Here is a 141,064-nt window from a genome sequence, read left to right as displayed (position 1 = left end):
AGGCAGATGCAGGGACTGTGAGCTGTTTCTCTTCAAGGTGTAGCCTAGAAAGTGGGAACAAGGTAGCAGGCTCTGTCAACAGATGTGGAGGAGAAAAAATTTTCATAAATACAGATGGCTTAGCTGTTTCGCCTGGCAGGCTTGTTAAGCCAATCAATGGACGCTCGGGTAGGTCAGCTTTAAAGATGGGAGGCTCTGGTCTGGACCCAGATGTGTCATCTTGGACCTAATTCAACACCTCTGAGCCTCAGTTTGCTCATTCTTGTGTGTGTGTCTCTCTCTCTGTGTGTGTGTGTGTCAAGCTTTAAAATTATTGGTAAGACAGTACTTGTGGTAGAGACTATGGAAGGTCTACTGGTTCCACACAAAGTCAGATGCAGGAGCTGGCCATGGTGGTACACGCTGTAACTGCAGTACGTTGGAAGTTGATGGGGGACAGTGGACACCACTGCAAGCTCGAGGCCAGCCTGAGCTGTGCGTTGAGATTTTATGAACACATCTGGAAGCCTAAAGTCACAAAATAGATGCCTGTGGGCCCAAGAGATGGGCAAGATGGAGAATAGCTATGAAGAAAACCCTGGCCCCTGCAGAATCTTACCGAGGTGACACACAGGACAAAGCTCTGGGCTGGGGTCAACACTGGCTGGAGTGCCTTCCTCGAGCCACTTCTCCAAGGTAGGCTCCTAAACCACTAGGCTTACTACTCATCCGCATTTGCAAAACGGGGCTAATGTGTGTGCTGAGTTTTCCTCAGAGCACTGTGGGTGAGTGAACCCTCTGGATATGCCACCCAGTTTTGTTGTTGTTGTTGTTGTTTTGGTTTTCTTTTTTCTTTTTTTCTTTTTTTTTTAGTTTTTTTTTTTTTTTCCCTTCGAGACAGGGTTTCTCTGTGTAGCCGTGGCTGTCCTGAACTCACAGCAATCCTCCTGCCTCTGCCTCCTGAGTGCTGGGATTAAAAGCGTGCACCATCACGCCCGGCAGCCATCCAGTTTTCTAAACACAGCCTGCTGATATCCAGTCCCTGACTCATAGGAGTCACTGATGGGGTTCAGATCTCTGGGGAGGACACACAGGTGGATTGACTCCCTGACTCTACCACCAACAGTTTGGCCTTGGGCAAGTCACCCACTTTCCCACTTTCTCTGGTGTAATTGCAAACATGCACATCTATCCTGGGGAGTTGTGACAGTGGGCACAGGCTGTCCTCTTTTCTGCTCCCCAGCCCTGGGTCTGGGAAAGAACAGGCGCCTAAAAAGCACTAGGTAAAATGCTCTATTTTGGAGCCCCAAACAGCATGACTGACCATAAAAGTTTCTAGTTCTCAGAATATGCCTCCAAAGTACTGTGACTGAGAGATTAAGGCAATAAACAGCCTGCTGTTACACAGGATTTGGGCTTAAGAGGACATCTTCCTCTTAGGGTAAGGGAATTTTCCTCAAACCTAATTCATCATTTTATCCAGCAAGTTTGGAATGTGCTGTCTGAGGAGGGTGAATTCTCAACTCTTGAAATGTTTTGTCCGGTGTATAGGTTGCAAAACTGGCTCACAGAGGCCAAGTTACTGGCACCAAGACACAACCAGAGAGCCCAGGAGTAGGATTTGAACTAGGGTCCTCTTACAGTGCCAGGCCGAGAAGTCTCATTGAGGCGCGTGGCTAGGCGCGAGCTAGGCGAACGAGGGGGTGGAGGGAGCCGAGTTAAAAGCCGGGCCCGTTCATTTGCATGCTAATACCCAGAATGCTTTTGCACACACACCGCTTCACTTAATGGAAGCGCTCAGTTTGGAACCGTGTAAAGTTTGGAATGCGTACTTCGCTCCTTTTGCAACTGTGGGAACTTCGCGCCCGTACACGTGCCTTCCCTCCTGGCTCAGGCTCTGAGCCCAATGGCTCAGCGGCAGCCCCAGCAGACGAACCTGTGTCCAATCCTGCTCTGATAGCATCCTCAGGCGGGCTAGGGACAAAGCGGTCAGGCCTGGCGGTGGGGTCCGTGGTCGGAGTGCCCGGCATTTTGCAGGCGATAAGTATGGAGCTGGCTTGGGGAAGATCGAGGGGGCTTCTTGAGTCCTAGGTTCCCTAATTTTCCTCAAAACTGCTGGGGCGTGCAGGGGCCATTGGTTTTATTCATCTTGTCCAACGCCATCATACTGTCGCTTCCTTGAGCTGGCGACTTCAAGCTCCCTGGGGTACAAAGCCGAAGGAGCGGTAGGTGGGGGAAACGACCTATCTCTCTAGTTACTCAGACTTGCAGGCCATTTGCCTCGGAGCGGGCAGAGGGTTCCGCCTGCGTCGGGCCAGGATTCCGCGTTCTTCCTGGCGCTGCAGAGCGAAAGGAGGTCTCAGCCGACTTCTGGGGATTTCGGCCATCAAAGGAGAGCTAAGCAGAGTGCTGATGCCCGCCCGACCTGAGGGTGCGCAAGGCAGGCTGGGGGGGGGGTTCAGATCCACAGGCTCTAGCTGCCCCTCCCGCACGCTCGCCCTACACTCTGGGCGGGCAGCGAAGGGGCGGCTGTAGCTGGTTTGCTGGCTAGGCGCTTGGATCGTATTGGTCCGGGTCGGGGGGGGGTGTTGAGGCTGCAGCCCCCGGCCCTGCGGGCGGGGTGGGGAGGCGGGGGATCAGGCTGCGCTAGCATTGGCCAAGCTTGGGAGTGGGGGGGGGCAGGAAGCGGGGGGGGAGCGGAGCTGTAGGGGGGGGTGTATAAATAGGGAATGGGGGACGTGCATCCTCCGCTGGGTGAGGGGGGGGCGCTCGGCACAAAGAAAGTGGAAACTTTGCAGCGCTAGGCGGCCCAGGCTAAGGAGCCCGGTGCGCACGTGCTGGGCCGGGGCCAACGGGACCCCCCACGCCGAGCTCGCTGCTTTTTTTTTTCTTTCAGCAAGCTGGGGGGGTGTTGTTGGTATCGCCCCCTCCTTCTCCTCCCCCCAGGGGTGAAAGTGCAAGAGGAAGTGCAGCCGCTGCCATCTTTCCTCCGTTCCGAACGCACGGAGCCTGGGGCCGCAGCGCCGCCGCTCCGCCGCCACCCTCGCCTGGCCTGGGAAAAGGCCCACCCTGCTGCCGCCACCCGCTCGATTCGGCCGCCGCCTTCGCCGGGCTCCAAGACCCGGCCTACACCACCGCCCCGGTGCGCGCCGACCGCCGCCGCCGCCTTCGCCTTTTGTTTCCTTTGCTCCGGCGCCCCCGCCCCGGCTCGCGCTTTGCAGGGGACGCAGCGCGCGCCCCCAACGGGCCCGGGAAGAGCCTCGGAGCGCGCGCTTGCGCTTGCGCGGCGGACCCCTCCTCCTCCCCGCGCGCGCGCGCCTTTGGGCTGCGCGCCGGCGCCGCCTGGCGGGCGGGAGGGGAGGTGGCAGCCGTGTTTGCAAGAGGGGCGCACCTCTTCGCTCCTTTACCCCTAGGAAGGTAGACCAAGAAAGGGAGGAGGACAAGAGGAGAGCGAGTTTAGGGTCGGGCCCAGCGGGGGGTGGGGTGGCTATGTTGGGGGCAGTGTACCACTGGGTCTAGGCCTTTTGATTCGGGCAGGGGGCGTGTGCGCCGGGCGCACCTGCGAGGACTACCGAGCTCTGGGCCGCACGTGCCGGGAGTGTGACTCGCTCGCTGCGCAAGGCGTCTGGCTGCCTTAGGGAAGGGACTAGGGACTGGGGAGTGCCCGGTCCGGCTAGCGGGGAGGGGCAGCGGCCATGGAGCGAGTCAACGACGCTTCCTGCGGCCCATCGGGCTGCTACACCTACCAGGTGAGCAGACACAGTACGGAGATGCTGCACAACCTGAACCAGCAACGCAAAAACGGCGGGCGCTTTTGCGACGTGCTCCTACGGGTAGGCGACGAGAGCTTCCCCGCGCACCGCGCCGTACTGGCTGCCTGCAGCGAGTACTTTGAGTCTGTGTTCAGCGCCCAGTTGGGCGACGGCGGGGCTGCAGACGGTGGTCCTGCTGATGTGGGAGGCGCGGCGGCGGCTCCGGGCAGCGGGGCTGGAGGCAGCCGTGAGCTGGAGATGCACACCATCAGTTCCAAAGTGTTCGGAGACATCCTGGACTTCGCTTACACGTCCCGAATCGTTGTGCGCCTAGAGAGCTTCCCCGAGCTCATGACGGCCGCCAAGTTCCTGCTGATGAGGTCGGTCATCGAGATCTGCCAGGAAGTCATCAAACAGTCCAACGTGCAGATCCTGGTGCCCCCTGCACGGGCTGATATCATGCTCTTTCGCCCTCCTGGGACCTCTGAGTTGGGCTTCCCTTTGGACATGACCAACGGGGCAGCGTTGGCAGCAAACAGTAATGGCATTGCTGGCAGCATGCAGCCCGAAGAGGAGGCTGCTAGGGCCACAGGTGCAGCTATTGCGGGCCAAGCTTCTCTGCCTGTGCTACCTGGGGTGGACCGTTTGCCCATGGTGGCCGGACCCCTATCGCCCCAACTGCTGACTTCTCCGTTCCCCAATGTGGCATCCAGTGCTCCTCCACTGAGTGGCAAGCGAGGCCGGGGACGCCCCAGGAAGGCCAACCTGCTGGACTCCATGTTTGGGTCTCCAGGGGGCTTGAGGGAAGCAGGCATCCTTCCATGTGGCCTGTGCGGGAAGGTGTTCACGGACGCCAACCGGCTCCGGCAACATGAGGCCCAGCACGGCGTCACTAGCCTCCAGTTGGGCTATATAGATCTTCCTCCACCACGGTTGGGTGAGAATGGGCTACCCATCTCCGAGGACCCTGACGGCCCCAGAAAGAGGAGCCGGACCAGGAAGCAGGTGGCTTGTGAGATCTGTGGAAAGATCTTCCGTGACGTGTACCATCTCAACCGGCATAAGTTGTCTCACTCTGGAGAGAAGCCGTACTCCTGCCCCGTGTGTGGTCTACGGTTCAAGAGAAAAGACCGCATGTCCTACCATGTGAGGTCTCATGATGGGTCAGTGGGCAAGCCGTACATCTGCCAGAGCTGTGGGAAAGGTTTCTCCAGGTGAGAATGGCACCCCACACACACACCCTGCCGGGTACTTAGCTCTGTGTCTCTTGAGACAGTTCCTTGTCAGGACCTGGGGTTGTGGATCTTGTGGGGGTGGAGGGTCACTGGACTTTAACAGAGCATACCATGTTAACGTTTTAATGTCCTCTGTTTTGAGATGGTGTGGCCAAGCATCTGCCCCTTCAGGCAAGTTCTCCGGCACCAGGGTGCCCTACTAGCCTTACCCTCTGGAGGCCTGTGGGAAGGGGCCGGATTCCTCAGGCCTGAGCCATCGGGCCTCCCCATTCTCCCCAGTTCCCTTTGTGTTTCCGGCACCAGGCGTGGGGCCCCCTCTGGGGGGCGGGAGGCTGGGCTCCTCCCTCGACTTTCCCCGCCTGAATGGCTGCAGAGAGAGAGACTGAACAAGTGCCTTGGGGACTCCTCACACTCCCGGGGACCACCAGTTTTAGCTGGCCAGCCTGCAGCAATAGGTTCTAGCCTTGCCCCTCGTGTAACCCCATAATTGAGAGGCATAAGGCTGGCTACCTAGGGCTGTTTGAAATAGCAATACTGGAATCTGAAGCGCTCTGACCTGGTGGCTCTAGAATCCAGGGAACCCACAGGTCCTCCGTGTGTTCTCAAGACAGAAGGGAAGGCAAGCCCTCTTCTCAACTTTTAGTGAGCCTTCTTGGGAGCTGAGGACTTGCCTGGAGTAGAGGGTTGTCTGTGGTTGTCTTTCCCCCCAGTGTGAGAACACTGAATAAAAGACTGCTTCAACTGAAATCTTGAGGACCTTGTGAGCTTAGAGATTGAATTCCCTCAGAGGTGCCCCAAACTAGAAACCAGTCTTACCGGTTAGACAGCTCCTGCCCACCTGCTCTGGCGGGCATCTGGTTTGCCAGCCCAGCTGGGGACTTAAGGCTTCATCCCTGGCCTCTGGGGACTGAATTCCATCCGGGTGGCATTCATTGGCTGCTGTGGCAGTAGAGGCTGGGGGGAGGGGAACGCAGAGCTTCTAAGGGGCTTTGGTCTGGACAATGAGTTCCACACACCCCCCCTCCCTCCCAGAAAGGCTGGGGCTAGGCATCCCTGTGTCATTCTAAACTGCTGCCTCCGGTCCTAGGAATCATTGAATTTCTGCTGGGGGTGGGGTGGGTGGGTTTAGCTAGAGCTGAGTGAAACATTTGCTTCCCCTCCCCCCGGGGGGGGGGGGAATGCTTGGGCCCTTGGAGCCTGAGCTGGGTGGTGATTTTGTCTTTGTCTTGCTGAGGTGGAGCCCTCTCTAGAAAGGGTGGGGTGGGGTGGGGTGGGGGGCGGAGACCGACTGGCCAAGTTTGGCCCCATGTTTTTTGATGTCTTGTTTTTAAATTATGTCGCTCTCTTTTCCAGGCCAGATCACTTGAACGGACATATCAAGCAGGTGCACACTTCTGAGCGACCTCACAAGTGTCAGGTAGGGACCTTCCAGGGTGTAGTTGGGTGGAAGACTGTTACTGTTCTCCTAGCCTTGGCCAGGAGCAAGCCACTGTATTGGGCCAGCTGAGAGACCACTGCTTTGCACCCCCCCCCACTGTCTCTCTGTCCTCCTTTGTTCTATACCCCAGCCCCCTTTGCTTCCCCCAGGGCTACGATCCTCTTTCTCGGTCACTTGGTTCTGGTATCCACAGTCTTTGCCTCCATTCTGTTGCTTAGCTTTCCTGTCCTGGCATTTGTGGGGTTCCCTGGCTGGTGGGCCACGCTGCACCAGTGTTACCCTGGTGGATCTGATACCTCGCTGGGCCTGGCTGCTGGTTCCCAGTAGTCTATATGAACTGTAGGGGGAAGGTGTCCTCAAAGGGCCTTTTGGTGGCCCAGCCAACAACCCTTCCCCTGGTTTGAGCTGAGTGGGAACGAACTCCTGGGTTTCTTCAAGGGGAGAGGCTGGAGGAGGAGAGAGGGTGGGCCCAATCTCCGACACACACAGCAAGAGGCAAGGCAAGGCATTCGCTTCCACTGTGGACCCACGTACAAAAGGCTGGACCGGATGTTCTCCTGTCTCCTTGAATTCTGAGGGCTCTACTGGCCTAGAAGATGAGTTTCCTTTCTTGGCCTCTGAGCACCTCACTGTTTCCTGGTTGTCTCCCCTCTGCTATGGCAGGTGACTTCAACTGATTCCAAGACTGTGTCCCGAGATACCCCTGCAGCCTCTGACAGGGAGGGATAGCCGCTTCTCCTAACTTGTTGGCAAGGGCAGGTTCAGGAGATCATAGGAAGGAATGGATGTTACAGTAGGACAGGGTTCCAAGGACCAGGGGTAAACACTGTTCACGGTCGCATGGCTAGGCAGCCTCTCCCAAGGATGCTGACTTGATAGGCCTGCTGGGATTTGTCTTTGCCTTGCTGCTTTCTGCCTCTCTGTCTCTGATCTCTTGTCACAGAGCACATTCTGACTCCCAGGTAGGATAGGAGGAGTCCAGAGGGCAGTGGGGGTGTGCCCGGTGGCCTGGGGGGGTAACCTGCACTCTCTGCCCTTTTTCCAGGTGTGGGTTGGGAGCAGCAGCGGCCTGCCGCCCCTGGAACCTCTTCCTAGCGACCTGCCATCATGGGACTTTGCCCAGCCTGCTTTGTGGAGGTCGTCCCATTCAGTTCCTGATACCGCCTTTTCCCTCTCACTAAAAAAGTCCTTCCCAGCCCTTGAGAACCTGAGTTCAGCACACTCCAGCAATACTCTCTTCTGCCCAGCCCCACCAGGATACCTGAGACAGGGCTGGACAGCCCCAGAGGGCAGCCGGGCCTTTACTCAGTGGCCTGTAGGCTAGCCTGGGCCCTTCTGGAGAGCTGTAGGGCGTGGTGGCTGGCCGGAGACCCCTGCTTTTGGGAGGGGCCCGCAAAATGGTTCCTGCTCACTAGCCCCAGGTCCTCCCAACGCGTCCTTAAGTTTTTCCCAGCTTGAAGCTCTCAAACAGTGGTAGCTCAGAGCACCTTCCCGAATGCCCCCAATAGCCGCCACATTTGTTTCTCAGTGTTTCCCTCCCCCTGCCTCAACAGGTGATAACTCTGGGCAGCCAACCCTGTGTGGGGAGCCTGGAAGTTGGCAAGTTAAGCCCCAGCTTGGGTGCTTCCCTTCCCCCTGGCTTCACTTTCCACACTGATTGGGGTTCCTGGCCACCCTCCTCCCCCTTGGGAGTCACCCCACCTCCAGAGAAGCCTCCTGCTCAGCTTCAACTAGGGTCAGCTCCGCTGTTGTCCGCGCCCCCCCCCCCCCCAGGAAGGTCCTGCTTCCATTTCTGGCTAGTGAGTTAGTTTCTTAAGTCTGCGTTTTTTTGTTTTTTGTTTTTTTAAAGCCGGTCTGCTCAGAACTGAACTAACCAGTAGCTTTGTACTGTGACACAAGGCTTTAGGGGCTGACAAAGCAGATAGACACTCCCTCCCCCAGATCCCCTTGGTGTGTCCCTGAGTCCCTGCAGACTCTGCTGGGAGATCAGGAGTGATGATAAAAGTTTTCATTCTAACATTTGAGGCTTTGTGTGTTTTGTCCTTGGTCTGTCATAACAACTGGCATCATTGTCCCTTGGTGTATGATCCAGTTCCTGCCCTGCCTCTTGCCCTTAGGCGCACACTCTCACAGACCCGACTCTGTAGCCAGAACCTTGTAAAGAAGACCCAGCAAGGGATGTGCTGGCTGTCACACTCTAGGCTTGGTTAAAGCACACAGTGGATGAAGGGCCGGTTACTCAGCCTGATAGGAGGTGAAGGCTTAAGTCTCCAGCCATCGTCCTTGCTTGGAATTCAGCCAGAGTAGAGAGGCTGGGGTGTCTTTGTCCTCTCTGTTGCTTCTGGTGGTCCCACATCCAAGGTTGCTTGGACAAGGATGAGTTGGGGGTATACTCAAGACAATGGGGCTAAACCCAGCGGAGCTGGACTTGGTGTGTTGCTGCTATTATTATTATTATTATTATTATTATTATTATTATTATTATTATTATTATTTTGTTTTTTCTGGCTGCAGGAAGCTTCGAAAGGTGTACTATATTGCTTCCAACCTGACTGCTAAGGCCTCCTGGGGACTAGTGTTCTTGGGGTTCCACTCAAATGAAAGCTTTAGGGAATGTGGGTTGAGCAGCGGCCATAGTGTGTCTCCTAACAGTAGCAGGCTGTGTGGGCACAGCAGTCACACTGTGCTGGCTTCCTTTCAGGGCCCTTCTGTTTACTCCCTGTCTGCAGGATGGGAAGTTCTTTCTTCTGAGTATCAGGTTTTGGGTGTCCTATTTAAGGTCTGTCTCCCTCAGCCCCTTCGCCTCTCTCCCGAGTCATGTGACCAGCCTCTTTTGTGTTCTGTTGTCTGAAGTTCTGGTTGGCCCAGACCTGGACTTAACACACAGAAAAGCCTTGGGGCTCTAGCCACAGAGTCAGTCCTACAGGGACGCCAACAATGCTTTAGGTTGGCTTTGGAACAAGGTGGTCATTTCTGGGGTGGCTTCTTTATTGCAGCAGGAGATTGGCGTTCCTGATTATGTTTGCTCCCGGTGAAGTTAACTCTATTCCTTGAGAGAGAATCAGTGGGAGGACAGTAGGGGAAGCCAGCTGCATCTGTGATTTTAGTTTTGCTTAGTTAATCCCCAGACATTTAATCCACTTGGGGATAATCGAGGGTTGCCTGTCCATTATCGTGGGTACCAAAGTATGACAGGGCAAAGCCTTGACGGGAAAGATCCCAAACGGTCAGCAAGAGAAGCAACATATCTTTCATGCCTTAGGCTTCCTCTCCCTGGAAGAGGGAGACACGCCTAAATGCTTTCAGCTGGCTCATGTTAGTTCCTGTGTGTTCCGAGGCTTAAAACTTTCTTGGTGGTTGAGTTGGCGCACGCCTTTAATCCCAGCACTCAGGAGGCAGAGGCAGGCGGATCTCTGAGTTCAAGGCCAGCCTCGTCTGCTGGATAGCCAGGGCTAGCTACATGATGTGAGATCATGTCTCAAAAAGGGAAGTCCCCCCACACTCACAGCTGCAGAGGTAGGGCCGTTTTTGGATATTTGACAGAGCCAGCTCTTGTCCCTGGATAAATGAACCTCTTTACCCTCTCTGCCAGGGTGCTTATGAGAAACCCTGCTGTGGTGGTGATAGGGGACGAGTCTGTCTGAATTCCCCTTCACTGTGGCCTAGCCCTGTGTCATGATGATATTCCCTGTGGGTCCCTCTGCCTGTGAGACCAAATATCCAAGATGCTCTCTGGGTTGCCTTGGTGCTAGAGTTTGCCTGCACTATTCTTGCCCCAGGACAGAACCAGATCCTACGTATATAGGGTCAGTGTCAACACTTTTCATAGGATGCACCTGTATTGACTTCAGAAATAAGGGCGTAGACTTGAGGCTGGCTCTCAACACAGCTGTCCTGCATCCTCATAGGGCATCTGTCTGCCCAGCTATAAATTGGTCAGACAAAAAAGACCTCTGTGTAGCTGGGAGGATTGTTTGAAGGCTTATGTGGCACGGGTGTGGGTGTTGAGAGTGCTCCTTTCTCTAATACGTGAGTCTCTTTTGTTTGTTTGTTTTTAAGTTCCTGAGTCTTATGCCTTGGGCAAGTTTGCTGTCTAAAGTTAGCTTCCTCATTTGTCACAGGAGTTTCATTGGGATGAGTTGTTGTGTTCAAGTTAGCACCCCTTGCCTGTGACTGCAGGGAATGGGGAGGTTTGTGCTGGCGCACAGACCGGGGTGGAGGCAAATGGTGGCATCTTCTACCCTCACAGCACCGCTGTTGGCTCCGCGCTGAGAGAGAAAGAGGGGGAAGGAGTGTGTGTGTGTGTTTGTGCAGTGTTCAGACACTTACCTTCAGATTTCGGGTGATCAAGATCCAGTTCTAAACAGGAAATAGAAGCAGCTCCATCCTACAAGCTAGTGGGGCGCCACCTCTTCAGCAGCACCCTCAGATGCAAAAGCTGCTTTTTCTTACAGACCTAAAGCAGAACACACACACACACACACACACACAGAGAGAGAAATGAGTCGGGTTTGACTTTAGCCCCTTGAGGCATCTCCATGGAACCAAAATAGCTTGAAAGCCATTGGACCCACGTCTTTTCAAGGCTTTGTGACCTTCTGTGTTCCCAAGGCACTCCAGCCTTTGCGTGCCCCAACAGAGGAAGGGATGTTGAGAAGAGATAACGGCTAGGAAGCCAGCCCCTCATCCTCAGAGTGTAAGCTGTGGCCGCTACTCCATAGCTGTGTGGCCTGGCTGCCACTTGTGCTGGGTTGTGCCTTTCAGTAGCTAGCTACACATTCCTAGAGCGTCAGGGCTAACAGCCTGCCTTGGCGGGGTGCTGTCTGCATGAACTACGGAAGACAAACGTCTGTCAGTCTGAGCTCAGGGACTGCTCAATGCTGCAGGCTGCCCTCATTTTTCTTGCTCTCGCCATCACTTCTCCAGCGTAACACAGCACAGTGCTCTTTGTGCCTGCGGTCCGCTTTCTCCATTCTTGCATTAGCAGAACCGACACTGTCCTTTATTTTATGAGCTGCTTTTTTTTTTTCTTTTTAAATTCACATTACTAGATTATGAAGTGTTACCTCTGTACTTTGTCCTGCCTCTTCCTTTTCCCTGTGGCCAAGAGGAATGTCACGTTTGAATGAAATGGATACAGGGGACTCTTTGTAGAAAGTAGTAAGGGAAACGCTGAGATGGAGCACAGGAAGAATTCTGGTTTATCTGCCATAACTCACTTATAGCCAGAGCTCCTAACGCCAGTGCTTCGGGGCTAAGAGTGAGTAGATGTGCAGGTGCATGTATACTTGTGATCTGCAGCTCAAGGTCAAGTTCAGCCACATAGAGTTTGAGGTTAGCCTGGGTTGCCAGAGACTCTGTCTCAAAAACCAAGGGGCTGGAGGCAGGGGTGGGGTGGGGTGGTGGTGAACAGATAAACGCTTCAGTTATCAGTGCAGCATAGGAGGTAGCTGCCCATGAAATGAGCTTGTCTGAGGTAAAGAACCAGTAATTCCAACTCTCATATGCCACGAGACGGCATTGTGGGAAGGAAGGACGGCCCGGCCACTTGGCATTGTGAGTAGAGCATTAGCCGAACCTTTCTATCCGGACTGATTTCACAAGCTGACCAGAAGCAGGGTTTTGCTTCCTGGTGGACTCAACATGTGAGATGCCTAAAGTTGTTCCTTATCCTGTTTTCCTTCTGTACTCAGACCTGCAATGCCTCTTTCGCTACGCGAGACCGCCTGCGTTCCCACCTGGCCTGTCATGAAGACAAGGTGCCCTGCCAGGTGTGTGGGAAGTACTTGCGGGCAGCGTACATGGCCGACCACCTGAAGAAGCACAGCGAAGGGCCCAGCAACTTCTGCAGTATCTGTAACCGAGGTAATTTCCCCAGTGTCTCCTCAATTGAGGACAGGCCTTGACCTGGTCGGGAGCCCACCCTCCCTACTGAATGAGAGATGCCCTCATTACTCAGCTGGTAAATGTAAAAACATGAGAGGCTTGGGTGCTTAAAAGGTCCCAAGAGACTCAATGATGGAAAGAGAGGGAAAGGTGATTCCCAAGCTTGGGGTCAGATACACCTGCTCAAGTGGCAGGATGGATGAATTCACAAACATACTTAGCGGGAGGTGGGCTGGGAGTCATTAGCCTGAACAGGCTGTAAAAGGGGGCTGTTTAGCTCACTCACTGGCTTATGAGATTCAGCGGCCTGGGAGCCTGGCTGAGTCACGAGACAAACACTTCCTAGCACAAATGTTTAAAAGAGATTCCAAACAGATTGTGGCCTTGACGAGAAAGACAAAAGCGGCAGGTGCTCTGAGCAGGGCAGTGTGCTTGAGGCTAAGGCTGGCCTAGGTAGTGTCTAGCCAAGCGAGGCAGCTGTGTTGTGTTGGGCGCACTCCGGCATGTCCCTGAGGCTCTGCTGGGTCGAGTTGGCTGTTTCGAAGTGCTGGAGTCTTTGTTTGCAAGCACAGTGTCTGTGCCGAGGAGGTTGAGGCGGCTGTTGTGAGCTGCTTTGTGAGCTGCTTCTTGGCCTCCTCCTATGCTTGCTTGGCCAGTTGGGCATGTTGCTTGTTGCTTCCCAGAGCACTCTCTCGTGTCAGTGTTTTTGTAAGTGTAGTATGTGACTTGACAGGTCGAGCATCGAACAGGAGTCAGGAGACACCGGGTTTAGTTCCAGCCCCTCACTGTGTAGCTTTAGGCTCTCCTTGCTTTGCTGCTGCTTCTGTCAAAATGATTAAGGCCCTCCTGCTTTGCATCTCATGGGATTGCTGTGAGGGCCCCAAGAGGAGAGGTAGCTGAGAGTTCTCTGCATCCACCAAGAGCTGCACTGCCTTTGGGGCGCTCGCACCTCCTTACACTGTAAAATGGTAAACTGGTTTGATACTGCTTACTGGTAGTCTGGTTTGGACAAGGTACGAGAGCTCTGCAGAGTGCTGTCTTCATGGGTCCCAGAGTTCTTGATGGAGGCACTCGGCTGCGTAGGTGGTTTTCTTGGAGTCTTGGAACCAGGTGCTGTCCAGAGACCACACCCCCCACCTCATATTTGCCTTGCTGGTCACTAGGTCCTGATACAAGTTACGTTCTGCTAGGAAACCTGCTGTGAATGCAAACACAGAGCCACTAGCTGCTTCAGCCACTGCTTGTTCCCCTCCAGGAGCAAACAGTGGGGTGGTGAGGGCAGGGTGTGACGCCCCCCCTCGCCTGGGGGATGCTCCAGTCCTAAGCTGGTTTCTTTCCTTGCTTCGTCCTATTTCATCCTGGCCTCCCGTGACTGCTCCCAGGTAACTAAACTCCCTACAACGTACCATCAGCAGGGCTTTGTCAGGTTTCCCCCAAAATTACCAGTCCCAGAACTGTCTCAGTGGGTAGAGCCGAGAACTGATAAAAATGGTGAAGGGTGTTAATGATGAAGCCAGGAAGTCCAGCCAGATGACAGAATAGGGCGAAAAGGAAGAAGGGGACAACCGACTCTGGGCTGTGAGGAGCCCAGGGGAGGACAACAGGAAGTCAGCCCGTCAGGACAGATTTCCTCAAGAGCTGCAAAGAGGACTTGGACAACAGCCACAAGCCATGTGACCCACCAGAGCCCACCAAGACTTGGAACCACCCACTAGAGAGCAGTCCGCAGCAAGAAGACCCATTCCTGTGTCTAACCCTCGCTGGGTACTCAGAAGAGAGGATTTAGCCTTTGTCAGAAGAGGAAAAGCCGGATGCTGTCTCTGGAGTCACTCTTCACTCTTCGGGCAGAAATAAGAGAAGAGCAAACAGCACCAGGAGTGCCCAGGTGGCAAAACACCAAGAGGGTGGAAGGCAGGCTCTCTTTCTGTGAGAGTGTGAGGGGGTGCTCCATGTCCGTGTTTGCCCTGTGCCACCGAGGATATCAGGCGTAAATAAATAAATGTTCTGAGAGCTGGGGTTGTGACTCGGTGGTGGAGCAGCAACCTGCCTGGTATGTCAAGGCTTTGCCGTCAGTCCCCAGGCACTGCAGAATAGTCTCAGGTAAGACCAAATTGGGTGAATTTACAGGTGTCACGTCGTTCAGTCTCGATAACACTTGGTTACTTTTTTAACGTTTACTTTAAATTTTTATGTATTATGTATACGTGTGTGTGTGTGTGTGTGCCCTGTGCATGCAGGAACGACCAAAGGATGTTGGGTCTGGAGTTATAGGTGGTTGTGAGCCATGATGTGGGTGCTTTTATGGGAGAGTGCTCTTATTCACTAGGCCATCCTTCTAGCCTTACCATGAAGCCCAGGCTGGCCTCAAGGTTGTCCTCTTGCTTGTAATTACATTTGCGAGGAGGCAAGAAGACAGCTCAAATTCCGAGCTAGCCAAGGCTACACAAAATGAGACCTTGTCACAAACAAAGAGGAAGAGGTTAGGCCTAGTGGCTTACTCTTGTGGCACTTAAAAGGCTAAGACAGGAATATTCTTATGAATTCAAGGCTAGCCTGGGCTAAATAAATAGCAAGTACCAGGCCAGCCAGGACCTATCATAAAACAAAACAACCAACCACCACCACCACCAAAAACACACAAAGGAAACTTCTTCCTGTCAGATGACCATGTGGTATACCATGCCGTTCTCCTGCACGCAACAGTCTCAGCGCACTGTTGGATTTGACCCCTCCAAAGTTTGGACACAGAAAAAGGGGTCCTCCTCCCCCAGTTTTTGCATGGACGTGTACTTGAATGTGAATTGCAGGGACACCAGGCAAGAAAATGTGATTGAAGAACAGTGGCCTTTTGCCGTTAACAAACTCTTCATTTCTAGAGAAGAGACAGGTTGCTGGCAGCAGTCGCACGTGTACACGATGCTTCCATTAGCACCATCATGGAGGCCCTACGTCAAGTTGCCTCGTTGGCTTTTGGTTAGTCGGGGAGTAGGTGGGTGAGCTTAGAATTTCAACTAAATACATCTGGCCTCAAAGACATACTCTGCTCAGAAACTCAGCTTCTGTTTCATCCCAGCACTTGACTTGCTGAGTTGCTGTGTGTAAGTTCTGGGCTTTAAGTGGCAGCTGTGGATCCGATCTTGCCACTTGCCAAGTGAGTTTGCTATAGATAGTACAGTCTGCAACCAGGGGGAAGTCTAGAGGATCCAGCCACCTATTCCTCAGTGGTTTTTAGGAACATGCAGGGTGTTTCTGCTGAGTATATGCTGTATTTTGGAGGTAGACAGTTCTCCCCACACGGAGTGAATATAGTAATTCCTGGTGTTTTTTCCCTGTTCTGACTGTAGTGGGCCTGCTCTGGCAAGCCATGAGTGGGGCTTCGTACTACAGAGGCTCCAAAGGAAGGTACCCTTGTGAAGTGGTGGCATTGTGTCATCACAAAGTTCAGATGCCTTGTGCTGGTCTCCAGGGCCACTGGGCCCTGTTGGCTTGTGTTTAAAGGGCTTCACGGTGCCAACTGAAGGGGCACCTTCTCTCCCCTTAGCCTTGCCTACTTACTCCTGGCTACAGTTGGCTTCTTCGAAATGTCTAGCCTCAAGTGTTTGGCCCCAGGCCAAATACTTAAGTACAGCCAGCACAAGCCAGCTCCCCTTGTCCAGACTGATATTTGAAGTAACTGTTAAGGAAATACTCTGCCAGTCCCACGTTTCCCTTAGGACCAGCACCACCTGCTCTCCTTAGCACTATTTGTTAAAGAAAGTTCTCACAGGCCAGCCCTGTTTCCTGGCAGCCTAGTCTAACACATTTTATCACACAACAGTGGCGTTCGTTAATAAACCCTATTGCACAAATTCAGAAGGACTTTTTTATTCTTTTGAGACTCAAGGGCAATTTTATTAGAGCTTGAAAGAAAAATATTAGGGTATATTAGTCTGAGTTCCCTGGAGGAACAGAACTGATAGATTGGGTGTGTGTGTGTGTGTGTGTGTGTGTGTGTGTGTGTGTGTGTGTGTGTGTGTGTGTGTGTGTGTGTGTGTGTGTGTGTGTGTGTGTGTGTGTGTGTGTGTGTGTGTGTGTGTGTGTGTGTGTGTGTGTGTGTGTATATATATATATATATATATATATATATATATATATATATATGAAAAGGTGATTTATTAGAATGCTTTACAGGCAGTGGTCCGGCTAGTCCACCAATGGTTGTCCACCAATGGAAGGTCCAAGAACAAGAAGCTAGACATTCAGCCAGCCTTCAGCATACGACAGGACCCCAAAGAAGGAGGCTGTAATGCCAGTGGAGGAACGGACTTGCCACCGGTAGTGAGAGTGAGCAAGCAAAGAGGGGGCACTTCCTTCTTCCATGTCATTTACATGGGCTGCCAGCAGAAGGCACGGCCAGACTAAAAGTGGGTCTTCCCATTTCAAATTGCTTAACTAAGGAAAAACTCCCTTACAAGTGTACCCGGCACTTGGGCTCTAGTTAGTTCCAGATGTAGTCAAGCTGACGACGAGACTAGCCACCACACAGGCAGACACACTGAATGTCTCAACTACTGCTGGGAGAAGGGAGATGGGGAAGAGGAGGAAAGGCGTGTCTTCTAAGTTAGGAATGGATGTCATCTCTGAAAACAGTAATAGGAAGGAAATAAAGTGTAAGCAGCTGCCCCAGAGAGTGTTTTGAGGGCCCTGAGTCAAGACATAGGTCCAGTCAAGAGACCAGTGGCTAAGGGCAGATTCTGATAGCATGTATTTCTGGGGTTGGAGTGAGTCCATGCTCTGCCAGTTGGTGGATATACATGTTACATGTGACATGCACAAAAATGACCACACTAAGCCTTTTGTTTATTCACTGGGAAAATGGGTATAATAATAGTTAACAATGGGTAGAGTGTTTAGGGAACTCTGTAGACTACTTAATGTGCGTTCTGGCACACCATCAGCATTCAGAGGTGAATTGTTAAGCCAGGCAGCGGCAGTGCACCCCTTTAATTCCAGCATTCAGAAGGCAGAGGCAGGCGGATCTCTTGAGTTTGGGGCCAGACTGGTCTACAGAATGAGTTCCAGGGTAGCCAAAACTACACAGAGAAACTCTGTCTCGAAGAAATGAGCCTTTGTTACAATTCTAGCAACATTGAAAAATCGCAGCATGCCTTTAATCCTAGCACTCAGGAGGCAGAGGCAGGTGGATCTTTTGAGTTTGGGGCCAGACTGGTCTACAGAGTGAGTTCCAAGACAGCCAAGGTTACACAGGTTACACAGAGAAACCCTGTCTGGAAAAAGTGAAACAAAATAAAAAAACTAATGACTGAATGCCTCCCAAGTGCTGGGATTAAAGGCTGCAGTTCACATTTTAAAAAATTCTTATTATTTTATGTGCGTTAGTGTTTTGCCTGTATGTATGTCTGTATGAGGATTTCAGTTCCCCTAGAACTGGAGTTACAGGTGTGAGCTGCCATATGGGTGCTGGGAATTGAACCCAGGTCCTCTGGAAGAACAGCCAGTGCTCCTAACCAATGAGCCATCTCTCCAGCTTGCAGTTCACACTTTTTAATCAAATTTTGTGCATAAGTCACAAAGTACCTTTGACCCTTAGCAGTGGAATTGCACTGTGATCCTGTAATTTCAAAACATCTCAGCGAGTAAAGGCTTGCCATCAAGCCTGAAGACCTGAGTTCAATGCCAGAGACTCACACGGTAGAAGGGAGAACCAACTTCAACAAATTGTCCTCTGACCTCCACCTCCTACCCCCCAGTAAATAAATAAATAAAATAAAACAAATTGAAATGGAAGCAGAAGTACCTGAAGAATGTGCTGGACAGATCTGGAGTAGATCAAAGGAACAAATCAGGACACTGACACCTCAAGTGGGCCTTACACTAAGAGGCTTTAGCTGCTGCTAAAGGTAGTTTCTGATTCTTGACTGTGGTGGGACCCAGTGGCATACCTCTTCCCTGCGAAACAAGCCTGCCTGGTTTTGTGGCGGTCACCCTTGCAAGGAAGGCCGTGTGACGTTTGTGGAAACTGGCCCGAGATCTGCTCTTCAGGCTTCAGATATTCCTTCCTTAAACTGACCAAAATGCGAGGAATGAAGTGAAGGCTACTCCAAGACAGCTGGACATCACACCGAGCACTTGACGGATGCTCAGAGACCACCGTGGACATCGAGATGATTGTGATGCCATCCACGCCACAGTGTAACATGCTGGTTCTGTTCTTCAAAAGGTGGCATCAGTTCTTAAGTCATTGTTCTGAAGGTGGAAAAGTTAAACTAGCACATACTCCCACAGGTAGAAGAAAGGGGACCCTGGAAACATTTCTTGGGGATTTCACTTTGTCTCCATCTGGTTTCCCTGTAAGTGATAAGCAGGCTTCTGCTGGCTGGAGGCCCATGTACTTGTCTGACCACAATGCTAGCCATGGTCTCTGCAGCTGACACAGGCCTGTGGGACATCTACTCAGACCACCTGGTAACTGAGGCACCAAGTAAGCCAAGGTGGCTGGCCTGGGCCCTGCGATGTAGCCTTTACAGAGAAGCTGACTCGTGGACAGTGGCACTCCATCCTGACCCCATGGCCTGATGTGATTGCAGATGTTTTTGAGCCAAGGAGAGAGAACCCCTTCCAGGTGCAGCTGACCAGGGAATGCTAGCCAGAGCTGCCAAAGGAGAAAGCGTGGGGAGCAGAGCGCTGTCTCTTGCTGGCTGTGGGATCTCATCTCCTTTTGTCTTGTTTAGGTTTCTCCTCTGCCTCCTACTTAAAGGTCCATGTTAAAACCCACCACGGTGTTCCCCTTCCCCAGGTCTCCAGGCACCAGGAACCCATCCTGAATGGGGGAGCAGCGTTCCACTGCGCCAGGACCTATGGCAACAAAGGCAAGCGACCCCTTGCTCTGCACTTTGCTTCTCTGCGCAGACTGTGTTGTGGGGGCGCTGGGCCGGGTGGTGGGGAGGCAAGGACCGCAAGCTCTCCAGGACAAATTTTACCATGGGTATCTGTCTCACTCCAGAACAGTGAGTGAGGCCTTAGGGTGCTGCAGACCCAGCCTGCCTCCTTCCCCCAGGCATCGTTCCTTCCTTCCTGCCTTCCTTCCTTCCTTCCTCTTATCTAGCCCCCAGTGTCTGGAGCCCTCCAGGGTCGCCCTAGGGCAGGAAGAGGAGCACTGCATGAAGAGTTACTCTGGGCCAAGCTGCTGCCTGTTGCCCTGTAGGGTGGTGTGGACCGGTCGCTGAATGCTTTCTCCTTGGTAGATCCTGTGGGTGGGTGGGAGCCAATGGTTGGTTTCTTTCATATTGGTGGTCGGTTGCCACAAGTGGCCCTTTCCAAAGAGCCTCTGGCTGCATTTGTGAGGTGCATGGCAGTAAATGAGCTGATTGCCTCTGACTTGGATGGTATAAGTTTCCAGGCTCGCTGCTATTTTGTTGGTTCATGTTGTTGGGGGTACGTCATGTTGTTGTCTCTTTGCCAGGGGTGTGGCAGATGGACGAGATGGCATGCTCCATGCTCCCATCACAGACCTCCCATCTTGGCATGGCTCTCTGGACCCAGGCAGGAAACTGGTAGTTTGTAGTAGACCCCAGTGTGGGCCAGGCAAGGTAGGGCAGTAAGACCCATCTCTTGGTCTAGATGGGGCTACTCAGCTGACAAAGTTGTTCAGAGTTGCTTTTCATCTGTGTAGTTTGACTGTTTGGCCTGGAAGGCAGGGCTTGTATAGGGTTGGTTGCTGTCTGAGCCATCTGTAGGATGTAGCTGATCTCATGACTCTAGTTCTGCCTGCTTTGTGAAGGTAACCATTGGTCTAGTGCAGCGGACAAGCCACTGGCACACCTGCTCATCATAATCAGAACAGTTTTACTCCCTGAGGCACCTCTGGAAGCACCTAGGAACTGGGGCGGGGCCGGATGTCTCTGGATTGTTGGGGATTTCTGGGTTGTTCTGGGCAGAAACAGGAGGGATCCCGATCTCTTGGCCTTCCTTCCTTGAAGCAGGCTGAGATGAATTCAACACACACATCTGCATGAAGAGTTTACAGTGAGGGAGGCTGGTGGCCCCAGGGTACTCTCATCTTGTCCCCAGAGGCATTCCAGGCTCCTAGACAGACCAGCCAATCCTCCATGTGTTCTGCCAGGTTAGTTACTGGCCAAGGCTGGTCCTCCAGAGCCTGTGAGCTGGCCTCTCATGGCCCCTCCAGGAGGGGACAGCTCCAGTGCCTGGCCTCATCTCTTTCCTGTTTTGTTTTTTCATAGAAGGCCAGAAATGCTCACATCAGGATCTGATTGAAAGCTCTGATTCCTATGGTGACCTCTCAGATGCCAGTGACCTGAAGACGCCAGAGAAGCAGAGTGCCAACGGCTCTTTCTCCTGCGACATGGCAGTCCCTAAAAACAAAATGGAGTCTGATGGGGAGAAGAAGTACCCATGCCCGGAATGTGGGAGCTTCTTCCGTTCTAAGTCCTACTTGAACAAACATATCCAGAAGGTGCATGTCCGGGCCCTTGGGGGTCCCTTGGGGGACCTGGGCCCTGCCCTTGGTTCACCTTTCTCTCCCCAGCAGAACATGTCTCTTCTTGAGTCCTTTGGATTCCAGATTGTTCAGTCAGCGTTTGCATCATCTTTAGTGGATCCTGAGGTGGACCAGCAACCCATGGGGCCTGAAGGGAAGTGAGACATGCTGTGTCCCCACAGAACCACCGATGGGGACGGCTGAGAAATGCTGTGAACGCGGAGGGAAGTAATGTCTTTGGGTTCTGTAGCTGAGAGATTTTTATTTTTAACCCTTATCCTTCCCCCTACTCTGTTCCCTCCCTGTCTATCACCCTCCCCCACCCCCATGGTCTTAGAAATAGACTCTAATCTGATACTCTCTGCAGAAATATCTGAGAGACCCGGTGTGGGACAAGGACAGACAGAGAACACTATGCAGGCCTCTGAGGCAGTACCAGCCCTGGTTCTCTAGTGGGCTGGAGCCAGAATTTCTGTTGCTCCGTTCTTGGAGATCCTAAACCTCAACTCCAAGGCATTCTTGAACCTCAGTAGTTTTGGTCCCTTCCCACTTCTTTCATTCCTCCTTGCCCCCTCCTATATCCTTAAGAAATTTCTGTAGGGTCTCTACCCTCTAATGGCCAACTATTTTTTAAGGAAACCAGAAACCTACAGCATCCCATGGACCATAGGATGAGTGTCCTCTGAGCCCTCTGAGGTTGGCCTGGTATTCCTGAGCTACTGGAAGTTAGCATTTCACTGCCAGGACAAGCTCATCTGCTGAGGACACCTCTACCCCAAATTCCAGTTCTTACTTGATTTTAACCTTTCAACTTGCTGTTGGGTTTTGATTCTCTAATTCTTATCGTTATTTTTAGGACCAGTTGTAGTGAATTGCTACTGAAAGCTACCCCAGGTGACACAGAGCTCTTTGTAAACCGCAGTCACACTTTAGGGTTAGTATTAAACTTTGTTTAGATGTACCATAATTAACTTGGCTAGTTGTTTGAAGTCTATGGAATAAATAGTTTTATGCAAAAATTTAAAAAAAAATTCCAGTCTGATCAGGAAGAGGTTTCCATGGTGTTGGGGGCCAGGAAAGTGGCAGAGCCTCAGGTAGAGATTGTGTACCTTGATTGTGTTACACTTGAGCTAGCCCAGGTTGACCTTGTGATGTGAACTGATCTGGTCAGACTATATTAAAAACATTAGTACGGTACTCTGCCTGCTCCCCTGAGTCTGGTTTTTCAACTGTGTTGTGGGGACTGGACATCAACAGTCTGTGTCCCTGTCCAGGAGGGGCAGTGAGTGGTTCCCACGAAAGCTCATGCCTCTGTTGCAACAGTTCCAGCGTGCCTGGTGGATAGATGTTCCCACCGAAAGACTCCATCAACACTCAGCCCTTGTTTTCACTGCTTGTGTACCAGATGTGTTTCAGGCTCTGTAAAGAACAAAGTAGTCCTGGGACTGAAGAGGAGGGACAGTGAGCAGATTTGCATATAGCTTTTGGATCATGAGAAATATAAGAGGAAAGACCAAAAAAGTGAGAGGTTGGTGCCAGCAGGAAAGCAGAGTACGTAGGGTGTCCCAGGAAGGTGTGAGGCAAGTGTTAGGGCTCAGGAAGGAGGGCTCTTGAGGCAATGATCTACTAGAGTATGGAGGGAGAAAAACATAACACCCCCCCCCCCCCGTGTTATCTTCTTGTTTTGCTGTTCATTAGTTCTGAATGTAGGAAGAAAAGATATTTCTTCTGAAGATATTTTTAAGTCTGTGCCCTGAGCACCTACTGGCCCTTTCCCTGAGTGTGGAGGAGTGAGTGGAGAGCAACAAACAGGACAAGAGAGTTGGGGTGTGTGTGTGTGTGTGCGCGCGCGCAGATGAACACATGTGGAGGCCAAGGACAGTCTCCAGTGTTATTCATTGGTGTTTTGCCTGTGATGATGTCAGCAACCCTGGAACTGGGGTTACACGAAGGTGTAAGCTGCCCTTGGACACTGGACTGAACCTGGGTCCTCTGAAAGGGCAGCTGTGCCTTTAACCCCTGAGCCATCTCTCCAGCTCCTATCTTGTTTTTTGCAGGCCCCTGGGACCCACCTGTCTCCCTATTTCTGGTATTACAAGTGCACATGCTGCTGTGCCTGGAATTTTTTTTTTTTAGCATGGATTTGTTCTGGAGTTCAAAGTGAGGTCATGTTTTGAAGGCAGGCACTTTACTGACTGAACTATCTCCCAGTCCCGCCGAGAATTAATGAGAACAAAAACCAATCGCAAGAGGGACTGGCAAGCTTACAACACTCCAAGGATCTTGAGAAAGCTCAAAATGAATAGAAATAATCTTTGATCTCCAAACAGGAAGAAAAGAAACAAGCAGTGATAAAGAGAAGATAAACACAGACCAGAAGGGACAAAGCACATTACTTAGCTCCACATTAATAGTAGTCACACTGCTGTTCTGGTTTAAAGGCAGAGAGAGCCTTCTGCTAGGCTTTTAAAATAAGTCATCCATTTCCATGAGCTCTTGGGGTGACGTGCTGGACCCTGTGGACTGTACAAGAGAGGGTTGGTATTTTGATGTTAGAAAGAGGCTGACCTAGCATGTTGAAGTTTTACAGACGTGTGGCTTTCTAACTAGTACAGAATTTGTAACCAGATTATACTTGTGTTAAAGTATAGACCTGGCCTTGAGCCTAGGACTTGACAAGGTGGCCCTGAGTCCTTCCAAAGACATTCTTAGTTCTGTGCCCTAGACTGCCCAGGGCCAGAGGGGACTGTGTTTATAAAGGAGTTTCTGTCACTGGCAGGAAGTGAACAACAAAGCAAGCAGGCACCCCTCCCTACCTGCCCTCCCTACCTCTGCCATAGACAGAAGCTGTGCGGATTCATAAAGTGTGATTACCTTCATACCTGTCCAGGGCACACAACTTACACTTTGGCTTCTGAGCTGCCAAATCCTGGGTAAATTTCGAAACAGTTTCCCCATCAACACACCAACTGGGAAGAGACCACCATCACAAGCTAAGGTTGTACCTAATCTTCTAAAACCAATGAGAAGCAGGTGCTGAGGCTAATCCAACCTCTGAAGTGAGGACCACACCCAAAACTCCACTATGGTGATAGAGCTAGCCCAGCTGCTGCTGGAGGGTCTGCACCTTGAACAAGCCAAGACTGGGGCCCTGTACTCAACCTATGGCAGGTGAAGGTAAGGGACAGGGACACACACAACGCACATGCGCACACACACACGCTCCAAGGGATCCTAGAGAGCATAGCCGGAGAGAAGCTTGGTCACCAGCAGAGTAGAACCCCGAGGCCTAGCGAGGTGGGCCACGGCAGCTCTAAGCTACAGCTGTGAGACCTTCACACAGTTCTGCCAGCTTTCCAAGCCGTAGCCTCTGCTTGAAAAGTGGGTGTGGCAGGAATGACTCGGAGGGTTGTAACAAAGCTTAAGAATATTATCGGGAGGAGTACAAGAGCAGGCTCCCTTTGGGAGTGAGTAAATAGCTCCTATCCAGGCCTCCTGTTCCTTTTCTTAGAAGCTTTGAGCCCCCCCCCCTCCCCCCTCCCCCCCCCCCCCCCCCCCCCCCCCCCCCCCCCAGACAACTCCATGTAGCTCAACTCTGGATTTCCCAGACTCAACCTCTTGTTTCCTACTTTTTACTTCCCAAGTTCAGATCCCCACTTGTGTGGTTTTTGTTTGTTTTTTTAACTGGTCAGGCCTTGGTGTTTTCCAGCATACCCTGTTCCAAATAAATATAGTAACCATTAGTAATAATGACACATTAAGGATGCCAAGCATCTGTCTAAACCTTCACATACATTGATTTGTATTCACTCTGGACAAGGCAGGCACTATTTTAACACTTAAGCAGCTTGTTCCAAACAGAGCTGCAGGCAATCCAATAAGAATGGATGCCCGCAGTGCAACCTGAGTTTCTTCCATGTCATTTCCAATGGCGATACTTACCGCTCACCCCAGCTGTCTTGTCTGGCTGGAGCTTCCACTCAAGCTTAGAACATACTAGGTTACCCCTAGCCTTGTGTCTTGCTTAGCTCTGCCCACAGAATGTCTTCCCCTTGAAGCCCCCCCCCCCCCCCCGCCCTAATCTGTATGTCTTCATCTTCCACTTTCTACAACCACCTTTAGATGCTGCTGCTCTCCTAAGCACTGCCCTGTCTCTGGGTGATCATTACCACTGTGCCCTGGCTCATGGTTATCCCAGGAGACAGACAGACAGACAGACAGACAGTGACAGTTGTTCCAGAGCTTCTGGGAGAAGTAAGGAGCTGATACTTAGTAAAACACATTAGGAAGCACTAAAAATCTCCCTTTCAATTTACCTCAAACATCTTCAAATGATTTCTATGCAGTGTATTTTATCATTAAAAGAGGAAGAGTTAGAAGTTTGGCTTGCACCTGTAATCCTCAGCAGAGGCAGGTGGATCTCCGAGTTCGAGGCAGCCTGGTCTACATACAGTCCAGGGCAGCCAAGGCTACACAGAGAAACCTTGTCTCGAAAATCCAATATATAAAAGTTTATTTTTGACCATTTCAAAGTGTAGGTTACGTGTTGTGCACATGCTTATAATCCCGGCACTTGGGAAGCAGAGGCAGGACAAGCAGTTTAAGACCAGCTCAGCCATATAGCGAGCTCAAGACCAGCCTGGGCCATGGTCATAGAAAATAAAGCATGTAAGTGGTAAATAAAAGTCAAGTTGCCCTGAGGTCAGGAGTCTGGCTGCCATTTACTTGAAGTATAGCTTCTACTCCACATGGCCTGACCCTGGTTTGGAATCTCTAGTTTTACTCAGAACCAGGGCTTAGCCTCCTGCTAGCAGGATCAAGGTTCGTTAGACTAGACTGATCTGAAAGCCAAAGCTTGTGATTTCATGGTCTGCTGGTCAATTTACTGGTCCAGATGTTGTAATGTTGTATCCTCTAGCAAAGGCTGTGCGAAGGAAATACACACAAGGGGCACAACGTGCTCATTACCTGGGCAGCCTACCAATTCACTTTCTACCCAGTCTTTTGAAACAGGGTCTATGTAGCTCTGGCTATTACTGTAACTCACTTTGTAGACTAGACTCACCTTGCTTGCTGCCTCTTGAGTGCACAGAGTAAAGGCTGCCCCCAGGGTTTCTTTTGGAGTCTTGGCTATCCTGGACTCTTTGTAGACCAGGCTGGCCTTGAATTCACAGGTATCTGCCTGCCTCTGCCTCTTGAGTGCTGAGATTAAAGCGTACAACACCACATCATAGCTGGTTTAGAGGACAATTTTTTAAAAGATTTTATTCATTTATTATATATACAGTATTCTGCCTACATGTATGCCTGCACACCAAAAGAGGGCACTAGATCTCATTATAGATGGTTGTGAGCCGCCATGTGGTTGCTGGGAATTGAACTCAGGACCTTGGAAGAGCAGACAGTGTTCTTAACCTCTGAGCCATCTCTCCAGCCCTAGAGGACAATTTAAGAGTCTGATCTTCCTCTGTGGATCCCACAGATCCAACACAGATTTTTGTAGGAAGCACTTGAGACATCTCATTGTACCTTTAACTTTTTTTTTTTAAGACAGTCTCACCAATTAGCTCTTGCCAGCCTCAAGTCCCTGTGTACTGGATTCTGGGATTAAAGTCCTGGCAGCCCTCTGAACTTCACAGCTTTGTTTAGATTGGTGGTAAGCTATTTGCTTGTGTATGCGGCTTCCTCTGCCGGTAACCTTATCTCTCTATCTGCCTGAGGAACACCGGAGGCTCCAATCTGATTGCTGCTGTCTAGTTTTCCCTGCCCCCACCTCCACTGCTGAGGGCCAGGCTCTATGTATAAGGGAATCCCATGAGGGAAGTATTCTATTGCCAGGTCTGGAGAAGACCACTAACTGCTAATGTCCACAGCTGTGAAGGGCAAAGTCAGGGCTCAGACTTGAGCTGGCTGGCTGGAGCCCAGGATGTCACTTCTTCCCTGTTCTACACTGTGTCCACTTTTGCAAACTGACTATACTAGATAAGCACTCTACCTCCAAATTGGACCCCGTCCTTACACCATCTTTTTTGTTTGCTTGGTTGGTTAGGTTTTCTGAGGCAGGTTTTCTCTGTGTAGCCTTGGCTGCCCTGGACTCTCTTTGAAGACCAAGCTGGCCTCAGACTCAGAGATCAGCCTGCCTCTGTCTCCCTAAGTGCTGGGGTCACAGGCATGTGCCACCACGCCTGGCACTACATCATCTTCTTATGTTTCCCCATGTAAGACCAAGTTTCTTTGAAAATGGAATGTAAAGATAACTCATCTTGAGGACTAGAGAGACGACTCGGGTTGAGAGTACTGATTGCTCTTCCAAAGGACCTGTGTTTGATTCCCAGCACTTCCGTGGTGGCTCACCAGCACCCGTATGTAACTCCAGTTCCTGGAGGTTCAATGTCCTCTTCTGGCCTCCATATGCAGCAGGCATTTATGTAGCACACAGATACAAACAGGCAGAAGACCCACACTACAAAGTAAAAAAAAATTCTTTTAAAAAGGTTCTTTTCTTTTGTTTTTTTCTTTTTCTTTCTTTTGAGACAGGGTTTCTCTTTGGTCTTGCCTGTCCTAGACTCACTTTGTAGACCAGACTGGCCTTGAACTCAAAATGATCCACTTGCCTCTGCCTCCCGAATGCTGGAATTACAGGCGTGCGCCACCTTGCCCAGCTATCAGAGCACCTGTTTTCCCTCATCACCCATCATGTTCCTCATATTGAAGATATTTGCCACAAATTTAGATCTGAGAAAGTGGTGGCATTAGATAAGGTCCCTCTAGCAAGCTTCAGACTTTTGACATGTAAGCATGGGAGTGTTAGGAGCAGAAGGGCCTAGGACAAATTGCCCCTCATGTACAAATGCCAACTGATAACCAGGCATCATGATGCACACCTTCAATCTCAGTAGAAGCTGGTGGATCTCTGTGAGTTTGAGGCCAGCTCAGTCTCGAGTGAGTTCCAGGACAGCCAGCAGCTACAGAGAAACACTGTCTTAAACTGGGTATGGCGGTGCACGCCTTTAATCCCAGCAGAGGCAGGCAGATCGCTGTGAGACCAAGGCCAGCCTGGTCTACAAAGAGAGCCCAGGGCAGCCAAAGGCTACAGAGAGAGGCTCTGTCTCAGAAAACCAAAATAATTAAAGAAAAAGAAAAGAAAGAAAGAAAAAAAGAAACACCATTGTCTTGAAAAACCAAAACTACCAACTGATATCAAAGTGATAGGTCTTTTCATGCCACCATGGGAAAAAGAGCCTTATCAGATTGCACAGGAGCTTGTGGAAGACACTGGGCAGTTAACAGACTGAAAAAGAAACATTTATGGGACCAGTCTGAGTCAGCAGTGCTTACTGACGCTGCATGCCAGGATGAACACAGATAAAACGATCTAACTTGGTCTCTCAGCTCCAGCTGCATTCCTCACCTCCTCCTTGCAAAGCTGGGGCTGGAGCTAGAGGGAAGACCAAGCTGGGATGCAGGGGAGAGGTGGAAGCTCAGAATGGACAGACATCCCCACTATTTGGGCTCCTTCCTAGGATATGGCATCCCACCCCAGGTCTTGAGAACATCTTAGATGTTTTAGGCTATAAAAAGGCACCTGGGGACTCCAAATAGGTCGGTCCTGTCCCTTGTGGACAGGTGCCTAGACTAGAATGCACTGGCACATCCCACAAGGGTGAGAGGAATCAACATTGACAAGGAATCTTGGGGCTCCTTTTGAAATTTTTCTCCTTTTAATGGAATTCCCTCTCCTTAAAGATGAGCCCTTCCTCCCCCAGCATCAGCTCAGACCCTTTCCTTCCTTCACATGTGGACACAGATTCAAGGTGACAGGGTTTGAGTCCTAGTCTGCAAAGATATGTCTATGGCTTCAGGCCTTCCCAGAACACGTCCCTGACTGGGCAGGTCCCCAGTGTCCCCAGCTGCCCCCTGGTGGCTGGCCAGTCTTTTTCTTCCAGCTGCCTTCCCTCTTTATAGCTCCCCTCCTTTTTGTCTTGGTCCTGGGCCCACCCTCACCTTAGGAACTCAATACTCCTCCCACTATTTTATAGACTACTTCTCCCCTTTGGAGGAGGAGGAAGAGGAAGGGGAGGAAGAGTGGGCTAGAAATATAGCTCTGTTGGCGAGTGCTTGCCTAACAATGTGTGAAGTCCTGCTCAATCACCAGCACCACACAAAACTGGGTGTGGTGTGCATTCCTATAATAGCAGCATTTGAAAGGTGGAGGCAGGGCAACCAGAAGTTCAAAGTCATACTCAGCTATATAACAAGTTTGAGACCAGACTTGGGCTGCATTAGACCCTCTCTCAAAAACAAAAACACATGAAATTGTCAACAATCTAAAATATTCACCTCCTTTAAACTAGGAACCCCACTGTCTGAAGCTGTACAACAAAGTAACCATAAAGATCTCATTGTACAAAACTCAGGGAAAATGTCAATTGGTTGGCCCATATATACGCAAAGATGGTTACAAAAATGTATAATGCCAGCCAGGCATGGTGGCACACACCTTTAATCTCAGCACTCGGGAGGCAGAGGCAGGCGGATCGATTGATGTGAGTTTGAGGCCAGCCTGGTCTACAAAGTGAGTCCAGGACTACAAGAGAAACTCTGTCTCAAAAAATCAAAACAAAACAAAAAAAAGAATTCTGGAGCAGGAGACATAGCTCAGCATTAAAGAACACTTGTTATTCTTGCAGAGAACCTAAGTTGGTTCCCTCAAGGTAGCTCACAGCCATCCATAACTATTCTGCAGGCACCAGATACTACTCAGATACTACTCAAACTACTCAGACACATAAATATGAATCTAAAAATGACATAGCTCAGTGATTAAATGTGCATACTGTTCTTCCAGAGGACCCATGTTAGATTTGTAGCATTTAGATCAGGCAGCTCACAAGTACCTCTCACTCTAGCTCCAGAGGGTTTAACACCTCTGGCCTCTGAGGGCATATGCACTGGTGTGTACAAGCATGCACACAACACACAATTAAAACTAATGAGATCAGCCAGGCATGGTGGCGCACGCCTGTAATCCCAGCACTTGGGAGGCAGAGGCAAGCGGATCGCTGTGAGTTCGAGGCCAGACTGGTCTACAAAGTGACTCCAGGACAGCCAAGGCTACACAGAGAGAGACCTTGTCTCGAAAAACCAAAACCAAACCAAAACAACAAAAAAGTAATGAAATCAATGGGCTAAAAGAGGGCCGGGCATAGTGGTGCATGCCTTTAAACGTGACTATAGAGCTGTACGTAGGTGGTACATGCCATTATCCCAGCACTAGGGTGCACGCCACCACACCTGGCTTTTAAGACTTTTAAGACTTTTTAGAATGTTTCCAGATATAAAATAATTCACTTTGGCCAGGCGTGGTGGCGCACGCCTTTAATCCCAGCACTTGGGAGGCAGAGGCAGGTAGATGCTGTGAGTTTGAGGCCAGCCTGGTCTACAAAGCGAGTCCAGGACAGCCGGGGCTACACAGAGAAACCCTGTCTCAAAAAATAAAATCACTTGGGAGCTGGAGAGGTGGCTCAGTGGTTAAGGGCTGCTCTTCCAGAGGACCCAGAATCAGTTTCCAGCACTCACATGGTAGCTCAGAACTGTAACTTCAGTTCCAGTGTATCCAATACCCGTTTTGGCCTCCATGGACACCAGACACAAATGTGGTGCAGGCAAAACACCTATACATATAAATCAATCCTTAAAAAATACCAAAAATATTCATTTTGATTGTGTGTGTGAATGTGTGTGTGCGCGTGCGCATTTGCTCATGCTAGGCAAAGGTTTTACCATGAAGCTCTAACACCAGCTCTAATATTTACTTCTGAAATGTCTGTCTCACGCATCCCTTCCCTGGTGACTCATGTAGTTAGTAGGTGCCCTTGGGGTCTAGGATGCCCTCCGAGAGCCTGCCTGTGTGTTAAAGGCTTAGTCCCCAGCCTGGCGCTCTCAGTTTTGGCAAATTTGAATAAAGCTGCCATAAACATCCATGTGTAGCTAGGTGGGCGGACATATGCTTTCAACTACTTTGTATAAATACCAGGGAACATGCTTGCTCAATCATATGGTGGGGACATGTGAGTTTTTCTTTTTTTCTCATGTGTAGGTGTGTGTGTGTCTGCGTATATGTGAGACAGAGGTTGATAACTGGGTTTCTTCTTCTACCCTCTACAGTTTCTCACTTTAGTTTTATTTTGTTTAGTTTTTTCAGACAACCTAGAGCTCACTGATTTGGCCACACTGCTGACATCCTGGGCAGTAACTCTGGGGTTACAGACCTATGCCACTGTGCTTGGCTTTTATGTAGGTATCTCACGATTCTCACTTTTTTCTTTGTTTGTTTGTTTTATTTTTCAAGACAGGGTTTCTCTGTGTAGCCCTGGCTGTCCTGGACTCACTTTGAGGCCCGGCTGGCCTCGAACTCACATCAATCCTCTTGCCTCTGCCTCCTCATTGCTGGGATTAAAGGCATGCACCACCTCCTCTGGCTGGATTCTCACACTCTGGCTGGATTCAAACACTTTGCCTTAGCCCACTGAGCCATCTTTCCAGCCTTAGTTTGGTTTTCTGAGACAGGGTTTTTCTATGTAGCCCTTGCTGTCCTGGAACTCACTCTGTAGACCAGGCTAGCCTTGAACTCAGAGATCTGCCTGCCTGTCATCTAGACTTTTGAAAAAAGCATTTCTGTCTCTCTCCCCTCTCCCCCCCTCTGTGTGTGTGTGTGTGTGTGAGAGAGAGAGAGAGAGAGAGAGAGAGAGAGAGAGAGAGAGAGAGAGAGAGAGAGAGAGAGAGACAGACAGCATGCATGTGATGTCAGAGGGCTATTACTGCTGGAGCTGGTTCTCTCCTTCGACCATGTGAGTTCCAGATCTGAAACTCAGGTAGTCAGTCTTTGCAAAAATTGCTTTTATGGGGCTCGAGAGATGGCTCAGAGGTTAAGGGCACTGGCTGCTCTTTCAAAGGTCCTAAGTTCAATTCCCAGCAACCACATGGTGGCTTACTACCATCTATAATGAGATCTGGTGCCCTCTTCTGGTGTACATATAGGCAAAACACTGTGTATATATGATAAATAAATGAATCTTTTTAAAAAATTTCTTTTATTTACTGAGCCATCTCATTGGCCTTTCATGTAGTGAGAGATCCAGCCTAACTTCGTTTTGAAGCAGGGTCAAAAAGGGGACAGGCCTTGAGGAATTCCACCCTGCAGAACTGACAGTTCTAGCCTGCACAAATAGGAACTCACCCCACTCACTCCCACCCCAAGACAGTCAAAACAGCAAGATCCCTCTGACCCTGAACACGTCCGGACTGAGGCATAGTTTAAAAACTACCCAATTGAATTAAAGGTCATGTTAAGTAGCCAATAGAATTGTTACAAATCTGGCTTTTTAAAAAAGTATAAAAACGCAGTGCTCTAGTTACTTGAGGTTCCCTCTCCCTCGGGTGCAGGTAGACCCCATTGCATTGAACCAATAAAACTTCTCTTGCATTTGTATTGAACCAGCCTCTGCCTTTCATTCGGTCACTTCCTGGAACAGACTTTCAGAGTAGAATTTCATGTTTAGTTTTACACTTTATATTTTATTATATGATAGTTCATTTTTGTGAAGTGTGTAATATATGTGTTCAATTTTTATTTATTTATTTTTAAAATTTTTTTATTTTTTGGTTTTTCGAGACAGGGTTTCTCTGTGTAGCCTTAGCCATCCTGGACTCACTTTGTAGACCAGGCTGGTCAATTTTTATTTTTTATGTAGCTGTGTAGTTGTTCTGGAAAAAAGTGCTTGGAAAAAAAATCTTGTCTCCACTGTACTGTCTCTGTTCCTTTGTCAAAGATCAGTTTCTCCACTGGAAACTGGCAACATACCTGTAGTCCCAGCCAACTCAGGAGGATCAGGTGAGCTCAGGAGTTCAAGACTGGTTTGAGATTCACCTTTAAAAAGAAAATCAGGGGCTGGAGAGATGGCTTAGCAGTTAAGAGCACTGACTGCTCTTCAATTCCCAACACCCACATGGCAGCTCCCAACTGTCTGTAATTCCAAGATCTGACGACCATAGACATACATGCAGGCAAAACACCAATGCACATAAAATAAAAAATAAATTAAAAAAATAAAAGAAAAAGAAAACTGTCGGGCACGGTGGCACATGCCTTTAATCCCAGCACTTGGGATGCAGAGGTAGGTGGATCTCTGAGTTCAAGGCCAGCTCTGTCAACAAAGAGTTCCAGGACAGCCAGGGCTATTACACAGAGAAAACCTGTCTCAAAAAACAAAACAAAAGAAAAAGAAAATCAGTTGCCCCGCTGGCTCAGACCTATAATCTTGGTACACTAGGAGACAGAGGCAGGTAAATCTCTGTGAATTGGGGGCCAGCCTGGTCTACAGAGGGAGTCCAGAATAGCCAAGGCAACACAGAGAAAACCTCTGGAAAACAAACAAACAAACAAAAAAAAACCAAAAACTCCCAAAAGAAAAACAAATCAGTTTACAGTATTTCTAGTCTATTTGTGGACCCTATTACTGCACTGATCTCACAGTAAGAGGCTGTCTCACTTAGCGTAAGAAGGTTATTTATATGCACTGTGTGGCTTGAATGTGGAAGTCAGAGGACAAGTTTCAGTTGGTTGTTGATTGTCTCTGTCTAGCATGTGGGTCTCAGGGATGGCACTTGGGTAGTCATGCTTGGTGGCAAGTGCCATTACCCACTGAGCCATCTTGCCACCACCTGTTTTGAATCTGAAGATGAGAAAATGTTAGCCCTCCGGGTGCACTCCCTTACTTGAGTGCTGGTTTGGCTATTCTGAGTCTTTTTTTCCCTCTCTCCATGTAAACTTTAGCATCAGTCTGTCTATATCCACAGAGTAACTTACTGGGACCTGAGTCTGAGTCTATAGGTCAGAGTGGAAGGGCTCACAGCTTGGCAACAGTGAGTCCTCCTACCCACAAACATGGAGGGTCTCCCCTTTAATTCTTTGATTTCCTTCATTGGAGTTTTGTAGGCATTTTGTTAAACCTGTGCCTTATCCCATTTTCTACTGGCTCATACTGGTGTATTGGGAAGCAACTGAGTTTTCGGTATTAAATTTATATTGTGCAGCTTTCTCTGCTAGCTTTTTGGATTTTCTAGAGCTGCGTGTGTCACCTGTGAACACAGTGTCTTTCCTTCCAAGCTTTGTCTCTTTTATTTCTTTTTGTTGTGATGCTGCATTTCCTGTGACTTCCCGTACAGTGTAAGAAGGAATGGAAGGCAGCAACCCTCGTTTCGTTCCTTACCTCGGTGGTGCGAACTCGTAAGTCAACTACACTGTTAAAGTGTTCACAGATATTTTTTATCACGCTGAAAAAGTTCCTATTACTCCTTTACAAGTTTGAAATTATAGCATGGTGGTGGTGGTGCACACCTTTAATCCCAACACTTGGGAGGCAGAGGCAGGAGGATCGCTATGAGTTCGAGGCCAGCCTGGTCTACAAAGTGAGTTCAGGACAGCCAAGGCTACATAGAGAAACCCTGTCTCAAAAAACTAAAAAAAAACAAAAAAAAAAAAAAACAAAAAAAAAACTTTATTACATTTTATTTAGTGTGTGTACACCATGGTTATGTGTGGAGGTCAAAGGGCAACTTGCAAGCAGGTGTTGGTCCCTTTCTCCCACTATTGGGTCCTGGAAATTGAAGTAAGGTGTCAGCCTTGGCAGAAAGTGTCTTTAGTACTTACAACTTGTCAATTGATTTCAAACATTTCTCTCTCTCTCATTAGTTTTTTTTTTGAAACAGGGTTTCTCTGTGTATTAGCCCTGGCTGTCCTAGAACTCTCTTTGTAGACCAAGCTGGCCTTGAACTCAAGAGATCTGCCTGCCTCTGCATCCCGAGTGCTGGGATTAAAGGCGTGTGCCACCACACCCAGCTTCTTTTTTTAAAGTTTAAGCAATTAAAAAGTTTTTTATGTGTATGGATGTTTTTTTCTGCATTTATGTACGTGCCTGGGTCCTGCGGAGACCAGAGGGCATTGGATTCCTAGGACTAGAGTTATAGATGGTTGTGAGCCGCCATGAGCTGCCATGTGGGTGCTGAGAACTGAACCTAGGTGCTCTCCAATGGCAGCCAGTACTCTTAACCACTGAGACACTGCTCTAACCCTCAAACGTTAATCAATAACAATCATCTCAGTGATTAATCCTAGTGGCAAAATTAATACACTAGGGTTCTTCTGCACTAAAACTCCTTTCTAGTACATCAAAGAAAGTCTGTTTATTCTTCCATTCTGAGGAGAGACACAAGTCTATTTCCTGTTTCATTAATTTGATACTGGCTGCATCATTTTAAAATTTGAATTTTTTTTTTTTTTTTTGGTGTATGTATGTGTGCAAGTGCATGAACACCATGGTATATGTGGGATCAACTCTTTCCTTCTGTCATGTGGGGGTTTGGTGATCAGTTCTCATGTCATCAGCCTTGTTGGCAAAAGCCTTTACTTGCTGAGCCATCCACTGGCCCCCAAAGCTTATTTTCTTTGTTCCACTTTAAGTGGTATCACTCTGATCCTGGGGTTGGTATTGGGAGGAGAGGTTCTATCCTTAGCATCTGCTCTGGCTCACTTTCTGGGAGCTTTGTCTTATGGAAAGACAGCCAAATGGGTTAGACAACTAAAAAACATGTGAGCTGGGCTATGGTAGGTGTGGGGGACTTATGCTTTTACTTAGGGCCCCAGCAGAACTCCCACCCAGAATTTCAGAGTTGCTAATGGTTAAGGATTGAGGGATGGGGTCATGCATCTAACACGGGACTGTGAACTCTGACATCTCCACTTTCACTCACCATCACACTCAGTGTTCACAGGAGTCCCACACAGAATTCTGTAACAACTCTAATGGCAAGGTGACTATGCCTGACCTCAGGCTGCCTTGTCTTAAAGAGGCAGCCCATTTCCCTGGTCAGTGTGGGGTCTGGTCTTCACAAATGCTGACTCAATGGTGGAGTCATATGGTTGGAATTCTGTTCCTACAGTACTACAGACCAGGGCACCTTGACCTCCTGATGTTAGCTGGCATGAGCCACTTTCTCTGAGCCTTACACAGAAAGCAACACTTCCAGTACTGTTGTCAGCAAGCTGTTCTCTTCCTTTGCCAGCCTCCCTGGACTGGCTGGAGTGCTCCACCATAGTGTTCTATTTTCTCTTCCAGAATTTGCCTTTGGCTGTAGTCCTCGGCCATCAGGAGTACATGTATGCATCTGACCAGAAGAGACCAGAAAGGGGAGCCAGGAAAAAAAAATCAGATTCTTCAGCTAGGCAAAACACATAGACTAAGATATAGCAACACACACACACACACACACACACACACACAAGATACACATGGACATACATACACACAGATACACATGAACACAGAGAGACACACACAGAACAGATAAACACACACATACACACAAATACACAGGCACACCCTGTCTTATATACACACACATACATGAACACACATGAACCCACAGGTACACACACTCTCACACACAAACACATAGATACATACAAACACACACATGAACACACAGATACACAACAGCAAGTACATTTTTGAAATAGCAGTTTTGAGGTTCAGGTGAAAGCCATATGGATTTTGTGTAGTAATTTCCTCAGAGACAAACATGGTCTCTTGGAGGGAAACTATTGTTTTTTGGTTTTTGTTTTGTTTTGTTTTTTTTGTTTTTGAGACAGGGTTTCTCTATGTTATCTTGGCTGTCCTGAACTCACTTTGTAGACCAGGCAGACCTTGAATTGATAGCGATCCTCCTGCCTCAGCCTCCCGAGTGCTAGGATTAAAGGCATGTGCCACCATGCCGGTTGAGGGAAACTATTAAGATGCAGTATGTTCTTGTGGGAAGGGAGGAGAGAGTGGTGATGAATACTCCATCCTGAAGGCAAACTCATTAAAACTCAGAAAGTAAATAACTCAAAGGTTATTTATTTGCTGAAGCAAGTCCCTGAAACTGACAAAATTCACTAGGCCCCTTTTCTCCCAAGATAGGTAAGTAGTAAGAACTCATGAGAGACAGCTTTGAGCAGACCATCTACCTGAGAGAGGCTCAGACCAGCTGAGCTGCCTGAAACTTTCTCCAATCTGTCCAGCTGCCACTGATGTGGGGTGGGTTATGGTGATGAAGTGTCTTTGAGTCTTTTCTGGTCTTGGAAGTAACTCTTCACTCAGACTCCTGTAAGTAACACCAAGAAACTCACTGGCTGCCAGATGCACTCTGGTGGTACCCTTACTTTCTCTGTCACCATTCACAATCTGGGATGAGTAAATAAGTATGTGTCTACATCTTCCTGCGAATAATGTCACACAACCATGGAGTTCATCCATCCATTCATCAACAATTTACTAAGGGGCTGGGAAGTAGCTCAACTGACAAAATGCTTCTGAGGAACCATGAGGCCCTGTGCTCAATCCCTAGCAAAATCCCTAACCCTGCGCATTAGAGTAAAGAACTGGAAGAACTGGTAAGCCACGGTCTAAGAATTTGGGACAAAGTGGTGTGTTAGAGGCTCATGTGACTCAAGTGAGACAGACAAAAAACAAACAAACAAAAAAAAAAAAAACACATAACTTGAAGCCAGGCACATGCCTTTAATCCCAGTATGACGGGAGGCAGAGGCAGGCAGATCTCTGTGAGCTCAAGGCCAGCCTACTCTACAAAGAGAGTTCCAGGACAGCCAGGGCTACACAGAGAAACCTTATCTCAAGAAAAAAAAAAAAAGATGATATTGGGTATGACTCATGGTTACTTAGCAATACTCACCGTACTGCCATACTAACCCAGTTAGGATAGTTACAATTGAGCCAGGGTAAGGAGGAAAGGAGGCAGCATGGGGGCGGACAGTACTCTTAGAAGCTAACAGTTAAGAGCTCTCGCTATTCTTGCAGGGGACTCATGTTTAGTTTAGAGCACCCAGGGGGAGGCTTACAGCTGACTTTCACTCTTGTTCCAAGAGATCTGGTGCCTTCTTCCAGCCTCTGTGCACACCAGCCATGTACACAGTGCACAGACATACATGCAAAGCAAAATACTCACATAAAGGAAAATAAATAAGTCCAAAAATAAGTAAATATGTAAGGCTGGGCATGGTGGCACATGCCTTAAACCAGCATTTGGGAGGCTGAGGCCAGTAGCTCTCTCATAGTTCAATGCCAGCGTGGTCTACATAGCAAGCTCCAGGCCAGTGGAGGCTACGTAGCGAGACCCTGTCTCAAAACAGAACCCCTCCCCCATAAACCAAACAACCAAAAATAAAGAAAAATTAAATGTAGCTCAGTGCTTACCTAGGACTCAAACATGCGCCCTTATTTCAATCCCCGGCACGGAAAAAAGAAATCAATTTTGTTCATCCAAAACAAGAAATATTAGGTCTGGGGAGATGGTTCGATCAGTAAAGTTCTTCCCTCAAAAGCTCGATGACCTGAGTTTGATCCCAGAACCCTTGTTTAAAAAAAAAAAAAAGCTGGGTGTAGCACGGCACTGTTTATAATCCCAGTGCTTGTGAGGCAGACACAAGTAGATCCTAGCCTAGCCTGATCTGTGGGCTCTATATCAATGAAAGACCTTGTCTCAGAAAAACAAAGTGGACAGTGCCTGAGAAACACTACCTGAGGCTGGCCTCTGACTTCTACAGAAACACACTAGCACAGACACACACACACAAGAAATAAATCCTACACCTTGTGCTTTCAAGTCTCTTTTACCACATGATCTTCCCATAATCTTTATGTGTGTGGGCATTTTGCCTGCATGTCTATGTGTATACTAGTCTGGTGCCAGAAGAGGGTATCAGACCCCTGGAAATGGAGTTTCCACGCAGTTGTGAGCTGTCATATTAGTCCTGGGAATTGAACCTGGGTCCTCTGGAAAGCAACCAATGAGTGCTCTTAACTGCTGAGCTATCTCTCTAGCCCACCTACCTTTTTTTTTTTTTTTTTTTTTTAAACATGGTGCTGAGGATTGGATCATGGGCCTTACATATGCTAGGCAACTGCTCTACTATTTAGTTGCATTTTAGTTTGTTTGATTGGTTTTGGCTTTTGCTTTTTTGAGACAGAGTTTCTGTGTAACTCAGAGAATTCAGAGATCCACCTGCCTCTGCCTCCCGAGTGCTGGTATTAAAGGCATGCACCATAATGCTCGGCTGGCTTTTGTTTTTTTGAGACAGGATTTTTCTGTAGTAGCCTTGGTTATCCTGGACTTGACTTGTAGACCAGGCTGGCCTCCGGCCTTAAACTCAGAGAGATCCACCTGCCTCCCTGAGTGATGGGATTACAGACGTGGGCTATCATGCCTAGCTTGAATTTTAGTTTGTTTTTTAATTTTCCTTTTGATGGTCTTGCTAAGGTGCCCTGGCAGGCCTTGAACTTGTGATCTTTCTGCCTTAGTCTCCTAAGTAGCCAGGGCTTTAGCTTTACATTACACTACCCCTCTCATCTGTAGGATTTAATTCTATCTTGTATAAAAGCCAAATCATTTAGTCCATATGAACTTCCAGTAGGCACAAAGACTAAAGAGCTTTGTTACAAACAATTATGTACCAAGAACTTTACTAAAATGAGCACAGAACCCAAAAAGAAATAAATGTCAACTTGATTTTTCAGAAGGTAAAAAAGAACTCAAAACCATCCTCAGAAAAAAAATAATGAGATGTTCTTTCTTTTTGTTGCTGAAAAGGGAAAAAGTCTTTAGTCATGACAGGGAAGAAATCCAGGGGTGTGTATGGGGTGGGAGGAGCCATGGAAGCCTTGAGTGAATGACATTTTGAATGCATGTGCATGGTTTAACATGGGCACAGCTGTGGGAAAATGGCCAAGTCTCCTCTGGACTAGGCTCAAGGAATTGACAGTGCCTTCCCTCCTGGTCCCTGTGGGACTGGTGACAGTGTATGCAGAAAATGCCCACCATAGCTTCCTGCTCGCCATGTTTACTGCCTGAAGACTGCTCCCCTACAGACTGTTCTTGTCAGAATTAGTTAAACCTGCCTCCTTGTTCAACAGGGTACAATAAACGTGCTGAGTTCATGTGCTGAGGCTTCTCCATTGGACAGTCCAGTGCACCCAAACCCAGCTTTTCTGTACATTTGTTGGTGTATTTTTCTTTTATTTCCTCACTGCCCTAGTCATGTCAATCCCTGAAGCCAGGTAAGGGCTTGGCAAGGGTGAGGAGCGAAGGCTGTTTTACCAGCACTGGGTACCTTCAACAAGGCCTTGGACTTCCTCTGTAACATCTAGCAGCCTGAGAGAGAGTCAAAAGACAAGTTTTCTGAATCAGTAAAGTGTCTCAAGACTAAAAGTTCATGTGTGTATCCTGGTACTTGGAATTTGAGACAGGATGTTTGCTGCAAGTTCTAGACTATGCTGGGTTCCATGATAAGACCCTATGTCCAAACAACAAAAAGCTAGACAGAGTGGCACACAGCTGGCCTGCAGTCCCAGCACTGAGGGGAGGAGACACGAGGATTAGGAATTCATCATCACCTTCACAGTGACTCTAAGACCAGCCTGGGTGCAAGAGATGCTGTCTCAGAAAAGGAGCAAAACAACAACAAAGTCCTCACAAGCCAGGTGTGGTGGCGCACACCTTCAATCCCAGCACTCAGGTACGTAGAGACAGGCAGATCTCTGTGAGTTCAAGGCCAGCCTGTCTACAGATTGAGTTCCAGGACAGCCAAGGCCACACAGAGTAACCCTATCTTGAAAACCCAAACCAAACCAAAGCATTCAGCACTGTGACATGGCTCCTGCCACTCCTGAGCTTTTCTCAGACGCCCCGTCCATATCTGGCAGGAGGTGTTGTGGCTGACTGAGGCAGATGGAGCAGTCCAGTTTCTGAGAGGTTGATCAAAAGCAACAGCTACTACTCCCTGGCATCCAGGAGGGAAACTTGATAGCCAAGGAGTTGTGTACAGACCAAATAATATGACCAGCCTTTCTAATATACTGAGAACCAGCAGACGAAACAGCAAGTCAGCCCCACCGTAGTTAGGCAGCAGCAAAGGCACTTAACGTACTTTAAATAGCAACAGTGCTGATTATGCAAATGATCCACAAAGAAGCTCATGGTCTAAGAAAACTGAAAAGGAGAACACAAAATACTGTTCACTGTATACAATGTGCTAAAATCATAGGCATATTTGGAGTAAAAAAGTAAGTCAGATACAGTGTGCACCTATAAACCAAGCTATTTGGGAAGCTAAGACTGGAAGATTCCTTAAGCCTAGGATCAGAAGTTTGAGGCCAGCCCCAATGATACAATGAAAATTGTTTAAAAAAAAAAAAAAAAATTAGCCGGGTGGTGGTGGCGCATATCTTTAATCCCAGCACTTGGGAGGCAGAGGCAGGCAGATTGTTGTGAGTTTGAAGCCAACCTGGTCTACAAAGTTAGTCCAGGACAGCCAAGGCTACACACAGAAACCATGTCTTGAAAAACCAACCAGACAAACAAACAAACAAAAATTTTAAACTGGAGTTAATAAAAGAACATTTATAAAGCTAAATACAATTGTATGGTACTGGTATAGAGGATATGTGTACCTCAATGAACAAAACTAACAGTCTGAAAATAAAAAGATCTATGGACAAGCTGGGTGCAGTGGCCCATGCCTTTAATCCCAACACTTGGGAGGCAGAGGCAGACAGATCTCTGTGAGTTCAAGGCCAGCCTAGTCTACAAAGCCAGTCCAGGGAGCCAAGGCGACACACAAAAACTCTGTCTTGAAAAACAAAAATAAATAAATAAATAAATCTATGGACTATTAATTTTCCATAGGGTATTAAGACCACTTAAAACAGAATTGCAGTTCAACAAGATTTAAACTTTTATACACAGAAGGACAATCAAGAAGTGAAGTTGGGCTGGAGATGAAACAACTCAAGAAGACCTGAATGAAGCCAGGTGTGGTGGTGCACACCTGTAATCCCAGCACTCAGGAAGCAGAGGCAGATGGATCTCTGTGAGTTCGAAGCCAGCCTGGTTTACAAAGCGAGTCTAGGACAGCCAGGGCTACACAGAGAAATCCTATTTCAAAAAACTAAAAACAAACAAACAAACAAAAAAATTTAAGAGGACCTGAATGAAAGCGGGGGTGGGATGGGGGGGGGGAAGCACCTGCACGCCGAGTCATAATAAGAATTTCGGGGAGCAGTCTGGTCTCCAAATCCAAGAGTCTCAGACCACAGAATTAAGAGCTGTAACACTGGCCACCGCCAACAGTTAAGGGCCCCAATACCCAAAGCTTGTGAGAGGACCATCATGAGAAGTTGCCACCTGCTGCTGCCAAGTCCTAAGGGAAATTAAAATGCTAGAGCCTGAAGGAGGAACACACCCAGTGTCCTCTCTGGCCTTATGTGGGGATTCTAACTCAGGTCCTCCTGCTTGCACAGCAAGTTTCCTTACCCACTGAGCCATCCTCCCAGCTTCTCTCTTTCTCTCCCTTGCTCCTCTCTTCTGTACAGCCCAAGACAGCCTCAAACTTAAGGATTCTCTTGCCCCAGCCTCCTGGTGCTATAACTACAGGTATCTGCTACCATGCCTGGCTTTCAGTGCTTCCTATATGTAAAGAGGGCTTAGGTTTGGCCTTCTGCTTTCTCCACTCTGCACTGGAGCCTCAAGGAAGCACAACTTTTCTATCTTTAGTACTGGTGTAGTGCTTTGAAAATAGAGACATTAACTCAACATTTCATTATTCAGTTATACATTTTTTTTTTAAGATTTATTTATTTAGACAGTATTCTGCCTGCAATTGAGCTAGCACGCCAGAAGAGGGCACCAGATCTCATTGGAGATGGTTGTGAGCCATCATGTGGTTGCTGGGAATTGAACTCAGGACCTCTGCAAGAGCAGACAATGCTCTTAACCTCTGAGCCATCTCACCAGACCTACATTTATTTTTTGAGATAGGTTTTCACTCAACCCCTGGATGGCTTATAAATTGACCAGTGGCCTCAAGTGATTGGAAACTAAGAATTTTCAACCCTATTTCGAGATAAACTGGGTTTGAATAAACTACATAGCAAAGGTCTTATTATATAGCATGGGCTGGATTTTAATTCTTGGTCCTTCTGCCAAGGACCCAAATGCTGTCTCCCAAATGCTGGTATTACATGTATGTGCTCAAGGCACTCCTTACATACATGAAGTAATAATGTTCATCAGAGCAGATTCTCCTATTGTATCCACGTAAGCAGAGTCTCAGCAGGAAACAGACTGCTGGATGATGGCAGAGCTGTTCTGGAACAGGTTTTCTCACAAACATGATGACTTGTCAGATTGAAACAGGTTAAGGTGCTAGTGCTGAAGAGGGTAAGATCCTAGAAAGTAGAAATGAACACAGCTGCAACTTGGCAGAATTCTATTTTTAATGTCATGATAATAAGAAAGCTGCCGCCAATGCACAGAGAACACTTAGCAGTGCCAGCTTCCAACTGAGCCATTAAGGTAAGTGAAGAAGAAAGCTCTGAGGGAAAATATCCTTGGGAACCAAAACACAAATAAAACAAACAAAAACCAAAACCAACAAAACAAAAATAACCTTTGAATTTGAAGTTCTCCTTACAGTCTCAAAAACAGAAATACCAGAGCCTGGTAGCACACGCCCTGGGAGGCAGAGGCAGACGGATCTCTGAGTTCAAGGCCAGCCTGGTTTACAAAGTGAGTTTCAAGATAGCCAGGAATACACAGGGAAACCCTGCTTTCAAATCCAAAGTAAAATACCTCCCTATTTTTACAGCCAGGCACGGTGGCACACACCTTTAATCCCAGCACTTGGGAGGCAGAGGCAGGCAGGTTGCTGTGAGTTTGAGGCCAGCCTGGACTACAAAAGCAACTCCAGGACAGCCAGGACTGTTACACAGAGAAACCCTGTCTTGAAAAACCTAAACAATACCTCCCTATTTTTGAACTCAGGGTTTGTTGTTCTCGTGCTAATGCAACTTGTTCACGTATGACACCTTCCTGTAGTACTGCTTATTCTCACTACCTGGGTTTCAGAGAGGGTGAGAGGCTACTATCAGGATCACATTGAAGTTTCATAATTTAAGAGATAGATTAAAAAAAAAAAAAAAAGATTTCCCTTGTCCTTGCATTCCTTCCACAATTAGTCTAGAGTCTTTCTTTGTAGCTACATGTGTATGGCTCATGCAGGAGATGTGTGGATTGCATGCACACGTATGTAGTGGCCAGAGGGGGACACTGGGTGCCTTCCTCTACCACTCTGTGGCCATCTGAATAGGCTTGGTCCCCAGAGACTCATGTGTTTGAATGCTTGTCCAAGAGAGGGGCACCATTAGGTGGTGTGGCCTTGTTGGAGGGAGTGTGTAACTAAAGGGGTGGGCTTTAAAGTCTCCTATGCTCAAGCTCCGCCCAGTGTCTGAGTCCCTTTCTGCTGCCTGCAGATCAAGATGCTCAGCGTTTCTCCAGCATGAACTCTACCTGTCACTGCCATGGAACTCTGGGGTAACAAGTATATGCAGACATGCCAGGCTTTTCAGGTGGGTGTTGAGGATTTGAACCTCATGCTTGCACAGCAAGTGCTCTCACCCACGGAGCCATGTTCCTAGCCTCATCCTATGACCTTGTTTGATATATTTTCTCTCTCTCTCCATTTTACCAAATATAATGGAGCAATAGCAGATGTTCTTAATATCTGTAAAGTGTATATGAGGGTACATGATGGGGCTAACTGTGGAGAAAAAGGGTTTAACAAGGAGAGTTTATGTGACATAGAGGGAAAGAGATAGCAAGAGAGAAATAGGAATGATGAAGGGAACAGCAGTCCTGACACAGAAGGCAGCACTCAAGTTAACAGATGAGTAACAGTGGCAGAGGACTGGAATACAGCTCAGTGGCACAGCACTCAACGGCAGGGCATGGTGCTGCACGCCTTTAATCTCAGTACTCTGGAGGCAGAGGCAGGTGGATCTCTGTAAATCTGACATTGGCCTGACATACACAGTAATCCTGAGCAGTCACTCTAGCTAGCATATTTTAAACAGATGTATTTTACTAAGATTGGAGATTTTAGTTCTTTCTAAGAGCAGCTTAACCATTACCCAATTGATTCTGTCTAGAGGCTGGAGAGATGACTCAGCAGTTACGAGCACGCACTGGTCTGGCTGAGGACCTGAGTCCAGTTCCCAGCACCTACACCATCAGCTCATGATCACCTGTCACTCAAGCTCCAGGCCTCCCACCCCTTCTGCTTCTTCAGGGGCGGCACTCACGTGCAACGACCCCCCCCTCGACATGTACACATAATTTAAAGATCATAATAAAATCTAAATACCTATGGTCTGTACTTACCAACTATCTCACGCTGAGCAGCTAAGTTTACAGACTCTGGCCTTTTCCCTATGACACTGAGGAGCATGTTTTCATACATGGAAAAGCTGTCACTTCTCCTCCTTCCTTTCTTTTTTGAGGCAGAGCTTCATGGTGTAGCTCTGGCTGTCCTGGAACTCCCTGTGTAGACCAGGCTGGCCTCAAAATTACAGAGATCCACCTGCCTCTGCCTCTGAGTCCTGGGATTAAAGGTGTGCACCACTATGTCATGTGAAAGCTGTTTTATACATCTGGTCTCAAAACCAAAATCCACTTTTTTTTTTTTTTTAAGATTTATTTATTATTTATACAGTGTTCTGCATGCCAGATGTATACCTGCAGGCCAGAAGAGGACACCAGATCTCATTATAGATGGTTGAGAGCCCCCATGTGGTTGCTGGGAATTGAACTCAGGACCTCTGGAAGAGCAGCCAGTGCTCTTAACCTCTGAGCCATCTCTCCAGCCCCCCAAAACCCACTTTTATTTGGGAACTTAAACTTCTCTTTATGACTCAAAGCCAGTGATGTAATGGTCTAAAGTGGGACATTATTTCTGAAGGTACCCTTCTTAGCTGTGTCATTACTGTCTCTTTAAATCTCTCTACTGACTCCTTTTCCACACGCACTACTCTTTCTCCTTCGTATCAAACATTAATAAAAAGAGGAAGATAGCTCAGTGATTAAGAGAGCTTGCTGACTTTCTATAAGACCAGAGTTCAAGCCTCTCCATAACCTGCTGTTGTAGTCTTATTTTTTCTTTTCTTTCTTTCTTTTTTTTTTTTTTTTTTTTTGAGACAGGGTTTCTCTGTGTAGCCTTGATTGTCCTGGACTTGCTTTGTAGACCAGGCTGGCCTCCAACTCACAGCAATCTGCATGCCTCTGTCTCCCAAATGCTGGGATTATAGGCCTGCACCACCATGCCCGCCCCCCACTTCTTCTCCTTCTTCTCCTCCTCTTCTTCTTCTAAGATTTATTTATTTATTATGTATACTGTGTATACCTGCAGGCCAGAAGAGGGCACCAGATGTCATTCTAGATGGTTGTGAGCCACCATGTGGTTGCTGGGAATTGAACTCAGGACCTCTGGAAGAGCAGCCAGTGCTCTTAACCTCTGAGCCACCTCTCCAACCCAATTTTTCTTTTTCTTTCTTTCTTTTTTTTTTTTTTTCTCAGTTTTTCGAGACAGGGTTTCTCTGTGTAGCCTTGACTGTCCTAGACTCACTTTGTAGACCAGGCTGGGCTCGAACTCACATCGATTCTCCTACCTCTGCCTCCCAAGTACTGGGATTAAAGGCATGTTCGCCACCACGCCCGGCTCAATTTTCCTTTTTCAAAAACTGCTATCACCAAGTGTGGTGGTGAACATGCCTTTAATCCCAACACTCAGGAGGCAGAGGCAGGTGGATGACTGTGAGATCGAGGCCAACCTGGATGACAAAGCGAGTCCAGGACAGCCAAGGCTACACAGAGAAACCTTGTCTCAAGAAAACAACAAACAACCCCCCCAAAACAAACTAACAAAAAAGAAGAGACATTAAATAAAAATAAAAATAAAAATAAAAATAAACCAGCCACCCGCCACTGCGCCTGACCATCCCGTTGGCTGGTGCATTCCAGTGGTGAGCTGACAGTAAGCCCCAGCTTTTAGGAAACAGGCTTGTCCTACATGTGGATGACTCTGTGCCGAGAGCATGGGGACAGCCTAGAGATAAAAAAAAAAAAAAAAAAAAAAAAGCCGGGCGTGGTGGCGCACGCCTTTAATCCCAGCACTCGGGAGGCAGAGGCAGGTGGATCGCTGTGAGTTCGAGGCCAGCCTGGTCTACAAAGCGAGTCCATGATGGCCGAGGCTACACAGAGAAACCCTGTCTCAAAAAACCAAAAAAAAAAAAAAAAAAAACCAAAAAAAAATAAAAAAAATAAAATAAAAATAAAAATAAAAAAAGAACCACCTGGCCTACATAGTGAGTTCTAAAACAGCTAGGGCTATGTACAGAAATCCTGTTTCAAAACTAAACATACCCCCCATAGCTGCTGTCTTCCTGATACACTTTGTAGTACTGTATTCAGTGCTGTATCTTAGGAGCAGCACTGCCTAGAAAACATGATAAGCTACTTTTTTTTTTTTTTTTTTTTTTTTTTTTTGGCCAGTTTTTAAAAAATCTTTTCTCCCCTGTAACTACTTTATCAACATGATTCGGTTTTATTTCCCCAATAATAGAAGATTTGTAGCTGGGTGTGTTAGCACACACCTGTGTTCCCAAACCTGAGAGGCAGAAACAGGAGGATCAGCTCAAGGCCAGCCTGAGACATAAAGGGATTCTCAGTCCTTTAAGTAAGTATTCTAATCGGTTTGATACCGAGCTGAATGAAATCAGGCTTAGCTCACAGGTATGCCTGTCATCGTTATTCATGTTTTGGTCTTTTTCTGATCACGCACATTTGACCTCATGTGGCGTTGCATTAGGGCTATATATATATATATATATATTTTTGGTTTTTTGAGACAGGGTTTCTCTGTGTAGCATTGGCCATCCTGGACTCACTTTGTAGACCAGGCTGGCCTCGAACTCACAACGATCCACCTGCCTCTGCCTCCCGAGTGCTGGGATTAAAGGCGTGCGCCACCACGCCCGGCTCAAGGGCTATATTCTATGGACAGTTATTCTAGATTTCCAATTGCTTCAGAAATTATTACTGCTACAGTACTATGATACCACACTAGTCAAACTTTAGATTATTTGTCCCCTGAAGACAACACTGTAGTAAGAATTTTGGTTTCTTTTTTCTTTCTTTTATTAAAAAATATTTTATTTAATTTTCATTTACGTGCATTGGTATGAGGGTGTCAGATCTTGGAGTTACAGTTGTGAGCTGCCATGTGGTCCTGGGAATTGAACCCTGGTCCTTTGGAAGAGCAGGCAATGTTCTTAACCACTGAGCCTTCTCTATTTATTTATTATGTATACAGTGTTCTGCCTGTATGTACACCTGCAGGCCAGAAGAGGACATCAGGTCACATTATAGATGGTTGTGAGCCACCATGAGGTTGCTGGGAATTGAACTCATGATCTCTGGAAGAGCAGTCGGTGCTCTTAACCTCTGAGTCATCTCTCCAGCCCACTGAGCCATCTCTTTAGCCCCCGAATTTTGGTTTCTTAAAACAAACAAAAAAACTTAGTTATTTCTGTGACGGCTTCTGTTTTAACCCCAGGTGTGGGGTATGGGGCCGCTTCAGTCTGACCACAGCCACTGTGACAGTCTCATGCTCTAGGAGGGGCTAAATTTCTGCCAGCTGCAGATAGTTTGGTCCTGGGGACTCTGGAGAGGGAATAAATGCCAGAGCCTAGAGAGGGGCTGCAGTGGCTGCTGCTCCTGCTCCTGCTGCTGCTGCCGGGTACTATGACGATGAAGATTGGACTTGTCCTAGGGTCCGGAGGCCCCCAATCAGCAGAAAGTAGTCTAAAGACGTCTCCTCCTGTTTTCCCTCTCACCTCCTTTCTCTCTACCTAGTGGGGGGGGGGGAGTTGGAAGGGATTAAGGTGGAATAAGGGTTGGAAGGATGGTAGATATAACCCAATAAGATAGGCGCCCCCAAAACACTGCCTCCACAACACTCATATCATATGAAACACCTCAAAGAGCTAGACTCCTGGCTCTGTGTCAAACGAGTGCTAACCCAGAGACAAAGCCAGTTATGTCATGAAGTAACCCTGCGTCCCAGGAAGGACAGGCTGCTCATTTTGCTAATCAAATATGCTAGTGGAGGAGCTGCAACAGAAAGGCCAAAGCTATTTTTAAAAGCAAGTTTTCTGTTTGTTTGTTTTTTCCTTTGGTTTTTCGAGTCAGGGTCTCTCTGTGTAGCCTTGGCTGTCCTGGACTAGCTTTGTAGACCAGGCTGGCCTTGAACTCACAGCGATCTGCCTGCCTCTGCCTCCTGAGTGCTGGGATTAAAGGCGTGCGCCACCACGCCCAGCTGTTTGTGGTTTTATTGTTGCTGTTGTTGTTGCAGTTAATTGTTATCTGTATGGGCTAGGAAGCCAATAACTGACACAAAGAGACTGAAATGTAATTCAAAGCTGCAAGCACTATGGCTGGGCAGAATCTAAACTGCTACTAATCTGCTAGTAAACTAATCTAAACCTATGTCCTTATAACCTACATATATCCCAAGCTCTTGCCAATCTGATGATCTCTGGGTAGCTTCTCTCCATCAACTCACTCTGTCTACTGTCCCCTCAACTGCCAACTCCAGCTCCCCCTCCTCTTCTGGAAGCCCCGCCTTCCATTTCCTGTCCTTCTGCCCAGCTGATTTACTGACAACGGCTACATCCAGTCAAGACATTCCTCCACAGTTTTTTTTCTTTTCTTTTTAGCAAAAGCAGGACAAGGTTCTTAGTAAAAACCTTTGGAGTGAGATGTAATGGGTTGGCTCCAGTTGGTCCATTCACACGGTGTGTTATTTAAATAGCTCTTGAAATTGTGATAAAATATTCTGGAATATGCAAAATGTACAGGTTATGCCAAGCATAGTAGTGCATTCCTTTAATCCCAGCACTCAGGAGGCAGAGGTAGGTGGGTCTCTCACGTAGAGGCTAACTGGTCTACAGAGTGCGTTCCAGGATATCCAAACCTATACAAGAAAAACCCTGTCTTAGAAAACAAAACAAAAAAGTGCAGGCAATAGTTTTATGAATTTTAAGGAAGTAGTATTTTAGTCAAAATATATAAACCCCATGGCTATTTTTTTTTGAAGTACAGACTTTCACTTTATGTATGCTTGATATATAGTTTTGGGATTTTCAGTCCTGGTGATAGAACTCAGGGTCCCATGCATGCTAGATAATCATCCTGTCACTGAGCTACACACCTGATCCCATGTTATTGTTTGGTTGTTAAGATTCATTTTTAATTATTCTATGTGTGTGTCTAAGGAGTGTGTGCATGTGAGTGCAGGTGCCCATGGGAGCCAGAGAGGGGTGAGATCAGCATCTACACACAGGCATGGTAGACACTCTGAAAACAGTACAAGTGCCACCTGTCTCTACAGTGACTTCAGGAACACCAGTGCCGCCTGTGTCTGCAGTGACTACAGGAACACCGGTGCCGCCTGTGTCTGCAGTGACTACAGGAACACCGGTGCCGCCTGTGTCTGCAGTGACTACAGGAACACCGGTGCCGCCTGTGTCTGCAGTGACTACAGGAACACCGGTGCCGCCTGTGTCTGCAGTGACTACAGGAACCACGGTGCCGCCTGTGTCTGCAGTGACTACAGGAACACCGGTGCCGCCTGTGTCTGCAGTGACTACAGGAACACCGGTGCCGCCTGTGTCTGCAGTGACTACAGGAACACCGGTGCCGCCTGTGTCTGCAGTGACTACAGGAACACCGGTGCCGCTGTGTCTGCAGTGACTACAGGAACACCGGTGCCGCCTGTGTCTGCAGTGACTACAGGAACACCGGTGCCGCCTGTGTCTGCAGTGACTACAGAACACCGGTGCCGCCTGTGTCTGCAGTGACTACAGGAACACCGGTGCCGCCTGTGTCTGCAGTGACTACAGGAACACCGGTGCCGCCTGTGTCTGCAGTGACTACAGGAAACACCGGTGCCGCCTGTGTCTGCAGTGGACTACAGGAACACCGGTGCCGCCTGTGTCATGCAGTGACTACAGGAACACCGGTGCCGCCTGTGTCTGCAGTGACTACAGGAACACCGGTGCCCGCCTGTGTCTGCAGTGACTACAGGAACACCGGTGCCGCCTGTGTCTGCAGTGACTACAGAACACCGGTGCCGCCTGTGTCTGCAGTGACTACAGGAACACCGGTGCCGCCTGTGTCTGCAGTGACTACAGGAACACCGGTGCCGCCTGTGTCTGCAGTGACTACAGGAACACCGGTGCCGCCTGTGTCTGCAGTGACTACAGGAACACCGGTGCCGCCTGTGTCTGCAGTGACTACAGGAACACCGGTGCCGCCTGTGTCTGCAGTGACTACAGGAACACCGGTGCCGCCTGTGTCTGCAGTGACTACAGGAACACCGGTGCCGCCTGTGTCTGCAGTGACTACAGGAACACGGTGCCGCCTGTGTCTGCAGTGACTACAGGACACCGGTGCCGCCTGTGTCTGCAGTGACTACAGGAACACACGGTGCCGCCTGTGTCTGCAGTGACTACAGGAACACCAGCTCCGCCTGTGTCTGCAGTGACTACAGGAACACCGGTGCCGCCTGTGTCTGCAGTGACTACAGGAACACCGGTGCCGCCTGTGTCTGCAGTGACTACAGGAACACCGTGCCGCCTGTGTCTGCAGTGACTACAGGAAACACCAGTGCCGCCTGTGTCTGCAGTGACTACAGGACACCAGTGCCGCCTGTGCTGCAGTGACTACAGGAACACCGGTGCCGCCTGTGTCTGCAGTGACTACAGGAACACCAGTGCCGCCTGTGTCTGCAGTGACTACAGGAACACCAGTGCCGCCTGTGTCTGCAGTGACTACAGGAACACCAGTGCTGCCTGTGTCTGCAGTGACTTCAGGAACACAAGTGCCGCCTGTCTCTATGACTTCAGGAACACAGTCCATCAGAAGCACCACTCTGAGTCAGAGGCGGATCATTAGGCTGCGGAGGTGTCAACACCAAAGAACCTTTGCTCCTCTGGAACTAAGGCACACTTCTGCCACGCACGTTGTCAAATGCCTGCAGTTCCTATGGGCACCGTGTGCGCATGCCCTACCTTTGTTTTTATTTTGAGACAAGGTGTCACTAAAATGCTTTGATTAGCCTTGAACGTATGTAGCCCAGGTTGGCCTCAAACTTATAGCTGTCTATCAGAGCACAGTTCAAGAACGGAATTGTGTGAGAGTTCTGAGTGCGTGGGAGAGAACTCTGAGAAAGCATGAATCCCATGACTTCAGTTTCTTCAAAACACAGTTGCTCTGGGAATGGGTTGTCGTACTCCTCCCAGGTGGAGCAGGAAGGGGTGCATTTACTTCAGCTGTGGTTAGTTATGTGCCTCTATGGAAAAACATGGTTTTGCCACTTGCAGCTCGTTCTCTGATTGAACACCTTACTCATGTGATTCTTAACCTGCAGAGTATACATTCTCTGATGGCGCTGAGTAAAGGTGGCTACAGCATGCGACTGCAATCTGCCTCATTTTTAGGCCCCACTCTCCCAGGTTCATGCCACCAACTACAGCAGTAAACAGTCCTCTTGCCTCATCTTCCTGAGACTGCCTGACGGCACGCACCCAGCTTGCATATATTCTTCATCTGTCTCTTATCCTACATCGCTTTCTTTTCTGTAACAGTACTGCCTCTTCCACCGATTTCACAGATTTCAAGTATTTTGTTCACACAAAGAAGTCCCAGTATCTAAAAATACCAGCTAGTATCTAGTGGGTTTTCAAAAAATAAATATTCGTAAAATTAACAAAAATGTTTATTAAACGTAAAAAAATTTTTTAGACTGGGTCTCACTGTAGCTCGTGCTGGCCTCACACTCTCTTACGTACATACCAAAGAAGACCGTCAGCTTCTAAGCCTCCTGCTCCCACCTCCAGAGCTGGGGCTCGAGGCTTGAACTCTGCTCCTCAGTGTGTACTGTTAGGATCAAACACTGGGCTTCTGGCACGCTAGGCAAACACAGCATCAACTGAGATGTTTTAAAAGGACATGGCTTTGCACCATGAGATCTGAGTTCGACTCCTCAGCGCACACACAAAAAGCCAGGCATGGCTATGTGTGCCTATAACCTAGCACTGCGGAGCATAAGCAGGAGGCTCCCTAGGCTGGAGAGCTGTCGGGAGGATCACTGGCAGCCAACCTAGCTTAAAGGTCACACTTCCGGTTCAGTGAGAAACCCTACTTCAGGGCATATGACACTGGACATCTTGCTCTGACCTCCATATCCACACACATGGGCACACACCACGCACTAATGGGATACCATCCCCACGCACACATTCTTTGGGGTGTGTGTTTATTTGTGTGAATGTTTTGGCTAGCATGTATGTATGTGCACCATGTGAGTGTCTGGTACTCACAGTCAGAAGAGGGAGCTGTAGGTCCCAGAACTGGATACTGCCAGCCTTGAGCTGGGTGCTGAGAAATGAACCTGGGTCCTCTGTAAGAACAACAAGCACTCTTAACCACTGAGCCATTGCTGCAGTTCCAACATCATGTTTTTAAAAAGTACCTCAGGGCTGGGTGCAGTGGTACACACTGAAATCCCAGCACTTGGGGAGGCAGAGGCAGGCAGATCTCAGTGAGTTTGAGGCCAGCCTGTTGTATAAAGTGAGTCCAGCACTTGCTACACAGTCAAGGCTACACAGAGAAACCTTATCTCAGAAAAAAACAAAAAACACACAGTACTTACTGCTCTTCCAGAGGCTCTGACCTGGTTCCCACTGCCCACAGCAGCCACACTTCTTGGCCCATAGCTGCTTATAACCCTAGTTCTGAAGCTTTCCTATGGCCTCTGAGTGCAGATATAGACACACAAATAAAAATAAGTCACTTTTTTTTTTTTGTTTTGTTTTTCGAGACAGGGTCTCGATGTGTAGCCTTGGCTGTCCTGGACTCACTTTGTAGACTAGGCTGGCCTTGAACTCACAGCGATCCACCAGCCTCTACCTCCCAAGTGCTGGGATTAAAGGCGTGCACCACCACGCCTGGCTTTTTTTAAGTTTTTAAAAAATTTATTATGTATACAGTATTCTGCCTGCATGTACACCTGCAGGCCAGAAGGGAGCACCAGATCTCGTTATAGATGGTTGTGAGCCACAATGTGGTTGCTGAGAATTGAACTCATGACCTCTGGAAGAGCAGTCAGTGCTCTTAACCTCTGAGCCGTCTCTCCAGCTCATTAATCACTTTTTTGTTTTGTTGTTCAAGACACAGTTTCTCTATGTAGCCCTGGCTATCCTGGACTCTCTTTGTAGACCAGGCTAGTCTCAAACTCACAGCCATCTGCCTGCCTTTGCCTCCGAGTGCTAGGATTAAAGGCATGTGCCACTATGCCCCACTCAGCCACTTCTAATTAGAATCACATTAGCTTTCCACTATGATAAGGTCTATAAAACTTATTTAGTGCTGTTATTTTTCCCTCCCTACATTATTGTGGTAAGATCAAAACAGAGTCTCCCATTTCTATTCTGGGATTTGCCTGAGTCACAAGGTAGTCTTGGCAACCCACTCTGTTCTATCTCTCAGTTTACTGAGCCTGCTGGGAACTGCCAGCCAACTAGAACGAGGGACCTTTTCCTTCCCTAACTCTTAAAGCCCCAAATTACGAGGGTGTGGTTTAACAACAGACATAAATTACTGCAACTAGATTTTCCACAGACTGGTTGGGGGCTTGGAGGGAAGACATCTTCCCCCTGACTTCAAGGCTGGTAGAAAGGGTAGACTTTACAATATAACTAAGTAAATCCAATGTCTGCCTAACACGTATTTTTTAACAAAATACACCCTTTCTGTATTCCTACTATATATGAATACCCCAAAACCTCAAGTGTGAGTAAACGAATGTGACTGATCTGACCCTGGCAAAGTACAATTTAAATATATACATATGGGTACAGGGTTGCTTCCTGCCAGATATGATTATTTGTGCAGCCTTATGTGGTCTTAAATTCCTCTTGCTTTTGCAGTCAGCATCCTCTCTCACAACCGTGCAATGCATTAGGGCTCCTAATCCACCCACCCCACTCCACCACACCTTCTGACACAATGACTCTGTACTCACACCGATGGAAAAAGCAGCAAAGCTCTGGGGATGCGGTCCTGCAGCTCTCACACGGGTCTGCTGCTAAGCAAAACCTCTCTGCCACTCTTGACTTGGCCGAGTTCCGCTCTTGGCTCAGGGTTAGCGATCTGGTACGATCTAGGAGGCTTAGGACCCAGGGGGCGCCTTTCAGCTGAAAAACACCTCGGCTGCAGCAAGCTAGCTGGGAAGCTCCCAGTTCTAAAGAGAAGCTGTTTACCAGAACAGAGTAACAAGGGCTGGTCTGACTGCAAGGCTGGGAACTACGAGATACAAGCGCTGCCAAAGGGACCCCATTTGGACACTTGCAAGCCAGGAGAGGAGAGGATGCTGCTGCCTTGGGTACACACATTTCTTCTCAGCAACATGCTTCTGGCAGAAGCCTATGCATCTGGAGGTGAGATTACAATTATTTTTTTTCCTTTCTGCAAGCAACTTAACGAAGCAGAACGGGTAGAGCCGCCCCCCCCCTCCCCGGTTTCCCAAATGCTGCCGGGGTGACAGAGAAGGGCGCTTTCTGCTGTTTTCTTGTTATCCTACGAAAGCTTTTATTCTCTCCTCTCTCTCTCTCCTTTCTTGCCAGAGGCTTGCAGCTCCATCTTTGCCATTAAGAACAAAGACAAGTAGTCACTTTCTCTTTCCCTTTCCTTGTATATGAGTGGATGGACCCTGGGAATTCATTTCTTCCACTCCCCAGAGTCCTGCCCTTTTAAAGTCCTAGTGTGGCAGGCGCACAGACCTCCTCCTCCTCCCCTCTCCAGCCTCCTCCTGTGGCTCTCCGCTGAGGGGAGTGGGAGCTGAAGAGATGAGGCAGATTCCCTCTGCTGGAGTCTCTCTTGAATCTTTTGCTTCACTGAATCAAAGGCTTTTGTGGAATTCTCTTGGGAGCTGGTGCTGTCAAACTAGCAGAAGGTGGCCGTTTTCGTGGAGAAAGGAACATCAGTTTATGTAACATTGACTTCTCAACACTGGGATGACTTCCAGGTCTGACTGCCCAAAACCAAACTCACCATCTCCTCAGAAAGACCTTAGCCGGGCTTCCTGCACCTCCACCTCCATAGTGGTCCCAAGTCCAAGATTAACAACCCTTTTCACTTGTGCAGCGATCCCAAGCTTAAAAAAAAAAAAAAAAAAAAGCTAAGTCTCTGGGTGTTGTTGTCTGTGGACCAGAGGCAGCTAGGGGCATGACACGCAATCTCCACTTTCACTCTTGAGGTACACGGGGCTTTACCCCCTTGGGGCCAAGAGAGCCGCACTCAGGGTCCTGGGCGGGTTCCTCTTCCTCACAGGCTGCTTCTGGGACAACGGCCACTTGTACCGGGAGGACCAGCCCTCGCCCGCGCCGGGTCTCCGCTGCCTCAACTGGTTAGCCGCACAAAGCAGCCTCGTGTTGCTCGCCGAGCCCAGTGAGTGTCCGCTCGGGGAGGCGGGCGGGGTTGGCGGGCGGCGGCCGCGGCCCTTGAACGCCTCTTCTCCCCCCACCTCAGGCCCCGGCAACCACAACTACTGCCGGAACCCGGACCAGGACCCGCGCGGGCCCTGGTGTTACATCAGCAGCGAGACCGGCATCCCTGAAAAGCGGCCTTGCGAGGACGCGCATTGCCCAGGTACCCTCCCGGGACCCCGCGGTAAGGGACGCCGGACCCTAGGCACTAAGCAGCAGCGGCTACATCCGGCGCTGCGCACGTGCGGCAGCTCGACGCCCACCCCGCCCCGTCCCACCCCCGCGCCGTCCGATTGGTCAGAACTATCTCCAGGCCGCGCAGCCCAACGCCCATTGGCTGCTGAGGCATTCGGAGTGAGCTCATCCTCCGCTAGCACTTGTAAACAACAGTGGGAGGCAGCTCGCCCCTCCCGCAAAGCGCCCCACCAGCCTTTACTGTGTGTTGTGAGCCAGGCACCGTGCTCAAAATCCCGGGGAAGAAGCAGTGTGAGGGATCTGAGTCACCCAGAAGTTGGGCGATCTGCCAAAGGCAAACGAGGGTGTGCAAATTCGAATCCAAAGCTTTCAGACTTCGGAAAAGTAGGACAGTTCTCTAGGATTAAATGAGGCGATCAAGGTCAAGCACTTAACACTGGGATTGGCACAAATCTTGCACTCAGTGTGGATTGTCTCCTGATGCAAAAATGGGTGTTCTCTGGAGAAACCCTCCTAGCAAGCCCAGCGGGGTGTTGGAAGGTAGCAAGGACTTGAAGAGCCAGGTGGGAGGCTGGAGAGAGGGTGTTGTTTTCTTGTGACCCTTTTCTCACATTTGCCTTGTATCACATCCCAGCCACCGTGCAGCCCCTTTCAGGTCTGATCTTGTCCGAGGGGCAGGAGAGTTGGTTTTTTCCTTTCTGTTTTTGAGACAGTCTCACTGTGCAGCCTGGGACTCAGAGAGACCCTCCGGCCTCTGCCTCCTGAGCACGTCTAGGGAAACATTTTAGGGTGGACCCTTCCCCTAATGCCCCCAACACTCAGGTCAGGTTTAGCTGTAAAATGTCCTCAGGGCAGTCTCTGATGAGAACTATTCCTCACCTCACCTCTAGAGACCACTTCCCCGGCACCACTAGCCTCTACAAGGGAGCTGCAAGAGAAGTCTGAGGCACCGGGTGACGATGAGGCACAGGTGTTCCCTCCTGCTAACGCCCTGCCAGCCAGGAGTGAGGCAGCAGCAGTGCAGCCAGTGATCGGGATCAGTCAGCGTGTGAGGACGAACTCCAAAGAAAAAAAGGACCTGGGAACTCTGGGTATGGCTGCCCCTGGCCACTGCCTTTGTTGGTATTTGTCAGATGATGTCATTCGCTGATTGTTTGGGGGGTGTGGCTAATAGGACTTTGTGTCCTGTCCTTTGCAGGCTATGTGCTGGGCATTTCTATGATGGTGATCATCATCGCCATTGGTGTGGGCATCATCTTGGGCTACACTTACAAGAGGTGAGTGTCGCCTGCCTCTTCCTGGCTCTCTTGGAATAGTGCTAAGGAAAGGATACAGTATCCGTTCAACCTCTCTCGGCTCTTTCAAAAGGAAGTTGGGTATTGAAGGAAGAAAAACCAGATCAAGAGTAGAGATTTGGTTTTAGTCACTACCAGGTGACTTAGACTTTGGACCTACAGGGCAAGGACTTAGCTGTTGAGTTGCTCCCCTGCTCTCCCCTCCCCCCCCCCAGACTAGGTCGCCATCTTTGGCCCGACTGGCACTGAGTAAGTCCTTTGAGAGGACTTATTCATAATCCTGCCTCAACCTCCTGAAGTGTGAGATCCATGAGCATGTGTCACCATGCTCTGAAGGAGACAAGATTGTTGAGGTTTAAAGTTCTGCTATTAAGAAGGGTGTGATGGTTCACGCCTACCACAACCCAGGAAAGAGCTTTACAAGTTTGCAGGCTGTGAGGCCCTGTTTCAAAAGTAACACGTGATCTTTAATCTCATCAGGGAGGGGGTGAATTGTGGTAGCACAATTTGGGTTTGTAGCCCCAGATCTTGCAGTCTCACAGTTTGGGCTTGAGTTTTATCAATGGGGTGTCTTCTAGGGGAGGGAGAAGAAAACAATGATTACAAAAGAAAAGCATAGGCCGGGTGTGGTGGCGCACGCCTTTAATGCCAGCACTCGGGAGGCAGAGGCAGGCGGATCGCTGAGTTGGAGGACCAGCCTGGTCTACAAAGTGAGTCCAGTACTGCCAAGGCTACACAGAGAAACCCTGTCTTGAAAAACCAAACAAAAAAAGAAAAGAAAAGAAAACCATTTTGCTACTCCTTACCTGACTTGAGAACAGGGGCAGATCTGCAGCTGGACTGCAGGCAAAGGAATGCTTAGTATGAAAGGTCCTAGAAGCCACATGGGGCAAGTCACTCATAATCAGAGATGTGTGTACTTCTAAGAATCCAAGCCTTTGTTACTGTACTGGCTGTTCTTGGACAAAATCTGAGCATTTGACTTCCAGCCCCAAGGATCAGCTGTTTGTCTGTGGCTGGAGAAGCCTTCCTGTAAGGGAAGTCAGACGTGATCTGCATTGTTCCGCAGCAGGAGCCACGTCAGAGTCATGTTGACATGTCTCAGCCATCGTTTTATTTTATTTTTTTAGAGACTTACTTATTTATGAATATGAGTGCTCTATTTGCATGCACACTTGCATGACACAAGAGGACATCAGAATCCCATTACAGATAGTTGTGAGCCACTGAGTGGTTGCTGAGAGTTGAACTCAGGACCTTTGGAAGAGAAGTCAGTGCTCTTAACCGTTGAGCCATCATCTCTCCAGCTTCCTCAACCATCATTTTAGAAACCCAAAGTGTTCTTAGAGTCAGCTGCATCGGAGATTGAAAAGGGGAAATGTGGCATAATCACTACGACAGCAGCAGTGTTCTCAGGTGCGTCTCCTGCTCCATTCTTTGTTTTGAGACAGAGTCTCAGGTAATTCAGGCTGGCCTTAAAGTCACTCTATAGCAGAAAATGACCTTAAACTTTTGTGGAGGTGTTTTTGTCGTTTTGGTTTTTTGGAGACAGGGCCTCGATGTGTAACTCTGGCTGTCATGGATCTCTCGAGGTAGACCAGGGTGGCCTTGAACTCACAGAGAAATTCCTTCTGAGTGCTAGGATTAAAGTCGTATATCACCAAGCCCAGTTCTACAGCCTGCTGTTCTTCCCAGTTCTCAGACGAGGACACATGAGGCAAGAGAGAATAGGTCCTCTGTCTGGTTACACAGCCAGGACATGGTGGCGCAAACTGCCATCTGTGTGACTGGGCAGGTTGCTTCTTGTTAGTAGACCAAAGCATTTCTGTGGGGCAAAGGTGTGTGGCTGCTTAGTGCATGGCTCACAGAGAGTAGCTGCTGAGCTTACCGGTAAGCACATGTGGCTGAACTTGACGGTGGGTACCTGACTAGCTCCTTACCTAGTCTGGGCCTCAGTTTGCTCACCAAGGGGGCACGAGTCAGAGATGATGAACCTGGCGTTCTGAGGGTTCTGAAAAGGCCACTGTGGACTGGGCTGCTTTAAATCCCAGCTCTACCATTTGTTTGAACAAATGACTTTGTGGGCTTCTATGAGTTTCCATGAGTCAGAGAGCAGAGAGGTTCAGAGTCAGGAACCATTGATCTGAGAGAGAGCATCCTGACTCCCAGACTGAGGTTGTGACCCACAGAAGCAGCACCGTTGACTCGCTGGTCTAGGGACACCTGCTCTCACATTTAAAGTCTGAAGAAACAGTGTAGTTGCTCTACCTGTGCATTGACCCAAACCCTGCAGAACTGAGCCCTGAAAATGTCCTCTCTTCCTCAGCCTGGCAATCTTGTGTGACAGTTTTCAGACCTTCCAGGTGCTTGAACTAACTGCCCCTAATTCCAAGCTGGTGCCAAGTGTAGAAGCCAGGTCCTTTTCTTTTAGTTTTACTCTTTTAGGCTGTCATGGGGCTGCCACATGACCTTGAGTTTACTTCCCTGTAACCGCAGGGGGAAGGCACTAAGTCACCAGACTCCCTGTCACTAACCTCTGGACCGCCCCCTTCCTTAGCAAACACGCTCTGAGAACAACCTGTACAACAGGAAACCACAGGTGGGCTAGAAACAAGCTCCGAGCCTCCACCTCCCGCCATGTAGGGAACAGATGCCAGGGCAGTAGCTGTACGTTGAAACGTCATTTCGGGCAACTTCTGCCTGGTAGGCTATTTCCCCCTGCACATCCAGCCACACAAGAGTATGATTGTTGAACACTGTTCTGTAAGCACAGGACAATAATCAGATACTAATCACAGTAGCCATGGTTGTTTCATGCTTTCTTGATGAGTCAGGCCCTGCTGTATGCCTTCTGTGCCCAAGGCTCATCGTGTCCCTTGAAGCACTTGTCCTTATGAGGAGCTGGGACCTATAAGTGCTTAAGCATTATGTCCTCAGCACCCAGACTACACCATCTGGGGTTTTGATGTGTTTGTTTCTTGTTTTGTTTGTTTGTTTTAGTTTTTTGTTTGTTTGTTTGCTTTTTCCGAGACAGGGTTTCTCTGTGTAGCCTTGACTATCCTGGACTCGCTTTGTAGACCAGGCTGGCTTTGAACTCACAGTGATCCGACTGCCTCTGTCTCCCGAGTGCTGGGATTAAAGGCATGCGCCACCACGCCCAGCTTCTTGTTTTGTTTTGAGATAGGTTCTTACTCTTTAACCCAGGCTGGCCAGGAAAACACACTCTCCCTCATTTATTTACTTATGGTGTCTATGCACTGTGTCCTTGAAGACCAGAGAGGGCATTGGGCCCTCAGGAGCTGGGGTTACAGATGGTTGTGAACCATCTAGTCTGGGTCCTCTGAAAAAGCAGCTAGTGCTCTAAGGCTATTGAGCCATCTCTCCAGCCACTTTAAAAATCATTTTGTTTGCCGGGCGTGGTGGCGCATGCCTTTAATCCCAGCACTCGGGAGGCAGAGGCAGGCGGATTGCTGTGAGTTCGAAGCCAGCCTGGTCTACAAAGTGAGTCCAGGATGGCCAAGGCTACACGGAGAAACCCTGTCTCGAAAAACCAAAAAAAAAAAAAAAAAAAAAAAAAAAAAAATTCATTTTGTTTGCTGGGCGTGGTGGCACACACCTTTAATCCCAGCACTCAGGAGGCAGAGGCAGCAGATCTCTGGGAGTTGGAGGCCAGCCTGGTCTACAAAGCAAGTCCAGGACAGCCAAGGCTACACAGAGAAACCCTGTCTCCGAACACTCCCTTGCCACCCCCACACCCCAAAAATTACTTATTTATGTGGGTGTTTTTTCTGCATGTCTGTCTGCACCATGTGCACATCTGGAGGGCTATGAGTTGTTATGTGGTTGCTGGGAAGCATACCTGGGTCCTTTGAAGGAGCAGCAAATGTTCTTAACTGCTGAGCCAGGAATTTGTGGTCTTTTTGCCTCGATTTCCTGAGTGCCTGGATTACAGGCATGAGGCGTGAGCCACCATGTCTGGCTGGACAGGAAGCTGTATCTAAAGACTGGCTGTTATCTCCAGAAAGTCTGTTAAAACCTAGTAGCCTCATCTAAACTTAAATCACTCAGGGTAGTAGAGAAGAGAGGAACTTCTCTGAGAATGACTGAGTTTAGAAATCAAATAAACCCAAGATCATCTTCTGGAATTCCCCCTAGTTGTTGCTGCCACACTAGGCATATTATTTAGTCATTAGGTTGGGAGGGAGCTCTGATGCCCCTCCCAGCACTGGTCTGTCTGTTTTTCTTTCTCTTTAAAAGATTTATTTAGTTACTATGTATCCAGTATTCTACCGGGCCCGGACCTCATTATAGGTGATTATGAGCCACCATGTACTTGCTGGGAATTGAACTCATGACCTCTGGGAGAGTAGCCAGTGCTCTTAACCTCTGAGCCATCTCTCCAGCACCATACTGGTATTTCTTTAGAGGATACTATTGCCTGGTTTAAATCCTAGCTCTGCTCTTGCTTGAACAAGGAGTATAATAACCCTCCCTTTCTCCCTCCCTCCCTCCCTCCCCCCTCCCTCTCTCCTCCTCCCTCTTCCCTCCCTCCCCCTCCCTCTTTCCCACCTCCTACCTTCAGCCTCTTCAGGTCTGAGATGATAATGGATGGTGCATAGGTCTCTTGTGAGGAGGAATCAGCCTGCTTTGAGTACACAGTTGTGTGTCAGTACAGTAGCCACTTGCTACTGGGAAAACTTGCCCAGAGCAGCAGTCGGGCAGAGTGGCTTCTGATTTGGAAACAGCTGCAGCTCAGAGTAATCACTGAAGAAACCTGCACTGCCTTGAAGGGGTCTCTATTTCCCTAACCTAGGAGTAGGAAGCCAGAGGCAGGTAGCAGCTGTTTCTTCGCGTCTCTTCTTTCTGGCCAGCCCAACATAGGCAGGGCAATCCGGACAAGTCTTGAACTCTGCACAGCCTTGGGGCTTGGCTGATGGAGAAAGCTTCCCAGAGCTGGGAAGGATGGGCAGGCACCAGCTTTTTTCCTGGGAGGAAGAGCTGAAGATGGGGGTGGAAGGGAACTCTTTGTCCTGGTAACTTAGGCCACTGAGGTGCAGCCAGGCCTTGGCTAGGGCAGCTCCCTGTCCCTGCTGAGTGCTGTCTTAGCTCTGCAGGGAGCTCTTATTCTCTGATAAAAAGGGAGGGAAAAACAGTAAGTCAACACCATTTCACCCCCTTGGGAGAGAAGCTGAGTCAGTGAATAAGCCTTTGTTCTGTCTTGGCTGCCGGACAGCAGCCAGACTGTCCCCTGCCCCCACGGCAGTGGGAGGGTGCTGGGCCGCCTAATGGTCATTTCAGCAGGCCTGGCAGCCTCAGTCACTCCATCTCCAGGATTCCCAGGCAGGACTCTCCGCAGGCACGTGGGGTCAGGCATGATTCCAGGCTCCTAAATGGATGAGGCCGCTCCAGACTAGTCACAGCGTCTGCTTCCTTTACCCTGGGTTACTCTTCCAGGCCTGCTCTGCCCCACTAATACAAACTGATTTAACCCTCACAGACTTTTGTGTGATGAAGCCTGCCTTACCAGTTGCTCAGCAGCTTCAATAAAGGGGGGAGTAGGAGAAAGCCAGGCTTCTTCATGCAGGAATGAGAAATGAGGGCTGTGTGTGTGTGTAAAGTGTTTGGCATCCACTGAAAGAACAGTTACGCCGCTTCTCTTGGCTGGGCAATACACTCCTGGTACCTTGGTAGGTATTCCAGAAGTGGTGGGCTCCTGGCCTGCTTTCTTCCTTTAGCCTTCTAATAGACTTTGAATTTTAGCCTCTGGCAAAAGATGCCTCCCTCCCCGCCTCCAGGGTTTCTCTGTATTGTCCTGGCTGTCCTGGAACTCACTATGTAGATCAGACTGGCTTCGAACTCATAGATCCTTCTGCCTCTGCCTCCCAAGTGCTGGGATTAAAGGCACGAGCCACCATTGCCTAGCTTGAATGTTTCATTTTTGTAAATCACTGCCAGCGTAGGGAGGAGGGTCCCTTAGTAAAATTAAACGCAGATCTTCCAACATGAGCAGCCTTGAAGAACATGGCTTTCTGTTATGCAGGGAGTTCCCTTCTGTGTGCCAGTCAACCACAGCTGAGGGAAAGCTTATTCTAGAAGACCCTCTTTCTGTGAATCGTGCACCTGTGTTTGCTGTGGGTGCTCTGGGAGGTTTTCTGCTGTGGGAGTTGATACCTAGGGCCAATGCTACTGAGTAGAATGGGGTAGGCCTGTGCGTGCATGCTGAGAAGCTTGGTTGCCCTAGTCACCCAGGTGCCTCAGGAGAATGAGTTTACCAACCTCCTGTGATCTAATAGTGGGAATTAGGGGATCAGATGGTAGGTCATGTGGAGGAAACCTTACAGCTGTCTGTCATGTACAGCTCCTTATTTTTAAATATATGTATATATTTTAAATATATTTTATTAATTTATTCATATTACATCTCAATTGTTATCCCATCCCTTGTATCCTCCCATTCCTCCCTCCCTCCCACTTTCCCCTTACTCCCCTCCCCTATGACTGTGACTGAGGGGGACCTCCTCCCCCTGTATATGCTCATAAGGTATCAAGTCTCTCGGTACAGCTTCTATTTTAAGATGGTGAAATTAAGGTCCAGAGAAGAGGGTATCACTAAGAATAGTTCTTCTTGCCTTGGCTAGGTAATAGGAGAGGTTTTTTTGTTTTGTTTTGGTTTGGTTTTGGTTTTTTACTTTTTTGAGACAAGGTTTCTCTGTGTAGCCTTGGCTGTCCTGGACTTGCTTTGTAGCCCAGGCTGGCGTCGAACTCAAAGATCCGCCTGCCTCTGCCTCCGAGTGCTGGGATTACAGGTGTGTGCTGCCACCACCCAGCAGGAGAGGTCTTTTAAGGGAAATGAAGGTAATATTGCCTGTGGGTCAGGTCTGATTCAGGGAAAGTCATCCCAACCTAGGAGTTCATGCAACTAGCTTCAGAATTATTTTACGTTATCTTTGAGGCAGGTGAAGAAACCGAGGCTTAGAGGGCTGTTTTACTGCATGTTAAACAAATAGGATACACAGTAAAGGGAACTGGCTGTGTAGAGAGTCCTGAGGCCCCTGCACATTTGTGCGCCTCCAATAGCTTCCCCCCCCCCCAGCTTATCATTGAACATCATGTGATGGATGCAGAACACAGGTGATCATAGCCATGTCTCTGAGATCCGAACCAGGCCCCCGTGTTTTGTTTTAAACAAACAGCATTTTATTTCAGTTGCACTGGACAGACCTGGGCAGGGCAGGGAGCAAGTTCCAGAGGAGGGAAGAGGTTCCTACTTTACCTGCTGATGATGGGCTGGTTCCACAGCACGCAATGGGCAGGCCCATGTTGGAGGACACAGTGATCCCTGTTGACTGGCTTGGACGACTTCTTGCTCTTGGTGCTCTTGTTGGGGTCCATGTCTCCTTCATGTTCTCCAGCACCACGTTTTAGTGCTTGTTGGAGTCCTTCACCTGGCCTGGGAGCTTCCTGTTGCAACAGTTGACCACCCGTGTCCTTGAGTGACTGCACAGGCAGAGAGAGCTGACCTGTGCTGACCTCCTTGTCCTGCCACTTCTGCAGGCATCTCTTGGGTTTGTTGAGGAGATTTTGTGGTGGAGGCTTCGATCGACGGTCACTTCCACCTGCACTGCATTGCTCTGGCCTCTACTCTCGAGTCCTGTGTTGTTTTTATCACCCACTTGGTTCATGTCTCCTGAGAGTGTGTCTCTGAGGTGCTAAGCAGTTGTTGGCTTCAAAGGATGTGCTCTGGGTTCTGTACTGGCTCTGTCATGAGGTCTACTGGACACCGCACAGGGGGCACGGCTCCCGTGGGAACGGACCACATGTGCTGTGAGAAGACCTGCAGTTGAATCCCTGTACCACCATGCCTTAGGGGCTGACTCTGGGTCACAACTTCTCTTAAGAGCAGCCAGAGCCCAATAAACTTGTTATGGTCCCTTAAATGCCCTGGGCCATTTCTTTGTTTATAAAATTAACGAGAACTAAATCTTAGGGCTGCAGCCAGGTGTGGTGGCGCACGCCTTTAATGCCAGCACTTGAGAGGCAGAAGCAGGTGGATCGCTGTGAGTTTGAGGCCAGCCTGGTCTCCAAAGTGGGTCCAGGACAGCCAGGGCTACACAGAGAAACCCTGTCTAAAAAAACAAAACAAAACAAAAAAACAACAAAAACAAAAAACAACAAAAACAAAACTAAATCTTAGGACTGAACAGACAATGAAGTGAGATGAAACACACACACACACACTCACACACACTCACACACTCACTCATATACTCATATCCCAGGCATGGAGTGAGTATTTCACATAAGCAGAGCAGCACCATGGCTCAAATGGGCCACTGAGTATCAGGAGAAATCAAAGGCATTGGCAACCTTGTGAGGGTTGATATAGTCATTTTCATTGTGCGGCCCTGAGCTCTTTTTGCCTCTGCATGGGTTGGCAACAGTTCATTTCCAGCCTTGGCTTCCACCTTCCAGGATGTTAGGATGAGAAGACAATCTTTGAAAACAAACAAAAACATACTTTGTGGTGGAGAGGGTGCATGCCTGCTACCTCAGGTGCCGAGGTCAGAGGGCAAATTGGGAGAAAGGGCCCCTCTTTTGAACTCAGGTTGACAGGCTTGGTGGTAGGTGCCCTTACTCGCTGAGTCACCTCACTAGCCCAAGAAGGCAGGTCTTGTAGCAGGATGGTCTGCTCCATTTTCTGGACAATGCCATTGGTTAGGGATGACATTTGGATAGTTCTTTGAGTCACGGGGCCCCCTGGGCTGAAGATAAAGTCTTGTCTTGCTTTAAGTTTCTTTTTTTTTGTACATTGTCCCCACTGGAGTCTCGTGTGGCAGCCACCCACCTTAGAGATAGGGAGGCAAGGACAAGAGCCTGTGTGTTTAAGGCAGCCTGGCAGGATGGCTAGCCAATGTCTGGGGCCTGAGCTGGTGCTAGTCCTGGCTTGGTCAGGCAACTCGACTCGCTGTGACCAGGGCGAGCTTCGGGAAGGCTAATTGAGCAAAACAATGCTAGAAGCACAACCTGAATGTTTTCTTTTCCTGACAGGGGGAAGGACTTGAAAGAGCAACACGAGCAGAAAGTGTGTGAGAGGGAGATGCAGCGGATCACCCTGCCCCTGTCCGCCTTCACCAACCCCACCTGTGAGATCGTGGACGAAAAGACCATCATTGTGCACAGCAACCAGACTCCTGCTGACCTGCAGGAGGGTAGCACCCTCCTCATAGGCCAGGCTGGCACCCCTGGGGCCTGAGCCCCTTCAGTGGGCAGGTGCCCATGCAGACACTGGTATAGGACAGGCCATTCTCCTGCTGTTGGGAGGAGCTACATTTTGTGTTGTGGTTAAAACCTTATCCTATTTTTCTTTCCAGGGGGAATGTGAGTCCTCATGACACAAGCAGAAGCAGGTAGCATTATGGGTGAGGGTAAGGAGACTGGGTAGGGTCCCATGGGTGCGCCTTTTCTATCCCTTGGAGCAGGCTTTGCCTGCAGATGGAGACTGGCACAGTAACCAAAGTGGTGCTGTGGCAAATAAGGGCTTCCACACAGTCTGGGCCAGAGAAAGACGGGGAGCTTGCCAAAGCTCTTCCATGCTGTATACTTAGGGTGGCCTCAGTCTCTGCCTTCCCATTTGTCACCCAGGAACTTGAGTGGCGTATACTGTTATTCATAGTTAAGGTCAAGCAGGTCGTGCAGGAGGCAGCATTAAAAATGCATACATAGTATTTGGGATGGAACTTGAGGCTGCAAATAGGTTCTAGAAGGGGGCTGCTCAGTGTGCTCCAGCCTGCTGGCAGTGATTTGCCTTGACAACTGTGGGCCAGGCTTGGGCCCAAGGGACTCTTCTGCTTTGTAAAGGGAAAAAAAAAAAAAAAAAAAAAAAGAAAGGAAGGGGAAATAAAAAGGGAAAAGAATTGCACTAAGCCTTCCACTTAGGAAGACACAGGAGGACCCACGACTGCCTTCAGCCTCCTGGCAGTAGCTTTGACTATCCAGACTGTCTCTTTAGGGGTGGACAGAAGAGCCTCTTCATTTTGTGCTGATAAGAGACTAGCCAGCCAACCCCCATGGGAATGACACACTTCGTGGTGTGATGAGCTGGGAGGTGAACCTGGAGACTAAGCCAGAAGCTAGGACTGGAGGAGCTGGCTTTGCAGCACTCTCGCTTGCAGGCACCCCTGTGGCCTCCAGGCCAGGGTCTTCCAAGAGGCTAGGATCGTAACCCAGACAAAACAATCACTGAACCACTGGGAAGGACCTGCAGGGTTTTCCAGAGAGGGTAGTGTGTCTTGCCCAAGATCAAATCAGCTTCTGAATGGCCAGGAGTGCCCAGCCTCCCAAGAGCAGTGTCCCCAGCTAGGAGCCCTTGTACTCCTGACACCAAGAGGGGCCAGTGGGGTCCATTCCCTTCCCCAGGCTGCTCTCTGGAGCCATTGGTTGAGGGGGCCTAGACCTCAGGGTTCCCATGGTGGTACTGACTATGGGAAAGAGAACTGTACTACTTCCTACTTTTCTACGAAAGTATTTCTGTGTGTGTGTTTTATATACCTCATCCGACACCTGTGTATGAACTATGGCAAATTGCTCTGCACTTGACTTATATAAACACAAAAGATAACCATACCTTGCACTTTTTGTGGTCCTGGGATGCTCCCCCAGTACCGCATCTACACCTCTGCTTTCTCTGTCATGGTGGTCCAGTCACTGGGACGTAGTAATAGCTATACTGCTACCAACCATGAGTATCTTTAAGGTTGAAGCCGCAAGGAGTTGATCCCTGTAAGTCTTCTCCCTTTTAGTTTCCGCCCCCAAGGCGGGGTGATTAGGGTGCACCCTCCCAACAGCCGTTGTTGGGGGCTAGAAAGCAAGGGGCACTTGGCAATTCTACACAGCAGCCAAGGAAGAAACAGGGCGAGGATGGCTCTCGAAGGTTGTTCCTAGGGTTATATGGGCAGCTGTGTGTCAGGGTGGGAGGGTGTGGTGGTCAGGTTTTAGCAGTGGATCTCAGCAACAGGCTAAGTTCCAGGTATATCCAGCCAGGCTGACCTTGCCCACGCTCAAACACTCCTGTGTGTTTACAGCAAATGGGAATCCCAGACCATCATCAGAATATAGGGACTATATTCTATTTATTTTTTCTGAGATAGGGTTTCTCTGTGTAGCCCTAGATGTCCTGGAACTCACTTTGTAGACCATGTTGGCCTCAAACTCAAGCTTTTGGCAAACTCAGGATTAAAGGCATGTGCCACCACTGCCCAGCATATCTTCTGCTCTTTTTTGTTTTGTTTTTTTTTTTTGAGACAGGGTTTCTCCATGTAGCCTTGGCTGTCCTGGACTCACTTTGTAGACCAGGCTGGCCTAGAACTCACAGTGATCCACCAGCCTCTGCCTCTGCCTCCAGAGTGCTGGGATTAAAGGTGTGCATCACCACGCCTGGCGGGATATGTTCTACTCTTAATCTGAATTCTTCAACCACAGGATGTTTAGGAGAAAAGTATCTTTAGGTTTATAGAGGTTAGGTCTCACAGCAGGCAGCCCTAGCTGGCCTGAAGCTCACTAGGTAGAGAGGCTGGCCTAGACTTCATGGTGTGTCTCCAGCTTGTCTCAAGTGCGGACTTAAGACACTCGTGGAGGGCCGGGCGTGGTGGTGCACGCCTTTAATCCCAGCACTTGGGAGGCAGAGGTAGGTGGATCACTGTGAGTTCGAGGCCAGCCTGGTCTACAAAGTGAGTCCAGGATAGTTAAGGCTACACAGAGAAACCCTGTCTCAAAAAAAAAAAAAAAAAAAAAAAAAAAAGAAAGAAAGAAAACAAAACAAAACACTCTGTGGAGGGTGTGGGTTTATTTTTATGCTCAGGACCTCAGGCAGTATTTGGCTCAGTGGTCTGGCGTAGAAGCTCTGGAAGCGGCAGGCCCCTGAGGACTGGCTCAGCAGTTGAGAGCTAGGCCTAACAGCTTTCCTAAAGTGAGGTCATTGTCCTGCTCCTCAGAAGGGGCTGCCTCAGGAGGATGTGCATGATCTCTGCATGCTTGCTGTCAGGGGGAGGGGATCAGACTTGAGACCGAGAATTCCCTGACATGGCCAGTTATGTAGTTTGGGCCTGAAGGTGGCCAGCAGACCATGTTTCTTTTTAAAAATTTAGATTGTATGTAAAGGTATGTGCCTGAGAGCATGTGTATACTGCATGTGTGTGGGAGCCCACAGAGGTGAGAAGAGGTATGAGCACTCCTGGACACTGGAGTTACAGGTGGTTGAGTGATACCATGTGGGTGCTGGGAAGCAGACCCTGGTCCTTTGCCAGAACAGTAATCATGTCCTGCTCCTCCATGCTTAAATCAGGTCCTAAGTCACTTCTCCACTCTCAGTGTCATTACTATGTTAACTGCTTAGTTTATTCAGTCTGCTTCATGGCCCAGCACAGGCCCACCACTCCCACACTTGCTGGGGACAGCTCACGCATGTCCAGTCACAGGATGCTGAACCATGCTGCTGTTTCGAGTTCAGGATTCTCTGTACAGCAAGTATGCAAACTCCACACACAAGTACAGTCTACACAGCAAGTAAAGTGGCCAAAGACTTCCCACCCCACAATTCATCTTGTCTATGTACAAAATATTTCACATATCACCCCATAGATAAAAAGCTAATAACAGCAACCACTCTCCCGGATTGCCCTCCCTCCCACCCACCAGTACAACCCAACACTCACTGTATTTATAACCAAACCCACTCCCGATTTGTTAAATATGGTATGGGCTCGCACTTAGGAGATGGCAAACCTCGGTGAGCTGGAAAGTCCCTGGACGCTTGGCAGCCAGGGGTGGAAGGTGCCCCGAGGGTTTCCAATGCCCATGGCCCTGGAGTGTGGCTCAGGAAGTAAGCTGGACCAGCAACAAGCGAGGTAGAATCTACAGGGCCCAGCTCAGGGAGCTCTCTTCCTATCTCAGCAGCCGCCAGTTCCTGTCCCAAGTGGCTGCCTGGCTGCCACAGGGGTGCCAGGATTGATGGGGCTCCCCTTCCCCTGCTTAGACCCTAAGTCTCAGACAAACCACACTGGCCCCCAGAACCCATCTAGTGTTAAGCAATGCTTTGAGCGTTTGACTGAGCCCACCAGCCAGGATATGGGGCTTTTTAGAGGCCAAGGGGCCTCTTTGTCTCCAGCCCCAGCTGCTTTGGTGCTTTTGTGAGTGACTGCTTGTTGAGACGGGAGGGATGTTGAAATGAAAACTCCCCACACTGATGTGGTCCCTGGGCTGGTGAGCAGAAACCAGTCCTTTTTCTGGATCCTGTAGGTTTCACCACATACTAAGAGCCTCTTCAAAACCTGCTCCAAAGGGCATGGCCTGGGGTGGGAGGAGAAATTGCCACTGTCATTCCATACGCTTTAAAGACTCCCAGTTCCTATTACGCACACTACCACTTGAAGTCCTGCGCCTTGCTGGACTGGAGGCTCCAGAGCCCTCAGGCCAGTTCATTCTGTCATCCTGCCCAGCAGGCCCAGGTCCTGTTGGTTAGTGAAAAGCTACAGCCTCCCAGAATCTCACTGCGACAAAGGTCCCAAGCAGTCCCTAGTAACAGACTAGGGACTAGTCTAGGTCTAGAATCCAGGCTCTTTTATCTTCTTCACAGCTTTCAGGCGAGTGTTGGATTACAGACAGTAACTAGGCCCCCGAAGCCTGCGGGAACTGTTTCCTTGCACCCAAGTGCCTCCTGGGGAGGTAGTAGGGATGGCTTATTCTGCTTCTAGCTAAGCCCTCAGTCCACAGGAAGCCCAGGCAGTCCTGCTCATAGCAAGGACAAGGTGCAGAGGGGGCAGTGCTGGCCGTGGGATGTCCGTCCCCCTGCAGGGGGATGGACCAGGGCTAGGGTGGCGAGTCCCGGCTTAGGCCGTATTCCACGCTCACAGTGTGGTCCAGTTCTTCGAGCTCTGCTGGCAGTGGGATGGCCAGCTCTCCCAGGTACAGGGAGAGGGCCTCGAAGGAGTCCTCCAGCTTTGAGAATGCTGGTCTACAAAGGGAAGGGATGAAGAAGAGACAGAACATGAGCTTGGGAGGGATGGATATAGGGTTGGCGCTCGGCTACTTCCTCGTTCCTGGTTCTACCACCTTAGGCAAACCCTTTAACCTCTTGCTGTAAATACAAAAGGCAACATTGTGAGAAGTGTAGCTAGGCTAGGGGTCATGACTTAAGGCAAAAAAAAACAAAAACAAAAACAAAAAAAAACATTCAATGAAGCCGGGCGTGGTGGCACACGCCTTTAATCCCAGCACTCGGGAGGCAGAGGCGGGCGGATCGCTGTGAGTTCGAGGCCAGCTGGTCTACAAAGTGAGTCCAGGACAGCCAAGGCTAACACAGAGAGACCCTGTCTCGAAAAACCAAAAAAACAAAACATTCAATGAGAAAAGAAGCTTGCTCATGCCTAGGAGTGAATGCAACAATTAATTGGACATCTGTACTTAACTAAAAGAAAACCTGGGTGCTGGTGATATGGCCCAGTTGGTGCGGTGCTTGCCTACCATCCACAAAGGCCTGAGTTCAATTCTCAGAACGTTAACTGGGCATGATGGTGCGCACCTGGCATCTCTGCACTTAGGAAGCGGAAGCAAAAAGGTCAGAAGTTCAAGGTCACCTTCAACTATACATCTAATTAGAACCAGCCTGGGCTACATGAGACCGTATCTCAAAGACAAATCTGCAGCTGGGCATAGTGGCTCATGCCTATAATCCCAGCACTTGGGAGGCAGAGGCAGGTGGATCGCTGTGAGTTCGAGGCCAGCCTGGTCTACAAAGCGGGTCCAGGACAGCCAAGGCTACACAGAGAGACCCTGTCTCAAAAAAACAAACAAACAAACAAAAAATAATAATAAAGGTGTGTGCCACCCATGCCCGGCTTCAGATTTTCTTTTTCTTTTTCAAAATAATTTATTTAATTTTATTTTATGTGCATCGGTGTGAAGGTGTCAGAGCCATTGGAACTGGAATTACAGACAGTTGTAAGCTGCCATGTGGTTGCTTGGAAGAGCAGACAGTGCTCGTAATCACTGAGCCATCTCTCCAGCTCCAGATTTTCTTTTTAAAGGCTCCTTTTTAAAAATATCCGTGACTCCATCTTGTCCAGCTCCCTTGCTACCCTGCCACCTCTTTTCCCCAATGTGGCATGGCAGGGAGGCTCAGCAGTCCTGAGCTCAAGGTTTTTGTCACTGCTTATGGCAGGGACAGATCTAAAGCGAACTGTGTGAGGTGGGAGGGCGGGATGAGTCACCAACCTGCTCTCAGGCTCCAGTTTGCAGCAGATAGCAGCCAGGGGGAAGAAGGCTGGGGGGCAGTCTGTCGGGACAAACTTCTCCCAGAAAAGCTTTACATTGAGGCCGAAGTCCAGTGTGCGGGGCAGGCAATCAGGATCAGCGTACACCTGCCCAATGATCTGCAGGCAAGAAGATGGTTGGCCAGCGAGGTCTACAGAGGCCCCAGACACACGGCAGGAGAAAGGGTGCTCTTGTACATGGATAAGGGGTAGCTAACACCTAAGTCAGAGGGCAGCCTTGTGCCCCCATCTCTCCTGATCTTGCTAATCTGGAACTCTCTTTATCCACTGGGAGGCTGGTTACTGAGGAGGGTTAGAAGAGGCCTCCCGGCAGCAGAAGCAGTGTTGGTTAACTGGTACCTGAGAGCTGGAAGCTTCCACTTATGCAACCCTACCCGTGTCCCTCTGCGGCTATGTCCTCTACCACATCAAGGCTCTGCAAGGTGAGCGGCTGGGTTTGATCACTGTCTGAAACCCTTCAGCATCAGCTTAATTTTCTGTAGATGACAGATACCGCTATCTATTGAAGGAAGCAACTTCGCAAAAAAAAAAAAAACAACAACAAAAAAAAAACAAAAAAACCCCACTTTATTCTAACCACCACTTGTCGCTCCTCTCCTTCAGAACTTTGTGGGAGCGACAAGCTTTCTGAGGTGTCTACTTGACTAAGTGCTTTGGGAGAGACTGAGCTATGCTGCAGCCTGACCACTGATTTTGTGGCAAACTATTCACCTGTAGGAGAGAAGCTGAGACCGAGGCAGGCAGGGCTGCTTGGGCGTCTGAGCCTTTAGCTTACCTCACAGAGAACAATCCCAAAAGAGAAGACATCCACTGTCTCATCATAGCTCTTGCCTTGGGGGAGAGAGGAAAGCATACTGTAAGGGTAAGCCTCTTATCGGCTCCATACTGGGTCTGGGATCACGCCAAGCCACAGCCAAGAACAAGGACTAGAACAGCCCCAAAGGCGCCCCGGGAGGGCATTGCTTGGTAATCTATCTTTTCAGCCCTGGATGGCCTGCCTTGGAGCTGGTAACACATTACTCAGGATGCAACTGCGTGGTATAAAGACCGGCACCCGGGTTCAGGCTCCTCCAGACTCTGGCCATGAGTTGACTGGAGCCTGGCAACCCACTGCTTTTCAAGACTATTGGCCAGCACCCACCAGGGGGCACCATACTTCAGTTTTTAGTCTGGAGACATGGGTGACGACCCTACTGGGCTGAGCTGCCTGAGCCCTTACCAACCCTTTAGAGACAAAAGCTAGTCAATGCTCACCTGCCGCCCAGGTCGGCATGCTGCTGGGTTCTAAGTTGGGTTTCGGGAAGGAGTTTGGGAGGCCTCACTTGGCCAAGGCTAAAAGATCACCCGTGGCCTATCCCCAAGTGTCACAGGCTTCTCCAGTTTGCAGCACTCACTTTTTTTTAAATAGTTTTTTTCTTTTTAAGATTTATTTATTACGTATACAGTATGCATCAGATCACATTATAGATGGTTGTGAGCCACCATGTGGTTGCTGAGAATTGAACTCAGGACCTTCAGAAGAGCAGTCAGTGCTCTTAACTGCTGAGCCATCTCTCCAGCCCCTAGGGATTCAGGACTCACCGTTCAGCATCTCCGGGGCCATCCAGTAGGGGTTTCCCACCACAGTGTAGCGCTTCTTGCGGTCACTCTTGCGTAGGGTGCGCTTCTTGGTGGCCGCCTTCTCTACTGGGGGCCTTTTCCTCTCTTCTACTATAAGACGTGATAGTCCAAAGTCTGCTACCACCACAGTCTTGTCCTGCTAGGATAAGGGCCAGGTCAGGAGGGGGGACGGGGCATCCTGTCCCTGGGGCATGGACATAGGCAAGAAAGACCACTGACAAAGGGAGTGAAGCTACTCAGCAAAGGAGGGTTACACCAGAGAGCTCTGAGGGCCAGTGGCTGGGCCTCTGTGGGTTTTTTTTCAGTCTGGCATGTGCCTGAGGCAGAGTCCCAGCTAAAGAGGGAGCAGCTCTGAGAAGTGAGCCAGCAGAGTGCAACTCAGGTTGGTTGGGACTTCTTGTTTGTCTTCAGCCTTTTGTCTTGTTCTTCAAAAGGACTTGTGGTTGCCAGAATAGGAGAAAAGGGTAGAAGAAAAGGCCAGGCAAAGGCAGAATGGGGACTGGGGAGAGCTAGGGGGCAGCTATGTGAAAAGGGGTTAAGATTCTTTCAAGTTGGAAGCCGGGAGTGGTGGCGCATGCCTTTAATCCCAGCACTCCCAGCAGGCGGAACGTTGTGAGTTCGAGGCCAGCCTGGTCTACAAAGTGAGTCCAGGATGGCCAAGGCTACACAGAGAAACCCCGTCTCAAAAAACCAAAAAATAAAAGATTCTTTCAAGTTGGCCCAGGGGTAAATCGGCAGGAGACACACAGCATTGGAACAACTGTAACTGAGGGCTGGGGGAGGAATGCTGGCCTCAAACTGGCTCCTAAAACCCTACAGCCTCAGGGTGTTTTAGGGTTGATGTTGTAAAATGGGATCAGCACCTGTTTCTGGGGGCCTGTTAGAAAGCAAAAGCTCTACAGACAAGGAATTCAGCTCCAATCCCCACCCAGACCCCTCACATACTAACTCAGCGTAGGGGATTGAGCCCAGGGCCTTCTGCCTGCCAGACAGGGCTGAGCTAATCCCTTCTAATAATAATGGTTTCAAGGACTGCTACTGGGGAGGGAGGTGAAGTTGTTCCTGCCTGTGTGCCTGAGAGCTTCCAGAAGATGGGGGGTTCCTGCCTGTGTGCCTGAGAGCTTCCAGAAGATGGGGGGTTCCTGCCTGTGTGCCTGAGAGCTTCCAGAAGATGGGGGGTTCCTGCCTGTGTGCCTGAGAGCTTCCAGAAGATGGGGGGTTCCTGCCTGTGTGCCTGAGAGCTTCCAGAAGATGGGGGGTTCCTGCCTGTGTGCCTGAGAGCTTCCAGAAGATGGGGAGTTCCTGTCTGTGTGCCTGAGAGCTTCCAGAAGATGGGGGGGTTCCTGCCTGTGTGCCTGAGAGCTTCCAGAAGATGGGGAGTTCCTGTCTGTGTGCCTGAGAGCTTCCAGAAGATGGGGGGGTTCCTGCCTGTGTGCCTGAGAGCTTCCAGAAGATGGGGATGGGCCACAGGTACTTGAGATAGCGGAAAGCCTAAAATAGAAGCTCCTAGGCAGTGTGTCTGTCTGAAGGCAGAGGGATGGCCCCAGGCAGCTCAGGCCAGCATGGTGGGACATACCAACTTGATGAGACAATTGTGTGAGTTCAGGTCCCGGTGGATGATGCACATGGAGTGCAGATACGCCTGCAAACAGAAGCGGGAATCATGGAGCTGGTGAGTGCAGGTTCTGGACTAGGGCCAAGGAGCCTATTCTCCAGGCTACGCTGGTCCAGCTTCCCCTGCCCCAAACCTCAGCCACTCTAGCGTCTTCCAGGCCAAGCCTGTTAGCTTCCCACCCGCACCCCCAAGCCAAGCTGGTGTCCTAACACCAACAGAAAGCTGCCAGGTCCTGCCTAGGTTTTCCCTACAGTCTCCAACTCTACCGGCCTCTGAGTTCCCCATCCTTTTTACTTAGATGGAGGTACTCTCAAATGAGCACCCTCAGCGGGGTGGGGCGTGGTGGTGCACGCCTTTAATCCCAGCACTTGAGAGGCAGAGGCTGGCAAAGCGCTGTGAGTTTGAGGCCAGCCTGGTCTACAAAGCGAGTCCAGGATAGCCAAGGCTACACAGAGAAACCCTGTCTTGAAAAAACAAAGAAGAAGGAGGAGGAGGAGGAGGAAGAAGAGAGAGCACCCTCAAACACATTGCCCCTTCCTCCTCCTGGCCTCCAGGAATCTCTCCTGTCTGCGATGGGGAAGAAATGGCCTCCTGACTCACCCCGCCCCCAGACTCCCTCCTCCTTCTGTCTGTCCTTCAGTCCCTCCCTCTTCCTGTCTAACCATTTCTATTTTTGCCAGACATTCCCTGTCACTCTTAGAGGCTGCTTTCTTTTTCTTTCCTTCCCCTGTGGATATGGAAGCGGACATGGCCCCCTAACGCACTGCCTCACTGTCCATGGGCTCAAGGTTCTTCCTACAGCTGTTAACACATGGCCTGGCTGCCTGCCAACCTCCTCCTCAAAGGCTGTCTATGCCTCCCCCATGCCCCCCCCCTTTCCTGAGACCCCTTGTGTGTTTTGGTTTCCCTTCTAGCCTCCACAGGGCCAGACATTTGCGAAGCCATCTTTCCCTGTGGTGGCCATTACTGTCTGCGGACTTGCTGTCCCTTCTCTTTCTAGGTGACCAGCCCCAAACCCCTGCCCAAGACACACTGGGAAGTCCTGCTGACAGACCAGTCTCCACAGGCAACAACTCCAGCTCCCCCAAAACTGCCCCAACCATCACTGTTTGGTAAGTGATTATCAGCATTCTAGGGGCCCTGAGGCTCGCCAACTGCCCTCTTTACCCCCCTTACAATGGTTCCCTCACTGCCATTGGGACCCCACCCTGCCTCCCTGAGCTGTTTCTGTGGCCTTTACTGATTGTCCTTGCTTAAGGCTTCCTCAACTCCACACCTTGGCGAAAGCTCAGTCCTGGTCACAACAGCCTTGCCTCCTTGGCGCTCTATAAAGTCTAGAACCCTTAGCTTGACACACGTGGCCTCTTAGCTACCTTCAGCCTCCACACTGATACTATGTGAACCTCCTTGTGAGGAGCGACACTGCTAAGCCCTCAGGTGTAGGGGTCACACAGACAAGCTCAGGACCCCAGCCCTGTCCCTTTCTCCCTCACTTCTCAGCTAGAACAAAGGTTACTGGAGGAACAAACACCTTCTGCACAGTGCCTGATGTGCAGAAGCATTTGGTTAGCATGTCAGTTGTGAGGACGGCTAGGCTCATTCCCATAATACACCTGGGCTCTCCCTTCTCTCTTCCCAGGTCTTTGCTGCTGCCATTACTAAAACTTGGGGCCTCTTTGTCAATAGAAAGTTTACTACTGACTCATTCTTCAGAGTCCATCTAGAACTCGTCTCCTCCCCCCCCCTCCTCGTAATTTCTAGGTAGTGAGGTGCTGGGCTTATTCCAGCCCTCAGCACCTGAGCACCTCTATGTCAGCAAGGTCAGAGTACCTTGTGCTATGATTTGCTGTCTTCATGCCCTGTTTGCCATTAAAGAGATTTGGAATTCTTTGAGAATAGAATTGTTGGCTGAGAGAGAGTAGCTAGCAACTTTGCTCGGTACTGAAAGAAACTCAATAAAGAGCTACGGGATGTTCCAGCCCACACTATGGGTGTCTGCCTTCTAGAGCAGCCTGCAACTCTCACCTCACTCTACCCATGTGCAAGGCTGGTGGGAGGACTCACCATTCCAGAGGAGATGCCTTTGGCAAACCTGACCTTCTGTTGCCAGGGGAACGGGTCCTGCAGGGTAGGAGAATGTCCATAAGAGAGGTCCTTTCTGTAAGCCTAGACCCCATAGGCCAGCATGTGTGCCACAGAAGCCTTCCAGTCCCTCCCAGTGTGGCCCTTTGACAGCACAAAAGGTTTCTCTAACCCTCAAGGTGCCAGGGTAATGGGCACAGGTGTCCCTGTGATAACCCACCAAGGCTCTCTGTATGGGGTCATGTGCTCACCACACTTCGCAGAAAGTCCTTCAGAGTACCCCCCTCAATGTACTCTGTCAGCAGATTCAGCTTCTTGTCCTTGTACAGAACGCCGATGAACTTGAGCACATTAGGGTGGTCTAGGCTTCGCATCACTTTCACCTAGGGGAGGGGTGGAGAGAGAAGACTGTCACAAAAATGAGGGCAGTCTCTCAGGGTTTGCATACTGGGCCTTGCCTTTCTAGGACGTACTCTAGGGAGCCAGGTGAGGGGCCCAACAGTGAGGCAAAGGCCTGTGGTGCCGAGTAGGAAGTGACACCTGGACCACTGGTGCCCCAGCTACAGCTACCTAAGGCTGGTGGGGATGTTCATGGGAGAGGGTATCTGTTCCCTGGAGTCCCACACTTCAGGGTATTTGGTGGTTGAGCATAACAACGTGTTCTAAAGGGGTCTTTCCCTCAGTCACTTTCTTTCTTTTTTCTTTGTTTTAAAGATTTATTTAAAGCCGGGCGTGGTGGCGCACGCCTTTAATCCCAGCACTCGGGAGGCAGAGGCAGGCGGATCGCTGTGAGTTCGAGGCCAGCCTGGTCTACAAAGTGAGTCCAGGACAGCCAAGGCTACACAGAGAGACCCTGTCTCAAAAAACCAAAAAAAAAGCCGGACGTGGTGGCGCACGCCTTTAATCCCAGCACTCGGGAGGCAGAGGCAGGTGGATCGCTGTGAGTTCGAGGCCAGCGTGGTCTACAAAGTGAGTCCAGGATGGCCAAGGCTACACAGAGAAACCCTGTCTCGAAAAACCAAAAAAAAAAAAAAAAAAAAAAAAAAAAAAAAAAAAAAAAAAAAAAAAAAAAAAAAGATTTATTTATTATGCATACAATGCTCTTGCTGCACATACACCTGCAGGCCAGAAGAGGGCATCATAACACATTATAGATGGCTGTGAGCCACTGTGTGGTTGCTAGAAATTGAACTCAGGATCTCTGGAGGCAGTCAGTGCCCTTAACCTCTGAGCCATCTCTCCAACCCCCTCTTTTTCTTTATATCTTTGGTTGGCTTAGAACTCACTATGTAGGCTGAGGCTGGCCTTGAACTCAGAGATCCAAAGGTGCTGGTATTAAAGATGTGCATTATCACACCTGACTCTCCCTTCAGAATGGTTGAGGGCTGGGGAGGTGGCTCAGAGTTTCAGAGCACTGGCTGGCCTTCCAGAGGTCCTGGGTTCAATTCCCAGCACCCACATGACAGCCCACACTGTCTGTAACCCATGGGATCTGACACCCTCTTCTGGTGTGCAGATACACATGCAGACAAAACACCCACACATAAAATAAATATAAATAAATAAGAATCCTATAAAACAGTGAGACAAAATAAACCTTCAATTTTTAAAGAAGATTTATTACATATACAGTGTTATGCCTACACACCAGAAGAGGGCATCGGATCTCATTACAGATGGTTATGAGCCTCCAGGTGGTTGCTGGGAATTGAACTCAGGACCTCCAGAAGAACAGACAGTGCTCTTAACCGCTGAGCCATCTCTACAGCCCCAATTTTTTTTTTATAACAAAAATAAAATAGTGGCTAAAAATTAAATTTCTCTTTCTCTTTCCCCTTCTCCCCCAGCTCCACCCCTATTGCTGTCTTTCTCTGTCCCCTCTCTCCTGGCCTGGTGCGCTGGCACTCTAATGCTGTGTTATTCCCTAGCTCAACATTTACTTATGTATTATGTTATGCGCATGCGTGTTCTGCCTCCATGTATGCATGTGGCCCTCGTGTGTGCCTGGTGCTGGAGCAGGTCGGTGTGGCCATCAGATCCCCTAGACCCGGAGTTATGGAAAGTGTGAGCCCACTATGTAGATGCTGAGAATAGAGCCTAGGTCCTCTGCAGGAGCCACAAACACTCTCCGCAGCCCCTCCCATCTTCAGTCTCTAGTTTGAGACATCCTCATCCTGTTGCCCAGGCTAGCCTTGAGCAGGAATCCTCGGGCCACAGCCTCCTGAATAGCTGGAGTGACAGAACTAGGCCATTAGGTCTGGCAGCTCTTTTTTCTTTCTGTTTTTGTTTGTTTTGTTTTGTTTTTGGAGACAGGGTTACTTTGTGTAGCCCTGGCTGTCCTGGAAACTTGCTCCCTTTGTATGTAGATCAGACTGGCCTCAAACTCACAGAGATCTGTCTGCCTCTACCTCCTCAGAAGTTTTCTTTTGAAAACACTTACTTGTAAGTTTCTCCCTTTTGCAACAGAAACAGCAATCTTCCCACACCCCGACTTCACCTTCTTTTTTTGAACAGGGTCTCAAGGCTGACACATCTGGCCCGGGGTTTGCTCTTGGGCTCACATGACCCTCTCACTTCAGCTCCCAAGCAGCTGGGGACACGTCTGATGGAAAAAGTCCAACCCCATTTCTTACCTCAGTCAGGAAAGTCTTCTGGGTTTCCTCGTCACAGCGAATTAGCTCCTTCATGACCATCACTTTGCCTGTGGCTTTGTGAGTCACCTACAGGGAGGGAAAGTGTTAACAGTGTAGAGACCAGAAACAATTCAGAAGAACTGATTTGTGAAAATCTGTGAGCTGAGGGAGTAGGTTAGTGGCAGAGAACCTGGCTGGCATGCTTGAGGTCCTGGGCTTGGCCTCCAGCACCAGGGGGAAGAAAGAAAAAGGGGGGAGGGGCTGGAGAGATGGCTCAGCGGTTAAGAGCACTGGCTGCTCTTCCAGAGGTCCTGAGTTCAATTCCCAGCAACCACACGGTGGCTCACAACCATCTTTGATGTAATCTGATGCCCTCTTCTGGCCTGCAGGTGCACATGCAGGCAGAGCATTGTATACATAATAATAAATAGATAAATCTTAAAAAATAAAAAAGTTATGTGCCGCGTGTAGGAGCCCCCTTCTCCACACAACATCCACAGAGGTCCTCCGGGGGTCAAGGGCTGGCAAACAAACCTTTAAATAATAAATATTTCTTGCTTAAAAAAAAAGAAAAGAAAAGAAAAAAGGGAAGATCTTTGCAGTGTCCTCCTGCTCCTTGGAGGCAGTCTGCTGAGAGATCATGTGTAGAAGGTATAGCATGGGACCTCAGGAAGGAAGTGTGTCTTCTCCCCTACAATGCTGGGCATGCATAAAGGAAAGCTGAGACTTTAGAAAAAAGAGACAGGGACGGACAGGAGAGCACATTGCCAAGCCAAGCAAGGGCTCTGCTCATCTGGCAAAGGAGTGAATCCCCCTGGGTGAACAGAGGCTGGGGGCAGGGTGTCAGTGCCACAGACATGCACCAGGGAGCTGGGTGGGTCAGAGGAGAGCCTTCCAACCCCGCTGTCTGGAAAGCTGACACACTCTGCTTACCTGACCCCCCCTCCCAGCTCTCAGCAGAGGAAGAGGAGAGAAAGAGAAAGAGGTTAGTTCCTGAGTTCGCCAGGGTGGTAGGAGCCTTCATCTTGTAGCATGCCCCACCCTGGGGCCTGTGGGCACCTAATGCACCCTCAAGACTGGTGGCATGATGGCCAGGGGCATGGATCCTAATCTGGGTTTTCCCAGCCACACGCTCACTATAGCAGCTGTGCTGCTCTTAGGTGGCTGTAGGGATAGAAAGGGCACCTCAGACATCTCAGGCACCATCACTCACAGCCAGGAAGGAAGATCCTTCCTGGGGTATCCTACGGGGTTGCAGTGTAGCACTGTAAGGTGAACTTGCTGTAAGAAGGTGAAAGGCTAGAGAGATGGCTCAGCGGGCTAAAAAACTTGCCATACAAGCCTGATGACCAGAGTTGGATTCCCGGAACCATGTAAAGGTAAAAGGAGTGAACAGACTCCTCTGAGTGTCCTCTGGCCCCACACAAGCATCACACACAATAGAATTTTTAAAGAAAAGGTAAGTAAAGGGAAGGCGGTGGTAGCATAGTCTGTGCTCACCTTAATGGCCTGCCCAAAGAAGCCCTTCCCTAGGACCTCCCCATGGATCAGGTCGCAGGGCCGGAAGATCTGCTGTGAGTAGCTGCTGGAGCAGCGGAGGGATTCCGAGCGGCTGATGTCTCTGCTGAGGAGCAGGGGCTCCTTGGGCGAGCTGGGGCCAGGAGACTTGGAGATGCTGTTACTGCGCCTGAGGATGAGGAGAGGAGAGGCCGTTTTTAGAGACCAGGCAACACAGCACCACAAGAGGCTCCAGTGGACCTGGTCATTCCAGCGTTTGTAGTCTGGATGGCATCTCTGGGGGGGGGGGGGGGGGGGGGGGACGGGTTCTTGATCAGATGGATGTGCTATTTGGGGCTGCAGATAAGTCTTAATCATAGTAGAAATAGGTTCAAAATGGGAAATCCGGAGACTAGAGGCGAATCTCAATGGTGAAGTGTCTGCCCAGCATGTGCCGCCCTGGATTCCATCAGAAATGCAGGGGGCAGGCTGGAGGTTGATGGACTGAGGACTTCATATACCAGCTATTGATACTGCAGACATAACAGCCCTACAGACAGCAACCCACTACCTCCCATGGCTGCTCCATTCAAGGTGTCATACGGGGACAGAAGGTTCCACCCACAAAAGGGGCAAATGGCATTTTACATCCAATTTTGAATAAATTTGTACCTGCCTACATCATTCACTTTTTTTTTTGTTTTGTTTTGTTTTGTTTTTGGAGATGGGGTCTCTCTGTGTAGCCTTGGCTGTCCTGGACTCACTCTGTAGACCAGGCTGGCCTCGAACTCAGAGATCCGCCTGCCTCTGCCTCCCAAGTGCTGGGATTAAAGGCATGTTTCACACCACCGCCGCCGGGCCTTATCCCCCAAGTCTTAAGATGCCTGTTTGCCTGGACACAGTAGTGCCTTTAACACAGCACTCAGGAGGCAGAGGGACAGGTAGATCTCTGTGAGTTTGAAGCTAAGCTGATCTATAGAGTTCCAGGACAGCCAGGGCTACACAGGAAGATCCTGTCTCAAAAACAACAAAAACCAAACCCAAACAAGCCCAGCAACGCCCCTCTCCTTGTTTATCCCATCCCCTCTCCTTTTTAAGACAGGGTTTCTCTGTGTAGCCCTGCTGTCCTGGACTTGCTCTGTAGACCAGGCTGACCTTGCATTCGAGAGATCCACCTGCCTCTGTCTCTGAGATTTAGGATGTGTGCCCACTGCCTGGCATTTGTTCATCTCTTTCTTCACCAATTTTTTGGTGTACTTACTTGGACCTACTTGCTTCTGTTTCCAGCCAGGAGCCCCACATTTCCTCCATGTTGGATGTTATCTTTTCTTGTCTAGCTTGAGTTTAATGGATAGAGCCTGACCTGTTTTGATGTGTGTTTTGTGTACATGTCAGAGAGAGAGAAACTGAACATGTTTGAGTGTGTATGTACAGGTGTGTGTGTGTGTGTACATGCACCAGTACACACATGCAGAAGCCAGTGGAGGACATCAGGTGTTCTTTTCCACTTTCCACCTTATTCCTTTGAGAGATCTCTCTCTGAACCTGGAGCTAGGCTGGCAGCCAACAAGTACATTAATCGCCCTGTCTCCACTCCCCACAGTGCCAGGGTTACAGGAATGTCTACAGCCATGCCTGGCTTTCTGCATGGATACTAGGGATGCCAGGTTTTCTGTTTGCTTAGCAAGTGGTCTGACTACATCCCCAGCCTGATCCTCTTGGTTCTGAGATGGCATTTACACTCTCCAGCCTGGCCTTGAACTCATGGAACTCTTCCTGCCTCCGCCTTCCGAGTGCTGAGATTTTGGATCAGGGCAATGCTGTCTTAAAACTTTTTTTTTTTTTTACATAGAGTCTCACTATGTAACTCTAGCTAGCTGAAACCCATGATCCTCCTGCCTCAGCCTTCCATATGCGAGGATGACAGAAATGTGCTACCACATCAAGCTTCTGACCCTCTGGTTTCTAAGGAAACCTGGTAAACAGTTAGTTTCCATGTCTACACAGAAACTCTGCCTCTCTCAGGGTAGCTGGGTCAACACGGGTCTCATATCCCCTGTCTCCAACGCTGCTGGCCTCCCAAAGCCAACACTCTGACAGACAGATAAGAAACAAGACAGAGGGGGGACAGTAGCAGCACCTCAGAGAGCGTCTCCTTAGTGTCCCCTCCTGATTCTCCTTGGTGTCCAGGGTGCTGAGAGTGAGAGGGTGTCCAGTACTCTGAATGTGGGGAGAAAGCCGGGTATCTAGCTGCAACTGGTCCAGGCGCTGGGGGACAGGGTCATGTTCAATCAGCAGCTGAAGTGTCTGGCTTGTCTGGTTAATCGCATCCTCTACCTGTGGCCAACAGCAATGCAAGGTTAGTTTCCACAAGCTCTGCTACCCTAGGATACCCACCGCCAACCCACACAGTCTAAGCGCAGTACAGCCACTGCTCAGTTTGGCTAGTAGTGGTGGCCTCTAGCTGACAGAGGTCATTTGGTGCCCTCTCTGGCATCCTGTTACCTCCCCACCTGTCGGTCCATCTTCACTGCCCTAGAAATCTGGTAGGCTGACCCAGAAGGTCACTGTTTGCCATAGACTTGGTCCTAAGATTGGGTGGCGTAGGAGAAAATAAAGGCCGTAGCCGGGTCTTCCAGGAGGCCCACACGCACTCAGCACATACGGTACCTCCTCTACTCGGAGAGTGCGCACAGGGGTCCCATTGATCTCCAGGATGCGGTCCCCAGGGTGGATGGCATTGCGGTTGTTGGGACTGATGTGCATCCGGTTGACCCTAAAGATGGACAAGAGTGAAGGCAGGATGAAGGCATTCTAAAATCTCACTTGACTACTTGTACAAGGAAAGCTCACTAAGTCCTAGGCCCCCAGGGGCCACAACACTAAAGGCCACCTACACCAAAGCCTAGTACCTATCCCAGGATGCTCCCACTCAACGGAGGGCACTGGCACACACCTATTGACCTAAACCAGAAACCTGGACACGGTCCCCATTTGGAGTTCCCTCAGATCTCTCCCTTTTTCCCCAACCCCCACCCACTTCTGAGAATCCTGCCTTCTCTCCATCACCATAGTTACCAACATCTCTCTCCTGGATCACTCCAAGAGCTCTAAATCTCTGGGCCTTTTCTCTCTGCTACCCAATCTCCTCCACACCACTGATCCTCTCAAATGCCAATCTGGCTATCTTACCTTGCTGCTTAAAGCCCTCAACAGACCTACTAGACCTCCAAGTCAAGACCCTGCATGAGTAGCAGCCGCTCGGGTTCCTCTCTTACCTCACACTACAGAACCGCCGACACCACCTGGTGATGTCCGGTCTCCCTCCCTTTCTTATCTAATGAAGCTACAGAAGAGATCTCATGGCCTCCTGACTTCTTCACCTTACTAATCTCTCACCTATACTGTAAGATCCAACCTCACAGTCAGTATTTACAGAGCTCTGTCTCTCTCCCCACCAGCCATAAAGGGGTGAGTAGCTTTGCCACGCGTTCCCTCTCTCCCGTGATGCTCTGCGTCAACACAGACCCAGGGGGGAAAAATGAAACCCGGTATTACACGGTCATGATTTCTCCTCTGATCTTCAGATGAGACACAAGGCAAGATCTTACTCTCTCTGGGGGTCATAGACCCTAATTTTGCATCCTCAAATTCATATATGCAACCAATAAAACAATAGCCAGCAACTTCCTATAAATGGCGGCAGGCCCTTGCACACAGTACTTAACTATGCAAAGTAAGTTTCTTCTGGAGTTTATGTTGGAGCGGTGTCTTAGGGTTTCTATAGCTGTGAAGATACACCATGACCACGTCAACTCTTTTTTTTTTTTTTTAATTTAATTTATGTGCATTGGTGTGAGGGTGTCAGATCTTGGAGTTGTAGACAGTTGTGAGCTGCCATGTAGGTGCTGGGAATTGAACCCGGGACCTTTGGAAGAGCAGACAGTGCTCTTAACCACTGAGCCAACTCTCCAGCCCCACGTCAACTCTTATAAAGGAACAACATTTAAGTGGCACTGGCTCACAGTTCAGAGGTTTAGCTCATTATTGTCATGGCGGGAAGCCTGGCAGCACACAGGCAGACATGGTGCTAGAGAGGTAACTCAGAGTTCTACATCTGGACTTGTAGGCAGCAAGAAGAGAGTGAGGCTGGGCCTGGCTTAAGCGTTTGGAACCTCAAAGCCCAGCCCCAGAGACACACTTCCTCCAACAAGGCCACACCTCCTAATGCTACCCCCGTAAGCTTCAAATATATGAGCCTATGAGGGTCAGTCGTATTCAAACCATCACAGATGGGGAAGACAGACGACAACTAAGCAGAGCCTTGGGTATCTGATAGGAAGCAACTTGGGCAGAAGAAACATGAAATGCTAAGAGAAAGGTGAAGGTGAGGCCAGAGGAAGCTCTGTGCCTTGTGAGCCCTGTGAGGACCATAAACCCGGCTGCCAAGCTCGCAACACTTACTCTTTCACTTGCACGGTAGTGGCATAGTTAGAAGAGGCACTTTCCACGGACACGGAGAAGCCACGTCTACACTCGGAGGTGGCCGGCATGGAGATGAGTGTGACGGAGTAGGGCAGCTGGTCCTGGACAGACTCCGTAGATAGCCTTTCAAACATGGGTGCCAGCACCACCTCGTTGTGGCACTTCCCACTGGGGACAGGGGTTACAAAGGATGCTGAGACCCTGCAGGCCTGCCTGGAAGCCCCGACCCCAGCAACCGCTGCATCACGTGACTTCTAGCAACAACCCCAGTCTCTGCTGTGAGTCTGGATGGCTGTTCAGGAGGACTCTAGGACTTGGGTGGCAGGCTGGGACAGCAGCAGAGAGAATGCTGGGAAGGACCCTGGCCTGGAGGTGAGATGGGCTAGGTTCCTGCTCTGCCTAACTCACAGTAAGGACTTTGTTCTAGGCTCCCTCCCACTCCCTGGGCCCTAGCTAACCTCTTTTGTTAACCAGGACAGTTCGATAGGGAGATGAGGAGGAACTCTAGGGTCTGTCCTTTAATGTGAGGCCGCCCCTAAAAAGAGGGCATTTCTCAGTCATTTTCTCCCTCTGAGATGACGACAGAACAAGAGTGAAGTCATTCTTGGGACAGGTCACGATGGAGAGCAGACTGATGCTATTCAGCAGCCCTCCTAGGTACCACCCCAACTGTCCTCACCCAGCTCATACTGCTCCTGCCCCACTTTCCTGGCTGCTCTTACTGGGGAGGATACACGGACCCACATCTTACCAATAGAGTGTAGCGTGCTGCACCAGGGCATACGCATCCCCATCCTCAATGATCACCTTGCAGCTCATGCAGGCAAAGCACTCTGGGTGGTATTTAAACTCCCCAGCCACCTGTGAGCAGACGGAAAGAGCACAAAGAAGTGAGTCCTCCCTTTTGTTAGGGTGGGCGGCGTTAGTGGTGGGTAGGAGGACCTCCATCAGGGATGTGCAGACCCCAACCACTAAAGTCCACTCTTTCCAAGTACAGATATGCAGATCCCAGTCAAAATCCAGTCTCTCAGTCCCTGGCCTAGAGTTTCCACGGAAGCCACAGGTGGGTGTCTCCTGCTGTTTCTGACATTACAGAAAACTGTTGGCCTCAGTCATAGGAACATGTCCCTAAAGTCATAAGCCCTATGGCAGAGGTTCACCATTGCTCCAGCACAGGGCTCCCAGGTCTGCCTATGCTTGAATCCGGTAGCATAAGTAGCCATGGGCAGCAGAACCTCTCACTGCCAGTCCATTCTGGCTCCTGCCTCCCGATTCTCTGGTCAGGACCTAGGTACCGCCTCTCCTCAACCTGTCACGCTGCCCTTCAGGCTTTCATCTCACTGCATTGTTTCCTCCGGTCTACCCAGCTGCACCCACACTGTACTGTAAAGTCCTTGAGGGTATAACAGACATTATACTGCCAATTTGTCATGTGTTTTGGGCTCATGGAGAAACTGGCTCTGGACATGGGCTGCCAGCTTCCACTTTAGACTGAGCATGCTCATCTCAAAATGTCTTCCAAGATCGCCTTGCCTGAGATGGGCTTACTCCCCTGTCCTTGTTCTGACAGGGAGCATGCCTTTAATCCCAGCACTCCGGAGGCAGAGGCAAGCAGATCGCTGAGTTCTAGGCCAGCCTGGTCCACAAAGCCAGTCCAGGACAGCCAAGGTTACACAGAGAAACCCTGTCTCGAAAAAACAAAAAACCTCCAAAGTGCCTGCAGTAGGTTTAGAGGCTGTCAGTTCAGCCGCTCTGCCTCAACTTCCCGTCAGTTTCTGCTGGAGGCTGTAAATGTCCAGTCTCTCTCTCTCCCTCCCTCCATCTCTTACTCTTACCCTGCTTTTCTTTCTTTCTTTCCTTTTTTTTTTTTTGGTTCTCAGACAGGGTTTCTGTGTCTCTGTGTAGCCTTGGCTGTTCTAGTTTTGCTTTGCAGACCAGGCTGTCCTGGTACTCACTGAGACACCTGCGCCTCTGCCTCTCTGCCTTCTGAGTGCTGGGATTATAGGCCCGCACTACCACTACCAGGCTTTATAGATAATGTAATTACTTTTTTTTTTTTCTTTTTTTTGAGACAGTTCCTCTATAGCCTTAGAACTTGCTCTGTAGACCAGGCTGGACTCATAGATCGACCTACCTCTGCCTCCCAAGTGCTGGGACTAAAGGCATGTGCCACTACCACTGCCCATAAACACCTGGTTTGATATTCCTTTCTGTTTTTTGTTCTTTTACTTGGAAGCTTTACCTGGAGGACGCTCCCCTACCAGGACTCTGTCTCTCCATCAGGAACTGCAGCTGGCTCTCTCACTGACTTCCCCAGTCCTTCTGTTGGAGGTTTGTGAGCCTCTGGCTTGAGGCCACTCCAGCAGTGTGTGCTAGAAGTTACGGTGCCGGATATGATGGAGTTTGCCGGGGATCTGATGCATCCTACTGGCTGCTACACTGCTCATGTGATTACTTTTGCTTGCCACTTGCTGGATCCGGAACCACAGCTATGGCAGATGGTCCTTCGGAACGAGCAGGACAGAGGGAAGACTAGACCCGTCTTTTAGTAAGGGCTCGACACACTCCTATGGCTGAGTGAATGATAAAGGACAGGCCGTTGCTGAAGCCCAAATGAGAACTGATCATGGGGGAAACTGTCAATGGCCTGCGGACAGTGAGGTGCAGAGGTGCAGGTCACTCACCATGGCAGGTCCTGTCATTAGCAGGGAGCACCCATGGCAGAACTCGCCAAACTTGGCCCAGTAGTCCTTGTGGCAGTAGAGTTTCCCATCCTTCTCATAGTACCAGTTGGTGAGCGACTCCTGGCACTCTGAACACCTGCAAGGCAGAAGAGACGTGCTGCTGGAGCACTCCGCAGGCCACACGGTGGGCCTTGGCTCCCAGTTTAATGACAAAAGGCGCCGTCCTCTCCTCTTCCAAAGATAGGGCGGGGCAAAGCTACAGTGTACTGCCCTCCTTCTGAGCAAACAAGGCTCCAGAACCAGCTGTGCTGTGCTGCCTGCCCCTGGGAGCAGGTGCTTTGAGTCCTGGAGCCCAGTGAGAAGCTGTGAAGATCCAAAAACCCTCTCCTAGAAAATGTGTGGAGTGTATGGATGTCCCTCAAATCCACATATGTCCCCAGTTAACTAGAGCCAGTGGTGGTGGTGGTGGTGGTGGTGGTGGCATGCACCTTTCCAGCACTCTGGGAGGCAGAGGCAGGTGGATTGCTACGAGTTTAAGGCCAGCCTGGTCTACAAAGTGAGTCCAGGACAGCCAAGGCTACACAGAAAAACCCTGTCTCAAAAAAACAAAACAACAAACAAACAAAAAAGAACTAGGTAGATAGATGTTTCAATGACAAAACTCCCCCCAAAACCAACCCCCCAAAAAAACCCCAAAGCCCCCTCAACCCCCCCTCACTTCAAAACCAAGTCACCACAGCATTATGTTCTTGAAGAGGAAAATTGAAAAACAAAACAAAGATACTTCATGCACTCTTGCAGAGGACCAGAGGTCTATTTCCTGCACTCCAGTGGCGGGGTAGAGGCTGGGGGCAGAGGCTGGGGGCAGGCAGGTCCAACACCTCTGACCTATAGAAGCACCTGCACTCACACACACCTAGCCACAGATAAACAGTGAATAAACTAAACTGAGGCACAACTGCTCCAAGGTATGATTGGGGGGAAGGTTTTTATTATAGAGAGGAATGACAGTATAGCCAGAGGCATCTGGAAGAGAGGCAAAGCATTAAAGGGACCATGGCCAGCAGACTGGACCAGGGTAGGAGAGAAGAGAGATAAGGAGATCAAGGGAGGAAGATGGAGAGAGGGGCCAAGGGAGGAAGATAGAAGAGGGTGCACAGCTGAAATGTCAGGGCTACAGTGGGATGAGAAGCCTGGGGTGGGAAAGCCCACAAGCTGGGGACAGGAGAAGGCGTGAGACGAGCTGAGAAGAATGGAAGGTGGTTGTGGTATCAGAGGCCGGCTGTGCTTTGGTACGCTAACAGGCACCACAATTAGCCATTTGTCCCCAGTTTCTTTTGGACCTGACATACAATAAATTAATTAAAAGTAATAAAGTAAAACCTTTTTTAAAAAAAGATGATTTTGTTTTAATGTGCATTGGTGTTTCACCTGCATGTATGTCTGTCTGTGTGAGGATGCCAGATCTCTGCGAACTGGAGTTACAGATGGTTGTGAGTTGCTGTGTGGTTGCTGGGAATTAAATCTGGTGCTCTGGAAGAGCAGCCAATGCTCTTAACTGCTGAGCCACCATCTCTCCAGCCCATTAAATCTCTAAAAATACTCAGATTTATTTCTTTTATGAGTGTTTTGTCTGCATGTATGTATATACACCATGTGTGGAGGTCAGAAGAGGTCATCAGATCCCCTAGAACTGCAGTTAAGAATGGTTGTGAAAGATCATATCTGTGCAGGAAACCGAACTCAGGTCTTCTGGAAGCAACAAGTGTTTTTTTTTTTTAAACCACTGGGCCATCTCTCTGGCTCCAATAAAATGAAATGAGAATTGGCAGGGGAGAGCGGGGGAGCCCCTGGCATGCGGCTGGAGAGCCCTGGGGGGTGGGAGTGGGGGCTCAGCAGTTAAGTCACTAGCTGCTCTTCCAGAGGATCCAGGTCCAATTCCCAGCATCTACATGGCAGCTCATAACTGTCTGTAATTCCAGTTCTAGGGGATCCAACACTCTCACACATACATACAAGCAAAACACCAATGCACATTAAATAAAAATAAAATAGTGAGCACTGGTGGGGGTGGGTGGAGAATGTGTCAGGGCTAACACCACCAATTTAAAAAAAGAATGAAAAAAAGAAAAAAAAAAAGAATGACCTCTATAGGTCATATATTTGAAAGCTTAGTCATCAGAGAGTGGAACTATTTGAAAGGATTAGAAGGATTAGGGGGCGTGCCCTTATTGGAGGAGGTGTGTCACTCGGGGTGGGCCATTGTCTCTTTCTGCCTATGGACCAGGATGTAACTCTCCCCACTGCTGCACTGCCAGGCCGCCACGTTCCCCACCATGAAACTATAAGCAAGCCCCTAATTAAATGCTCTGTCTGTTTGTTTGTTTGTGGAGATAGGGTCCCTCTGTGTAGCCCTGGCTGTCCTGGACTCGCTTTGTAGATCAGGCTAGTGGCCTAACTCAGAGATTTGCCTGCCTCTGCCTCCCTGAGCGATAGGATTACAAGTGGGCACCATTCCACTCTGCTTAAATGCTTTCTTTTATGAGAATTTCCTTGGTTGTGTTGTTTCTTCACAGTAATAGAACACTGACTTAAGACTGTGGGTTGAATAAGAATGACTACCAGAGGTAATTAGTTTTAACTTTTCTTCTTTTTTTTCTTTTTTCGTTTGTTTTTTCGAGACAGGGTTTCTCTGTGTTAGCCTTGACTGTCTTGGACTCACTTTGTAGGTCAGGCTGGCCTCAAACTCACAGCGATCCTGCCTGCCTCTGCCTCCCATTAAAGCCACCACGCCTGGCTCAATTTTAACTTTTCTAAAATATAAGCATGGGGGTTGGCAGATGTGGAAGGCTTTTTGTTGTTGTTTGAGACTGGGCCTCATGGATCCCAAGCTGGCTTCAAACTCTGCTACAAAACTGAAGATTACCTTGAACTTCCGGTCTGTTTGTCCTCATCTCCTGAGTGTTGGTATTATGCGATACACATTTAAAAATTACTTTTGAGCTGGGCTTGGATGGCACGCTCCTTTAATTCCAGAACTCAGGAAGCAGAGGCAGGCAAATTTCTGTAAGTTAGGGCGCCAGCCTCATCTACAGTGGGAGTTCCACATCAGCCTGGGCTACACAGAGAGACCCTGTGTCAAAAGCAATATATACTTTTGAAAAAATTTCATACAAATATATATTTACATCGAACTTATTCCACACCTTCTCACACTTAGTTTTATGAGGGGTTCAGACTGAGCCCAGAACATCATGAGCCCTAGGCAAGCACTCTGTCAACGGTCACACCACCATCTCAGCAGAGACACAGAAGGCTCAACAGTACTTAGTATTGGGCTCATACATACGTTGGGCGGTGGGTGTCCCTGCTGGTCGGAGGACAACTCCATGGAGCTGGTTCTCTCCTTCCACCTTCCCAGGACTGAAATCCGCTCAGGAGGCCTTTACCCCTCAGTCATCCTTCTGGCCCCCAACAGAGAGGTGTTTTTTGTTTTGTTCTGGTTTGGTTTTTTGTTTTGTTTTGTTTTGGTTTTTGGTTTTTCGAGACAGGGTTTCTCTGTGTAGCCTTGGCCATCCTGGACTCATTTTGTAGACCAGGCTGGCCTCAAACTCACAGCGATCCGCCTGCCTCTGCCTCCCGAGTGCTGGGATTAATGCGTGCACCACCACACCCGGTTTTGGTTTGGGTTTTTAAAGTTAATTTTCATCGAGTGATGGTAGCATGTTCCTTTAAACACAGCCTTTGGGAGACTGAGGCAGAAGGATCTGTGTGAGTTTGAGGTCAGTCTACTGTGCGAGTGCTTATATGCAGTGAGCCATCATTTTAGCTTCACAGACAGCTCAAACAACAACAACATGTTTTAGTGTGATTTATACTGCTATGTGAGCTGATAAATAAAATTCAAAATATCAGATATATTTCCTATTGAATTTGTAAAAATCAAGAAAAAAAAAAAAAAGGAGTTTTTGAGACAGGGTTTCTCTGTGTAGCCCTGGCTGTCCTGGACTCTCTTTGTAGAGCAGGCTGGCCTCAAATTCAGAGATCTACCTGCCTCTGGCTCCAGAGTGCTGGGATTACAGGCATGCACCACTGAGCCTGGCAAGAGTGTGGCTTTAAAAGCCTAGAAAGACAGTAGACCAATAAATACCTAAACCTTGGGTTCAGCAACAATTTTGGTAACAATTGATCAAATTTTAATTTAGATTACAATTAGACTATGAAATTTGTTAATTCCATTCCCCTCCTCACACCCCGTTTTGTGAGACAGTCTCACTATGTATTTGTTTGTCTGGAATTTACTCTGTAGACCAGGCTGGCCTTGAACTCAGAGATCTGCCTGCCTCTGCCTCTCGAGTGCTAGGATTGAAGGTAAGCACCAACATGCCTAGTGAATTTGTTAACTTTTCTTAGTCTTAAGAGTAACAGCTGGCCGACTGTGGTGATGCCCGCCTTTAATCCCAGCACTTGAGAGGCAGGTGGATGACTGTTGAGTTCCAGGTGAGCCTGGTCTATAAAATGAGTCTAGGACAGCCAAGGCTGCACAGAGAAACCCTGCCTTGGGAAACAACAACAACAAAAAACAAAAACAGCTGTCAGCTGGGCATGGTGGCATGCCTTTAATCCTAGCACACAGGGAGGCAGAGGCAGGCGAATTGCTATGCGTTCAAGGACAGCTTGGTCTACAAAGCGAGTCTGGGACAGCCAAGGTTACACAGAGAAACCCTGTCTGCGGGGGGTGGGGAGGTTGAGGGGAGGGTAACAGCTGTCACCTGGTTGCATAGTTCTGCTCCACAGTCAGTTCAGGTGTGTTCTCAACCTGTGTCCACACAGGCAGCTTCCATTTCCTTTCTAGGCCTCCCCACACACGCAGCTAAGAGCCAGCCCCTGGCCACCCAGCCAACGCACCTCTTTCCTTTTAGACTCCCTTTTAATTGAGATGGGCCTTACAAGCAGATCCAGGGACTGTAGGCTCTACAGCTCTGTGGGCTAGACTGCCTCCAGGAAGTGGCAAAGGCTTTGTCTTTGTCTCACTGACATTGGCTACATTCTTGCATCTCAGATGTCACATGGGGGGCCCTTGGTAGGGCTCCTAGCCCTGCCACTTACTAATTATGCCTGCGTAATATACTTTACTTCTCTGTTCAGTTCCTCATCTACAAATAGACTGTTGTGAAAATTAATGAGACAATATGTATAAATGTACAATTGAAGCCGGGCATGGTAGCGCATGCCTTTAATCCCAGCACTCGGGAGGCAGAGGCAGGTGGATTGCTGTGAGTTCGAGGCCAGCCTGGTCTACAAAGTGAGTCTAGGACAGCCAAGGCTACACAGAGAACCCCTGTCTCAAAAAACAAAAACAAAACAAACAAACAAACAAAAATGTACAATTGGCTTATATAAAAGGCCCAGCACAGTCGGGACACAATAAATGTTAACTTGCAATTAAAGGTGATAGCTCATTGCATAGTCACTGTACTAGTTAGGCAGCTTTTGACAACGTTTGTTTATTTTTATTTTTATTGAGACAATCTTTCTGTGTACTCTTGGCTGTCCTGGAACTCACTGTGTAGACCAGGCTAGCTTCTAACTCAGAGATCCTCCTTCTGCCTCCTGAGTGCTGGCATTAAAGGCATGCGCCGCCATGCCTGGTCTTGTTATTTTGTTTGTTCGTTCGTTCGTTTTGAGATCAAGGTTCACTTTGTAACTCCGGCTAGTCCTGAGCTCACAGCAATCCTCCTGCCTCAACTTCCCACTATACTCAGCTTGGACAAGGTCTCTTAGGGGTTTTGTTTGTTTGTTTGAGGCAGTCTTACTATGGCCTTGGCTGGCTGGGGACTCAGAGAGCTCCATCTTCAAATACTGGTAGTAGAGACATTCACCAGCATGCCTCGCGTTCTCTGAAGCCTGGTTATGGTTAACCCAGGTATGGTTAACAGCATCCCACTACACACAGCCAATGTCAGGGTCCTCCTCCAGGGTCGAGCAGGACTGAGACTTACATAAAACCACAACTGATCAAAACGCAATGTTCTGGAGCCCAGTGTCACGTGATGCATCTACAGCCCAACTCCCAGACTGAAGGCCCAGGGACCACCGAGCCAGGGAGGACGGGAAGATTGGAGGATGCAGAGGAACAGGGAGTGGGACGTGAAATTGTGTTTCCTAGAAATGTCACAGAAGCCACCCCCATGAAGTCTCACCAACATGGCTACCTAAACATGAACCACACCATACGGAAGGAGGAAGGCTCACAAGGCCTCAACCCTAGATAAAGAACTACAGGCAACCCCGGGATGCTGCAAGTGGGAGAGAGTCTTCCCTAGCTGTCTGTTCAATACCAAATGGCCGGCTCTGAAAGCCTATGCGTAACAAGTAACAGTACAGGCTGAGCAGGTTGGATTTTTATACTTAGAGAAAAAAGATGTAACAACTAAAGAAAAAGAGGCCATGAACTTGAGAAAAGAAGGTACGTGGAAAGGGCTAAAAGAAAGAAAGGGAGGAAATGATGTAATTATATTCTAATCTAAAAGAAAAAAGGCAGTCCAGGACAGCCGGGGTGTGGGGAAGAGTCTTTAAAAAGCAGTGATGGTGCATGCCTTTAATCTCAGCAATCCGGAGGCAGAGGCAGGTGGATCTCTGTGAGTTCAAACCCAGCCTGGTCTATGGAGTAGGTTCCAGGACAACCAGGGCTATACAGAGAAATCCTGCCTAAAAAAAAAAAAAAAAAAAAAAAAAAAAAAAAAAAAAAAAAAAAAGAACGAGACAAGACCCAGGTAGAATGAGGACCAAATAGGTTAACACATATTTCACATTGTATTTCACAACGCAAGGACAGCATTAAGATAACTTGCTAGGCAGTGCAGATTTGTAAGACAGATATGAGGTGCCCTGGGTCAGCTTCTAGAGAAGATCTAAACCAAATGTAACAGCAGAGGCCACCAGCACCGCTGTTCCCGAGTGTGACTGAAGCAGCAGAGGACAAGCTGCGGAGTCAAGAGGGCTAGAGAAACAAGGCCTGGAACATGGAGTGCCCAACTGCCGGTGGGCGCTGCTCCCACTCTGTGGCTTTTCTGCTTGATTTATGGAGGCTATGGACACCTTATGCCATGCCAGGCTCTTGGGAGCTGAGTGTGGTACAGAGAATATACGGATATAGTATGGATTTGACGAGCCTAGAGGTGCACTGAGCTCCAATTTAGAAGCGAGCTAAGTTCAAGCTCCTGGGTGCGACATCCCCCGGATAAACCGCTTCCTTTCTGTGGGTTCAGGTTCTTTGCTTATGAAATGATGGGTGGACTATCCCCTGGGCTCCCTCAATTTGGAAGACTTGAGGCTCCAAGCTCCGGACTACCGTTTGCCATCTACCGGATCTCTGGCTAGCTCCTCTGTGTTCTCATTTGTGAACTGGTAACACGACACAAGCACTCACTCAGGCTGGCCGTGCTGGTTCAATGGTTCTGAGTGGCATCTAGCAGGGAGCTAGCATTAGACTCCGAGGGCTTCTTTTCTGCCTCCTGCCTCCTGCCTTAATGCTCTTGGGTAAGCTTCCTTCCCTTCCATCAGACTGTGAAGTCCTTAAGGGTAGAGACAGGGCCCTATTTCTTCTTGGTGCACCCAGCATCCAAGCCTAGGGCTAGGCAGCGCAGGCCTTCAGTGAATGCTTTCAAACTGAAGATGAGGCGCGAGTGTGGAGAACCATAAGCCAAGGTGAGAGCACAGAGATCCCACGCCATGAGGACCTGTCTGTCTCCAATCTGCTGTAGTGCGAAGCTGGCGCAGGCACATCTGCAGCCAACTGTAGGCCTGGGCTCTGTTACACCCTCACAATGGTATGTGCGCCACCTCAGGCCATGGGAGCACCAGAACACACCCTCCTTTCTACTGCCAATATCCTGCTTTTGTTTGATGCAAGCAGCTCTCTAGCCAGGCAAAGGAACAGGCAGAGAAACAAGTGTGGGCATGCAGGAGACAGCCACGCCAGCCTGCTGGGAAACACACCTGGCTGGAGAGCGGCCTCATGAATGCACATGTCATGTGTCATGGAATGCTTCGGAAGCTCAGCATGGCGAGCAGCTGACAGCACCGGCTATAAGTCCCTTAAGCTCGGTTTTGGCCAAAGAACACAGGAGAGTTTAAAGTGCTAGCTTAGGTACTAACAACATCTGCTGATAGTTGTCCAACATGCAAGGGATGGAACTGGGGTCTGAATCTTTGTGTGCTTGGCTAGGAAGCCATCTTTATTTCAATGTACCTTCATGACAGGGTTTCTCTGTGTCACCCTGGCTGTCCTGGACTCACTTTATAGACCAGGCTGGCCTCAAACCCACAGGGATCCACCTGCCTCTGCCTCCCTAGTGCTGGGATTAAAGGTATATGCCACCACATCCAGCAGCATTGGCAGTTTTTGATAAGTCTCTACAGACACTGAAATTATTATTTTCACCCAGTGTTCTGTTCTCCAGTAGCAAGGTCTGCTAAAGAATCCAAAGTAGAAATAAGGTACCAATTGAAAAATGCCCCACCTCAGATTCTCAAAAGCCACATCTCCCCCCAGCTTTCCATTTTTGAAAGCTTCAAGAGAAAGTCCAAATCTACTCTAACTGCAGACCTCAGGGCCAGGGCTCAGGTGCGGTCCTCTGTCTCCTGAGGACCCAGAGTGTACAGAGCTAAAACCTCAGAGAGGCACACAGGAGGCCACATACAGAAGCTAAGGACAGCTAACACTGGCAGCTAACACATTGCAGGTGGCCCGGGAAGTAAGAAAGTGAATGAGAACTCGGTCACTTCACTTAGCCCTGGATCTGCAGAGAATACATCAGCTGAGATTTCACGTGTAATTGCCACCTTTCACAGCAGCCAGTTACTTAAAGACTCTCATGGAGCTATGGAAGTTATAACAGAGCTGGGTGTGGTGGCACACACCTGTGGTCCCAGCACTCTTGGAGGCAGAGGCAGATAGACCTCTGTGAGTTTGAGGCCAGTCTGATCTACAAAGCAAGTCCAGGACAGCCAAGGCTACACAGAGAAACCCTGTCTCGAAAAACAACAACAACAACAAACCCAAACCAAATAACCAAACCAAACCACCCACCCACCCAGGTGCAGTGGCCCATGTGATGCTCGCAGCAGGTGCCCAGAAATAGTTTGTGTCCTTCCTTCTCCAAATTGGGAGCAGCAAGGGCAAGTGGAGCCAGACTTCTTCTTCCCATGCCCAGGGAATGTGGGTCTGCTTCTCACCTAGAGCTAAGCAGGCTTCTCAGGACAAAAAGGAGGTCCTAAAATGCATTTTCTGTAGAGCCCCGGCCATCGGGACCTTTACTGGACATTACATGTAAGGACCAACAGGTAAAAGAAGTGCTGAGAGGAGACACGGGATACAGGATTCACCTTCACACACATGCAAATTCCTCAGACCAGGGCTTACTCCCCAACCCCACTGCCATCACTTCTGTGGATTTACGCACATTAAAGCATTAAAACAAGTAACTCCTGAGTCCTGGGGAAGGCTGGGTTGAGAGGCAGCTGTGGCTGCTACTGTAAGCCTCCATGTCACCTGAGAGTTCCATAAAGCAGGGGGGGCCAATTATCCTCCAGGGCTCACAAGGGCTGCTCTGACAGGAACCTGGAGACTCAGATCCACCACCACACAGCCCTCTGTTGCTTCTTCCTGCAGACTCTATGGATTGAAATGGTCTGCCAAACACTAATTCTTGTGGAGTATGCGGCAATGCTGTTTTTACAAAAGTAGAGCTGTACCAAGTCGCTTCTACTCAGCAATAAAGAGTATACTGATACGGCTCTGGTCAAAGCCAGAGTCTGGCAGTTCATGGAGTCTGTGCCGCTCACCAGGGGGTGTTTCCTGGGGGGGGGGCGGAGGCGGAGTACAGGTTCCTATACCTCTGAGAGTAGCCAAACAAGTTACAGTTGGCAACCACTCACCTGATCACAGCACTTCGATTTTAGGTAGTCTAACAAGGCTGAAGGAGGCCGCCAAAGGCGACTGCTAACTTGAGTAGTTTTCTTTTCAAACACGGGTTGCTTTATAATGCAAAGATGTGCTTTTTTTTTTCTTTGTTTTTGTTTTTAAAGAAATAATGTATAGGGCTGGAGAGATGGTTCAAAGGTTTAAGAGCACCGGCTGCTGTTCCGAAGGTCCAGAGTTCAATTCCCAGCAACCACATGGTGGCTTACAACTACCTGTAATGAGCTCTGGTGCCTTCTTGTGGTAGGCAGGCACACGTGTGGGCAGAATACTGTATAAATAATAAATAAATCTTAAAAAAAAAAAAAAGAAAGAAAGAATGAATGTATAAACCAAGCTCATTAAACCCATCTTGGACATTAAGGAAAATTCTATAAAAGGGAATTCCTCTAAAGCCAGGGAGCACACGTCACTATCAACTGGGGAACATAATTCAGTGATAAGCCCGGCACAGTGGTGCACACCTGTAATCCCAGTACTCAGGGGAGGCAGAGACAGGCAGATGTCTGTGAGTTCAAGGCCAGCCTGGCCTACAAAGTGAGTCCAGGACACCCAAGGCTACACAGAGAAACCTTTCTTGGAAAAACAAACTAACAAACAAAAACAAGTAACTCAGTGACAAGAGTTCTTTCTGATGAGCGTGTGCCACCTGGCTTTTCCAGCACTGGACAAAGAGACCACCCTCTGAGTTAGCTGTTCTGTAAGCTCCAATTTGAGATGGTCCCTCACTCGGGAGGACCTGAGGCTGCGCCGTGCCACTCACACCTGGGGCAGGCAGGGAAGATGATGTGTGCTAGAGTGAGGCACAGAAATGACATCCTTCACTCCCCTCTTTCCCCATCACATGCTCACGCCTGATCATGTCCCATGGAATCTGGTTGCGTCACCACCTTTCTTGCAACCACAGCCCTAGAACTCTTACGGACTTTACTCCTCCAGAGGCCCGAGGGTCAAGGACTTAACTTGTTTGACGGAGTCCAGGGAGCTTAATCCCTGCATTCTGTGTTGGAACAAACAGGCCTCCGGAAGGGAGGGACAGACACTTGGTCACAGAGGAGCACATGACGAGGGAGGAGGCTGATGGGCGGCAGCTTTATGACCAGGTAGTGATTTAGCCTGGAAGCCTGGAAAGCGGGAGTCCAGGCGGCCCCTCCCCTGGGACACAAAGGCCGGTGGGGCGGCTTGCTGGCTATCCCTTCAGCAGCAGCTTCAGGAATGTGGCCTCTCATTTGGGAGAGGGCAGAGGGTCTACTGCAAGTCAGTGCCCTTTTGATTCCAGCTGGGCAAACAGAGCCTGGGGAATGGAGGTGAGGTCATCAGGTTTCCCAGAGAGGCCGCCCTGGAACAAGACAAAGGGCTCTTGGACCTGGGAGGCCCTGGGGACCTCGAAAGTCCATTACCTGCTCTGGCGGCAGCTCCAGAGAAGTGTCATGACCACAAAGATTAAAAGGGGCACACTGCTCCTGGACGATAAAGGAGCAGGCCCCCCCCCATGCCTTCCCAGGATGTAGAGGAACAAGAAGGGTCTGAACAAGTGGCCACTAGAACACCTGGTGTTCCACCTGGCATTTGGATCCCCCATGGTAAAACCTACCTCCTAAACTCAAGACCAACGGCCTTCCACAATGTGGGGGATGGGGGGTGGGAGGGTGGGGGACGGGGGGTGGGGGTCTTCAGTAACCCTGGCAAACCATCCCTTCCCTGTTCTGACCGGGAAGGAGGGAAGCAAAGCCGAGAACAGGTATGGGAGGGAGAGATGGACAGAAGGAGCTGCAGCGCCTGCCCCGAAGGACAAGAAACACCAAAACCAAAACAAGCCAGCTAAGGGGACCGTGCTGCCGCGGTTGAGAGTGGTAGCTCTATCGGTGAAGCGGGGCTACGTAATCTCTGCCGGCTTGATAGATGAAAGTTATGATAAAGTGCCTAGCAGGATGGCTGCTGTAGTCAGTATCCAAGACCAGTCCCCCTCTCGGCCACTGTGCTCCCCACCACTCTACAAGGGCCCGACCACTTCACCGAAACCTCCTAGTAGCTGCTGTTCTGGCAAGGGACGCAACCGATTACTATCCTAGTGGTGAGGTCTGGCCACCACGTTGGGGTGGGGAGAAAAATTTAGGCAGGACTGCTGGTGAAGGGGAGGCAGCCCTCCAAAAAACAGGTTTCTCCCAAAGAATAAAAACAAGCCCCACCCCAGGCAGGAATGGCTCCTTTCAGGAGGGACCCAGAGGGCCAGAAACCCCCCTGGGGAGTTTCTCTTGAAGGTGGGGTGGAGCAGAGAGCAAAGACAGACAGGTCGGAGGAAGAAAGTTTCCACGCCTCCCCATGAAAGGCTCACAGAGAACCCCTATAGTTGTGCAGGTCTGGGGGCTGAGAAACCCCTCAAGGCTGGGGCAAATGTGCTTGCCATTAAGAGAACACGTATACAGTGCCTACTGTGTACCAGGCTCCCCACGCCCAGGCCTTGTCAGCTTTCAGTTTGGCAAAACCTGCCCATCCTGCTTGTTGGGACAAATTCCTGGGCAGGCAGCACGGCCTGTAGGTAAGGCATATGAAGGTTACAGAATGGCACCCTATTTGTGCTTTCCCCAGGAGGAGTAACACCAAGATGAGTCTTGTTAGGGAGGGGAACCCGGGCTCCCCAGGAACTTCCCTCACCTCCCCGTTTGCAGGACATCGGAGCGCCCCTTTCCAGGCCGCTGCTGCTCCGGTATAAGCCCTTCTTTTGGAAAAACCAGGAATATTAAGTGAGATCTGAGGAGAACAAGGAAGACGGCCTTCCCCTCAGGACCAGGGGCCAGGAGAGGGGATAAGGAAGAGGACCCGGGCGACCAACTCACCTAAAGGGGTCTCTGGAGGTGAAGTAAGCCGGGACAGACAAGTAACTCCCCATCTTCTTCCCACACCAGAGAAGCAGGCTCAGCTGCAAACCCGTCTGGGAGTGCCTCAGGCTGGCTGCAGACGGCCACCATGACAGGCGGGGTTCCGGCACCTTTGGTTGGAGCCGGCTGCCCGGTGCTCACCTCTGCCTCCGGAGCAGCAGGAGAGAGGGGACTCCAGGCCCCTGGCTCCCTGGCAAACTCCCGCAGGGGCACATGGCTGGTGCGTCTCCTCCCCAGTTTTTGGGAGCTCCGTGGCCCTCTCAGGGCTCCGGCAGAAGCACCTCTCTTTAGAGGCTACAGACACACAGGCATTCTGGGGAAGGGGCCGGTGACTAGCTAAAAATGGGATGCTGCTGTCAAGTTAGTCCGGTCCTTCAGTCCCACCCACCCCGAATGAGGGAGGGAGGAAGAGGAGGGGCTCGGGCAGAAACGAAGTGTGTGGTTGGAGCAGCTGTTAGGAAACAGACCTCGCAGCAAGGGGTGGAGCCAGGGAGGGAGCGAGGCTACCAAACGCGGTAGACAATAACTGGAGGTGGCCGAGCAGCGTCCACCGCACAGCGCACAGCACAGGGAAGGACAGCACAGGAGGGCCAACACATCCAAAGGTCACGGGCCCGAAGAGCTGCCTAAAAGACGTTAACTCTACCGAGAGGTGAAAAGCACCGAATGCCAGCTTAGGCAGAGCTACACCCACAGGAGGGGAGGACCCTCCAGCTTGGGAGGCCTGCTCTCCGGGCTGGTCTCTTTCTCTCCTGGTGTTGGGACTTTCATCCATTTACTCCTTCTGCCTAGTCTGGGGACAGACTCAAGAGGCTGGCCACTTCCACTCTGGGGCAGGGCTGTACTGTGGACAAGGACACAAGGCCCAGAGTATGGGTCTCTGTGTGACTCCGTCCTCGGAGACGGAATTATCCCCACTTTATATTCTAGGAAAGTGAAGTGCCAGAGATTAGGAGACTCACCGATGGCCACAAGCCAATCGCTGCTGATGCTGGGATACCCTGCTTCCCTCTGTGTCCTTGCACTCAATCTTGTAAGCGAGGCACTGATCCCACCCAGTAGGCAGTGCTGTTTCTTTCACTGTGTCTGTACTAGTTAGATTGTATTGTCAACTTGACACAATTTAGAAGCACCTGAGAACGGGAAATCTCAACTGAAGAACTGCATCAACCAGACTGGCCTGTGGCTCTGTCTGTGAGGAGGTGTCCGGAAGTGGGAGGGCTCAGCAGGAGTCTGGGCTATATAAGAAAGGTAGGCCAGCCCAATGGTGATGGCGCATGCCTTTAATCCCAGCACTTGGGAGGCAGAGGCAGGCGGATCGCTGTGAGTTCGAGGCCAGCCTGGTCTACAAAGCGAGTCCAGGATAGTCAAGGCTACACAGAGAAACCCTGTCTCGAAAAACCAAAAAGAAAGAAAGAAAGGTAGGCCCACAGTAGGTGGGAGGTCATGGCAGGCAAATCTCTGAGTTGGAAGTCAGTTGGGGCTATATAGGAAGGCTCTGTCTCTTTTGTTGCTGCTGTTGGGCTTGTTTGTTTGATTTGGGGTGTTTTGTTTTGTGATAGAGTTAGTTCCTCTGTGTAGCCTTGGCTGTCCTGGAACTCACTCTGTAGACCAGGCTGTGCTGGAATTTAGGAGGTCCGCCTGCTTCTGCCTCCCAAGTGCTGGGATTAAAGGTTAGCACCACCCCAAGAAGAGACTTGATACCCTATAAGCATATATACAGGGGGAGGAAGTCCCCCTCAGTCACAGTCATAGGGGAGGGGAGTAAGGGGAAAATGGGAGGGAGGGAGGAATGGGAAGATACAAGGGAGGGGATAACCATTGAGATGTAATATGAATAAATTAATAATAAAAAAAAGGTTAGCACCACCATCACCCAAGCAAGATCCTGCCTTAAAAAGAAAAGAAGAAAAGAAAAGAAGAAGCTGGCAGAAAAGCAAGAGCAGGTAGTAAGCAGCCTTCCTGCATGGCTTCTCCTCCAGGTCCCTGCTCTAACTTCTCTCAGCTGGAGTAAACCCTTTCCTTCCCAAGTTGCTTTTGGTCATGGTGTTTATCACAGCAACAGAAAGAAAACTAGGCTAGCGTCCTATGGTAGCCATGCTGCTTAAACTGCGAAGTGGGAGGAGAGAGTAATCTGAGGTCCTAGGAGAATGACAGACCTGGGTACCTGGAATGGGAGCATACCCAAAGAGCCCCAGCTGTGGGCCTGGCCAAACCAGAGCCTGCGTGAAGGAGGTCTCCTCTCCCGCAGTCTACATGCCTATCCTGGAGGAGACTGGGACCACCCAGACCTTGATGGACCGGGAGGGGGGGCTGCAGTATGGGCTCTTTCCCACCAGCTATACACACCTCCCCACCAACAAAAGCTGTAAGTCACCCAGCAGCTGCTATTTGTCACTTTAAAGTGTGACAGTTAAGTCCACAACAAAAGTGATCCCTGGCACCGGGGGTGGTGGTGCAAGCCTTTGATCCCAGCACTTGGGAGGCAGAGGCAGGTGGATCTCTATGACTTTGAGTCCAGCCTGGTCTACAAAGAGTTCCAGGACAGCCAAGGCTACACAGAGAAACCCTGTCAGGAAAAAACCAAAACCAAACAACCAACCAAACCCCCAAGACCACAAAAGTGATCCCTGGGTTACAAGGGGATGTCTTCTCATTTCTCCAGTTGGGTTCAGTGTGATAAGAAACCTAGGTCTGTCTCCTGACTGAGCGTTCACCGAGCATGTAGTATGCCCCCAGACCCTGTGCTCAGTGCTCCCAAACATTCTCCATCATTTTTAAACTGCCTTTGTACAGCATACATGTTATACCCACTGAGCAGACAACAAAACCAAGGTTCTGAGGGGGTTATTGACAGCTTGAAAACAAGCATCTTATTAACAGTGAGGGTGGATTACAACCTCAGTAAGAAAGCTTCTATTGCCTGGGTCAGAGCACTTTCTGTAAAAGGTTAGAGACAAATATTTTAGGTTCTATAGCTCACACAGACCCTGTCACAACTACTCAATTATTCAACACCACGGCATCTTCAGTAAAATGGAAACAAATAGATGCAGCTATGTTTCAATAAAACTTTATTTGTGGACACTAATATAATTTCTTTCCTTCCTTCCTTCCTTCCTTTCTTCCCCTCCTGCACCCCCCCCCCCCCCGACAAGATTTCTCTGTGTAGCCCTGGAACTCTCTTTGTAGACCAGGCTGGCCTTGAACTCACAGAGACCTGCCTACTTCTGTCTCCTAAGTGCTGGGATTAAAGGTGTGCGCCACCACGCCCAGCCTGACATTGATGTAATTTTCATGTGTCATGAAATAGCCTGGCCTTTTGGGTTGTTTACCCCCTCAGCCATTTAAAAGTGTAAAGATCAAAGGCAGTACAGAAACATGGTTTTAAAAAATGGCTTTGAAGCTGGGTGTGGTGTCCTAACAGAGGCAAGTGAGTCTCTGGGAGTTTGAAGCCAGATTGGTTGACCTAGAGAGTTCCAGGCCAGCCAGGCTATACAGTGAGGCCCTGTCTCCAAAATAAAAGAAAATACAACGCTGCAGCATGTGGACTGGATGCTGAAATCCAGCATGTCTATCTGCCGCTGGAGACAGTGTTCCAGTTCCCGAAGCAGAAGAGAAGTAAGCACTGGGTAGGCCCTGACTTACCTCAATTGCCTGCAACTCTGGGTGTGAATGACATTTAGCTCCCACTGTTTGGTAGTGCTGTAGCCCCCGCCCCCCGTTTTTTTGTTTTTTGTTTTTTTTAAACAGAGGAAGGAACTGAGGTACAGAGAGGTCAAACTGCTTACCTGAAGTCATCATCTCACTGAACAAGCAGGAGAAGAAGCCAGGATTTGAACCTTAGCTAGACGTGCTCTACCGTGCTGTACTGGGGAGTGCAGCCTGGGCCCAGGGCCAGCCTGTCTAGGTTAGAATGCAACAATGCGTTGCCCTTAAGCCCTTGGCACTGAGTCTGGAACACATTAAGGGTTGATAGATGTTAGCTGTTAATATCATTAAGACTACCGTTCAACTTCTGCGCTCCCTATGTGGCCTTTAGAAAGCCCCTGCCTGTCTGGGCTTTGGGATAGGTTTCTAAATAGCTTCCAGCTTTAACATTTTTCATTTCTACGAGGTGTTGGTGGGCTCCTTGTTTTCCTTGGGTCTCAAGTTGAGGCTGACTCTCTTGAGCCAGCCTTGAAGGAATCAGGGCCTTGGCTGGGGGCCACAAAAGAGCCACAGGGGAGTGAGATGGAGTGGAATGGAGGTAGCACGCAGGACACTGAAGAGGACTGCCACAGGCCCGCTGGCTGGGGGCTCTTTTTCTCCTAGGCACAGAGCCCGGAGGTACTATGGGCCCCTGTAATTCTTTCAGGCGGGGGGGGGGGGGGTGGTTATTTAAATCTGGAACTAGCGTCTAATTGCATCCTTTCATTTCCATGTGATGAACGGAGCGTGGATGGAAGAAAATGCAAAGCCCAGAGGCCAGGGCCAGGGCGCCCCTGAGCTTAACTCCTTTTGACGGTTCACACAGCTCTGCTGCTCCAGTGGCTGCTGGCTGCAGTGAGTCGGTGTCTAGGAATGCAGGCAGGAGGCTGCGGGCTTTCTCTTCCCACTCTCCTTACAAAGGATTTGGTCGGTGGATGAGGGGTGGGGAACTCATAAGAGGATTTGTCAGTGCCATGTGCATGCCTCCCCCCTGGAAACACAGCAACCTTCTCCCCGTGTTTTGAGCTGAAGCGGAAGCCCCTCCCAGGTGGAATCTATCTGACCCCCATAAATCTGGCTTTCAGGAGGTGCCTTTAAAGGACTGATCACCAGGTATAGGGAACTGCCGGCTAGGCAGTTCAGGCCAACTTCAAAGGGTCCACGCCACCCACCACCAGGAGCTAAAGGGTCGCATGAGGATACACTTTCCCCTTTTATTCAGGAAAGAGAGCTGCGCTGACAGGTCCAATGAGGGAGAGGATTCAACAGTCACACGTGTCCAAGGCTGGGCACGGGGCTGGCAATCACAGCTAGGATAAAGGAGCAAGATGGCGCTAATCTCCCGTACATTTCATAAGTTTGAAAGAACTGCCCAGAACCAGATGAGATTCCAAGGTGCCTGCATTTGAGAAAGGTTGGAGAACCGCTTTCAGAGATGACAACCCCAAGAGTTCATCCTTGCGAGCTGTGGTTAGTGAATCAATCACCCCATCCTCTGCCTGGACAAAGCTCTAGACAAATGATCTGGAAGCACAGGGACCTGTGTTTGCTGCACTACGCCCTCTGTTGGTGAGGAGGACTCTGCACAGGGAAAAGTTGCAGCTTGCTGTCAGTCCTGAGCCTTTCATCCCAGCACTTGGGAGGCAAAGATAGGCAGATCTCTGTGAGTTCAAGGCCAGCCTGGTCTATGAAGCGAAGTTCCAGGACAGCCAAGGCTGTTATACAGAGAAACTTTATCTCACAACAGAAACACAAAAACAAAACTAAAAACCTGTTGGGGACTACTTGAGCAGCTGGACAAATACTCTACCACTGACTTATATACCTGTAGCTCTCTTTCTCCTTTTTAAAAAAGTTTTTAAAATTTGCAACAGGATCTCGCAGTGTAGGCAGGCTGGCCTTGAGCTAGTGAATGCCTCAGCCTCCTGAGTAGATATAACAACAGGTGTGCACTATCATGGCTGTTTGGGGACCTGCTCTGAGTCCTTGCTGCTAAGCATAGCCATCCCTACCAAAAGACAATCTATCTCTGATCTCTGTTCCTCCCCTCTCCAGCTCACTTTCTAAACTTTGGAAACACCTAGAACAGTTAGAGGATACCTGGATAGTTTTATGTCAACTTGACGCAAGCTAAAGTTATCTGAGGAAGGAACCTCAATTTTAAAAAATGCTTCCATGGGCTGGAGAGATGGCTCAGTGGTTAAGAGCACCGGCTGCCCTTCCAAAGGTCCTGAGTTCAATTCCTGACAACCACATTGATAGCTCACAACCATCCATATGAGATCTGGTGCCCTCTTCTGGCACGCAGGTGTACACACAGGTAGAAGACTGTATAAATAAATCTTATGGACTGCCTCCATAAGCAGTCATGGTAGCACATGACTTTAATCCCAGCACTCCTGAAGCAGAGGCAGGTGAATCTCTGAATTCAAGGCCAGCCTGGTGTATGGAGTGAGTTCCAAGACAGCTTAGGCTACACAAAGAAAGAGAAACCCAGTTCAAAAAAGCCAAAACCAAAACAAACCAACCACACAGCAACAACAACAAGTCCCCATATAAACGGGCTCTAGGCAAGCCTTTAGGGTATTTTCTTAATTAGTGATTGATGGGTGAGGGCCCAGCCCATTATGGGTGGGGCCCTCCTGGGGCTGGTGGTCCTGGGTTATATAGAAAAGCGGGCGAGCAAACCATGGGAAGCAGGCCAGTAAGCAGCACCCCTCCACACCTCTGCAGCAGCTCCTGCCTCCAGGCTTCCAGCCCTGTGTGAGTTCTTGTCCTGGTTTCCTTCAGTGTAAGCCAAATAAACCCTTTCCTCCCTGTCTGCTTTTCGGTCTTGGTGTCTCATCACAGCAACAGAAACTGCAACTAGGACACCAGAGGGCTCCCTGACATGCTTGTCCTTGTCCCTTTCACCTTTGAAATAGTGCAACAAGAAGCAGGGACAAGAGAACATGTGTTTTCTGCCATTTGCAAATTGCTTCACCTTCTTAGAATTCCTTAACACAAATCCCTCACACTCCTCCATGCGCCCGGTGCTGTCAAGGACACCAGACCAGGATCTGAGGCTGTCACTTTAACTACCCCACCAGATAGGCTGCTTTGCCCATGTCCTGCCCTGGCCATATCTGGTTTCCCTGAGTTGCCCCCAAACCTCTGCTTCCACAGCCTCCTAGGCCTGCATCTGGCATTGTGCCTGTCTTCTCTCACCCAACTATAATGGACCAGTCCTCTTGTAGGGCTTCCTCGACATGTCCCCAAGACCATCACACACAGACAGGGTTTTGTGTCCACGCATGTCCACTGCCATATCAAACTATCTGAGGGTAGGTGCTAGGTGACCAGGTGCTGGCACCACACAAGCCTAGCCATGTGCTCAGTAAATAAGCAGGGCTCTAGACTCCCACTGTGAGCGCCTTATACCGTCCTAGAGGAGGGAAGAAGATTAACACTTATCTAGAAAGCATGTTCAGTTCCCACAGGATTTGAGTCCCTCACACACGGTAGGGCAGGGCAAGCCAGCTCAGAGACGTCAGGCAATCCATCCAAGTTTACACTGGTGGGGAGTACAGGGCTGAGGGCAACGCAGTGTTTGCTGATCTGAAATCTCAAGGCTTTTCCTCTAGACGAACCCATCAAAGGTTTTGGGGTCCTGCCTCTGCAACACAGGGCTGCACCGACAGATGTGCTTAGGCCTTGGGTCCTGCCGTCTGGTTTGGTTTCCTACGTTTGTGCTGTGAGGATAGAAAGAGTATCTAGTTCCTGGGAAGTCCATGAGAGAACTTCATGACCAGTGAGTCCCTGGGAACGAGAAGTGTCAACTTCCTGCAGAGCCTACGCCATCGGCTCCTTCCCCAGGTGCTCACTGCCCACCCTGCCCATCATCTGCCTGGGACTTGTGTGGAGCACTTTCCTTTTTCACTAGCAGACCCTCATGGCCAGCCAGGTCACTCTGGGTATCAGCATCACTCTCCCTCCAGTTTCTCTAGTTACCAGCAGTGGCTCCATCACTGTGCGTGCTTTCCCATTGCTCCCTTTCAGTGTTTTAGAATGATTTTTTCCCACACTAATAATTTGGACACATCATGTAACTGGGTGGTGCTATTGTACATTTTTGGTTTCCTATTTGCCATTCCTAATTTCGACTTGGCTTCTACCCAGGTATTCTCTTTTCTTCCCGTGACGGCTGGTTACTGTGATGTCTTAGTCAGGGATGGTTGGACGATGGCTTGAGTCCAGGAACTCACAGTGAGCCGGGACAGCAAAACTGTGGAACGGCGGCACTCCATCACCTCCCCGAAAATGACTCCAGGAGTAGTGGGTATTTAGTTTTCAGACTAGAAAACACTTACGGAGATCCGAGAGTCAGGCACAGAGGTAAACTTGGTATGCATGCACATACTCTCATTGAATTTCTCATTGTAAGGGTTGCTACCTCTTTTTTGTTTGTTTCTCTGTGTAGCCTTGGCTGTCCTGGAACTCACCATGTAAACTAGGCTGGCCTAGAACTCAGCAATCCACCTGCCCCTGCCTCCTGAGCGGAGGGATTTAAGGCAAGTGCCAACATTGTCCTGCTTGCCACCTCCTTTTTACATATGAAGAAATGAAGGTTTTTCTCCAGTTGAGAAGGTTGCTCAGTCTCATGAAATAGAACCGGGAGGGATTTAACTTGAGTATCTGAGCTCCAGGTGCGACACACTGGCACTGCTGCAAACAGCTATTCTGTACTTGCTACTTGCTTACAGTGGTATTTTTCAAGGTGTGGTCGAATGAACAGCTATCCTGAACTCCTCTGGGAAAAGGAATTATCCCTGGCACCACTCAGGCTCACAGCAACATGGTTTCTGAGGGTGAGGGGAAGAATCTGAATAATAATAACTATTATTATTATTATTATTATTATTATTATTATTATTATTATTATTATTATTATTATTAACAACAACAGGGTCTCTCTGTGTAGCCCTGGCTGTCCTGGAATCACTCTGTAGAACAAACTCAGAGATCCACCTCCTCTGCCTCCCGAGAGCTAGGATTAAGGTGTGTGCCAACTCCATTTCCCGCCAAGTGGTTCTGAAAACACTCAAGACGGAAAACTTTACTCTTTCCCAGGCACTTCTCTGTTTGATTTCATCTTCCTGTCACACTAGCCCTAGAAGTGGACAGAAACCACCATCACCCTCACTGCAAATGAGGATATACAGATAAAAGGCTCATTTTACTCTCAAGTTGCTTGGTCACTGTCAGGGTCAGGGTTGCTTAAGCCCTGAGTTTTACTGGGACTTTCATCTTGCTGATGCTGTTATTTCTCACTTGAAAGTCCTAGCTGGCCATCTTCCTCTTTTTTCAATGACACTGAATGGAAGATGAGTTTAGAAGACAGGGCCATTCTGTGCGAGTGTGAGCTGCAGCTGTAACAGCTTTTTTAGTATGTACAAGGTCCTAGGCTCCATTTCACGCATGCTCAGACTCATGCAGACTTCAAAACCAGTATGAGAGGGTGGGGTCGTGGACCTCTGATCCAGTCACATGTGCTTCAGAGCACTGTCAGGAAGGCTGAGGCAGAGTGACAGAGACTCAGAAGGAAACGGCCTGGGATGCCTGGAGCTGTTTTGGTAATGGTGAGGAATGGGGTGGGGTGGGGGGGTTGTTGCCAGGTGTGGTGACACATGCCTTGCACCCTGGCACTGACACTCAGGAGGCGGAGGCAGAGGCAGGAGGATGTCTTTGAGTTCGAGGACAGCCTGGTCTACAGAGCGAGTTCCAAGACAGCCAGGGCTAAACCCTGTCTCAAATCCTCGCCCTGACTCCCCCCAAAAAAGAATTTGTTAGCACCCTTCTAGCACTACCCAGAGAGAAAAGGGCTGTTCTAGCCTTTGATGGGGAGAAAGACAGGAAAACAGCACTGTGTACTGTATAGCAGCGAAAGGCATACTGGGGCTTTGAATGCTCATTGCTGCATTATACACAGAAGTCTTTTTTGGTTGGTGTTCCTGTGTTTTTTCGAAACAGGGTCTCTGTGTAGCCCTGGCTGTCTTGGAACTCAATCTGTAGACCAGGCTGGCCTCGAACTCAGAGATCTGCCGGCCTCTGCTTCTTGAGTGCTGGGATTAAAGGCGTGCGCCGCCACCACTCGACTACAGACAGAGATCTTATTCTATTGTTCATCTCAGAAGAAACGCTCTTGGCCAGGAGAATACTGTACAGTAGGGCCGATGAGGGTGCATATGAGAAGGACTTTATTCAAGCTCTCTGAAACGTCATTCCACAAACTCACCATTCACCTAGCAAACACCCTGAGACTGCTCCATTCTCGGCTGCTTGCTACGCAGTCTACAGAGGTAGATTAGATATGGTTCCACCCTTGGAAAACTACACTTGAAGACTGCAGCTGGGTGTGCAAACAAATACCAGCAGGGCTGCAACTCATAACAAGGAGAGTGAGAAAAAGTCTCCTCTGATTGGTGGGGATGGCGTGGGGTGGGGTTCCTCCAGAGGACGTGCGGTATCAGTTGACGCAGCAGGCTGATTGCCAGGCCGACAAGAGGCCTTCTAGCTTGAAGGGCCAGCATAACCCTGAGCATATCCATTAGCTACAGTGTAGCCCACACGTCGTTGGCAGTGACCACAATGGAAGGGGGATGGGAGGAGTGCTAGATTACTGCAGACCAGCCCCTGCAACTAAGCCACTAAAGACGCAGCGGAGGGTCATTTATCAGAAGCATTTAAGCAAGCAGAGGCTCCCAACAGCTAGGACACGAAGTCGGAGACACCAAGGAGAATGCTTATTTTCAGGTGCTGGCTTCACTTACACTAAGTTTGTTTCCCACCCACTGTCCACCACCAGTAGATAATGCCTTTGTCCTGAGGCCATAGCTCTATCGACCTGTTCACTCTATTTTTTTTTTTTTTAAGATTTATTTATTTACTACACATATAGTGTTCTGCCTACATGTATGCCTGCACATCAGAAGAGGACACCAGATCTCATTATAGATGGTTGTGAGCCACCATGTGGTTGCTGGGAATTGAACTCAGGACCTTTGGAAGAGCAGCCAGTGTTCTTAACCGCTGAGCTATCTCTCCAGCCCCCAGAACCCGCTCACTTTAACGGCTAAAATTTACCTGTATGGTTGTGAGCACTTAGAACCAGGCGGTGGCCCCTGTAGATTATCAGGCACTGTCATCTTCTGATGTCAATGCTAGGAAATTCAGGGTGTGGGATGTGGCTTAGTGGTAGAATGCTTGCCTTGTACCCATGGGGTCTTGGATGGATCCTTAGTACCAAAACCAAAAACACCACAAGAGCAGAGCTGGAAAGATGGCTCAGTGGTTGAGACCACTTATGGCTCTTGCAGTGAACGTGGGGTTGATTCCCAGCACACATCTTCTGTAACTCCAGTTCTGGGAGGTTTAATGCCTCTCTTGCCTCTGCAGGCCCTAGCCGTGCACATGATGCAGACATGCATACAATCAACATATTTAACTATAACCCCTGGAACAGAAGCTATGGGCAGTTGTGGGTGCTGAGAAACAAACCCAGATCTTTTCTGCAAGAACCACAAGTGATCATAGCCACTGTGACATCTCTCCTACCTCTACTTAAAAAAAAAAAAAAAACAACAAAAAAGTTCAGAAAACAATAGCAAAAAACGTTTGACATTCAGTGTCAAATGGTTTATTCATACGGACATTCTTCTTTTGACTGCACCAAGAGGAAAAAATCCTTTTGCCATACCAACAAATCTCTGAGGTGATGCCAGCAGAGCCTTAAAAGACCTGAGATCCCTCCCTGGTTACCAATGGCTTTCCCTGTGATCTCAGTCAAGCCTTTAAACCTCTCTACACTTCAGTTTCTTCTTTGATAAAAGGATTAGGGCGGGGAAACAATTCCATACCCATTTAGGTCAATGCTAAAAGAAGCAGTGGTCCTCAGAGGAAGGTGGGCTGGCTAACCACCGCAGCCCTGTCTATGGCTGCCATCTTGGTGTGTGACCCTAATCTGGGCCTGGGGTTTGGCCCTTAGGTCAGAGAGGTGCATACATGCCTTGGTGGTTTAGTAGATTCACTGTCCGCCGAGGCTGACAACTGAAGTCAGCGCGCCCAAATGTCCTGCACAGCTAGGACTTTCAGACCTACACTGGGCAGCATAGTGATCACATGTAAAGCCTGGCCATTTGGGATGCGCAGGCAGAAAGAGTAACTGACTCAAGCCCAAGAATTTAAAACCAGCCTGAGTGACACAGTGAGACCCTCCTTATCTTAAAAATAAAAAAAATGATGCCCGGGTGGGTGGCTAATTTGGGCACCAGAGGCTGCTCTGTACGTGTGGGCTTAAAGGGAACAAACCACCACAGAGATCTCTGCTGTCCGGGACTCACTACGTAGACCAGGCTGGCCTCGAACTCACGAAGATTCACCTGCCTCTGCCTCCCAAGTGCTGAGATTAAAGGCGTGCACCACCACACCCAGCTGGGAGCATTTTCTTGATTAATGACTGATGTGGGTGGACCAATCCACTGTGGGTAGTGCCACCTCTGGGCTGGTGGTTCTGGGTTATATAAGAAAGCAAGCTGAAGTCGGGAGGGGAGGTGTGGTGGCTCACGACTTGAATCCCAGTACCTGGGAGCCAGAGGCAGGCGATCTCTTTGAGTTCGTGCCCAGCCTGGTCTACAGGGTGAGTTCTAGGACAGCCAGGTTGTTATACAGAGAAACCTTGTCTCGGAAAAACAAAACAAAACAAAGAAAGAAAGAATGAACTAACCAAAGCAAGAAAGCTGAGCAAGCCATGGCGGGGAGGGAGGAGCAAACCAGGAAGCAGTATTCCTCCAAGCTCTTTGCTTCAACCCCTGAATCCAGGTTGCTCCCCTCCTGTGCTGTGGAAGTGTAAGCTGAAATACACCCTTTCCTACCCAAGTTGCTTTTGGTCATGATGTTTGTCACAGCAACAGAAAACAAGCTAGAGCAATGTGCACAGCCCGTTTCAAGGGCCACACATGATTTCACTGGTGTACTACTCATCACTGTAGCACTAGGGCACAAGTTAGCATCTCCAGTTATAAACTAATTAACAACTGAAGTCCTAGCACAGAACATATAAAGAAGCAGGTGAGAAAACAAGGCACAGAAAGTACCTTCAGTGCACAGCCAGTCAATGGCAGAATCAGGATGCGAACCTGACCACTTTGCTACCGGGGTAAGTGGCCTTTAACTACCTTATGCTGCTGCTGCTCTCACATACAATGATCTCACTAGCTCGGTTTGTTTGTTTGTTTTCCCCCAAGATAGGGTTTCTCTGTTACACAGAGCCCTGGCTGTCCTGGTCTGTCTTTGCAGATCAGGCTGGCCTCAAACTCACAGCAATCCATCTGCCTTTGCCTCCCAGTGCTGGGATCAAAGGCCAGCCCCGATCTTACTAGTTTTAACTCACAGACAGAAACTTCATTTTCAAGGTCTTAGAGAGCAGCCACCTACTCACCATCCCCACCACAAACCAGTGACAGCACAAGTAAAGGAATTCACTTTGCAGGTATTCCATTTTATCTGCTCTATGTGTAACAGCGTCTTCAGCTAGTGCTGTACTTCACAGATAAATTATTTTATTTTGCAGTACTAAGGACTGATCTCCAGGCCTTGTACATGCTAAGTACATAGTCTAATACTGATGTACACACACAAACACACATACACACACACACACACACACACACACGTACACACACACACATACACACACACACCAGCCCAAAGATAAAATTGCAAAAAAACAAAAAACAAAAAACAAAAACAAAACAAAACGAAACAAAAAAAAACACACCAGAATAACTTACCATTGAAACAGAGGTTTCAGATTCTAGAACAATTCAGAATTAGTTCACTGCCTTTCTTTCCATAGGTCCTGCCTGGGCTGTACCCACAGAGAAATGCACCTCAGGACTGCTGGGGAGCAGGGCCCTGGGCCTTTTCACTTCTCCCTACTATGGGGCAGTTCCTTTAAGGCAGAATACAAAGGCTTGTCTTTTTACCTGAACTTACAGACAATTTTCCAAAACCCAGTGTGTGGAACCAATTCCTCTCTGCCATTTACAGGAATTGCAGCCACAGCAGCTGCTAAGGGGAGGATGTGGAAAAGTGGAAGTGCAAGAAAGGCCACACTTACATCACATCTCTGGCAATTCTTTCAACGATTTCTATTTCCTATGCCAACGATGTGTCCGTCTGTCAGTGGTGACACAATGAAGGAGGAACAAAAAGCCCGAGAGTCCCTGAAGTCCCTTACCGTGAGTTGTCATGGGGTATCCTAATGAAGACAACTGCACAAATAAACATAAAACTACAAGAGAGGCTTCAGAGGAAGTGTCTCAGATGGGGAACTGATCATCAGGGTGAGGGATGCCAATGTCCCTGAGCTATCCAGGGAAAAGCCTCAACTACAGCAGAGGCTAATCGGGCAAAGAGAGGAAGAGGTGGCATTCCAGGCCCAGTGCACAGAACAATACAAGCCTTGTCAGCTGAAGAGGGTGAGACCCCAGCGGAGAGCAGGGGGCTTTGGACACAGGCCACTGTGGGGGAGGGTAGAGTATGGTATGTGCAGAGGATTTTTGTTTGTTTGGTTTTTTGTTTTCCCAGCACTGGAGCCTCGTGCACGCTAGGCAAATACTCTACCACTGAGCTGCATCCTCGGCCCCATTTTTATTTGTTTATTTATTTAGTATTTATTTTGGTTTTTTTCGAGACAGGGTTTCTCTGTGTAGCCTTGGCCATCCTGGACTCACTTTGTAGACCAGGCTGGCCTCAAACTCACAGAGATCCATCTGCCTCTGCCTCCCCTGTGCTGGGATTAAGGCTGTGAGCCCCAACCCAGGAATTTTACTTCTAATTATGTGTATAGGTATGCACGTGTGAATAAGATGCCTGAGGAGGACACAGATGTCAGGTCCCCTGGGACTGGAGCTGCAGGCAGTTGGGAGCTCCTTGACGTGGGTGCTGGAAGTCACACTCAGGTCCTCCTCCGCAGGAGCAGTCTTAACTGCCAAGGCACCTCTCTCTCTCAGCTGTCTCCTATGTCATGCACCCCAGCTGCTCTAGAGCAAATTCGTGGCTGAGGAGGTGAGAGAGTAGAGGGGAGGCTGACAGCTGTGCAGGTGAGAGGTGATGAAGGCTTGGAACAGGCGGGAGAATTAGAACCGGAACGAAGCGAACACACTTATAAGCACTATATGCTAGATAGAAAACGGAGAGGATCAGAAGTCGAGAGCATGTCCAGCTTTTTCGGAAGGCACAAACTCAGTTCCCAGCGCCTTCTCAGGTGTCTCACAAGCACCTTCAACTCCAACTACAAGGCAACCATCACCTTTTTCTGGCCTGAGGGCATCCCACACATGTGGTACCTAACACACAGATAAAAATAATAAAGATAAACCTTGGGAAAGCACAGGGTTGGATACCTTTAATCTCAGCACTTGGGAGGCAGGGGCAGATGAATCTGCATGAGGCTGGGGCCAACCTGGTCTACAGAGTGAGTTCCAGGATAGCCAGTCCTACACACACAAAAAACCCCTGTCTTGAAAAAATGAAACGAAACCCATAAAAAAACAACAATAAGCCCTACTAACCAAATCTTAAGGAGGAGGAGGAGGGGGAAGAGGAGGAGAAACCTTAAAAAGCCAGATAGATAAAACCTGACAGGCTGGGTAATGAAAGCTGAGGCGAAGAGGACGCTCCATTTGTGACACAGGTGGGTGGTGGAAGTCTATCATCAGCGAATTAGGTTAAAGTGGGTGCGGGGCCAATTTAAGGGGGACTGTAGTAAGTCCCAGCTGAGTCGACTGTGTCTGGAAGACATCTGAACGACATATCCAAGTGGGCAATGGTGTTGTTTGCCTGTGAGTTCCAGTCAATGGCTGAGGCACAATGACTGCTTGAAAAAGGAGTCTGAAAACAGCCTAGGCAACACTGTGAGATCCCGTTTGAAAATGCAAGAACAGCCAGGCATGGTGGTGCACACTGTTAGTCCCAGCATTCAGGAGGCTGAGGCAGGCAGGATCACTATGAGTTTGAGGACAGCCCGGTCTACAAAGCGAGTCCAGGACAGCCATGGCTATACAGAAAAAGAGAAACCCTAACTTAAAAAAAAAAAAAAAAAAAAAAAAAAAACAACAGGAAGAAAGAAAGAAAGGCGGGCTGGAGAGATGGCTCAGTGGTTAAGAGCACTGACTGCTCTTTCAGAGGTCCTGAGTTCAATTCCCAGCAACCACAAGGTGGCTCACACCCATTTATAATGAGATCTGATGCCCTCTTCTGGCCTGCAGGTGTACATGCAGGCAGAACACTATATACATAATAATAAATAAACCTTAAAAAAGAAAAAGAAAGAAAACACAAGAACAACAGAACTGATGTGTCAGGTATCTAGAAGGATTCACTGGATTAGAGCTCAGGAGCTTCAGGGGCCTGGGGCAGGAGGAGCTGACTTCAGGGTCGGCATGTGGTGGACAGCGGAAGGCAGAGTGTTCGTGAAGGTGTTCAGGGAGAGAACACCCAGACCTGAGAGGAAAAGGAAACTGCCATTACCAGAGAGGCCGTGGGGGGAAACAGGAGCATGTGGAATGTCATGGAAGCCGAGAAGCCAAAAGTGACGAGGCTGAGTGTGATGGTTTAGGCTGATAATCCCAGGGCCCGGAAACTGAGGATTGTGCGTGAGGTTGTGGACAGTCTGGACGATGCAGCTAGTTCTAAGCCAGCCTCAGACAGGCACACACACATGCCGAGGATGACAGACAAATGCTAACACTGTTAGCTTCTAGTCAGGGCCATACACTGTGAGAGGAACTTTGCGTGTACAACCAATTTTAACCTGCAGACGATCCTTGTGGGGACCAGCGCCTGAGCGTAAACCAGGAAGCCGGAGAGGGTTAGCAGCTCCAGGTCAGGTGAGTATTGAGGGAAGCTGAGATCTAAGTCCAGCCAGCTGGACTCCAAACAGACCCATGTTTCTCAGTTGTCCTGGCGCATGGATTCACTTTTCTCTGCCATTAGCAGCACCACCTCCTCCTCCACCACCACCACCACCACCACAAACTGAGCAACCCTTAACGAAAATGCCTGGGAATAGAGCCACTGCATAGTTTCTCAATTTCTGGAATATTAACATAACTTTACATGAGTCAAGTCTAAACATGAGGACAGTTTTTGCTTCATGCCACCCTTCTACATATAGCCTAAAGGTAATTGTACGAAATATTCTTAGTGTATCTGTCCCGTGAGGCTATTTACTTCACACTATATTGTTCTAGAACTTTCAAGATGCTTTCTATTATTATTATTATTATTATTTTTTTTTTTTTGAACAGGGCTTTCACTACATAGTCCTGGCTGGACTAGAACTCAATGTGAAGGTCAGGCTGGCTTCTGCCTCCCAGATGCCAGGACTGAAGGCATGGGCCACCATCATGGACCACAGTGCTGTCTTATTCACTACCCTATTGGTTTTCACAATCCCTCCAGACAGTGATAACTTTTAATTTTTCTTTTAATGTAACCCAGACTGGCCTCACACTCTTAAACTCTCCTGCCTCTGCCTCCTGAATGCTGGGCTCTAGGCAGCCCTACTGTGTGCCTGGGTCAGCTTATTTCCTCAGACTTCACAGATAAAAAACAAGGCTCAGGGGCATTAAGGAGCTAGACCACAGCTGACTCCTGGGAGTCCCAGTGGGAAAAATGGTCCTTTTGGGAACCAGGGAAACCTAAATTCAAATGTCAGCTGTCAGCTACAAAGGGGGTGGGGTGGGGGCCCAGGAAGATCAGACATCTATTCATCCTTAGCTACTGAGAAAGCTCTGGGCCTGCTGGGTGTGGTGCTGCATGCCTTTAATCTCAGCACTCTGGGGGTAGAAGAAGACCAGTCTGCGAGTTCAAGGCTAGCCTGGGCTACACATAGTGAATTTCAGGCTAGCCAGGGCTACATTGTGAGACCCTCAAAAAATAAAATAAAAAGTTTCAGGCCAATCTGAGCATTATAATCAGCTTATCTAAAAAAAAAAAAAAGTGGGAAGAATATGTACAATGTGCTTAGTATGAATGAGGTCCTGAGCTAGACATGTAAGCATGGCTGCCCGGCTTCTCACTTCATGAAGAGCACAATGATGGTCATATGCTGCCATGTCGGGAGTCTCAAGGGGGAAGAGGAAGGCCTAGGTGTCTGTCCTTCCTTCCTTCCTGTCAGGCAAGCCCCAGCCAGCTCCAGTGACCTGTTTGTGGTTTCCTCAGAGATAAACTGGATAAACAATCTCTTTCCTGAGACGTCACAGGCAGTCAAAGCCAGGGCCAGCACCAGCAGTGGCCAGCAGAGGGCGGAGTAGCTCCAGCCTGCTTCCAGGAGCCCAAAGCACAGGGTTGACTACAGTCTCGCACTGGGGAGAGCAAGAAGACTTCAAGGTTATCTGACACTAGCTGTGTGTGGCTCACATTACAGAAGCTGACATGAGGTTAAATGACACGCCCATAGCTCAGGAGTGTCAAGGCCCACCACAGCAGGAGCCTGGGTTCAGATCCCAGGCAGGCATCTGGCTTGCCCCACAACTGTAGTAGACAACGCTCACCTCTCCAGCTTTATTGTTAATTGCATCTGTGCAATTGTTTATTTTGAGACAGGGTCTCACATGGTAGCCACAAATTCACAATCCTAACTGCCTCAATGCTCAGATCACAGGCAGAAGGTACCACACCTGGCTTGGTTCTGGTGTTTGCTTCTGAGACAAGGTCTTACTGTATAGCCTAAGCTGGCCTCAAGCTCAGTCTCCGAGGCAGCCTCTCAAGTGTTGGAATTATAGGTGCGAATGAACGCTCCTGGCTGAGTTGTCTATTTTTAAAGCAGGTAACACAACTAACTCATTTACTGAGTTATCTTCAAGATTAAATAAGAGAATGCAGGTAAAACGCTAAGGACAAGGTAACATGGAGTTAATTTGTGGTTCCTAGAACTGTAAGTAGGAAACACACCCAGATGGGGACAATTCATATGGCTTGGCACTTCAGAAGTGCCCGTTGCCAGTCAATTGTTGTGCTACGGGTTCTGATTGTCTGTATGCCATTCCTGCACCTACCTTCCTAACTCACAAGGCGAGCAGACACAGAGTGCTGCCTGATGGCATGATCACAGTCTTCCACTGGCATTAGTCCAGAGCACAGGCATCGTCAAACACTTCTTACAAGGTACAGCTCAGTCTGTGCTTGTCATCCTGAGAAAGGAGGCCAGGCCATTTCCAGGGCCCTAGGAGTGGTACATTCCCTTTGTTCATGCAGCTAGGAACTGGACCTAACAATAGCAATTCAGTTCAGGGCCATGAAAGCCAGCCTGGCTCGGCTTCTCCTTCTCCTAGGACCTTGCTCCAAAGGCTAGGCGCCTGAGGAGGCTGAGTCACAAGAAAACTGAGAGCTCGGTTGTGGTGCAGTGATGCAGCCAGGCAGCCAGCGACTCCAGAGGGTTTGGATGGGAGGCTCTCAAACTTGAGGCCAGAGACGCTCATAGACCAGCCTGGACAACATGGTCTCAAGATAAAATCCTAAAGGGAACAGAGTCGTAGCACAGTGGCAGAACACCTCACCCAGTAAGTAAGGCCATGCAAGCCTGTGATCCCAAAGTTAAGGATATGGAGACAGGAAGGATTTTGAGGCCAGCCTGGGTTACACTGCAAAACTCCGCCTCAAAACTGTAGCAAGGCCTAGAGATGTAGTTTGGTTGGTAGAATGGCTACACAGCACACAAGAAAGCCTGGCACAATTAGCACAGCATAAACTAGGCATGGCGGTACACACCTGTAGTCCCAGTACTCAGGTGGGGGCAAAGAGGACCAAAAGTTCAACATCCTCAGCTATATACACTACAGGTTCAAGGCTAGCCTGGGATCTGAAATAGGTCTTAAAAAGAGGGGGAGGGCCAGGCATGGTGGAGCACGCTTTTAATCCCAGCATTCAGGAGGCAGAGGCAGGCGGATTGATGTGAGTTCGAGGCCAGCCTGGTCTACAAAGAGAGGCCAGGACAGCCAAAGCTACACAGAGAAACTGTGTACACAGAGAAAGGCTATACTGTCTCAAAAAACTAAAAACAAAAACAAAAACAAAAAACAAACAAACAAACAAAAAAAACCACACACACACACAATAACAACAAAAGAGTTGGGGACGGAGATAGACAGGTGGGCTAGCTGGGCCACCATTCAGAGTCCCACACTACTAACTTCAGCTGGGAACACCATGTGCTCTACTTCCTCTCTTGGCCCCAGGAGGGGCCCAGGCCAGGAGCTTCAGAGAGAACAGCTCCAGATTTAGACTCAATGGCGCTGTTCAAGTGAAGAACAGGCCAGAGGCACTCACAGTTTAAATGGGGCCCATGGGAAGGAGGGGAAAGGAACAGGGCTGGTCAGCCGTGTGTCTGGTAGATCAGAAGAATCCTGGCCAAGTGCCCGACGCCCTGAGCTACTTCCAGGAGGGAGGCCTGCCAGCTGGAATTCACTGAACAGGCCCAGGTTCCAGTCTCAAGATGTCCCGGGCTCCTGAGCACCTTGGAGGTTGGTTCTCAGAGGTGGAACTACAGATGTCAGTTTAGATCGGGGCAGAACACAGTTGAGGGGGGGAGGGGGGAGTTTGGACCAAATCCCAGCAAACTGTTCATTCAAAATCCAACCTCACCCAGTGAAAACAAAGGTGTGGGGAGGGGGGGGGGGGAGACATCTGCTTCCGTTCCTTTAACTGTAGCCCAGCTGGGAAGAGCAGGGCTGGAAGGAAGTCATGAGGAACGAACTTCTGAACAGACCAAGGGAGGGTCCTGCCTCCAGTTGGCTTGTACCAGACACTCTAAACTTCACCAGGACTGTGGGAGGGGCTGGGTGAAAAGATTGTAAGAGACCATCAGGCCCCTTTGCTCCACATCCCCCTTAGCCCAGGTTGCCCCTGAGGTCAAACAAACAGCCCTTCCCAGCCCTGAAGAGCTTTTTCTGACTTGGACAAAAGTAAAACTGGATCCCTAAGGCAGATGAGCTCACTCTGCGGGAGGTCGTCATGTCTTCCCGTTTCTACCATGAGAAAGTTCATGAGGTGAGAGATGTCCTTCAGGAGCGCTGTGAGCCGTCATCAGTAGGAGCAGACATTTTACCCCACCCCCACTACATCCCTCCAAAGACATGAGCTTTGACTAAATTGCACCTGGGTAATTCAAAGATGCCCTCCAGAAACTCCATGACTGAGGACCCATGAAAGTACAACCAGAAAAGTGAGTGTATTCCTGAAGGTGTGTATAGACGCACGCTTGCCACACAACAGAAAGCCACAGATACTAGTCATCAAGGTGTTTTGTTTTTTTTTTTTCTCATCAAGATGGTTTTATGGGCAAATTATCTGCTGAGTACTTTCGAGTATCACATTTAATCGATTACTCCCAACAAAGCTGTGAGGTGAGCAATACTCTCATCCTTGTTTTCTATAAGGGCAGGGAAGTCACCCAAGGCAACATAATACCTTGAAAGGCTCTGACTGAGAACTTGGCCTCCCTCTGTAGCTCACACCCTTATGCTATTGATCGTCTGTATGCTAACACAATTTACTTTCCTTTTTTTTTTTAAGGCAGGATATTGTACCTCAAACTCAGAGTCCTCCATCGAGAGCTGGAATGACAGGTATGCCACCCCACCCATAGATTTCCCTTCACAACCCCACAAACATCTGATCAAAACGGCAAAGGGTCCAGGATCTCAGTTTGAAGACTGGCTCTTGTCACTGTCACCTGCCGCCCCAGCCTTCTAACTCTCAGTGTGAAGGGCCCCAGCTCCAATAGGCAGTCTTTCCTAGTCATCAGAAGTAACCAGGACTAGCCAGGTGTGGTGGCGCATGCCTTTAGTCTGGGCTACAGAGTGAGTTTCAGGACAGCCAGGGCTACACAGAGAAACCTTGTCTCAACCCACCACCACCACCACACCACACACACACACACACACACACACACACACACACACAGGCTAACTTGTTCTACCCTGCCCTGCTGATCTGAACAGGAAAAAAATGACATGTATAGGAATGTAAGCAGGAACAAATACGTGTGTCAGATGCCAGGGCAAGGCTGGCCTTGGTTATAAAATGAAAGGACTAGCCTAGGGTTTTACCTCCAGGGCTCTTAAGCTCTCATAATTGCTGCTACTCTGTAAAACAGCACAGAAACAGCAAAATCCACTTCCCCAGGAGCAGGAGGAGGAGACTCCAAGGCAATCAGTAACACACACGTACACAGACACACAAACACATGGGCACACAGGGGGGGATCTAAAAGGACAGAAAACTGGTCCCTCTCCAGCTTTCAGCGGCCACACTTCCCCAGGCCAACTCCCACCTTGAACCTGGAGGGTGGAGAGAGGCCAGTGCTTAAAGCCCAACTAAATTAATTGACAGCTGCTTTGTATGGAGAGCTGCATGGAAGCAAAACCCGCAAGAAACGGTCTCTGTCTGCATCCATCTCCTTCTCAGGACGTGAGCATAAGATGGGGTAACACATGTCCACCCAACTCTATGCAGACAGCCCCCCACCCCACCAATGGGGAATGACTGTGGGTTAGAACTGTGGCATACAAAGATGAGCTCCTGCCCTTGAGAGGAGACAGTGCGTGGTGGGTGCCTACTGCACACTGCACACTGGGACCCCTATGAGCATTTCCACTTCCTGATAACTGAGCCCCAGAAAGCAGGCTTTAAAGCCTGTAACTTAAAAAAACAAACACATCTGGAGCCGGGTGTGGTGGCGCACACCTTTAATCCCAGCACTCGGGAGGCAGAGGCAGGTGGATCACTGTGAGTTCAAGGGCCAGCCTGGTCTACAAAGTGAGTCCAGGACAGCCAAGGCTACACAGAGAAACCCTGTCTCGGAAAAAAAAAAACAACAAAAACACATCTGTTTGTTTGATGTGTGTGTGTGTGTCTGTGTACAGGTGCACAAGCCATGGCATGGATGATCAGGACAGAGGACAGCTGCCTGGAGTTGGCTCTCTCCTACCACCACGAGGACCCAAGGATGGAACTCAGATAACCAGGCTTGGCAGCAAGGCCTTCTCACCCAGCCCCGAAACTGTAATTAGTAAGAAACTGAGTTGCTTCTCAGCTGGGTGGTAGTGGTGGTGGTGGCGGCGGTGCACACCTTTGATCCCAACACTCAGGAGGCAGACACAGCTGGATCTGAGTTTGAGGCCAGCCTGGTCTACATAGCAAGTTCCAGGGTACGCAGAGAAACTCTATCTCGAAAAACAAACAAACAAACAAACAAACAATAAAAGGAAACTGAGCTATCTCTCAAAAATAATACGGAAGCAATAATAAAGTCAGTCATAAAACAGAGGATCATGGGTGGTTCCTGTGGGTTGAGATAACACCGCCAGCCACCCTACACGCCACAAGGTACCTTCTTAGCCAGGGCTGCCGTTATGGGGAAAGCCTTCTATCTGGCCTACTTCCACACCCTAAAGTGGGCGTGTTGAAGAAACTCTAGAAGAGCTCCTCCCACCCCCACCCCCCAGCTCTTCTTCTAGCTGCACTTGACTCACTCTGGTTCCTGCACTTTAATCTGGCATGGGGGTGGGGGATGGGGGATGGGGGGTGGGGGGGGTGCAGCCTTGGCACATGCCTCTCCCTGCCCCTAAGGCCCCATCAAGATTAAGATTCTCTAGCCAGAAGCTTGTTTTCTGTGCTTTTCAGAACATGAGAACAGTGCGCGGGCCACAGTACAATGATAAAGAAAGAAGAGGCCCTTACCGGAAGCAGGAGCTGTGCCAGGCCTCAGTGGCCGTCTTGTACAGCCTCTGGCTCAGGGGAACATAGGTGCTACAGCCCCGACACCTCCAGGCGTCTTCACCTGAAACAAAAGCGAGCCGGTCAGAGTTCCTAAGTAACAGGAAGCAAGAAACACGATTTCAGTCGTGTGGAATACGGCCGAGCTAACAGATACTCCCACTGAAGGGATTAGGCCCCGCTCGTGTTCAGTTGCCCTGTCCACAAGCTCTCTGGTAAACACTTGGCAAGCCTCAGCCCAGCATCTCTCCAGGGAAGGGAACCCCTGCTTCAAAAGTAATCCCAATTTAAAAAAGAAAAATGGCCCTGACTGGGCCAGTGAGATGGCTCAGCTGGTAAAGGCACCTGCCACCAAACCTGATGACCTGAGTCCAGTCCCTGGGACCCACATGGTGCGGGGAGAACCTACTCCTGCTAGCTGTCCTCCGTCACGCACACAGGCCTCAGTGAGACAATAACTATTAGTCTGAGCCAGGCATGGTGGCTCACGTCTTTAGTCCCAGCACTCGGGAGGCAGAGGCAGAGGCAGGCAGACTGATGTGATTTGGAGGCCAGCCTTGTCCAGGACAGCCAAGGCCACACAGAGAAACCCTGTCTCAAAAAAAAAAAAAAAAAAAAAAATTAGTCTTTACTGTCAAACACTGTAAAACTTTTTCTGGGGGGGAGGGGCGGGCGTGGTGGTATTTTGAGACAGGGTTTCTCTGTGTAGCCCTGGCTGTCCTAGACTCACTCTGTGGACCAGGCTGGCCTCAAACTCAGAGGTCCACTTGCCTCTGCCTCCCAGGTACTGGGACTAAAGGTGTGCGCCACTGTGCTGGCCAAACACTGTACAACTTTTATGACAAGGGATTCTGATCTGTTTTTATCTGCTCCACCTTGGAAACCCTGTATGCAAGTGTTTCGGTCCCCCACCTGGTAAGAGTCTGGTTTATACTGGAACTACTCTGCAGTCTTGGAACCTAAGGGACTTGACTGGCCAGCTCCTTCGCTGCAATTCATTTAAACCTAGTCTGCCCCCAGCCAACAGGGAAAAGACACTGTGAGCACATGTGTTAGAATAAAAATCAAGTGAGCTGCCCATCCCTCCCATGTGGGCAGAGCCCCTTTCTCCTCATGGTATTCTCTCCTGAGAGCCTGGAAACATTCTAACATGTGCACACGCAATAAAAGAAAATGTAATCTAAAGTAACTGACTGTTTCTCCCCCGCCCCACCCCCCAATCTCTCCCTCCCTTTCCTTCCTTCAAGACAAGGTTTCTCTAAGTAGCCTTGGCAGACCAGGAACTCAATAGCTAGACTAGGTTAGCCTACAACTCCCAGGGATCTATCTGCCCCTGACTCCTGGGTGCTGGGATTAAAGGTGTGTGCCAGCACACGGGGGGGGGGGGGGGGGCGCCAGGGGGGGTCCTGTAGGCTAAGGTTATTGTGTAATTCAAATGCTGATTTCTGTCCCCATCCCCCCACCCCCCACGCCGCCCGCCCGTATCTGGTTGCAATCCTTGTTCTGAGAATCTCAACATTGTGTAAACACTGCTCCCCAATTGTCCCCTGATACTGCCAATCACTGAGCAGGGGAGAGAATGGGGCTGAACCTCCTGGCAGCCAGCAGAGGAGGAGTTAGAGGAACATGTAGGGGAGATGTCCAGGAGCGACCAGGAGAGAGCTCAGCAAGGAAAGCTACAAAGTGCAAGTGTCTCTGGGATGTACTCTGGGAGGAAGGCAGATTACTTTAGAACTACTCAGTTACTGTGTTGTGAAGCTCACTATAAAACAAGGCTAAAAGAGTCTCAATTATTTGTGTGATAACTGGGTTAAGAGAGAAACTGAAAAACAAACATGATTTTATAAAAATACACTTAACATGCCGCCGCCCCCCCCCCCGCCCACTTTTTTTTTCCAAGACAGTTTCTCTGTGTAGCCTTGGCTGTCTTGGATTCACATCAATCCACCTGCCTCTACCTCCCGAGTGCTGGGATTAAAGGCGTGCGCCACCACGCCCGGCCCCTATTCCTCTTTTTTTTTTTTTTTTAAAGATTTATTTATTTATTATGTATACAGTGCTCTGCTTGCATGTACACCTGCAGCCAGAGGAAGGCATCAGATCACATTATAGATGGCTGTGAGCCACCATGTGGTTGCTGGGAATTGAACTCAGGACCTCTGGAAGAGCAGCCAGGGCTCTTAACAGCTGAGCCATCCCTCTATTCCTCTTTTTAGCTAAGACAAACCCAGCCTTCCGGGCAGGTGTCCTCGGCATTGCAGCAGAAGCAGGACTGTGAGTCTAGGGGGCCAGCCAGGGCCACACAGAGATCGGGGCTCAACAGCAACTCAAACATCTAAACCGGGGCTGGCAAGAGGGCTCAACGGGTAAAGGCCCTTGCCACCAAGTTGATGGCCCGGGTTTGACCCCTGTGACTCACATGGTGACTTCCTTAAGTTGTCCTCTAGCCTCCACACTCCAAGCAGGGCACCATGGCGCATGTGACCCCCTCCACATACAAATAAATGTGAAGAGTAAAACAAAACAACCCCCCCCCACACACACACACAAACTGAAAACCTAAGTCTACTAACGGAAAACAGAACCCATTACTTTTTCTAGCACTTTTAGCTTTTTTTTTTTTTTTTTTTTTGAGATAGGGTTTCTCTGTGTAGCCTTGGCTGTCCTAGACTCACTTTGTAGACAGGCTGGCCTCGAACTCACTGTGATCCGCCTGCCTCTGCTTCTCAAGTGTTGGGATCACAGGTGTGTGCCACCACGCCCAGTTTAGCCTTTGTTTTTATCAGTAGAAGTGAGAAGGGTCTCCCTCCCTCCCTCCCTCCCTTCCTCCCTCCCTCCCTCCCTCCTATGACTGTCCCCAGCTAGTACCCAGAGCCTCTCCATTCTGGCTTACACAAGCTATTGTCTTTTACTCTGTCTCACATTTCCCATCATCTGGTCGAGGAGCTCGCTCATCCATTCAACCAACATGATGAAACAAGACTGGTCCTCTCCACACAAAGATGCAGGACAGCCGGGCGGTGGTGGCACATGCCTTTAATCCTAGCACTTGAGAGGCAGAGGCAGGCGGATCCCTGTGGGTTCAAGGGCAGCCTGGTCTACAAAGCGAGTCCAGAACAGCCAAGGCTACACAGAGAAACCCTGTCTCGAAAACCAAAAAACAAAACAAAGATGCAGGATGGAGCTGACGGTTTCATCATCTTTGCGGCCTACAGAGCAAGTCCACTGGGAAAGACGCCCTCTCCCACACTGACTTTGCTTCAGAGGCAGAGCTAGCTTGATTTGGTTACAGAAGAATGAACATTCAATGAATGTTTCCTGTCTCCTATATGCCAAGACGCATAACCACTTTCACAGATCCAATTGCGTTTCATTCTCAGATAATCTTGCACAGTTTCCATGGGCTGATTGACGAACTAACGATGAGGGCTGTGCGCATGCACGTTTGTGGGCATGCGTGCATATGAGCGACAAACGCATATTTAAACAGAGGTCTGGCCTCTACTCTGTCTACTCCACCATGTTAATACTGTTCCTTCGAGCAAGGGGCAAAAAAGTCTCCTTAGAGAAACGGAGCCTTGAGCCTCGGCTCATCTTGAAAGTTGGGGAAGGTTTCCCGGGCTGTGGGGCTAAGAGCAATACAGGCTAGTTTATGGCCCTCCAAAACAGAGAAAACCCGAACAAAACACAGTGGTATGGCTCAAATGCCAACTTCTTGAAATAAAATAGGCAGCTGAAATCAAGCCGTGGTACCTAACTCAGCCCTAGAAACAGGGGCGAGGTTGTTACAAGACTCCCTTGTACACTCTGGATGCAGCTTTGTTTTCTCTGGGTAACTCCAGACAGCCACAAGGGTCATGAATTGACAAAGCGGGGCTCTAGGGACATCAAGACGACTCAGCAGTACGGGGGCAGCCAGTGTATCCGCTGTCGTCTTTGTACCCCAGACGAGAGTTAAGTGAGCTGTCGGAATTTTAAGCTGCCTCCTCTCCACTACTTCCTCAGTGTTGGGACATGAAAATGCCTAGTTTCCCTTTCTTTTGCTGTGGCCCTGGGGTTGCTGACTCCAAGGCCTTGTGCACAGTAAGGAGACACTCTGCTGCTGATTTACCAGCCCTCCTCTTTTTAGGCAGAATCTTACTACACTGTCCAAACTGGTCTCCAACTCACTCTGCAGCACAAGCAGGCCTTGAATTTGCCCGTCCACCTGCCTCGGGCTCACCGGTAACCAGGCGTACAGGCCTGCGCCATCAGATTAGTTCTTCAACCATTCTTCCAGAAAAAAAAAGTTCTAGGCCAGCCTGGTCTACAAAGAGTCTTCAGGACAGCCAGTGCTACACAGAGAAACCCTGCCTCAAAAAAAAAAAAAAAAAAAAAAAAGAAAACAAAACCAAAATTAATTTTGTTTTGTTTGTTTGAGACAGGATCTCTATATGTAGCCCTGACTGGCCTGGAACTTGATATGTAGACCAAGCTGGCCTAAAACTCACAGAGATCTTTCTCTGTCTGCCTCCTGAATACTAGGATTAAAGGAGTACACTAGATTAATGTTTTATTTATTAAAAATAATTTTAATGTTTATTATTGTATGTATGTGTGTACGATGTATGTGCATATGTGTTTTCATGTGTCATAACAGTAGCGCTCTAGTGTATATACGCTGTCACTCTTCAAGATTACAATGCAAAAGGTTTGACCTTACACATTTAAACTAGGACCAGGCCAGGTTAGGCATTGAGCAAGATAATGGATCAGAGAGAGAGAGAGAGAAAGAGAGAGAGAGAGAAAGACAGACAGACAGACACACACACAGAGACAGAATCAAACCCAGGGTCTCCTGAATGCTAGGGAAGTTTTCTGTGACTAGGACTAATACACTCCTGCTCCAATGAGAAGAACTTAAGATAGACTCGTGTGTGTGTGTGTGTGTGTGTGTGTGTGTGTGTGTGTGTGTGTGTGTGTAGGGCAGGAGGACAATATGTATGTGCACAGTATGTATATGAAGGTCAGAGGACAGATTCTGGGGTTAGTCCTGTCCTTATACTGTGGGTTCCAGGTATCAAAATGCCAAGGCGTGTGGCAAGCCACGGCTAAGGGAAGCTCCTTAGTGAAATGCCTACTGCCCAACACCCACACTAGGCAGCTCACACCCACCTGCAACTCCAGCTCCAGGGCATCAGACACTCTCCCCTAGCCTCCTTGCCCACCCCCAAATAATCTATAAAAAAGAAAACCTCTTAGGGTTAGTTCACCGCCCACCTCACCATCCAACAAATCTCATTATTTTGAAGCCACGCCTTGTTTTTGAAACAAGACTTTTTTTTCCCTCGACTCATACAGTTTAGCCCAGCCTCTAATATATTATGTCACTGATGGTGGCTTTGAACTCCTCATCCTCCTACCTCCCACAGCCCACACAACCTTTCTTGTTTTTACCTTATACCCCAAGAAAAAGAGGGTCTAGCCTGACTACCTACTTACTGAGCAATCCAATACGCTGGCTCTGAATGAATGATGTCAGAGCACCGAGACTTCCTCCTGAGCTGCCTTATTTCCTCTGTTTCAACACGTGAGTGACATTAGGCCAGCGCCCACTCAGTGTAAAGCGGGGTCCCCTTCTGCCTCCCTCCACAGACACAGCTCTGCCCTGTGACCTGGTCCTTCCATGGTTTGACCCTTCCGGCAGCCTTGTGTCCAACAGCTGCTGGCTCACCCATGCTCCACGGCAGCTCTGTTCCAGATCACACTTCCTAGCGTCTACAGGGAAACTGCGGGGTCGTGTGACGCGGCCCAGCGTTCTAGATCCCTGCCTGCCTTGTATGAAGATACACTCTGAGTTATTGCCGTGCCCCCACCCCCTGGCACTGACTCCTTCCTATTGTCATTTAAATAACCGAGTCTTTCCGAGCAGAAACAACTGCCATTCCAGCTGCTCCTCTCACCCATATCTACAAAGGACGCTGTGTACACCTCCCCGCACTCAGTTCCTCATTTCCCGTCACTTCCACCCCACTGTGATCCACCTTCCACCCGTCAGTTCTCTGAAATGGCCTCACCAAGTGACCACTTATTGCTAAATTCAATGGATCCCCTTCAGGCCATTATTTGAACACACATTTAGCGCATGCCAGCTACGCCTCCAGTCCTTAAGCAGCACGATTGTTTATAACTGGGGCAGGGACATGGAGGCGGTGTGAATTCAGAAGTGGGAAAACAGGAGCAGGCGAAGGAGGATTCCTGGAAGAAGCCATTTCCAAACTGAGCTCTGAGGAAAGGGACATTAGCGATGGGAGGTGGGAGACAAACACTTACACACGATCAAAGTTGGCTGCTGGGGACTTTAAAGGACTAGGGAATCAAACAAGCCTAGGTGTTGATGTTTATAGTCCCTCAGTAAACATTTATTTAAAGACTGAATGAGGAGCTGGGCGTGGTAGCCCAGCACTCTGGAGGCAGAGACAGGCAGATGGCTGTGAGTTCGAGGCCAGCCTGGTCTTCTTCAAAGCGAGTCTAAAACAGCCACGGCTACACAGAGAAACTCTGTCTCAACCCCCCCCCCCCAAAAAAAACAGTGGACAGTATTGAGTGAGAGAGAGAGAGAGTGTGTGTGTCAAGTGTGCTTACAATGTTGTAGCCTATAACCTTTACCTGAGGCAAGGTTATAAGTCCAAGGTCATTCTTAACTACAAATGGACTTATGACCCCCACCTGGAATACTGAGTTCAAGTCTCAAAATGGGGAAAGCTTTCACAAGGTGACCCCAAAGAACCTGGATGCCTCATTGCTCATTACAAGGGAGCTCTAGTTCAGAGTGGGACGTTCTGAATTCCTGCCCCGGGCTCACACCCTCGCATCCCACTGTTCAGACCCTAAGCTCCTGTCTCTGTTCAGCACACCCTTTCCATCTTTTCATTTAATCAAATGTCTTTCTTGATGTCCCCAAAGGTGTGGCTGGTGTCGTTTTGTTTACATGTGTCCATCCTTTAATTATAGCTCATTGTGTACAATCTTGTCTCCTTGAGTCCCTTATCCCCAGCTCTAAGGGGCGAATGTTGCATCTTTTCTTCTTTTTTTCTTTTTTCAAGACAGGGTTTCTCTGTGTAGCCTTGGCTGCCCTGGACGCGCTTCGTAGACCGGAATGGCCTTGAACTCACAGCGATCCACCTGCCTCTGCCTCCTGAGTACCAAAATGTTGCAGCTTGATCCTCTTTCTTCCAGGGTTTGGCACAGAACAGACAATATTCCAGCAGCAAATCCAACTGGAGGGTTGGCTCTAGCTGCCACCGATACAACCATCAAAGCGGGACTCCAAAGGTCAGCGGGATGACCGTCTCTGAGCAGATCTCTCTGGCTCAGAGGACAGATACCTCCTATGCATGAACCAGACCTCGGTGGCTATTGCGGATTCACACCACCGGGGATGAGGATGGCTCAGCAGGTAAAAAGCACCTGCTGTGCACGCCTACACTTGTGAAAAACTAGGACTACTCTAGTGAGATGGGAAGCTGGTGCATCGCAGCCACAGAAACAAGAGACCCTGCTCAAAACAACACTCTGATCCCACACACTGCACTGTGGCACTAAAGAACCTGCGTGTGTGTGTGTGTGTGTGTGTGTGTGTGTGTGTGTGTGTGTGTGTGTGTATATGCTCTTCCATTAGATAGTAGTAGTATTTAAACAACTATATACACCTAGGATGCTTACCTGTGTATGTCGTCCCCTCCCCCACATTCCTTCCAGGGTCTTCACTGCACAGAACTCTCTTGGCCTCTTTAGCCCCCTTAAAATCCTACAAATCAAAGATCCTGATTCTCTCACAACCTTTATTTCAGGAAAAGTAAGAGAATGTAATAGTGTGAAGTCTTTAGAGTCCTATAAAGCCCAAAGGAAGAGCAATCTCAAGGCCAGTCTGCCTAGGAAACTCTTCCCCCCTGCCAGGCTGCCTGCTCTCTACAGCGTCTACTGCTTGCATCAGTAACAGCGACCGGTCAGAGTCTAGAAAGGAGCTTGGCTAAGTAAACATGTGCAGGTGCCTCAGACAGTGGGCCCTTACCAGGATGTAATAAATATAACCATAACCTCATTGTCCTGGATTTATTGTCCTTCCTCTTTTTAAATGTTATTTGGACCTTGGAGGAAGTTCTTTCTGTTTCTCGTCATATCTGTTATGTGTATGGATATTCTGTCTGCATAGATGCCTGCGCACCACAGCTGTGCAGTGCCCATGGGGGCCAGACGAGAGTTAGCTCCCTGGAACTGGAGCTGTAGACAGCCGAGAGGCACCATGTAGCTGAACTTGGGTCCTGCAGAAGAGTGGGTTGTGCTCTAGCTGAGCTCTCTCTCCAGCCCCTTATTGCCCCTTTAAAGACAGGAGCTGGGGGCAGAAGTGATGGCTCAGTAGTTAACAGCACTGGATCCTGCTCCAGAGGTCTGGGTTCAATTCTCAGCACCAGGGAGATCTAATGCCTTCTTCTAGCCCCTGTAGGCATTAGGCACACACGGTGCACATGCACTTGCAGACAAAACATGAACACATAAAATACATTTGAGAGAGAGCGCGTATGTATGTATATATATATATATATATTTTTTTTTTTTTTTTTTCCTGGCTTGTTTAATGGTTTCAGGGCTGACCACTCTTCACTGGATAACAAATAATGGGGCTCATTCCTGGGGTAGCTAATTCACCATTTCCCAGCAGTCATTAGGAAATCTGGGTCCTCTGGAAGAGCAACAAGTGCTCTTAGTCACTGAGCCATCTCTCTAGTACCATTTAAATTAAAAGGAATAAGGGCCTGCAAGATGGCTAAGCCGAAAAAGGTGCTTGCTGCTAAGCCCGAGCACCTGAGTTAGACCCCTGCAGTCTACAAGGTAAAAGACAGAACTCCCATTAGTTGTCCTCTGACCTCTGACCTCCACACACTCCACACCTGTGTCATGGCACAGGCACTGTCACTGTCACTACCACCACCCCCCATCAAAAACATTAAAAATTAATGTGATTTAAATAGGGCTGGAGAGATGGCTCAGTAGTACTGGGTCTGATTTCCAGCACCCATGCAGTGGCTCACAACTTCCTGTAACTCTGGTTCCAAGGGGTCTGACACTCTCTTCTGGCTGCTACAAGTGGTGCGCCCCATACATGCAACAAATAAAAAAATTTAAGCTAAACAAAAGAACTGGATTTGAAAGCCTGGCTCTATTACTGCCTCTGTGTCCTTGAACAGATTATTTACCCTCTTTGAGACCTAATTTTTATGTACTCATTTGCCTTTGGCTTGATACAGGTCTCATGGAGCCCAGTCTACGTGGCCAGGGTTGGTCTTGAACAACTGCTCCTCCTCCTACTTCCACCTCCCAGAGGCTGGGATAATATGTGCATCATCACATTAGCTTCTCTCCTCATTTAAAAAACAAACAAACAACGTATTTTTATTTTATATGTAAATGCCACATGTGCACCTAGTGCCTGCAGAAGCCAGAAGAGGGTGTTGGATACCCTGGAGCTGGAGTTACAAAGGGCTGTGGGCTGCGTCAGAGTGCTGGGAACAGAACCTGTGTCCTCTACAGCAAGTGCTCTGAATGACTCAGCCGGCCCTCAGGCCCCTTCGCTGATTTTTGTTTTGTTTTTCAAGACAGTCATACTACGTAGCCCTGGCTGTCCTGGAACTCACTGTAGTAGACCAAGTTGGCTTCAAATCCAGCCTGCCATCGGGCAGTGGTGGCACGTGTCTTTAATCCCAGCACTCAGGAGGCAGAGGCAGGTGGATCTCTGTGAGTTCGAGGCCAGCCTGGTCTACAAAGTGAGTGCAGGACAGTCAAGGCTACACAGAGAGACCCTGTCTCGAAAAGTAAAAAACAAAACAAAACAAACAAATTAAGAAATTCAGCCTGCCTCTACCTCCCGAGAGCTGGGATTAAAGTTGGGCACCACCACGCCTGCACGTCCCCCCACCTTCGCTCATTTTTAAGGAGGTTAAAGTTACCACTTTACAGGATTAACTAGAAGATTAAAACAAGATAATGGGTGTGAATACCTCCTGGGTACCTGGCCCCAAGCTGGCCCCGTTTGTGTTCCTTCCCTTCCTTCCTCCAAGGGAAATAGTTTGAGCTGGGTAGACTAGCTTCCAAAATCCAAAGAGAACACAGCTTCAAAACAAATCCTGCAAATTTAGCCTACGTGCCCACGTGCAAGGCACAGACCAGGCCGAAAACAAGTAAGGACTCTGTGAGTACTCACTGGGCGAAGGACAGGACATGCAGAATTTAAATCAGAGACAAGTCAGGTTCCGGGGCCATGGAGAGGCTCACATACTGCAGAGCAGACAGGAGGTTCCTATGGCTGTCAGGTTCCTATTTCATTCCCCGTGAGTAAGAGTAAGCGTTTTTTCTTATCTGGGGAGGCCTGCAACAGACTCCTAACAGAGCTCCCCAGTTACTCAACTCGCGATTTCTCATTCGGCACTCCGCCCCCTCACCACCAATGACAAAAATCACTTTGAGTCCTTGCCATGTGCCACACAGTGTCCTAAGCCCTCATCAACTGGGAATTAGCCAGCTACAAAGCGCTCTGGACCGACATTATCAGACTCCAGACCCTGTGATGTTGGTCATAGTTTTGACTTTCTTTTCTTCTCTCTCTCTTTTTTTTTTTTTGGCACTTTCTTTTTTTTTTTCTTTTCTCTCTCTCTCTCTTTTTTTTTTTTTTTTTTTTTTTTTTAGAGACAGGGTTTCTCTGCGTAGCTCTGGTTGTCCTGGAACTCACTCTGTAGACCAGGCTGGCCTCGAACTCACAGAGCTCTGCGTGCCAATGCCTCCAGAGTGCTGGGATTAAAGATGTGTGTCACCATGGCTGGCTTAGACTTTCTTTTCTGATCCAGCGAATTAGAGGAGGAAAGACCTCACCAGATAGAATCCCACGGTGAAGGACAAGGAACGCTCTAGGGAGCCTGGTGATGCATGCGCTAGCTGACAGCAGGTGTAAATAGCGAAGGATCCTTCTTGTTGCTTTAAAAACATCAAGTGTAAGCGAGAAGAGAGACTTGTGACTGCTGCGGTCCTTCCCTCGTGTGCCCCACAAACACCAGGCCCTTCCAGGTCTCCCTGACCAGAACATGCAGAACACCACCACGCACATGGAAGGCCAAATACAGCACCCTAAGCATGATGGGTTTTCAGTGAACTTAGGTATCTTGTGGCTGTCTCAGATCCTATCCCTGGTGCCTTCGCTCCACACTCAGGGCCACCCAAGTCATCCTGCCTTGCCTTTGTCACGAGATACCTGCTACCGGTCAGTGCTGCCACTATCACCTCACGTCAAGGCCCACTGTACCTACCTGAGGATTGGTATCCTGTGCCCATATCATGACTTCTATTACTCTAAACCTAGAGTGTCCGCTGTGGATTGGAAGACGGCACAGTTTCTTATCCTGGCACTAACTGCTTTATAGCAGTGGTTCTCAACCTGTGGGTCACAGCCCCTTACAGGGTTGTATATTGTCATTAACAGTAACAAAGCTACAGTTGTAAAGCAGCAATGAAAGTAATTTTATGGGGGACTGGAGAGATGGCTCAGCACTGTCTGCAGCCTGGCACATGCCTTTAATCCCAGCACTGGGCGAGAGGAGGATGGCACAGGCAGGTGGATCTCTGTGAGTTTGAGGTCACCCTGGTCTACAAAGAGAGAGTTCCAGGACAGCCAGGGCTGTTACATAGAGAAACCCTGACTCAAACCCCCACCCCAAGAAAAGCACTATTTGCTCTTCCAGAGGACCCACGTTCAATTCCCAGCACCCACATGGCAGCTCACAACTGTCTGTAACCCCAAGATCTGACACTGTCACACAGACAAAGATACAGACAAAATACCAATGTACATTAAAAAAAAAAAAAATCAATTAAAAAGAAAAAAATTTATGGTTGGGGTCACCACAACATGAGGGACTGTACTGACGGGTCCCAGCACTAGGAAGGGTGAGAATTGCTGCTCTACAGCTTACCAACCCCAACCTTCCGCTTCATGCCCTCCTCAGCTCCCGCTCCTTGCCCGTCCACACACAGCAGTGGGCCACTCCTGCCGAAGACTGGAGCTCATTGACCTGTTCACCCTACTGTGGCTCCTCTCTTTCCTCTCACGTTAAGAACGCAACATAAAAACTACAGGTTCTCAAAGTTTGCCTTCTTCAAGAAGTATTCCCTGGGGCTAAAAGCAAAGCTCAGTGGGAACACCCGTGCTTAGCATTTGTGATCAGTTCCCAACACGCACGCACGCACGCACGCACGCACGCACGCACGCACGCACGCACGCATTCTCTCTCTCTCCCCAGCCCCCTCCCTAACCAAGGCTGGAAGCCACTGAGTACCCCGCTGTATTTAACTTTCCACTGTCTGGAGCACATTTGCCGACCGCCCTCCGCCTCTTACTAACTTTCTCTTCAAAGCATCAGTCCTGATGATGTACACATTATTCACTGTCTCTCTCCCGATCGGAAACACTCTCCAGGAAGGAAGTGGTTTATCCTACTCTGTTCCCTGCTTTAGAAATCAGGCTAAACATGGGAATGCAATCTCTGCTATTTTACTGTTATGGGAAGGCTCTGCAACAACTCATCTTGATTTTCTTTCATTCTTCTTTTCTTTCTTCCTTTTTCTTTTCTTTTCTTTTTTTTTTTTCAAGACAGTGTTTGTGCAGCCTTGGCTGTCCTAGACTTGCTTTGTAGACCAGGCTGGCCTGGAACTCACAGAGATCCGCCTGCTTCTGCCTCCCGAGTGCTGGGATTACAGGCGTGAGCCCCCACCGCATCAAGCTTAGCACTAGGCTTTTCAGTGTGTGCCTGTATGTGGATTCTTATATGGATCCGGGGATCAGACCCAGGTCCTGATGCTTGCAGCACGCACTCCACCAACTGAGCTATCCGTCAGCCACTCCACAGGGATTGTCTAAGGGCCTGTACGTTCCGGTCTCCAACACCCTGGCCTCCGACATTAGTCCTGGCTCTGACCCTGGGCAGGCCTGCTTTCCCGCTGGAGCCTCAGTTTCTTCAGATGTAAAACAAGGAGACGGGCACACCAGCTCAAATATCTCTCCTGGTTCTGGCATCTGTTAAAATTTGTAAGAGGTAAAGCCTAGCCCAGCCCAGTTCCAAAGACATCGCAGGCACTCGGTAAATATTTGATTTCCTTGTTGTTGCTTCTCCTGTTACACAGGAATCCGGGGTGTCCGAGAATGCAGTCTGAGCAGAATGGGTGAGTCCCAAGCCCCACTCTCTTCTCTGCCTCACCGCCGAGCAACCTTATTCTGTTGTTTGTGAAGCAGGAAAAATGAAACACTAAACCGGCGCTGGAAAATATGAAGACTAAGTCCTGTTTGCTCAGTCATAAGCCTATGAACAAGTTACTTCAAGCCTTAACTCTCCCTCAGCACCCACCTGCTCCCCTCCCCCCATATAAAATAATGTTTTTTAAATCTAAAAATAAATAGTTAAAATTAAAGTAAGTTTAGAAGGTGCTAAGGATGTAGCTCGGCGGCGGCGGTTGTTCATCTAAGTGGCACAAGGCCCTGGATGGATCCTCAGCACCACACACAAATCAAAAATGACTAAACTCTTGCACAAATTTCTGATCATCAAGGTTCAAAGTTGAGAACCTATAGCAGTTAGAAAAAACAAACCGGCCGGGTGTTGTGGCACACGCCTTTAATCCCAGCACTCAGGAGGCAGAAGCAGGCAGATTGTTGTGAGTTCGAGGCCAGCTTGGTCTACAAAGCAAGTCTGGGACAGGCAAGGCTAAAACAGAGACCCTGTCTCGAAAAACCAAAAAATAAATAAAAATCAAAATAAATAGAAATAAATAAAAAGGCTGGGCATGGTGGCTCACGTCTTTAATCCCAGCACTCGGGAGGCAGAGGCAGGTGAATCTCTGTGAGTTTGAGGCCAGCCTAGTCTACAAAGTGAGTCTCTGTTACACAGAGAAAAGCTGTCTGGAAAAGCCAACAATACAAAACAAAACAAAAGGCTTGGGTCACCACCGCCCTGCAAGAATGCATTTTCAACGTTTAAAAGCAGATTTTACTTAAGTGTCTGTGTGTCCGCATGTATGTGTGTCTTAGTGCATGTATACCATGAGAGTACAGGTACAGAGGACAGAAAGTGTTAGGTCCTCTGGGGCTGAAGGAGGAAGAAACTGAGAAGCACTTGGGTGTCTCAGGAACAAAATGGGTTCCCTGCAAAAGTAGTACACACTGTTAACTTCTGAGTCACCTCTCCAGCCTCATTGAGGGGAAAAAAAAAGAAGGCAGGATCTCCTATAACTGAGGTTGGCCCCAAATTGAACTTCTGACCCTCCTGAGCCCTGGGAGTCCAGGCATGCAGCAGAACTAGGTAGTGCTGGGGATGAAACAAACACAGAGCTTTACGCATGCTGGGCAAGCCCTCTACCAACTCAACTACATCCCACTCCCCAACTCAATTTTTTAATAATTAATTATTCATTTAGAGACAGGGTTTTATTCTGTAGTCCAGGCTTACCTACTTAGCCCTCCACATGCAGACCAAGCAAAAAGCAATACTCCCTGACTCTTCCTTTCTGGTCTGGGATTACAGGTGTGCACCACCACAACCAGCCACGGGGGGAAAAATAATTAAGGGAAGACAGAGGTATTTCCGCCCTGTGCTTTCTTTCTCCAGAGCATATTACCACCAAATGAGGAGGAGGAAAAAAAAAAAAAAAAATCCCATGCTCCCATAGTGAGGAAGTGACCCACTGGCAGCCCAGTCCTTGAATTCAGGATGGAGGAAGTGACTGTCCACAGGCTGAAAGGCAGGAAGTGGAGGCACATATCCAGCCCCTCCTCACCCCTAAAACTCTCCCTTGGCCTTACTAGAAAGCTTTTGGAAGTTGACCCTGGTAGACCCAGAAAC

The 141,064-nt window shown here is 49.3% G+C and overlaps 3 protein-coding genes, 1 long non-coding RNA gene and 1 other non-coding gene across 12 annotated transcripts; 3 read left to right on the top strand and 2 right to left on the bottom strand.

The window, feature by feature from the left end:
- The first annotated feature begins 3,500 nt into the window (after positions 1 to 3,500).
- Positions 3,501 to 21,997, top strand: Patz1 (POZ/BTB and AT hook containing zinc finger 1). 7 transcript variants are annotated; one of them, XR_007832711.1, is made up of 6 exons: positions 3,502 to 4,945; positions 6,320 to 6,383; positions 7,450 to 7,541; positions 12,098 to 12,269; positions 19,087 to 19,159; positions 20,531 to 20,547. XR_007832711.1 is itself a non-coding variant. In XM_051165272.1 (5 exons), exons 1-4 carry the CDS (start codon positions 3,675 to 3,677, stop codon positions 12,219 to 12,221), a joined length of 1,551 nt encoding a protein of 516 aa, XP_051021229.1. In that variant the 5' UTR covers positions 3,502 to 3,674; the 3' UTR covers positions 12,222 to 12,269; positions 20,531 to 20,679. The 7 variants fall into 7 exon arrangements, 6 of the variants coding, with proteins under 6 accessions (XP_051021228.1, XP_051021229.1, XP_051021225.1 ...); XM_051165272.1 differs by lacking the exon at positions 19,087 to 19,159 and having other exon boundaries at positions 20,531 to 20,679; XM_051165268.1 differs by lacking the exon at positions 7,450 to 7,541 and having other exon boundaries at positions 3,504 to 4,945; positions 19,022 to 19,159; positions 20,534 to 21,997.
- A 14,689-nt stretch (positions 21,998 to 36,686) lies between these two features.
- LOC127205946 (uncharacterized) lies at positions 36,687 to 55,212 on the bottom strand. Its single transcript, XR_007832712.1, has 3 exons — positions 54,878 to 55,212; positions 53,175 to 53,254; positions 36,687 to 36,990 (listed from the first exon to the last, which is right to left on the bottom strand). It is a non-coding gene; the product is annotated as an uncharacterized LOC127205946 (long non-coding RNA).
- LOC127206096 (small nucleolar RNA SNORA65) lies at positions 46,710 to 46,838 on the top strand. The gene has a single exon (XR_007832778.1). It is a non-coding gene; the product is annotated as a small nucleolar RNA SNORA65 (small nucleolar RNA).
- An 8-nt stretch (positions 55,213 to 55,220) lies between the features above and the next one.
- On the top strand, positions 55,221 to 67,546 carry Pik3ip1 (phosphoinositide-3-kinase interacting protein 1). The gene is made up of 6 exons (XM_051165277.1): positions 55,221 to 55,292; positions 56,185 to 56,301; positions 56,383 to 56,502; positions 57,425 to 57,625; positions 57,733 to 57,811; positions 66,878 to 67,546. The coding sequence occupies exons 1-6, from the start codon at positions 55,223 to 55,225 to the stop codon at positions 67,080 to 67,082; spliced, it is 792 nt and encodes a 263-aa protein (XP_051021234.1). The 5' UTR covers positions 55,221 to 55,222; the 3' UTR covers positions 67,083 to 67,546.
- A 3,880-nt stretch (positions 67,547 to 71,426) lies between these two features.
- On the bottom strand, positions 71,427 to 126,220 carry Limk2 (LIM domain kinase 2). Of its 2 annotated transcripts, none has more exons than XM_051165282.1 (15): positions 126,111 to 126,220; positions 89,772 to 89,907; positions 87,839 to 87,948; positions 87,067 to 87,255; positions 85,273 to 85,378; positions 84,743 to 84,939; positions 82,606 to 82,792; positions 81,106 to 81,192; positions 78,724 to 78,855; positions 78,455 to 78,511; positions 76,352 to 76,417; positions 74,737 to 74,911; positions 73,931 to 73,986; positions 73,097 to 73,254; positions 71,427 to 71,837 (listed from the first exon to the last, which is right to left on the bottom strand). In XM_051165282.1, the coding sequence occupies exons 2-15, from the start codon at positions 89,787 to 89,789 to the stop codon at positions 71,693 to 71,695; spliced, it is 1,683 nt and encodes a 560-aa protein (XP_051021239.1). In that variant the 5' UTR covers positions 89,790 to 89,907; positions 126,111 to 126,220; the 3' UTR covers positions 71,427 to 71,692. The 2 variants fall into 2 exon arrangements, with proteins under 2 accessions (XP_051021239.1, XP_051021240.1); XM_051165283.1 differs by lacking the exon at positions 126,111 to 126,220 and adding an exon at positions 102,594 to 103,029.
- Between the last annotated feature and the right edge of the window lie 14,844 nt (positions 126,221 to 141,064).

The sequence above is a fragment of the Acomys russatus genome, chromosome 22 (assembly GCF_903995435.1).
Source record: "Acomys russatus chromosome 22, mAcoRus1.1, whole genome shotgun sequence".
Taxonomy (NCBI): domain Eukaryota; kingdom Metazoa; phylum Chordata; class Mammalia; order Rodentia; family Muridae; genus Acomys; species Acomys russatus.
This window is presented reverse-complemented; position numbering and strand designations above follow the sequence as displayed.

Excerpts from the sequence above, each read along its gene's own strand:
- Patz1 (XM_051165267.1), top strand. The coding sequence starts at position 3,675 with ATGGAGCGAGTCAACGACGCTTCCTGCGGCCCATCGGGCTGCTACACC. Across the intron at positions 12,270-19,021 it reads CTGCAGTATCTGTAACCGAG|GTTTCTCCTCTGCCTCCTAC; the intron begins GTAATTTCCCCA and ends TGTCTTGTTTAG. Across the intron at positions 19,160-20,530 it reads CAGGACCTATGGCAACAAAG|AAGGCCAGAAATGCTCACAT; the intron begins GCAAGCGACCCC and ends GTTTTTTCATAG.
- Pik3ip1 (XM_051165277.1), top strand. The coding sequence starts at position 55,223 with ATGCTGCTGCCTTGGGTACACACATTTCTTCTCAGCAACATGCTTCTG. Across the intron at positions 56,302-56,382 it reads CGTGTTGCTCGCCGAGCCCA|GCCCCGGCAACCACAACTAC; the intron begins GTGAGTGTCCGC and ends CCCCCACCTCAG. Across the intron at positions 57,812-66,877 it reads TTGGGCTACACTTACAAGAG|GGGGAAGGACTTGAAAGAGC; the intron begins GTGAGTGTCGCC and ends TTTTCCTGACAG.
- Limk2 (XM_051165283.1), bottom strand. The coding sequence starts at position 102,646 with ATGGGGAGTTACTTGTCTGTCCCGGCTTACTTCACCTCCAGAGACCCC. Across the intron at positions 87,256-87,838 it reads CAGCACGCTACACTCTATTG|TGGGAAGTGCCACAACGAGG; the intron begins GTAAGATGTGGG and ends CCCTGTCCCCAG. Across the intron at positions 82,793-84,742 it reads CTAAGGAGACGCTCTCTGAG|GCGCAGTAACAGCATCTCCA; the intron begins GTGCTGCTACTG and ends CCTCATCCTCAG.